This window comes from Staurois parvus, unplaced genomic scaffold, assembly GCF_062004578.1.
Source record: "Staurois parvus isolate SC_StPar_1 unplaced genomic scaffold, SC_StPar_1.0 ptg000673l, whole genome shotgun sequence".
NCBI lineage: Eukaryota > Metazoa > Chordata > Amphibia > Anura > Ranidae > Staurois > Staurois parvus.
The window spans coordinates 1,345,835-1,475,000 of NW_028318469.1; the positions used below are offsets into that span (position 1 = coordinate 1,345,835).

At 41.7% G+C, this 129,166-nt stretch overlaps 1 protein-coding gene across 3 annotated transcripts; it reads left to right on the forward strand.

Annotated features, from left to right (window-relative positions):
- The first annotated feature begins 18,711 nt into the window (after positions 1-18,711).
- Positions 18,712-107,744, forward strand: GAL3ST1 (galactose-3-O-sulfotransferase 1). 3 transcript variants are annotated; one of them, XM_089652212.1, is made up of 4 exons: positions 18,713-19,084; positions 75,676-75,825; positions 100,765-100,898; positions 106,005-107,744. In XM_089652212.1, the coding sequence occupies exons 3-4, from the start codon at positions 100,768-100,770 to the stop codon at positions 107,158-107,160; spliced, it is 1,287 nt and encodes a 428-aa protein (XP_089508338.1). In that variant the 5' UTR covers positions 18,713-19,084; positions 75,676-75,825; positions 100,765-100,767; the 3' UTR covers positions 107,161-107,744. The 3 variants fall into 3 exon arrangements, with proteins under 3 accessions (XP_089508340.1, XP_089508338.1, XP_089508339.1); XM_089652214.1 differs by lacking the exon at positions 100,765-100,898 and having other exon boundaries at positions 18,712-19,084; XM_089652213.1 differs by lacking the exon at positions 75,676-75,825.
- Positions 107,745-129,166: the final 21,422 nt, after the last annotated feature.

The window sequence follows — 129,166 nt, forward strand, 5'->3', positions numbered from 1 at the left end:
CAACAATCCGATGTTCCCACCTGGCCTATCATCCCAGGAATGCCAGTGGTGGCTCACCAAAGGCCTTTATCATATCGGGCACTTTTTAGACCACAAGGGATTATGTCTCGTGTCTCTGTGACTTACCGTCTATGACAAATTTTGAACTTCCTCCAGTCTGTACATAGCCTCACCTCCGATATAATGACGTGCACCACTTTTGAGAACAGATGCTTCTGACGGGAACATCAGAAGGGGGGGTATATCAGAATAAATTTGGGAATGGAAATCCTGGAGGAGGACTGGAGGGATTGGTCAGTGTAGACATACAAGGGTATCATGAATGTCTCTTTGGTTCAGGCGGCTTACAAGATGGCTTCTTGTTGGTACTTAGTGCCTGAACGACTGCATAAGATGTACCCAGACTCCCCGGCTGAGTGCTTTCGGGGTTACGGTCAGGTGGGCTTTATGCTCCATACATGGTGGTCGTGTAGCAAAGTTAAACGATGGCGAATGTGATCAAGGACCCTATAATGGCCCTACTTAATAGACCAGTGGAGGGAGCACCTCAACATATGCAGACTCTATTTCACTTTATGGCGGCCAAAATAGCAATTGCTACAGCCTGGAAGAAGCCGGTGGTGGAGTTGGCGGTGATGAAGCGCAAGCTTACCTGGTTAATGATTAATGAGAAGTTAGTTAGTATACTTCGTGACACTACACCAAATGTTGAGAGGGTCTGGAATCCTTGCATACAATATTTACAAACTTCTGCATGAAGAGTGTTTCGACAATGATTTGAGGGGCGGACAACCTATCTCTTGCCTTGCTCTTCCTTTTCTCTTTCCTCCTTTTCTTTCCTCCCTTTCTTTGATCTCTTTCTTTTTCTTTTCTCTTTTGTCACTCCTTCTGTAAGCATGGCCTCCACCAGGGGCCCAGACTGTAGTTTTAGTTTACCCAGTTTTTTGTGATTATTTTGTCTTGAAGATTTCTTCTTCCCCTTGGCTTCATCCAATGGTATATTTCTTTTGACATAGATTGTATGCCAGGGGAAGATGAACTCCGCTTAGTGAGAGGTGGGCTAAACTGTTTATACTTCTGCCCCTCGAAGCAAAGCTCTATCACTCTATGGCAATTTAGCCAATTTTAGCATATCTTTACTGCTGACAATCTTTCTTAGTACTTTATGACCCTCAACCTTTTGGTCTTCTGGCTGATTGTTGTTTTAGTTCCTATGTACTTACTATATATAGCCCATGTGGCATTACCACCTTCCCATTTGTGGCAGGCCACCTCAAACTGGGCTATGTGTTGGCTGCAGGCATTTCTACTGTCTTCTATTTTTTTGTATTGCATGTAAAACTTCCATAAACATTATTGAAACAGAAAAAGACATATTTTTGTTATGTGTTTCAAAAAGTGTCTACTAACATTAGAGCAGCCAAAGTAAAGGGGCATTCTTTCTTGACCATCAATGTGAGGAAACACTACAATTTTCACACGTTGCAGTTGTTTTTTGGCCAGTATTATAATTTTTTTATTTCATTATTATTACTTCCAATAGTTTTGTTGAGAGTGCAGCATTGGGTGGTAAATATTCTTAGCATGGCACATCTCCTATTCTTCTAGACCAGTGGTTCTCAACCTTTCTAACACCGCGACCCCTTAATACAGTTCCTCATGTTGTGGTGACCCCCAACCATAAAATTATTTTCGTTGCTACTTCATAACTGTAATTTTGCAGTAGGAGGAATAGTGCCCCGTCATTGGTATCAGTGGGAGGAATAGTGCCCCGTCATTGGTGTCAGTGGGAGGAATAGTGCCCCGTCATTGGTGTCAGTGGGAGGAATAGTGCCCCGTCATTGGTGTCAGTGGGAGGAATAGTGCCCCGTCATTGGTGTCAGTGGGAGGAATAGTGCCCCGTCATTGGTGTCAGTGGGAGGAATAGTGCCCCGTCATTGGTGTCAGTGGGAGGAATAGTGCCTCGTCATTGGTGTCAGTGGGAGGAATAGTGCCTCGTCATTGGTATCAGTGGGAGGAATAGTGCCCCGTCATTGGTGTCAGTGGGAGGAATAGTGCCTCGTCATTGGTGTCAGTGGGAGGAATAGAGCCCCATCATTGGTGTCAGTGGGAGGAATAGTGCCCCATCATTGGTGTCAGTGGGAGGAATAGTGTCCCATCATTGGTATCAGTGGGAGGAATAGTGCCCCATCATTGGTGTCAGTGGGAGGAATAGTGTCCCATCATTGGTGTCAGTGGGAGGAATAGTGCTCCATCATTGGTATCAGTGGGAGGAATAGTGCCCCATCATTGGTGTCAGTGGGAGGAATAGAGCCCCATCATTGGTATCAGTGGGAGGAATAGTGTCCCATCATTGGTATCAGTGGGAGGAATAGTGTCCCATCATTGGTATCAGTGGGAGGAATAGTGCCCCATCATTGGTATCAGTGGGAGGAATAGTGCCTCATCATTGGTGTCAGTAGGAGGAATAGTGCCCCATCATTGGTATCAGTGGGAGGAATAGTGCCTCATCATTGGTGTCAGTAGGAGGAATAGTGCCTCATCATTGGTGTCAGTGGAAGGAATAGTGCTCCATCATTGGTATCAGTGGGAGGAATAGTGCCCCATCATAGGTGTCTGTGGGAGGAGGAATAGTGTCCCATCATCGGTATCAATGGGAGGAATATTGCCCCATCATTGGTATCTGTGGGAGGAATAGTGCCCCATCATTGGTGTCGGTGGGAGGAATAGTGCCCCATCATTGGTGTCGGTGGGAGGAATAGTGTCCCATCATTGGTGTCAGTGGGAGGAATAGTGCCCCATCATTGGTATCAGTGGGAGGAATAGTGCCCCATCATTGGTGTCAGTGGGAGGAATAGTGCCCCATCATTGGTGTCAGTGGGAGGAATAGTGCCCCATCATTGGTGTCAGTGGGAGGAATAGTGCCCCATCATTGGTGTCAGTGGGAGGAATAGTGCCCCATCATTGGTGTCAGTGGGAGGAATAGTGCCCCATCATTGGTATCAGTGGGAGGAATAGTGCCCCATCATTGGTATCAGTGGGAGGAATAGTGTCCCATCATTGGTATCAGTGGGAGGAATAGTGCCTCATCATTGGTGTCAGTAGGAGGAATAGTGCCTCATCATTGGTGTCAGTGGAAGGAATAGTGCTCCATCATTGGTATCAGTGGGAGGAATAGTGTCCCATCATTGGTATCAGTGGGAGGAATAGTGCCTCATCATTGGTGTCAGTAGGAGGAATAGTGCCTCATCATTGGTGTCAGTGGAAGGAATAGTGCTCCATCATTGGTATCAGTGGGAGGAATAGTGCCCCATCATTGGTGTCGGTGGGAGGAATAGTGCCCCATCATAGGTGTCAGTGGGAGGAGGAATAGTGCCCCATCATTGGTGTCAGTGGGGGGAGGAATAGTGCCCCATCATAGGTGTCAGTGGGGGGAGGAATAGTGCCCCATCATAGGTGTCAGTGGGGGGAGGAATAGTGCCCCATCATAGGTGTCAGTGGGGGGAGGAATAGTGCCCCATCATAGGTGTCAGTGGGGGGAGGAATACTGCCCCATCCTTGGTGTCAGTGGGGGGAGGAATACTGCCCCATCCTTGGTGTCAGTGGGGGGAGGAATCGTGCCCCATCCTTGGTGTCAGTGGGGGAGGAATAGTGCCCCATCGTTGGTGTCACTTGGGGGAGGAATAGTGCCCCATCGTTGGTGTCAGTGGGAGGAATAGTGCCCCATCGTTGGTGTCAGTGGGGGGAGGAATAGTGCCCCATCCTTGGTGTCAGTGGGGGGAGGAATAGTGCCCCATCCTTGGTGTCAGTGGGGGGAGGAATAGTGCCCCATCCTTGGTGTCAGTGGGGGGAGGAATAGTGCCCCATCCTTGGTGTCAGTGGGGGGAGGAATACTGCCCCATCCTTGGTGTCAGTGGGGGGAGGAATACTGCCCCATCCTTGGTGTCAGTGGGGGGAGGAATACTGCCCCATCCTTGGTGTCAGTGGGGGGAGGAATACTGCCCCATCCTTGGTGTCAGTGGGGGGAGGAATACTGCCCCATCCTTGGTGTCAGTGGGGGGAGGAATCGTGCCCCATCCTTGGTGTCAGTGGGGGGAGGAATCGTGCCCCATCCTTGGTGTCAGTGGGGGGAGGAATCGTGCCCCATCCTTGGTGTCAGTGGGGGGAGGAATCGTGCCCCATCCTTGGTGTCAGTGGGGGAGGAATAGTGCCCCATCGTTGGTGTCACTTGGGGGAGGAATAGTGCCCCATCGTTGGTGTTAGTGGGAGGAATAGTGCCCCATCGTTGGTGTCAGTGGGAGGAATAGTGCCCCATCGTTGGTGTCAGTGGGAGGAATAGTGCCCCATTATTGGTATTAGTGACACCAATGATGGGGCACTATTCCCACTGACACCAATGATACTTACCTTGCTGACCCCTGCTCCAGCCTGGGCTCGCTCGCTCCCTCCCTCTCCCATGGTACACACTTACCTGTCAGCTGTCTTCCTTCTCCGGCCGCTCTCCTCCTCTTCACTCGCTCCATCTTCGCGGTGCCGCTCGGCTCCTCCTCTCCAAGCTCCACCTCCTTGCCAGTGATTGGCCGCCTGTGTGCCTCTCCTGAGCTACAGTGCCGGCGGCCAATCACAGGCAAGGATTGATCTCGAGGTGTGTCCAGATGACAGGGGCGGCATGTCATCCCGCCCACACCTGGAGACGGCGGCGGCGGCGGCGAGGAGCGGTGTCTCGGTTCCTAAGACCATCGGAAATATGTGTTTTCCGATGGTCTTAGGCGACCCCTGTGGAAGCGTCGTTCGACCCCCAAAGGGGTCGCGACCCCCAGGTTGAGAACCGCTGTTCTAGACAAAAAAAAGAAAAAGGAAAGGATGTTTTAGGTACCACATATAACTTCCAAGAGAATGAGTACTACACTTGATACAGTTAAAAAAATAAATTTTTATTCACAACATGATTCATTAAAAATGACACAATAATAACAGTCTGTCCAATGCAGTAACAGGGGTGTAACATAAAAATCCCTGAATGAGCACTTATGCCACTAGGCCACTATACTTATATATTTGTTCAGACGCAGACAATTTATCAAACAATAGATATGTTGGGCCAGAATGCAGGAGGACAACCGCAGGTCTCAGCATGTTTCAATATTTGTTTGTTTCATCAGTAGACCCTAATGTGCCAGGGATGAATCACAATTATTTTATACATATGCATAAATGTACATGTTACATGTCCATAATACAACATCCAGTATCCGAGTACTCACAAGTGCATAGTCATACATTTATTTATAGAGCTGTATCTGAACGGGGAATAACCCAGATTGCCCTGGATAGGAAGAGACAGCCAAAAGTCCTAGTAAACCATGAAACAAAATATCAGGTATTTAAAATGGGTGTAGATACTAAAATTTAAAGGAGGGGGAGGGTATGAGGGAGGGGGGAGAGAAAAGGAAGGAAAAAGGAGAGAAGGAAAAAGAGGAGTAGAGGAGGGAAAAGGGAAGAAGGGGAAATGGGGGGGGGGGGGGGGGTGAAGGTAGAAAAAGGAGGAGGAAGGAAAAGGGTAGAGGAAGAAGGGGTGAAGGCTGAAAAGAAGAAGGAGAAACGGGGTGGAAGAAGAAGGGGGGGGGCATGTAACTCACTATAACTTGATGGATGTAAACATCCAAATCCTCAAAAGATATGGACCCTCTTTCTCTGTAATGTCAGTCCTGGGCCATAAAAGTTGTGCTATAACACAAAAGGAAAATACAATTTGCTCCAAGGAGCAGGGCCCTCAAATCCCACTTGTATTGAACTGTATTGTTGATGTATTGTCTCCCGTTATATTGTAAAGCGCTGAGCAAACTGTTGGCGTTATATAAATCCTGTATAATAATAATATAATAATTAAAAAATATATAAAACAGATCCTGCATATGGAGGGAAGGAAGAAATTTCCCATATTTATTTAAACAGGAGGCTAGCACTTCACTTATTACCGTTTGTACTTCTGTTGTTTGTGGGAACACATAGTAGTGAACAGCAGCAAGCCTCTGCAATTGTTTTTGTTTATTGGGATTTAAATTCAGTGGGATTTACATTATTTTCTAGCACATATTAGCGCGGTAGAACAAACATATACAGTATAAAAACAAAGATTAAAAGACTCATCATTATAAATAATAAAACTAATGAACATTAAAAGGGTAACCATAGAAGATAAATAATGAATAATAATCAATCATAAATCAGGAAAACAGCAGTACATTGTAATAACATGTTATGTAGCCTCTGGCAAGGCAATTCGTTTTTGAAAATATACAGTGGGGCAAAAAAGTATTTAGTCAGCCACCAATTGTGCAAGTTCTCCCACTTAAAAAGATGAGAGAGGCCTGTAATTGGCATCATAGGTAGACCTCAACTATGAGAGACAAAATGAGAAAAAAAATCCAGACAATCACATTGGCTGATTTGGAAAGAATTTATTTGCAAATTATGGTGGAAAATAAGTATTTGGTCACCTACAAACAAGCAAGATTTTTGGCTCTCACAGACCTGTACCTTCTTCTTTAAGAGGCTCCTCTGTCCTGCACTCATTTACCTGTATCAATGGCACCTGTTTGAACTTGTTATCAGTATAAAAGACACCTGTCCACAACCTCAAACAGTCACACTCCAAACTCCACTATGGTGAAGATCAAAGAGCTGTCGAAGGACACCAGAAACAAAATTGTAGACCTGCACCAGGCTGGGGAGAATGAATCTGTAATAGGCAAGCAGCTTGGTGAGAACAAATCAACTGTGGGAGCAATAATTAGAAAATGGAAGACATACAAGACCACTGATAATCTCCCTCGATCTGGGGCTCCACGCAAGATCTCACCCCATGGGGTCAAAATGATCACAAGAACGGTGAGCAAAAATCCCAGGACCACACGGGGGGACCTAGTGAATGACCTGCAGAGAGCTGGGACCAACGTAACAAAGGCTACCATCAGTAACACACTTTGCCGCCAGGGACTCAGATCCTGCAGTGCCAGACGTGTCCCCCTGCTTAAGCCAATACATGTCTTGGCCCATCTGAAGTTTGCTAGAGAGCATTTGGATGATTCAGAAGAGGATTGGGAGAATGTCATATGGTCAGATGAAACCAAAATAGAACTGTTTGGTAGAAACACAACTCGTCATGTTTGGAGGAGAGAGAATGCTGAGTTGCATCCAAAGAACACCATACCTACTGTGAAGCATGGGGGTGGCAACATCATGCTTTGGGGCTGTTTCTCCGCAAAGGGACCAGGACGACTGATCCATGTACAGGACAGAATGAATGGGGCCATGTTTCGTGAGATTTTGAGTGCAAACCTCCTTCCATCAGCAAGGGCATTGAAGATGAAACATGGCTGGGTCTTCCAACATCACAATGATCCCAAAACATACTGCCCGGGCAACGAAGGAGTGGCTTCGTAAGAAGCATTTCAAGGTCCTGGAGTGGCCTAGCCAGTCTCCAGATCTCAACCCCATAGAAAACCTTTGGAGGGAGTTGAAAGTCCATGTTGCCCAGCGACAGCCCCAAAACATCACTGCTCTAGAGGAGATCTGCATGGCGGAATGGGCCAACATACCAGCAACCGTGTGTGCCAACCTTGTGAAGACTTACAGGAAACGTTCGACCTCTGTCATTGTCAACAAAGGATATATAACAAAGTATTGAGATGAACTTTTGATATTGACCAAATACTTATTTTCCACCATAATTTGCAAATAAATTCTTTCCAAATCAGCCAATGTGATTGTCTGGATTTTTTTTCTCATTTTGTCTCTCATAGTTGAGGTCTACCTATGATGCCAATTACAGGCCTCTCTCATCTTTTTAAGTGGGAGAACTTGCACAATTGGTGGCTGACTAAATACTTTTTTTCCCCACTGTATTGCTCAATAGGCTCAGTTATAATGAATTATATTAACTTGTTATGTAGCTTCAAGGCAAGGCAACTAGTTTGGATGTTTTTTTTAGATTTTTAATAATAGCTTGATCTTATAAAAATAGCAACTATTATATTGGAAATGGCATTTTGTTTTGCAGGATTAACATCTTAATGATTAGTGGCTCTCTTATATAGGAAGACCAATATCAACATTGGCAAGCTTGAAAGAAGGGGACAAGCCCTCAAAATGCTCTGTCTGGGCAACCTGTGTGGAGAGCTTGTCTTTTGATCTGTGGGACTCCTGTGTCAGCGATGCTCAGTTGCGATCCCTTTCCACTGTGGTCTGATATTTGACTGGCCACTTGGTGTTTCACTCTCCTCAGTTTTTGGGGCTCAGAATGTGCGCACCTTTCACTTGCCTGTTTGTGCTTGTGTCAACAATGTTTTCATTTTCAATAAATTGATTTACTGTGCAAGATTCTTGTGCTTCCATCTCTTTCTTTTTGTCTTTCACAAATCACAAATTTCTTTATGCAGAGGTTTTGGGAATGCTGTATTGAGATCTTTTGGAGGTAGAGAAGACTGGCTCTTTTGGATCTACATCTTAGGATCCCTCTGGATGGCGTAAGTGCAGAAGTGACTAATATATATTTGATATCATACTTTAAAATCATCAGCTTCATACAGTATGCTGTGTTCTTCAGCAGTACACATGACTTTCCATCTGCTGCCTGAACAAAATCGAATCAGAATGAGTGTTTCTCAGCCATTCAGGAGAAGCCTTGTATTTTTATCAATGAATACAATGCTTCCTCTGATTGCCTGAGGTAGAGATCCTAACATAATCCATCTGCTTCTTCACCCCAGCTAATCAGAAGAAGCCTAATGTCCTATGAGCTGGAAGAGACTCAGACAGTATTTAGAGGTATTCCACAGAAAAAGGATATCCTGAATGGTCAATTTATTGGACTAAAAAAATTGCCTTAATTAGATGTGACCTACTGAGGGAGAGGGGGTGACCTACTGAGGGAGAGGGGAGATTTTAATATTCCCCCAAAAGGGGAACATTTCACTTTTGTCCCTTTTTCTACAGAATTTAATCAGATAATTACTAAGAACTCACAGATTCTCTTTGCAGATACTCAGTTGTATCGAGTTCTCATAAATGGCTGTTGTTTCCCAAATGGGATTAATGCTACCCCCAAGTTATTATTATTATACAGGATTTATATAGTGCCAACAGTTTGCTCAGCGTTTTACAATATAAAGGGAGACAATACAGCGACAATACAGTTCAATACAAGAGGGTTAAGAGGGCCCTGCTCCTTAGAGCTTACAATCTAAGAGGGAGGGGATGGTGGTACAAAAGGTAATAACTGTGGGGGATGGACTGGTAGAAGGAATAGAAGATTCTGTTATTAACTGAAGGCTGAATAGGCTTCCCTGAAGAGATAGGTTTTCAGAGATCACCTAAAAGTGGGCAGAGTAGGCGATAGTCTGATAGATTGGGGTAGAGAGTTCCAGAGGATGGGGGAGGCTCTGGAGAAGTCCTGGAGATGAGGATGGGAGAAGGAGACAAGGGAGCTAGAGAGCAGGAGGTCATGCGAGGAATGGAGAGGATGGTTTGGGTGATATTTGGAGACAAGATTGGTGATGTAACTGGGGGCACAGTTATAAATGGTTTTATATGTTGTTAATGTTTTGTATTCGTTGGGCAATGGGTTATTATGAATCTAACAATATCAGTGATATTGTATATGGTTGTCTGTGGTAGGTTCATATACAGGTAAGTGTGTATAGAACACTTGCAGGTACTGGAGTGCTTAAATCACTGTTGGGATGTCAATTTGCACTGTCATGCTTATATTGAATTATTTTTGTTTTAGTGTAAGGGGTTTTCTTTTTTTACATACATAGTTGTCCACCTATGCAGATATTTGTCATACTGTTTTTTTTTTATATTTAGGCCTTTAATAATTAGAGGCTTACTCCACCTACGTTTGTATAGAAATGAAGTATGTGGTAATGGCAGTCAACTATGACTCAGACGTTTCAGGCTAAATTGTATCAGCATGATTATCTTGTTTATCCAGAGTTGTATATTTGTTGACCATAAACCATTTGCAATGATTCATTGCTTTTCTACATTACCTTAGGGTTTATGGGTGGACAGGAGCCTTAATAGAGCACCCATGTTTCCAAGGAGCCCAAGTGGGCCCAGGAGGTGGAGCCGTTGTACTTTGCCTTAGTAGTTTCAAAGTTGCTTGGAGATTTGAATGTAATTGAGTATACTGGAAACAGAGAAAGGGGATGTTACACAGGCTCCATAAAGTACACCCCCAAAAACACTGTGAAATGTTCTCTGCATTCCGACATCAGTGGATTTCAAAGAACACAGATTAAGATTTGAGTGGTCTTTCTAAGTTTAGCACAGCTGCAGTTCTCTGGATAGTGTAGTATTAGTATATTGGGGTGCAGTATTGGTAGCTGACTGTAGGTTTGAATTGCTTTTTAAAACCCAACTCCATGAAACAAATGTTGAAAATCTTGCACCAGCTCTGTAGGAAAGGGGTAGTACTAGGTGTACTTTGCAGCTGTGTAGTAGTAAATTCATACCTTGTTACATAGTTGCATAGTTAGTCTGGCTGAAAAAAGACAAAAGTCCATCTAGTTCAACCACTAAATGCACAGTTGATCCAGAGGAAGGCAAAAAACCCAGCAAAGCATGATAAAATTTGCTCCTGCAAGGGAAAAAATCCCTTCCTAATACTCCGCAATCGGATATTTCCTGGATTAACTTTAACTATGTTAGTATCCAGTTATATTCTGTGTATCTAGGATAGAATCCAAGCTTTTTTTAAAGCAATCCACTGAGCTGGCCAGAACCAACTCTTGAGAGAGTCTATTCCACATTTTCAGAAAATGTATATTATATAGGGCTCTTGTTGGAGCCCAACCTCTGTAGCTGTAGGATAAAGGTGCCAGATGGATATCAGGGATGGATGGATGGATGGGAGCAGTAACACTGAGGCAGCTCTTCTTAGAGTGGAAGCAAGGCTCTAATGCAGTAACAAGAAAAAGAGGAAGGCGCTTCTAAGTGCAGTATTGACAATTTATTTAGTAAACAATGGATAAATTGCACTTACAAGATAAATAGTTAAAAAGACTCATTGTGTAATGTATTAGGATCCAGGTGGAACATCCAGCTGTCCAGCAGCAAACTCTGTCTATAGGATCAGGAAGTAGAGTCCAGGATGTGCCTGTGCATCAAAATGAAGCTTGGAGAGCAGAGTCAGAGGTCTGAAGAAGGAGCCTATTGAGCATGCTCCGAAATGCATTACCGCCCCCTTCACCTTCTACATCTGACTCTGCTCTCCAAGCTTCATTTTGATGCACAGGCACATCCTGGACTCTACTTCCTGATCCTATAGACAGAGTTTGCTGCTGGACGGCTCGATATTCCACCTGGATCTTATTACATCACACAATGAGTCTTTTTAACTATCTTATAAGTGCAATTTATCCATTGTTTACTAAATAAATTGTCAACACTGCACTCAGAGGCGCCTTCCTCTCTTTTTCTTATTCCACATTTTCACAGCTCTTACTGTGAAGAAACCTTTCTGTGTTTGGAGATTAAATTTTAATGCAAAAATGCTAAAAAAAATTTGAAAAACTCAAGTTTTTAACATGACTTTACACAGCTAACGTTACCAGCGTTATCAAAACGCCCCGTGTGCATAAGGGCTTAACCTCATTTGCTACATAGTTGCCCAATAAATCAGTGCCTTGAGGTCGGCTTGTAAGTTGGAGACATCCTGTAAGGACTTTATTCCACTGCACAGCTTGGTGTCATCTGCAGAGACTGAAACGGTATTTTTAATCCCAGACTCTATATCGTTTATAAATATACTCTATTATAAAATGAGGGTCCCAACACTGAACCTTGGGGTACATCACTGACATCTCCAGACCATTCAGAGTATTAACCACTACTCTCTGAATACAATCTTTTAGCCAGTTTTCTATCCATTTACATTTGGATTTTTCCAAGCCTGTAGACTTTACCTTACACATTAGCTGTGTGTGGGGAACTGTGTCAAACGCTTTTGCAAAATCCAAGTATACCACATCCACCGCCACCCCTCTGTCCAAGGTTTTGCTCACCTCCTCATAAAAAGAAATCAGATTTGTTTGACAACTTCTGTCTTTCATGAATCCATGCTTTCAGTTGCTTAAAATATTTTTTTCAAGCAAGAACTCATCTATGTGGTCTTTTATTACACTCTCCAGTATTTTCCCAACTATAGAAGTTAAACTAACAGGTCTATAATTACTTGGTAAAGATTTTGATCCCTTTTTAAATATAGGCACCACACTGGCCTTATGCCAATCCAGTGGTACTATGCCAGTCATTAAAGAGTCCCTAAAAATTAGAAACAATAGCTTTGTCAATACCATGCCCATTATGGACAAGAGCTCCCCCGTGCACTTTTGTATACACAGAGCTGAAGAAGGTATTTAATAAATGTGCCTTCTCTTTGTCCCCAGTCACCCACTCTAGATTATTTTGTAAAGGCCTTACATGCTCAGACCTGACCATTTTACTATTAATATATTTGAAGAATGTTTTGGGTTTATTCTGCTATCTTTTGCAATCTTGTTAATTTCTGCAGGCTTGATTTCCTTTTAACATATACTGTTATATTCTTTGTAATGCTTAAACGATTATAGCGTTCCTTAATTTTTATATTTTATAAAAGCTCTTTTCTTATTATTTATGCCTTTATTAACTTTGGCTGTAAGCCACATAGACTTTATTTTTAGGCTTTTAAACTTGTTGCCCATGGTTACATATTTTGCAGTATGTTCACATACAGTCTTTTTGAAGAACTCCCATTTCTGTGTTGTGTTCATTGATGCCAATATTCCCTCCTAGTCTAAGTTTTGGAGAGCAGCTCTCAGCCTTGAAAAATTAGCTGTCTTAAAGTATAGTGTTTTTATGTTTCCCATATGTGCTTGTTGTTTAAAGGTAACAATAAATGAAATCATGTTATGGTCACCGCTACCCAGATGTTCTTTTATATGGACATTGGTAATAAGCTGCATGATTTGAGATCACCAGGTCCAAAAGAGCATCATTCCTAGTTGGGGCCTCTATTAACTGTACCATAAAATTGTCCTGTAGTAGGTTTATAATTTTTTCCCCTTTAACTGTTCCTGCAGTGCCATTAATTCAGTCAATTTCCAGGTAATTAAAATCCCCCATTATTATCACTATCCCAGCCCTTGCAGCCCTTATGATCTGTGCAAGGAGCTGAATCTCCACCTCCTCATTAACACTGGGTGGCCTACAACAAACTCCAACTATTACCTTTGCAGTACGCATTCCCCAGTACCAACCCCCACCTATAATGCTTCAGCCTTATCACAATCCTAATTAACTAGGTCCTCTTTCACACTCGCTTTGAGATCACTTCTCACATAGAGACAGACACCACCACCTTTCCTTTTTACCCTGTCTCTCCGAAAGAGAACATAGCTAGGAATATTAATGGCCCAGTCATGTGCAGAATGAAGCCAATATTCAGCAATACCAATTAAATCATAGTTCTCTTCATGCACGAAAACTTCCATTTTGCATATTTTTTATTTTCATACAAATGGTACCAATTCCAGTGGTTATTTGTAACATGAGAACCTTCTTATTACATGCCATAGCCTTCCCCCGATCTTTCCCCATTCCACCCACCAATAAGGACTGACCCCTGTCTGATCTGTCTTCCCCATTATAATCAAATTTTCCCTCCCCCCTTGATCCTAGTTTAAATACTCCTCAAGTCATCCCATAAACTTCTCCCCCAGCACAGCAGACCCCCTTCCAATTAGGTGCAAATCATCTTTTGCATGTAGGTTGCCCTCCAATGAAAAGTCAGCCCAGTGCTCTGGAAACGCAAATCCTTCCCTCTTACACCAGGTCTTTAGCCATGCATTCAGTTCTTTAATATCCCCCTGTCTTTTCTGTGTTGCGCATGGCACAGGTAATATTTCAGAGGATATCACCTTGGAGGTCCTGCCCTTCAACTTGCAGCCTAATTCTTTAAATTGATTCTTAAGGAGCCTCCACCTTCCATGTATTCTGTCATTGGTTCAAACATGGACCAAGACATCTGGGTCATGCCCAGCCCCTCCCAGTAATTTATCAACCCGGTGCACTACATGCTGAACCCTGGCACCAGGGAGAGAGCAAACCATTCGGTTGAGGCAATCCTGGTGACAAATTATTATATTAGTCCTTCTGATTATAGAATCCCCTATAGAATCCTCTATTATCATCAACTGTTTAGGTCTTCCTGCACTACCCTCACCACCCCTTCCAAATGGTTTGCTCTCCCAGGATAACAGTGACATCCAGGGCTAACACCCCTGAGCTTGCCACCCCCATATCTTCACCCAACTTAGCAAATCTGTTTGGGTGTTCAAACCCAGGGCTGGCCTTCCTTTTCTGTGAGCCCCTACCACTCCTTCTCGCTACAGTAACCCATTTTCCTACCTGATAATCCTGACTAACCGCTCCACATCAATCCCATTAGCTACCTGCTCAGAGAGCAGAAGACCCCTTTCAAGGTTGTTGGTTCTGCCCAGTGTTGAAACTTGCTCCTCCAGATCTCTAATGTGAGCTTCCAGAAGGGCAACCCGCTCACATCTGTTGCAGCAGTATCCATCCTGGAGCTGTTGCTCCATTGTTGCATACATGTGGCACACTGCGCACTGCACAAAACCTTCAACCCTGCTAGCACTCATTATCCAAGTTACAATATTTTTATTACTAACAGGAAACATCAGTTGTCACTTACAGACTAGAAGATTCCTCTTTTCAACTCCATTACAAGCTGGCTCCACTGGTTTGGGTGCTTCAGACACGAGAGGAACAGCTAATGGCAGTGAAGGGCTCACCCCTGTAGTCCTCTTTTTTTTTGGGGGGGGGGGTATGAAAAATTATCCCTCAAACAGGCTATTGAAATAAACCTATAGGTCAATAAGAGAATCAGAACTTATGCTAAGTGGGAGAGTGGAACTGATCATAAAATTGGCAGTGCCTCCATCCCACCCAGGACAGGGCCTCTGTGAACTCGCCTCCTGGAAAATTAATCAGTAATCTAAACAAAGTAATTGGAAGCAGAAGAACTACTGCAACCAGCATATAACATTAGCCATAAGTATATTAATGCACACCAGTGTAGAAATAATAAAAGCGTTATATAAGAAGAGATTTATTCATACATACATACATCCAATGTACAAACAGGTATTATCAGCAAAGAGCCCGATAGGAGCCCTGGGGGTACTGTGCACATATACCCAGGTGTAGCACTACCCCCTTAAGGGTTGCTTAGTAATTATTTTAGGTTCTCTGTCAATCTGAACCTCTTGTTGCAAGCCCAACCTCTGCTGACACCACCGTGCTCCTGTGACCAAAGTAAATCACACCTGTAAAATGGACTCACACACAAGTTAGTGTAGACCAATATGAGATTTATATTGGAATCAAAGGTAACTTGGTCTTCCTCTTTCTCCAACCCCGGCTCTGCAGCCTAGTTCAGCACTGCAGCCGTCAGCACACTTCCTTCTCTTGCAGTCTTTTCCTGCACTCTCCTGACGAATCTCCTCGGCTTTGATATTTATATGCCCCCGCCCTCATGTTACCCTTCCTAGGAAATGTAGCCCCTGACTGCCCTGCTCACCATTTGAATCCTGCTCAGGGGCGGACTGACCATTTGGGCATTTCCCGAGGGCCCGGAGTCAGTAGGGGGCCCAGTGAGAGGCTCACTGGGCACAATTTGTTAAGTGGTATCTTATCGCATCTGAGTATGTGGTAGGATACCGCATAGCATTTACAAAAAAAGTTTGAATTCACAAAAAAACGCTACTAAAATATTGAATGAGTTATTTTATCAAGCCATTTTAGTAGTGAAAACCATGCGATAATGTTTCAGCTGTCAGCGGGGTTCCCCACTGACAGCTGATTGTAAAAGAAAGAATTGCCTGCAATTAAAAAATTTTTTAAAAAACGGCATGGGGTCCCCCTCCCATCCATACCAAGACCTTCGGATCTGGTATGGATTTTGAGGGGAACCCCCACGCCAGAATTTAAAAAAAGAAAGACCCTTATCCGAGCATGCAGCCTGGCAGGTCAGGAAAGGGGAGGGACGAGCGAGTGCCCCTCCCCTGAACCATACCAGACCACATGCCCTCAACATGGGCAGGGTGCTTTGGGGCAGAGGAGGCTCCCCCCCAAAGCACCTTGTCCTCATGTTGATGTTAATGGGGACAAGGGACTCTTCCCCACAACCCTGGCCAGTGGCTGTGGGGGTCTGCGGGTGGGGGGGCTTATCGAAATCTGGAAGGGGGCCCCCAGATCTTGACCCTCCAACCCCATGTGAATGAGTATGGAGTACATGGTACCGCTATCCATTCACAAAAAAGAGTGTAGTGTGAAAAAGAGAGGAGACAGTCTTTAGCAAGTCTTTTATTAAAAGAAAAAAAAATAAAAGAATGTCTCCCGAAGTAGATCCAACGCCAATCACGATGCCCTCTACCTGAAAAAAAAAAAAATGCTCTGGCTCCCGGCCGTCTGACTGCTCCGCTGGCTTGTCAGTTCTTAAATATGTAAGGGGCGGGGCCACCCAGGGGCATCACGTTTGTGACCCCGCCCCTTGTGGCGTTATCAACCGGGGCATGCTGGGTCAATGATGTCACAAGAAGGTGGGGGCCACACACATGATGTCACTGGGTGGCCCCACCCCTTACATATTTAAGAATTGTCAAGCCAGCGGAGCAGTCAGGTGGCCGGGAGCCAGCGTCGGGAGCGGAGCCTTTTTTTTTTTCGGGTAGCATGGTGATTGACGTTGGATCTACTTCAGGGGACATTATTTTACTTTTCTTCTTTTAATAAAGGACTTGTCAAAGACTTTCTTCTGTTTTTTTTCACACTACACTTTTTTTTTCCGATAAGCCCCCTGGCCGCAGACCCACACAACCACAGGCCAGGGTTGTGGGGAAAAGGCCCTTGTCCCCATCAACATGGGGACAAGGTGCTTTGGGGGGAACCCCCCAAAACCCCCCCATTTTGAGGGCATGTGGCCTGGCATGGTTTGGGGGGGGCACTCACTCGTCCCCCCCCTTTCCTGACCTGCCGGACTGCATGCTTGGATAAGGGTCTGGTATGGATCTTGGGGGGGACCCCACACCATTCTTTCTTAATTATGGTGTGGGGGTTCCCCTCAAAACACATACCAGACCCTAAGGGCTTGGTATAAATGGTGGGGAGACCCCACAACGTTTTTATTATTTTTTAAATTATTTTCAATGCCCTTTCTACACAGCTGAGCTGCAATATGTAGGTGGGATGTTGTGTGGGTGTGGCTTTGGCTTTAGTGTAGGCAGAGACACAGGGGACCCCTTATCTCTTATTGTCCAGGGGCCCCATGAGTTGTCAGTCCACCCCTGGTTCTAATAATCACCCTCTTCTTTTTTTCTATATAAATTCTTTATTTCCAAAGACAAGAACAGAATTACATCACATTTCAGTAGATGATCACAGTATATGGAGTACATGGTATTAGAAAGATTGAGGCCAAGATTCATGCGGAATAGTCTAGTTTTTGATGGATTGTACATGCCCTCTTGGTAGTAGATCTGTACTAAACAGGTCATATTTGTAGGCGACAATTCTAACAATCCCCTTTTTCTTTTTTATATGCATTCTTTATTTTCAAAGACAAGGACAGCATTACACCACATGTCAGTAGATGTCACAGTACACGGTATCAGACTGACTGATCACGATCCAAGAAGAATAGCCTGTCTTTTAATTATTAATGAACTGTACTTGCCCTACTGGTAGTATGTCTGTACTAAACAGCTCAGATTTGTATGAGACAGTTCTAATAATCACCTTTTTCTTTTTTAAATACATTCTTTATTTTTAAAGACAAGTATGGAATTACATCACATTTCAGTAAACACTTCACCAACATCACGCCCAAGATCATGTAGAATAGTCTGTTTTGTACTTAGTTTTGAATTGTACATGCCTTACTGATAGTAGATCTGTACTAAACAGGTTATATTTGTAGTAGGTAGTTGTAAAAATCACTCTTTTCTTTTGTTATATAAATTCTTTATTTTCAAAGACAAGGACGGAATTACATCACATTTCAGTAGATGGTGACAGTACTAGATATCATAATGACCAAGATCATGCAGAGTAGTCTGTTTTGTACTTAGCGATGAATTGTACATGCCCTACTAATAGTAGATCTGTACTAAACAGGTTATATTTGTAGTAGGTAGTTGTAATAAGCACTCTTTTCTTTTGTTATATAAATTCTTTATTTTTAAAGACAAGGACAGAATTACATCACATTTCAGTAGATGGTGACAGTACATGGTGTCATAATGACCAATAATTATGCCGAATAGTCTGTCTTGTAGTTATTGATGAATTGTACTTGCCCTCCACGTAGTAAATGTGAACTAAACAGGACATATTGTAGGAGACAGTTCTAATAATCACCCTTTTCTTGCAGTGACAGGCCCTATTAGCAACACCCACCTGTAAGTCACAGGCCTCCCTACTCTGTGACAGTGAGACCCCCAGAGTCAAGCTTGTGAGACTGCTATTTGTTCTGCTAGCTGATAAGAAAAGCCTTGTTCTCAATAGAAGCTGAATGGACTCTCTGTACTGTGAGAGAGAAGGGTGGAGAGAGAGTTGTTATAGAGGAGGGGCGGGCTGGGGGATGGCGACATTGGCTGTGTCATTTTAAGTCATTCTTCAGTTAGGAAGAAAGTCTTTTGCTCTGTTTTGTAGCAGTATTAAAATTACTTTTTGTCTTTTTCTATAGTGATGTATACATAAGCAATGAAAGTAAACATTGGAGAAGGCGAGATAAGAAGGCAATAAGGGAGGGGTGCCAGTAGACAGAGTGCGAGAGCAGTGGCAGAAAAAGACAGCATAGTGTACTAAAGTTTCATCTCTCTGGGCAGACCTACAGAATAATTGCTAGATAATTGCAAAATGATTCCCTTATCGTGTATGTGGACTGCTGCAAACATGGGAAAGAACATCTGACACTGGGAAGAACTTACAGCCTGCTCCAGAGACTCCAGTAAGAGAGGTAAGTGAGATTTGTTCATAGTACATAGTGGTACAAGCGTGTGGGCTAACTGCTGTTTGGGAAGCCTTTTACACATCAAATAAATGTACAGAACAAAGGCAAGTTAAAAGCATGTTGTTGTACTCACTTCCCACCTCAATTCACATAACTTTAAAGTAAAGCTAAACTCTGGTTTAAAAAAAAATATATATTTAACTATGTATTCATAACTCAAAAAGTCTCTTCTTTTGCCGGCAGTTTTCATCAAATCTCCAAATTCTTTTTTTCGTTTTTGTTTTGTTTTTTTTTTGTTTGTTTTTTTGTTGTGCTCTGATTTCCTGTTAGAGAGTGGCTACGTTTGTTCTCCTTGGTCCCACTGTATATAGAAACCTAGTCACCCATTTTTGCAGAGATGGAGTAGGGACTATGGGATTTGTAGTATACATAGAACAGAGCACATGACTGCAACTAACATGCATTGCTTGAACCAGATCCATTGATTAGTGAATGTGTATGGAGAAGAAGCATATTGTTTATTGTTCCTTTAACATAAGGATCTTTATTTGCAATCATCTATTTTTTTAAATTTCATTGGACTCAACAAAAAATAACTCATAACTTATGAGTCTGTATGTTACCTTTGTGAACTCAATACCTGTAGTATATTCAGCAGATTCAAAAGAACAAAGAAAAAAGGACAAATATGATATTGCTGATTCACATCTAAAACAACAGTTTGAATAACAGGTTAAAAAATAAACTATACATTTAAAATGATGTCTTTAAAGACAGTTTATAAGAAATGTCAGGTCAATGTAGTACTATAAAGGATAAGTATCACTATGACATGATTGACTGACACACATTTGATTAATTTTGTATTAAGCTCAAACAAATGAATCCAAATCTAGAGTAAAAAAAATGTACAGCTAGGAAGCATTATGTTGTGATAGTTTCATGTAACAGAGAAAGATTACAATAATATGAAGGGTTACATTTCAATACAGTGTTTGCTTTAACATCTGTGAAATAAAAGGCAGGTAATGGTGGTTTAAAAAAGAGAGAATTGCAAATTAAGAAAAAGAACATTATGGACTTTATAGGCACTATAACAATGGTTCATAAAATATAACACTTTATTGAACATACACAAACATAAATAGTAAATAGTTATAATAATAAATATAGGCTCACAAGAGCTTATAGCTATGCGCTTATGTGTTGGTGAATTTTGAGTTAATTAAATTAAATTAAAACCATAAGAATAAATTATATAAATTTAATCAAAAGAAAAATTATGTATACAAGTGAAATTAAATTAACAAAGGCAGCTGTTATAAATGATAATAAATGTATAAATCTATGAGTATAGTTGACCCTCATCATAAGCAGCGCTCAATTGTATAAACCAAACTGTGAATCAAAAATAATATTAATATCAATAAATATAAATGGAAAATAGAGAGGACACGGTGCTTCCACCACGGTATATCAGAGTGAAAAATGCACGCAGTCCAGTCCACCTTATCAGTCTTAAATAATTTCTGTATTCCAACAAATCCACTCCAACACCTTTGTGATCTTGCAGTGATTAGCACCCCATCAAAATGGACACTCACCAGTGGAAAATTTTAATAAATGAAGCACAAAAACACAAGTAAAACATTGGTAAATGTTGCTACTGCTTCAAAGGTGTAATAGCATCTCATTGCACACAGCGCCACTACCAACTTCCGCATAGGGAGGTCATGTGGTGTCGGTTGTGAGGACACAGCTGGACCAAGAGACAGGTAAGTGTCTGTATTTTTAAAGTCAGCAGCTACAGTTTTTGTGGCTGCTGACTTTTATTTATTTTTTTCCAGGTGGAACTCTGTTTTAATGTGGTAACATCGTAATGAGATATCTAAAAACTGTAGATTTAATGTGCTTTAATGTGGTAACATCGTAATGAGAGATCTAAAAATCAGTAGATATAGATTATAAAAATAGTTTATAAGATAAAGTTTCATTAATGCTCTGAGGGCATGTGGCATTTAACCGTTCAATCCAAAACACTTCTTTTTGCAATATGCGTTTATCCCAGTTACCCCCTCTGGGATCCTTGGGAATTACTTCCAGTACCATAAATTAAACCATAGTGGTGTCAACTCTGTGGTAGAGGTCTAGGTGCCTACTAACTGGGTTGATCATTTTGCCATTAACAGAGTAATAGATGTGGTCATTTAATCTAGACCGTAACTTCCTGATAGTCTTGCGAACATAGAAGGCCCTACATTTGCAGGTCTCCATTACGTAAGGTAAATGATTTGCCTAACTTGATCCAAGTCATTGGTTGCATTTAAACATCCCTGCAAAGTGGGCTTTAGTATATGTTGGGTAGAGCATGTAATGGCTCTTAGCGAGTTTGTCACGTAGAGACGTAGCTTTCCTAAATACAATTTCAGGGTAATTACTGATGTATTTCTTCACAGTGGGGTCCTCCAACAGCAAATGTCAATGGTTTTGTAAAACTCCATGTAGGACCTGGTGTTGAGATGAGAATTTAGTAATAAATTTTACCCTATGTTGAGAATTATCACGCCTGGTGGATCAATACAGAAGAGAAGTTTTTGATTGTCCCAAAGCTCTATGGTATGCTTTGCATAAGAGTGATTTAGAATATCCTCTTAACAAAAGAGTAGTTGGTTAGCCTGAATCTTAAAATCCCTGTCATGAGTGCAATTATGTCTGGTACGAACGTATTGTGCATACGGAATACTCCATACTTAGGCAGGAGGGTGGGCAATTGCAGCTTGCAAGATTGTATTGTCAGCTGTTGTTTTATGATAAAGGGTAATTGTTAGACAATTATTCTGATCTTTGTAGATCTGTAAATCCAAAAAGGTAATAGTGGACTCATGATAATTCAGTGTAAATTTGAGATGAAAGTGATTAACATTAAACTTTTCCACAAAGGTTTTTAATGATTCGACAGAGTCTGTCCAGATAATGAAGATATATATATATATATATATATATATATATATATATATATATATACCAACATAACTAATGATCAAGATAATTACCCATGGCTTCATTAGAAAAAAGATCTCGTTCCCACCCCCCAAGTAGAGATTAACGTAGGCCGGGGCACAATAAGTGCCCATGGCCATGCCCTGCACTTGGAGGTAGTGGGACACTTTGAATATATATACTGGCCCTTTCAGGCCGATTCAGGTGCTTCCATACCAGGACAATAACCAGTGGTCCTACTATGTTCAACTAACGGGGAGGTTAGTTACATTGCTTAATTTATATTGGTATTAACCACCTAGGAGGGCTTCACTATACTATCATCAATCTTCTCATACCTTTTTACGCATCAGGTACTGTCATAGGTTATGTGGCTCGCCCCTCCGACATTGTTGGGACCCCCTCATCGATTGGCCCCTCACGGTGTTATCAGACGCTTCCCTCCATCACCTTTGTGCAGGTGTATGTATTTGGAGTTACTGTATCTATCTCATTACCATCTGTTTTGATATGTGTACATTGAATATTGTACATAAGATGTTGGTTTGCTTATCAATGCAATTTTATATATTTTTTCTATATAGAAGTCTGTTTACAGCTCCTGAAGAAGCGATATCATCGCCAAATATGTTGAGCCATTATTACTATGCCCTCTCTTAGTTATTGCCGAGATGTGGCATATTTTTGCAACTGTGGGATTTACTAGTAGAATATAAATCTGCCGTGTTTATATATTGTTGCATGTTACAGGTTTTGAATATATTCTGTAAAAAAAATGTTTATATATGTACCGTATTTACTATTTATGTATGTTCAATAAAGTGTTATATTTTATGAACCATTGTTGTAGTGCCAATAAAGTCCTTAAGGTTCTTTTTCTTCACTTGGAGCTCTGTTAGGAGCTTATTTCTCTAATCTCAATGCTAAAAAAGAGAGAAGTTAAAATGTGATTGGTTGATAAGCCTCATGAACAGAAACTCTTTTAGAGGCATTTTTACGTTTTTATTTGCCTCTAAACATAGCTCTGTTTCAGCCAATGTGCTCCTGTACATTGTGACATTTAGATTCATATTTTAGAGCTTTGTTCAAGAGAAAAATAAAAATAGAATAGAATGAGTTTATGAACATATGCTTTTAAACGCCATACACTTGCAAATGCATGTAATTACATATTAAACATTTGGATTTTTCTACCAGATCCTGGCTGAAAGATCCAGCATTGGTAGGAGTATTTTAACTGCTTTCCCATCATCCTATAGCAGAAATACTGCTACAGGGTGGCAGGGGTGTGCAAAATCACGTATATATTCATGGCCTCGTCTGTCAATCACCAGGTCCCGGCTGGTGATTACTCGCCGGCATCCGGTGATCGCCGAGTATTACCAATTCAGTTATCTTCCCTGTCAGCTCCAGCATACTGCTTTGTATGGCTATGCATAGCAGAGCCATTCAAAGCAGTGTGCTTACAATTGCAAGCACAAACACAGCTTACTGTGAAACAGCACACAGTTAACCCTTTGATCGCCCCACATGTTAACCCCTACCTGCCCAGTGCCATTAGTACAGTGTCAGTGCTTTTTATTAGCACTGATCACTGTATGTCTGTCACTGGGATGTCAGTGACACCAAGTCAGTTCCCCCCAGTGTCAAAATGCCCGCCACAGTCCCGATATAAGTTGCTGATCGCTGCCATTACTAGTGAAAAAAAAAATTAAATTCCAGTATCTATACCGCCATTTGTAAATGCTATAACTTTCATGTAAAAAATTTTTACTGGACATGATTAATAGCAAAAAGACAAAAATATAGTTTTTTTCTCAAAATTGTTGGTCTTTATATTTTATAGCACAAAAAATTAAAAAACACACAGGCGATCAAATACCACCGTAAGAAATCTCTATTCGTGGGGGAAAAAAAATTAATTTGGGTGCAGCGATGCATGACCACGCAATTGTCAGTTAAAGTACCGCAGCGCCGTAACACAAAAAATGGTCTGGTCAGGAAGGGGGGTAAATCCTCAGGAGGGCAAGTGGATAATAAGCCCTTGTACATGAAGTATTATGCATAGCTGGTTTTGGAACCTTATCAATTATTTTTGCAGTACTGTTTGATGATAATTTATGGAAATTTGATTTTCATTATTGCAACTAATCAGTTTTTGTGGCTCATTAATTCATTAGAATCTAAATCAATAAACATAAAATACAGCTGGTTAACTCATCCTACAGTCTATTTTCTTAATTTAAATTTATATCAGACACATGTATTACTTTTTTATTGCTTGAATGCTTTGAAAGGAATTTCCAAAGCAGCGTGTTTTACTATGTATATTGAATTGTTTTCAGGAATTATATTTTAAAACATAAGTTAATGTTATCCAGCTATTCTACATATGGAAAGTCCACCACAAGCTGCCATACACAGCTCAGATTTCTGCTGATTCTTACTGAATTGGATGGAATTTGAGCCATGGATGCCACTCTGGGCACCACCTGGCTTGAATAAAGTCGATTGTTCAATCAGCTTGTGTTGAAGGAACTGGGTGGAAAATTGTTGGCCTGAACAGTGGCCACTCTGCAGGTATTCTGACAGTCACTGGTGCTTGCTATCAAAATGGAATAGCAGGGAATTGAAGTCATCTATCTGTGTTCTTTAGCCTGCAGACTGAAGGAAAGAGATCGATACATGTACTGTATGGTTAAAATTAGTTCGCTTTACAGGGTATCTAATTTTTTTCAGTTTTTGATAGAGTGGTGGGGGTTATAACCCCTGCCATGTTTTTATTTTATCTTTGTGCCTGCTGAGGACATTTGCTCTCTCAGTCTGTTCTGGTGTCACTAAGATTGGAAGATTTTAAAGCTAACTCAGAATTTAGTTAGGGGGGGGGGAGCACCTGATGTTCAACTTTAAAATGTGATCAGAGCGGGAATGGATGTAAAATCTTCCAATGGGGACACTTATCCTGGTAAAAGGGACGATATCCCATTCCATCCAGAATTAAAAAAAGTTTTGGATTTAGATATATTCTGTAAATGCAAAACTGTTGTTTGGTTTTGGATGGGATGAGTCCATCATCAGATAAAGAGCTGCAGGTACTTACTTTGGGAGGCTTCCTTTCACTTTCTGTTGAGTCTCCAGGACAGGAAGTGAAATCTCCCAAGACAAAAACAGCAAAAAAAAAAAAAACTGAGAGAGGTTTAAACTTTTCATTACTCTTTCCAAAACTAATAATTAGCTTGGCTATACTTACACTTTATCTTCAGTTTTTTACATAATTCATAGAAATATGTCAGATTAAGCATGGCTTTAAGTGCTTTTCTGAGCAGACAGCAAACTCTTGCTAGCACCTCTGTGTGCTGCAACTTCCATGGCAGTATATAGAGAGGTGCAGAATATCCTCCTTCCTGCAGGTGGTGCTGTTCAACTGGCCACTGTGCAGAGGGAATGCAGTTTGAGAGGACCTTTGTTCCTCTGAAGCCTCTGTAGGTGTCATTAGAGGATCAACTGTCTGATTGGGCGCTGCTGCCCTGGCTGACCTCCATGGCCATCTTTAGTGAGGGCAATGCTACTAAATAGTACTGTCCCACTGTGCTTAGCGTGTATTTGTGCAGTGGATAGAGTAGGGACAGGATCCCCGCTGGTTAGGAACAGTGTAATTAGTGCTTTGTCGAGGAGGGACAAAGCAGGGATCCCACTTCTGCCTCCACCACCTGGAGACAAGGATTTTTCTACCAGTCTACCAAGTGTACCTGTATCGCTTCTCTACCTATCAGCTCCCCTTTTCACTCTTCCAAGTATCTGCTCAAGTGCAGAAACAGTGTTAAAGTATCACCAACATTGTTATGAGCTGATGTATCTGAGTTCTGGTGGTATCCGGGCTCTGTGCCATATTGTTTGGGACTGCTTTTCCACCAAATAATAATGGTGCCACCTTCTTTGGTCTCTGTGTACATTTACTCAATTTTGGGTGCCAGTTTGCCCCATTCAAAAATAGGATGGATAAAATTTAATGAATAATAATTTATTTGAATGACTATGGGTTTGCCTAATTAAAAGAGACTTATGGTATATGTTTAGAGTTGCAGAGTCACAAGTTCAGTATTTTGTGTTCCCACAACACTGGATTACCAACCACCAGCAAATTTTACACAGCTGATGTACTCAAACGATTTCATACCAAAGCCTTGTTCCATGTTTGTTTTTCCGTGTGTTCAGACATTCTATGGAATGTTCCTTTAACCACTTGAAGACAAACAGTGTAAATGCCTAAACAATGTCAACAAAGTACATTGGATGTACTGTATGTTGTACACTAATAATAAAAATGTGAAAAATATACAAATCACAAATAATAGCGCAAACCAAATCACACAACTAAATATAACCACCACCAAATAAGTGCATATTAATAGTGCAAACAAAAAATCAAATAGGGAATCTCAATATAGTCCATTCAGAAAAGTCCATATAAACATGATCCTCAGTAAATGAAGTAATGAGATCCTCCTTCATAAGCAATGTGGTATTCAGTGCTCAAAAACACCCCATCAAAATGCACACTCACCATGTGCTAGTAATTAACCAGCATGTCAGTATATATCCAGCATTCACCAAACAGACTTCAAAGGACGATCCTCATGTGTTGGTAATTACTCAGCATACTATTGTGTATCCAGCATATCACCAAACAAACTGCAGAGAAGATCCTCTCATATCCAGATTAGCACATGTGGGTAAAGAAAATATTCGCCATAGTGCAGTATCATCCAACAAATTTATTGCCAAACAAACCCCCTTTAAAATCACACTCACAATGAGCAAATAAAAACAAGGCGTTTTGTTATATCAGAGCTCCAGTCTCTGCATCCTGTGTCTCACCAGCCAGCCCGCATTCAAGATGGTAATAGTGCGATCACGTGATCCAGACACGTGCATCAGCATGAGTAGTGACGTCACAGGAAGGCCACACACGCGTTTCGTCCAATGACTTCTTCCGAGGGAATCTGAATGGACTATATTGAGATTCCCTATTTGATTTTTTGTTTGCACTATTAATATGCACTTATTTGGTGGTGGTTATATTTAGTTGTGTGATTTGGTTTGCGCTATTATTTGTGATTTGTATATTTTTCACATTTTTATTATTATTTTGAGTTTTTTAATAATAGCAGCATCCAGTGAGTGTATTTCCTCTCTTTATTACATTGGTGCAATGATGTTGGTATAATAGAAGTGTAGTATTTATTGGAACATTTCTTTGGTAACTAACTTTTTAGTGATATGTTGTACGCTATGTTCCTCCTCCCCTACAGCTGCTTTTCCTGACTCTCTTGGCTGGGATTTGCTCTGTAGGTTTCTCCAGCTCCTATATTAATTTTTTGAATACTGTCCAGAAGCTTAAAGCCTAACTCTAGGTTTCTAGTGACTTTAACCTGAAACTAGACCCATCAATTTAACAGTTTCAAAAAGCAGATACATACCCGATATCTGTCAGGAATGTAACTATCACATTTGCTTGTGCTCTCAACCAAACTGTCAAACCATCAAATGGCTGGTGTCATGACTGATCACATGTGCAACATTATGGCAGTTCAATATTAAACAAAGTCTTCCATTGCTGAAAAAGATAGGAGGGTTTAGTTCTGCTTTTAATAGTTTGTTTGGACCAAGCTGGTGCAAGAGGTGCCTGCTGGGAGAGCTGTATAACCACTTGAGCTCTGGAAGGTTGTACCCCCTTCACAATAAGGCATTTTTTGCTATTTAGCCCTGCTCTACTTTAACTGGTAATTGTTCGGTCATGCAACACTGTACCCAAATACATTTATATAATTTTTTTCACACAAATAGAGATTTCTTTTGGTGTATTTGATCACCACTGGATTTTTTATTATATAAAGGAAAAAAGACAAAAAAAGTGAAAAAAAACTATATTTTTTACTTTCTGTTATAAAACATATCCAGTAAAAAAATTGAAAAAATCTAATTTCTTCATAAATTTGGCCAAAATGTTTTCTGCTATGTCTTTGGTTAAAAAATCCCAATAAGTGTATATTGATTGGTTTGTGTGAAAGATATAGTGTCTGCAAATTATGGTATACACAGCGGATATAAAAAGTCTACGCACCCCTGTTAAAATGTTAGGTTTCTGTGATGTAAAAAAATGAGACAAAGATAAAAACTCAGTTGAACAACAAACTGAAATCTTTTAGGTGGAGGGAAGTAAACATAAAAAACTAAAATAATATGGTTGCATAAGTGTGCACACCCTTAAACTAATACTTTGTTGATGCACCTTTTGATTTGATTCCAGCACTCAGTCTTTTTGGGTATGAGTCTATCTGCATGGCACATCTTGACTTGGCAATATTTGCCCACTCTTCCTTGCAAAAACACTCCAAATCTGTCAGATTACGAGGGCATCTCCTGTGTGCAGTCCTCTTCAGACAACCCCACAGATTTTCCATCGGATTCAGGTCTGGGCTCTGGCTGGGCCATTCCAAAACTTTCATTTTCTTCTGGTGAAGCCATTCCTTTGTTGATTTGGATGAACGATTTGGGTCATTGTCATGCTGAAAGATGAAGTTCCTTTTCATGTTCAGCTTTGTAGCAGAAGCCTGAAGATTTTGTGCCAATATTGACTGGTATTTGGAACTGTTCATAATTCTCTCTACCTTGACTAAGGCCCCAGTTCCAGCTGAAGAAAAACATCCCCAAAGCACGAAGCTGCCACCACCATGCTTCACTGTGGGTATGGTGTTCTTTTGGTGATGTGCAGTGTAGTTTTTGCGCCAAACATATCTTTTGGATAAAATTCAACCTTGGTTTCAGACCACATGCTTTTGGGAGACTTCAGATGTGTTTTTGCTAAATTTATCCAGGCTTAGATGTTTTTCTTCATAAGAAAAGGCTTCCATTTTGCCACTCTACCCCATAGCCCAGACATATGAAGAATATGGGAGATTGTTGTACCACACAGCCAGTACTTGCCAGATATTCCTGCAGCTCCTTTAATGTTGCTGTAGGCCTCCTGGCAGCCTCCCAGACCAGTTTTCCTCTCGTCTTTTCATCAATTTTGGAGGGATGTCCAGTTCTTGGTAATGTCACTGTTGCGCCATATTTTCTCCACTTGATGATGACTGTCTTCACTGTGTTCCATGGTATATCTAATGCCTTGGAAATTCTTTTGTACCCTTCTCCTGAGTGATACCTTTTAACAATAATATCCCTCTGATGCTTTGGAAACTCTCTGCGGACCATGGCTTTTGCTGTAGGATGCGACTAAGAAAATGTCAGGCAAGACCTACTAGAACAGCTGATCTTTATTTGGGTTTAATCAGAGGCACTTTAAATGATGGCAGGTGTGTACTGACTCCAATTTAACATGATTTTGAATGTGATTGTTTAATTCTAAACACAGCTACATCCCCAGTTATAAGAGGGTGTGCACACTTATGCAACCACATTATTTTAGTTGTTTATGTTTATTTCCCCCCCTAAAAGATTTCAGTTTGTTTTTCAATTGAGTTGTACAGTTTATAGGTCACATTAAAGGTGGAAAAGGTTCTGAAATTATTTATCTTTGTCTATTTTTTTTACATCACAGAGACCTGACATTTTAACAGGGGTGTGTAGACGTTTTATATCCACTGTATACTGGAGCTTGTATTTATTTTTTTATACTAGTAATGGTGATGATCAGCAACTTATAGATAGGGTGGGCAATCTGATACTAACTGACGCTGGCTGGAAGGTACACTAACTGACTAACACTGACATCACCAGTGACACTAATACAGTGATCAGTGATAATACAAAATGCTGTCACTGTACTAATGACAATGGCTGGGAAGGGGTAAAAATCTAGGGGTGATCAAAGGGTTAACTGTGTGCCTAAAAATGTGTAATGTGTGCTGCTTTATACTACATATCTGTTTGTTTCTTCTCACTCACAGGGAGGTTTGTATTATATGAATAAATCCAAGATCTCCCCTGATTTGCTGTGGAAGAGCACCTCAGCCAACCAGAGCAATGCCCTGTATTAATTGATGAAATACAAGGCATCCTGTGAACTGTTGACCAGTGCTCAGCCTAACTTGATTTTGTTCTGGAAGCGGGATGGGAAGCAACCATTCCGCTGCAGGAACACAGCACTGAATACTGTATGTAGTCGATGCTACATGCTGCCTATATATCGCTCCCAGCAGGCACATCTGTTAGTGAACCAAATAATTTGTTTGGATCACCTTGGTCCAAACAAATTATTTAAAATTGCAAGAAAACTAAAGTTAGGCTTTAATTGAGAAATACCATATAAGAACATTACTGTTCCGTGGTAGTTACTCTGCTTCATTATTGTTCAGGTTAAAGGGGTTTGATCTGCATTTAATCTCAGTAATGTAAAAACAAAAAGACAATTACCAGTAAAAAAACAAAAATTGTCAAAAAAATTGTTCTTAATTTAGTTTTTAGGGTTAGAGTTAATATTTAAACGTTTTCACTTTTATTTGCTTTGTTTGATAACTTTTTATTATCTCATTTTTTTTAATTCTTTATTTTACATTTTAGAAGTACATACAGATGGTGCAAACTCAGAAAGCTGCTGCATAGCAAGCAATACAAAAATGACATGTACATTGCCTCCTATCCTGCCCAGTATTGACAGCGTCGCCATAGGATCACATTTTGAAAAATTTAAAACAATGCCTTTATTTAATTTTGAATATCTTTGCCACACTTCCTAGAAGAATTTTTAATTTTAGTGTTAATGTAAATAGGAAAAATTACAGAATACAGTAATACTTTTTTATGTTTTTTTCTATACAGTATCACAAGTTGTTTAAAATAACACTGGTCAGTGTAAAAAAAGTGCATATTTTACTTTTGTTACTTTTTTTGTCTATAGATTGATCCCCTATGTCAGCCAGAGGGAGGAGGGATGACTGGCATAGTTAGTTTAAAATATAACTAAAGGAAAAACATTTTTTTTTTAGTTTTGAATGGAGTGGCGGGAGATTAGAACAGTTGGCAGTTTTCATTGCTGCCTCCTTTTAAGGAGATTCACCCTCTCTATTTGTCCTGTTTACCATTATCATTGACAGTGAAAGTAAAAGAAAATCCCAAATTTTGGGTTATCCCCAGAAAAGTAATACAGGGAAAATCTTCCAATGAGAACACTAGTTTTGGGGGTCCGTTCATTTGCATGGATTTCCTCTCACTTCCTGTTTGGCTGTGAGACAAGAAGTGAAGGGAAATCTCTACAATGGAACATATATGGCAAAAAAAAAAAAAAATCTGACGGGTTATAATTCTTCCTTGCACTGTCCAAAATGGAAAAAAGTTTTGCCTATAGTTCTACATTAATTTCATGATCCCCTATGTCAGTTAACGGGAGGAGAGGAGGTAGCGATAGCAATGGAAATGACCATGGGAGCCTATGGGGACGTCATTGCTCCAGGCTTTACCAGCTGCACTCTTTCCTTTCCCCTGCAGCTGCAGCTAGCTGACACAGGGGATCACTTAACTGAAACGGAGCAGGCAGAAAATAGGTAAGCACTGTATATATATATCCTTCTTACACAGGTTGTCAGCATAGGTGCTAGAAGGGTGAAGGGAGCATTTTTAAGACTGGTGAGGTTTTATCCTGAAATTCCACCCTAAAAAAAGAATTGTGCAGTACCTCCAAGGAAATAAAAATAGACTATGAAAGGAGGGCAGAAATATTGATCTGTAACTTTCTGAAATAGCCAATTGTTATTATATTTGGGAATATTTACAATGGTGTGTGTTTATTTCTGAAATTCGACCTGGGACAGCTGCAAAATGATAAATAAAATCAAAAACAATTTGCACAAGTATCAGTAAGATAGTCGAGAGTTTAATAAAAGACCACATAGAAGAGCTTATGCTAGAGAGGAGGAGATGGCTCAGAGGTAAGCACTCTGGCTGTGATTCCTGAAGCCATGGCATAAAAATCCTAGAGCCAACATCTCCTGGAGACTCTGAATGGGTCACTTCATCTCTCCTCTCCCCTCAGGTGCCACCAGCCTGTACTGGGAACCCCAGGGCCTCACCTCTGTGGGGTCATGGGTCCACCAGAAGATCTGGGAAGTCCCAGGACCACTGTGAGATCTGGAGAGCCTGGAGTGAGGTGTCACAGGAGCACCCAGCAGAAAAAAAAGGAAGCATTTATGCTAGAAAATTATATTTTAGGCAATAGTCAGCATGGATTTAAAAGGTCTGAAGTTGTCAACCAAATGTGATTTATTTTTATGAGGAGGTAGGCTACGACTTAGACAAAAAAATGGCTGTGGATATAGTATACTGGGAGTTTGGAAAAGTGTTTCACATAGTTCCCCACATATGGTTAATAAGTAACTTAAAGTCTAGGGGCTTAGAAAATTCAGTTGTGAATGGATGGAAAACTGGCTAAAAGATTGTATTCAGAGAGTAGTGGTTAATGATTCATACACTGAATGGTCTTGAGTTGTTAGTGGTGTACCCCAAGGTTCACTATCAGGACCCTTACTTTTTAACCTATTTATAAATTATATAGAGTTTGGGATTAAAACTACCATTTCAGTCTTTGCAGATGACATCAGGCTGTGCAGTGGAATTCAGTAAGTCTCCCACATACAGACGCTCAAGTTGTGAACTTTCAGAGATGCAAACGTGCTTGTACAGTATGTCCTATCATGTAAGCTGGGTACACACATTCAGTTTTTTTTGTTCAATTTGCGAGCTGAACGTGAAAAAACTGATAGACCACCATACCAACACAAGCAATGTTGGTGCGGCTATCTCCCCCCGCTATGCCTTTGTGTTTTGACAGGGGGACTACCCATGCCACAATACACTGTTCAGCGCTCGCAGCCATTTTCTGCAACTTACTGTACCCCCCTTACAGGATGTCTCCAATTTACAGACTGACCTTAATGCACTATTTAATTGAGCGACTATGTGGCAAATGAGGTTTATTGTTGTTAAATGTAAAGTTATGTACTTGGGGGCTCAAACATGAATACAGTGGGTATAGAAAAGAATCCCGCCCCCCCTTTAAAATAATCACATTTTGTTGCTGTGTAATCTGAAATGAAGACAAACACAGTGTTTGTTTCATCCAGCTGTACTTACTCTACTATAACATCCAAGTGAAAGATAGAACACCAACATACCAGAGAAAAAATGTACAAATTCAAAAATAGAATCACCGAGTTGGAAAAAGGATCACCCCCGTGTCAGTATTGTTTTGAACCACCTTTTGCTTTAATTCCAGCCTGTAGTCTGTTGAGATATGTCTCTACTAACTTTGCACATCTAGACTTCGCAATATTTGCCCACTTTTTTGCAGTACTGCTCAAGTTCAGTTAAACTTGATGGTGGCCATTTGTGGACTGCAGTCTTCAAGTCATTCCACAGATTTTCAGTGAGGTTTAAGTCTGTGCTCTGACTAGTGTTTTGGATGTGATCACTTACCGACCACAGCTTTTGTGATCTACCAGTGAGCCTAATTAATGTGAGAATACGTGCACGTGGAAGTAAGACACTGGCACAGAATGCAGTTTGCCAACTTCCTAATTTTTACTTTATTGAGGAAATAACAGTAACATTTATAAGTCTCATGACGCAGGCGAAGCATATACGATGATTGGGTGAAAAGTCCCCTAGGTTTCCTGCGTGTTCTTCCATCCGTGTTGATATTTTCCAATCATTGTCACCAAAACGACTCATTCCCTTTTATGGGGGTTGTTTACGTTAAAAGATACTTTTCTTCTAATGAGTCACCTAGGGTGAGACTTCGGATGAAGGCGCATTCTTAATTATCATTGTTCCGTTGCCCTATATCTGATTGTTTTCTTAAGAGAGTAAGGAATTTAGAGAGCAAGAAGCAGAGAGTAGCAAAGAAGCAAGTAAATAGAAAAGTTAATTTTCAGTTAATTTGTTTTGTAGAAAATATAACTAATGTAAATAAATGCATCCTGAGGAAAACTGACATAGGGTGATGTTACCAAATGAAAATTGATAAACACATGTGAACCGATGAATTGATCTGATGTTAACCGATGTAAATGCAAGTAGCAGCATTAAAAAAAATAAAAACTGAAGTTAAAAAATACCATCCTGTTTGCCTAAAGTATTCTCTGCAGATTTATTTCATATACAGCATAATCCCCTGGACTCCCACCTTGGGATTAGCAAAAATTTAGAACATGAGACTTGGGCTGGGCTAGAAAGCAGAACTGGCATCTAAAGCGTAGTCTCCCACATTTAGGTGATCTGTACAAAAGCGTTTGTGTTTTGCTGCTGACATGCATTTCATAAAGATCAAGAACGCAGTGTTAGAAATTTGAATTGAATAGTACAGAGTAGTATTAATGTGTGTTTCTTATTGCTTTTGCTATGCATTGCATTGTTTTGTGTGTTCGTAAATGCAGTATGTCCTGTTGTGATGCATGTGTAGCACTACTCCCTTAGGAGTCGCTAGAACATTTGGGTTCCCCTATAGTCCTGCACAACCATGCAACAAGCATCTTCACACAGGCTTGCATCCAGAGTCAGAGATCAGTCACTTTGGTCTTGTTTTTATTTAGGAGATTTTAACTAGGATAGGGTTAGGGGTGTACAGGGTGCCCAAGGAAACTGATGAACTGAGGACAACTTCCTGGAACTATTTACAAGCCTTCACTGCAGCACAGTCTCTGTTGGAGAGCTAGCTAGCTTCTCCTTAATGTACCACCCCAGACCCTAGATGAACTCCTTTTCTTTACCCAGCAATCAGGAGGTATCCCTGAACAGGGGATCTGGTGTCTGTTAGTTTAAAAGCAGACAGTCCCAGATAGGCAGCGAATCTGGTTTTCCATCAGAGTGCTCCTTCCCCTATCCGCCCAGGGGGTGCAGGGGTAGTCAGTCAGATTTTCTCTTGTACCACTGGTGGGTTGGTGGTTGTTACCAGGCCTATCTGCTGGGCCACTCATTTCCTGCCAAACAGGTGGTCCTCGCTCTAGGGGCCAGTAAAACTATGAGCCTTCCTCCTTTCCAGCTCCAGGTCTGCAGGTAGGCCCCATCCTCTCAGCCTCCTGCCTTCAGCCTCACACCTTCCTCACTGTCTTCCACCCAAACTCTTTCCAGCTGAGCAGACTCTGACACTTTTAAGAGTGTCCCAGACCCTTGCCAAGCCTTCTGTTGGGGATTAGCTATGATCCCTTTAGAGTGCAAGCCAGCCACTCCTCAGATCAACCCACTGCCTCTATGCCTTCCTCCAAAGTCCTAGAGCAGGGTGAAATTCCAGAGGGGCTGGCCTGCAGACCCCTCTCAGCTTCTGACAACAATTTGACCTTTGGGCTATTACACCCAGGCTGCTACTCATCCCTTCTCTCTATCAATCAGGACTCTAGCTACCCCTAGCTAACTAGGAGGGCACTACATATGTAAATTGCTTTTGTATCAGGGAAAGTAAATAGGAATGTAGTGTGGATGCATGGGAAATAGACCATAAGCAGATCTCAAAAGCAGACCACTTTTTCTTCACAGCACCTACAAACATACTTTAGATCAGTCTCCTGTGATCTCCTGAACAATAGTAATCAGTCTAGGGCAGACAACACTAGGAGATAATCAGGCCTAGCTGCATGCACATTCACTGACAGTGTTTGTGTACACTGAGCTGCAACAGTGTACACTTATGGCACTTGCATGTGTGTATGTGAATGTGCACAGGAGTGACACCATTGCAGCTGAAGAGTTCAAACCCAGTAGGAAGACTGGGAGAAGATGGAAGAAAGAGTGACAGACTAGAGTGCTAACACTGCTGCATTGGAGGTACTCCTAGATTGTAAGCTCCAAGGAGCAGGGCCCCCCTAACCCTCTTGTATTGAACTGTATTGTTGCTGTATTGTCTCCCATTATATTGTAAAGCGCTGAGCAAACTGTTGGCGCTATATAAATCTTGTATAATAATAATAATCCCTTGCCAAGTACAGTCAGGTCCATAAATATTGGGACATCGACACAATTCTAACATTTTTTGCTCTATACACCACCACAATGGATTTGAAATGAAACGAACAAGATGTGCTTTAACTGCAGACTGTCAGCTTTAATTTGAGGGTATTTACATCCAAATCAGGTGAACGGTGTAGGAATTACAACAGTTTACATATGTGCCTCCCACTTTTTAAGGGACCAAAAGTAATGGGACAGAATAATAATCATAAATCAAACTTTCACTTTTTAATACTTGGTTGCAAATCCTTTGCAGTCAATGACAGCCTGAAGTCTGGAACACATAGACATCACCAGACGCTGGGTTTCATCCCTGGTGATGCTCTGCCAGGCCTCTACTGCAACTGTCTTCAGTTCCTGCTTGTTCTTGGGGCATTTTCCCTTCAGTTTTGTCTTCAGCAAGTGAAATGCATGCTCAATCGGATTCAGGTCAGGTGATTGACTTGGCCATTCCACTTCATTCCCTTAAAAAACTCTTTGGTTTCTTTTGCAGTATGCTTTGGGTCATTGTCCATCTGCACTGTGAAGCGGCGTCCAATGAGTTCTGAAGCATTTGGCTGAATATGAGCAGATAATATTCCCAAAACACTTCACAATTCATCCGGCTGCTTTTGTCAGCAGTCACATCATCAATAAATACAAGAGAACCAGTTCCATTGGCAGCCATACATGCCCACGCCATGACACTACCACCACCATGCTTCACTGATGAGGTGTAGGCTTAGGATCATGAGCAGTTCCTTTCCTTCTCCATGCTCTTCTCTTCCCATCACTCTGGTACAAGTTGATCTTGGTCTCATCTGTCCATAGGATGTTGTTCAAGAACTGTGAAGGCTTTTTTAGATATCGTTTGGCAAACTCTAATCTGGCCTTCCTGTTTTTGAGGCTCACCAATGGTTTCCATCTTGTGGTGAACCCTCTGTATTCACTCTGGTGAAGTCTTCTCTTGATTGTTGACTTTGACACACATACACCTACCTTCTGGAGAGTGTTCTTGATCTGGCCAACTGTTGTGAAGGGTGTTTTCTTCACCAGGGAAAGAATTCTTTGGTCATCCACCACAGTTGTTTTCCGTGGTCTTCCGGGTCTTTTGGTGTTGCTGAGCTCACCAGTGCGTTCCTTCTTTTTAAGAATGTTCCAAACAGTTGTTTTGGCCACGCCTAATGTTTTTGCTATCTCTCTGATGGGTTTGTTTTGTTTTTTCAGCCTAATGATGGCTTGCTTCACTGATAGTGACAGCTCTTTGGATCTCATCTTGGGAGTTGACAACAACAGATTCCAAATGCAAATAGCACACTTGAAATGAACTCTGGACCTTTTATCTGCTCATTGTAATTGGAATAATGAGGGAATAACACACACCTGGCCATGGAACAGCTGAGAAGCCAATTGTCCCATTACTTTTGGTCCCTTAACAAGTGGGAGGCACATATGCAAACTGTTGTAATTCCTACACCGTTCACCTGATTTGGATGTACATACCCTCAAATTAAAGCTGACAGTCTGCAGTTAAAGCAAATCTTGTTTGTTTCATTTAAAATCCATTGTGGTGGTGTATAGAGCCAAAAATGTTAGAATTGTGTCGATGTCCCAATACTTATGGACCTGACTGTAAGTCTGCCATAATGTACTAATATGTGGTACATACAAGCATATTACAGATTATGATCAGGCCAGTTTTGTATTTATTTATTTGCAGAGGTTTATTCCACTATAAGTTAGTTTGAGCAGCCACAAATTCACCTATAAGCTGACAAATACTCTCTAAAATACCCCGATACCACTACCTGCAGAACAGAGCAGTGTTTACTTTACAATGCACCTGCATTTAAGTCTTTCAGAAAATGAAGGTCATGGTGTGTAAGATGAAGGGGCAGCCACTAAACTGTGATTAGTCATCACAGCCATCACATGATACAGAGAAGCTTGGATCTGCTCTGTACACAGTGTTTCTGCCTAACAGAGTGAAAACCCTCTTGGCACTTCCTGTTTTAGGGGTATGGTATTGCCGCTCTGGTAAGGGTTAGAGCAGGGTATCTAAGGGAAAACGTGGCATGTGTGCAAGTTTCAAGGAGAAAAAAGATGCAGGGCACTGAGTGTGCACTTATGCTTTCTTCTTTGGGGGAAAGCTGCAGCTTATATGAACCCTTAGATGGGGACAGAAAATAGAATCACAATAAAGGATCAGAACATTTTTGTGAGTACCCCAGCTAAAAAGATGAGTGGAATTATTATTATTATAATACAGGATTTTTATAGCGGCAAATGTTTTCTCGTTGCTGTACAATACAATGCAATACAATAAAAGGTAGGGGTAATAATGTTACAATACAATAAAATACATACAAGAGGGTTTAAGTATAAATTCACCTTTCCACAAAAAATAATAAATGCACATTTTTTTACAGGTAAAAAAATGTAAATTTATTATTTTTTGTGTAAGGAAAAAGCATTGCACCAGCGATCAGTAGATTGCGGATGCCATGCAAGTCTCCTGCACACTGTCAGTGTATCTGCTTGCTCGTACATCCCGTAAGGGCAAGTCGATACTTGCTTACAGGAAGACTCAATGAACTACCACAGCGCAGTGGTAATTGATTGAGGACTACAAGTGAACAGCCACTAAGGACAGACAGAACACTGTGAATGAATGGCACGGCCGTGTGGGCGGAGGCCCGCATGGCCGTGCTGTTTTTGAAAACTTACAGCTAGTATGGGGAACTTCTCCCCATACTTCAGTCACAGGGAGGGAGAGGGAGGGTGGGTAGCAGCTGCAGGACCGAGAACATGTTACATGTTCCACCCTAAAAACCTTCCCAAAGGTGAACTTTAAGAGGACCCTGTTCATAAGGGCTTATGATTTAATATTCAACACTCTGCAATATCTTTGAAAGGACTTTGAATACATATGGCTGTGTAAATGCATGAAAGAAAGTTCATGCAATATTTTCACTCAGTGGTGCCTCTATGATGTGTTTGGTGAAGACTAGCAGCATGGGTAAGCCAAGTTTGGCTTGGTGGGATTCTATATTCAGCTTTAAGGTAATAACCTAGGCTACTGAAATAAGTGCTGGACTGTTCTGGTATTTTGGGGAGGGGGACTTTACAATACAGCAAATACCTAGGGAGTTAAGGAAGTGCAATTGGCTCAAGTGAGGAATGAGAGGTGGCCTGGTGAAGGAGGGTTTGCCTGCTTGGTAGTGATAGAAAGGTTTCCCAGGGTGTAGGTGCCTGGCAAACTGGGCCTGGGCAACCTGGGCTCCTGTATCTCATAGGCTTTGGGTGTTTGGCGAGACTCCTGTTGACTAGGCCTGGAACCAGTGGAGTCAAAGAGGCCTGTCATAAATATGTAAGTGTGTGTTTCCCTAAATGGCCTGAGGGCTGAGTTGAGTGAGGAATGTGAAAATAAATAGTGAACTGGAAGGATGGTGGCTGGGATTTTGGATCCACCATCACTGAAAACGTTTACTGTAGGTCTTGGCAAAGAAACCAACTGAGCCAAAAGTGATTTCTGCAGTAGCATTAAAATGTGTCTTTTGATTAAAAATATAAGTTTAATCCTGTGCTTAATTGCCTTACCCCCAATTCAAACAATAATAACAATGATTATCTTTATTAAGATCTAAAATTTGCTGTAGCCATGTGCTTCTTATAGTTAAGTGAATCACTAGACATACGGAACTATATCTTTGTACATATAAAAACAAAGATCTTGGATTGATTCCAAATTGAAAGTTTGATTATATGAAGGAGGTGACTACAGGGCATAGGCGTATATAATGGGCAAACAGCCCAACACTGGTTCAAAAAGCAAGAAAACAGCCTGTGTCCAAGCAATAACAAATACTTGAAAATCTACTAATAAAATTTGATGTATATTTCACTTTCACACCTTAATAATAAGTGTCCCTTCCTATCTACACCTCTATGACACACTACTACATTGACTTAAAGTGATTCTAAAGGCTAATACCTACCAGCTCTCTGCAATGAATTTTGATGGATTGCAATTCAACTGGTTCAACAGGATCAGGGAATGCATTAGGGTAAAAAAAACAGACTTTAAAACCACTTTAATTTGGTCATAGATGGATCGAAATTCAACCTGTTTAGGAGATCTAACAATTGACATCTGTTGAATCCATTAATTTTTTTTTTCGTTTAGCCCAATGGATGAATGAAGAAAAATGATCCATCTATTGCCAGTATTAGTGTCTCTCACCACCTTTAGCTTTGGATGTAAATTGTTGGCTTCAACTAGTGTTAATGATTAAATGTTTGAAAACATACCCCTCCATACTCATGGTTAGTTATTTCCTGCCAGTGTGATGCTATGGAGAGGTAAGGAAAACAGAAAATTGACAACCAAATACTTACCACAATTTTCCTTTACTAACCTTTCTCTATAGCACTACATGAGGTCATCCCAATGAGAGAGTAATAGCTAGGTATGAAACGCTCCTTGGTCAAGGGAAGGTTTTTAGCAGTATTTCTCAGTCACAGCACAGTTTAAAAAAAAAAAAAGCAAAATCTCAAACCACCCCAGTTTAAAATGTAAAAAATATAAGTGTTATTTATCAATGGGAAACCTAAGCCTGGGACAATGCCCATGTTCTGTCTCTTCAATTTAAGCATTGAAAGTGTGATCTCTGTAACATACAGTTGTGATAAGATAGCGATAACTCCAATCTCAGTTGGATACCACAGTCAGTGACTCAATCGAGATGATATCTTGTAGATCTTGTGAGGTTTATTCCATAAACTGAGAGACTCTTACAACAATGAACATCTGATAGGTCAAAAGATCATAATGTGCTCTGCTTCATGAGACATGAGGCTTGCTGAAATGCATTACTGGGAAAAGGGGTGGGTTATCTATACAGCATTAACTAAACCAGAGCAAAGGGAGGAGCAGTGACAAAATATAGAAAACACTTAAAGGCATATGACAGTCAATATGACAGACATGTGAAACATGACAGCCCACAACTGCCTTGACAATGCTCAGAGCCCCCTCTATACATCCTCTCTTCGCATCAGAGTCCCCCAATCACAGAGAACCCCTAAATCACACAGAAACCCTACCATCACACAGCCCGCTCTTCTCATCAGAGCCCTACCTTTTGACTACAGTAGTGTAACAGAGGATGGGAGGTAAAGAAGCTCTGGAGGAGGCAGGTTATTCTCTTCTCCTGAATGCTAGGAGCAGCCTTGCATGCCACCTGCCCATGATCAGAGTCATGCATCGCCATGGTTTAAGCAAGCCAGCCATCATCACCATAACAGCAAATGATTAAGTATTTTACCCAGTGCCCTAGACCTAACCAAACATTTATCCCTTCCACTGTAGTGTCCATTCATAGAAACATAGAAAAGTGACAGCAGAATAAAAGAACGCATGATTCATCGGGTCTGCCTCATTTTTTTTATTTATACATGTTTTTGTTTTATTTTTTAGTTTGTTTGTTTTGTTAATTTTTTTTGTCTGAGTATAGATCCATTTTTGTCCCAGGCATATTTTTATTGTGTTTGGCACGTCAATCATCTTTTCTGCTCAAACCCTTCTTTCTTGAATGTGAAGAAGTGGGGTTTTGCTTTCAGCCTCTAAGTTCTCCTGGCTCTAGACGACTGTAACCTCAATATGTACATGGACACATAGGTTACCATAGAGGGGCATAAAGGAAAAAAAATGCCAAATACCCTCTCAAAAGTGTTACACCCAGTGTGCATGAGATCTAATTGTGAAACAAACGTTCACAATACATTGCTAGATAGGATAAATTTGGAGCTGAAGGAGAAAAACACATTTTTGCTAGAAGAATATGCTGGACGTTCACATCAACTTCATATATAATAATTGTATTCTACAACGTAGATTGTTTCATTAATACTACTTGTACTGTAAGCCACACTGGGTCAATTCATCAAGAGTTAAATACCACATGAATATTTGTCTTAAAGTGGAACCAAAGTAAAAAATACTTACCTCTGTGTGCTAACAGACTGCTACTATTTGCATATATGTTTCTTTAGGATCTTTTTACATTTTTAGTGTTACAGTATTACAAGTGCTAATTGCAGATTCAGTTATCTTTCTATTTTTCAAGCAATATTACCTATCTGGTTTGAGTTGTGATTCTTATAGTTGCAGCGAGCTGCTCTATATGGGTAGTATGTTTCTAGTAACTGAATGAACTCAGCTAATTAGTAACCTATTACTTATTGCCATGTCAATATTAGGTTGACAGATATGAATTTAGTATTCCAAGAGAAAGTAACAATGAAGGGGTGGCCTACAATCTGCACGTACAGCAGTTCCTGTTGGAGAAGGGATGCCAAAGCATTATAAGTATAAAGCTGATTAAAACTGTTCGACTGTGAATATTCTATTTTCTTTGCCCGTTAATATATGGAATGATAGGCACACTCGTATGTAGCACTGTATTCATGGTAACATTTAACATACAATATCATAATCTTACTTCATATATAACATTACACAAACAAATACAGATTATAAACATATTACACCTTCCTATTATAGTGACTGTGTTGTAATTATTATAGTGCTAATAAGGTAGGACATGAGCTATACCACGTAGGCCAAAATGTGGAGGCTGTGTAAATGGCCTCTCCTTCTGCAAATACTAGTACACTAGCTGTCATGGTAATCCAATGGCTTCAATGTGTTCTAGGTAACTGACTTAGAACAAGTATGCAGATCAGATCTTTCCTGATCTGATTGCTTGATCTAGATCTGAGTTTCAAAGTACCGAAAGCTGAACCTCAGTCTGAAAAATAAAATTCAGATTGCAGTACCCCCTTCCCCCCAGCACTGCAAATGTTTAATTGCTTGTTTGGTTTAGAGCACATGTGTCAAACACAAGGTCTGTGGGCTGAATTTGGCCCATCAGGCCATTTCATGTGGCCTTCACACCTCTCCTGCATCTGTGGCACCCCCTCGTATCCATCCTACCTTGTCTCAGCAGTTGGCAATGGAGAGGAGGACAGAATTCCTCCTACAGATCCTGTGCCACTCTTTGCAGCCACAGCACCCCCTCTTCTCCACCTCCCCAGGTCTCAGCATTAGTAGACTATGGCAGCTGATTCCAGCTCTCCTCTGGTCCTCCTCCAGACCCTGCACTTTCTCCTTCCCAGCTTTCTCCCACAGCAGCACAAGGTGGTGGGGGGTTCACTTTGATGAGATGTAAGGGAGTGTGGGGGGCTCTTGACTCCTGATGGTGTGGGGAGGGGGGGGGCTCTTGACATCTGATGTACGGGATGCACAGGTGCTCTGGACATCTAGTCTTACAAATAAAACCAGCAACCATAATGCTGATGCAGCCCGCAATGAAACTGAGTTTGACACCCGTGGTTTAGAGAATTGGAAAGAAGGTGAAACAATTACCTTATTACTTGCTCCCACCGGCTTTCTCCTCACCATTCAACATTCCACTCCCCTACCCCCCCCCCAACTAGCTTCTCCTTTAGCCAGAATCTAGTTGCATTTCTTCAATGACATTATGTATGTGTAATAAAAAAATAATGCAGTGCTTTAAAATAAAGACAGTGCTATATAAGGTGATACACAAATTATATGTACATACATATTCTCAAAAAGAACATATCAGCATAAAAATGACAGAAATAATAAAGAGTCTCAACACTCTGTAGCATAGATCAGTGTTGTGTAAAAAAAATGATACCCAATCCACATGTACTAAAATATTCTCATGACATATCATCAAAAAATGAAAAAGTACCTAAAGATTATTTATGCACAAAAGAAAAAAGTCTCCAAAGTCCTAAAGGAAAGAAAATTGTCCGAAGTGCATGTGCAAAGCAGAAGAAATCCAGTAGAGAAGTAAATCTTCTGACAATCACACCAGACAGCAGACCCAGTGCTCTAATGAATTCCAATCCACCCATGGGAAAAATCAAGAAAATCAGCTGCTTATCAGATGATCATGACCATCTCTATCTAAGACTTGGTTTCCATTATTGTAGGTGTTTGCTCAGGCACAGCAGCTTGCAGAAAAAGTTGCATGCACCTTTTTAAAAACATGGCCGCAGGGAAACCGGATGGTCTTTTTGACCATGTGGTTTCCCTGTGGGTCTCGCACCTTCCTACGTGTTGTGGACTGAGATGCGTGGGTATGCCATTCAGAATGAACAGGTGCGATTCTTGCACCCGCAACCAGCTTACAGTCTGCAAACCTAGGCTAAAATGGTCAAACAGTGCTTGTAGGGTTAATGAGGCCACCCCTAAACTAATGGATCACCACAGCTCTGGACTCCCAATAAAGGTGACACTCAGAGGCAAAATTCAGGAAGCACTTCCATAGTGTAAAACCACATTTAAAAGTTCATATATACATAAAATTGAATACTTACAAAATACAGGAGTCAAAAAGGCTTCACAGTGCTCCTATGTACAATTCATGATCAGTGGACCTGCACTGTACATAAAGACCATGAAGGCCCATCTGCATACCGGTAGCATTGGAGATCAAAGAAGAGCTTTGGCTGCCATGAGTGCAAAAAGTGAGGTAATTATTTTACCTTATTCATTGCCCCCTAGATAAAGGAAGCAATTAACCTTTGCAGTGCGAGGAAGAAAAAGAGAGGCAGTGCAGGGTAATATTTTTTCTAGCGAACTGCAGTTTATCTTTAACCACTTGCTGTCCTGAGGATTTACCCCCCTTCCTGACTAGGCTATTTTTTGCGTTACGGCGCTGCGTTATTTTAACTGACAATTGCACGGTCATGCAACGCTGCACCCAAATTTAATTTACTACTTTTTTTCCCACGGATTGAGCTTTCCTTTGTGGTATTTGATCGCCTGTGCATTTTTTAAATCTTTGCGCTATAAAAAAAAAAGAGTCTGATCATTTTGAGAAAAAAACTATATTTTTGACTTTTTGCTATTAAACATGTCCAGTAAAAAATTTTTAAAAATCAAATTTCGTCATAAATTTAGGCCAAAATGTATTCAGCTAAAAATGTCTTTGCTAAAAAAAATCACAATACGTGTAAATTAATTGGTTTATGTGAAAGTTATAGCGTTTACAAATGGCAGTATACATACTGGAATTTTTTTTTTCACTAGTAATGGTGGTGATCAGCGACTTATAGCGGGATTGCGGTGGACATTCTGACACTGGGGGGAACTGACTTGGTGTCATTGACATCCCCAGTGACACCAATATAGTGATCAGTGCTAAAAAAAAAAAGCACTGATGCTGTACTAATGGCACTGGGCAGGAAGGGGTTAACATGAGGGGTGAACAAAGGGTTAATTGTGTGCAGGAAGTGTTTTACTAGGGGGCCCAGTCAGTGTGCTTCACTATAAGCAGTGTGCCCGAGCTGACAGCGAGGAGAACTGTTAGTAAACAAAACAGTCCTCCTCCCTGTCGGAGATGCTCAGTAATCACTGGGTGTCAGAGGTGATTGACAGCCACGAATACTTGGAAATGCAAAATCACGTATATATATACGTGATTTTGCACACCTGGGTCGCCCTGTAGCAGTATTTCTGCTACAGGGCTGACGGGAAGTGGTTAACGTGAACATGTGCATTGCTCACGCAGAACAAAGCAGTATGTTCCCTTTTATAGAGGGTGTTCACAGCCCATTGAATCCAGCACTTTCTTTCCCACAGTTGATTCTTCAGAAGGCTGCGGACCTCCGACACTGCCATCTTGGATTTGAAAGCCAGCTGTGATTATCTGCTGATTCACAGCCAGCTTCCCATTGCACATATGGGAGACAGAACAGCCCAGGGAGACTGGTCCTGCAGCCTCCTAGAGAAAAAAAAAAAGATTCAATTTAGATAGCGGCTGGGGGAGGAAGACAATAAGAAAAACTTTCATTTTTGGGTGATCTACTTTGATGCCTCACCAGCTATATATATTTACATTCCCTCTGCTCCTGAGTTCAGCCATCAAGACTAAAGAAAGGAAGCTCCAAGCTGTGCTTAGAGTTTCCATAGGCCTTGGGTCTCTCTCCACACCATACCTCTCAACCATCCCGGATTCCATGAGACTGTCTCTGGATTTCAACAAAATCCAAGTGTTCTGTAGGTCCAGGCTGTGTCCTGCATTCCTGCTGAGTGTAACTGCATGTCACACTTGAGGCCACCGCAGGTCCTATACTGTAACTGTACACATTGACAACACTATCAATCCTGCTCTGTGGAAGGTGGTGACTAGCACTGGTCACAGGTAAGCACCTCAGATGCCACCAATGAGCACTTTGTGCTGATACCTCACAGCCAATCGGTGCATTTTGTCAAGCTGCTGAAGCCCAGTGCCAGGCAAGACAAGTTGGAACCACAGCTGCTTTGCCTGCTGAGGGAGCTGTGGCTGGACAAGCCAGAAGATTGATGCTCTGTTCCTACGTATGAATAGAGAGCAGCTGACTCAGAGCCTTCATGGAGCTTTGAAGTACAGCTGAGTGGAGGTGGTACACTGCAACCGCTGAATGTGCCATAGTCAGCTTATACACTTGTCAAGTGTATCATAAGAAGGCAGTAGGGAGATTTACTAAAACTAGAACACCCAGAATTACATAGTTACATAGTTAGTGTGGCTGAAAAAAGACAAAAGTCCATCCAGTTCCACCATTAAAAAAAAGTTATAATCCTATACCCACAGTTGATCCAGAGGAAGGTAAAAAAAACCCAGCAAAACATGATCCAATTTGCTCCTGCAGGGAAAAAATTTTTTTCCTGATCCCCGAAAGCAATCATATATTCCCTGGATCAGCTTTACCTATAAATGTTAGTATCCAGTTATATTCTGTGTATCTAGGAAAGAATCCAGACCTTTTTAAAGCAATCCACTGAGCTGGCCAGAACCAACTCTTTCCATGCAAAAAAATGTACCGCTTTGAGCACAGAAATATGGACATAATCAGACCGCTAGGGAGGTTAAATTTCTTTTCCTCGAGACATAAAGAGTGCCCCCTTGTCCTCTGTGATGACCTCAGGGTGAATAACTCTACACCGAGTTCACTATATGACCCACTGATGTATTTATACATGTTGATCATATCCCCCCTTAATCTCCTCTTCTCAAGAGAGAATAAATTCAGTTCCTCTAATCTTTCCTCATAGCTGATCTCCTCCATGCCTCATATCAGTTTGGTTGCCCTTCTCATGAAATGCCCCTGGTACCTTTTTTATAGGCTTTTTTGAGTGTGGGCAAGGACACAGGGGCCCCATGATCCCCTATTGCCCGGGGGCCCCATGAGTTGTCAGTCCACCCCTGAAGTCATCTATTGTTTACAGAGCTCTATAGGTCAAGTTACGTGCTTTATATCCTGCTCCAAAGGTCTACATGGATGCTGCTGTTAGCTATGTCTTTAGCACATGTATATATGGGGCAGTACATAAGCATTAGCAGTGGTTTGATTTTGTTTCCTATCTAGGCTGACAGCATGGAAGCCACACATGGCATAAATGACTATTCACTTTACAGTTCTGCAACATTAAAAACCAGTGCATTGGGCAGTTCTGCCATAATATTTGTTTTACTGAGAGATATCTTGAAAATAATATTGCCCAATCTATAACAGTAATATAATATAATTTACCATGAATACAATTAAACCCAGTGAGCCATTTGAAGGGTAATATGTTTTTATTGTTCACACACTCTGTTGCTCAAAGTACATCCTTGGTCATGCAGAGCCTTGCTAATCATTTTTAGGTCACGGATTGTACACCTTATGTTACATTCATTCAGTTAAGGACTCTCAGGTCACACTTACCTATTAATATTAATACCATGCTCAGATTCCACTCTCCCTGTCTGAATAAGTACAGCTTGATTTCTTTACCCTTCAGCTCTCCTCTGCACACATTGTTCCCTATTTTAAAAATGGTAGGGTTTTTTTCATTTATTATACAATTTTCAGAGGCAAGGGGTATGTAACAGTAAGCCTCTTCACATTTTCTAATAAAAATTCAAAATTATAACTTGTTTGGGATAGTAGATAATTGTCACTTTCCATCATACAGTACACTGATAAAAAAAAAGCTGCACAAAATATGTCCCATAGCTGCTTTTTGATTTTGTGAAAGTCTAAACCCAAAGTAGCCATTTTAGATGAAGTGAAAAGCCAAACTAATACCACATCTGTCAATTATTAGTAAATATCAAAGCCAAAAACAGAAAACATGCAGACTTTAAAGGTACCATTAGAGACAACAATTCCATGTTAAAATGCTTGACAACAAAAAAAATGTTTTAGTATCCACCATGGATCTTAAAATACTATACAGTTTTTCATCCTAGATACTGTACATACCGAATAGGGAAAAGTCTATTCCCAAAGAGAGGCATGTTTATCGCTGATGACACCCTAATGCAATTCTATCATTTTTTGGGAAAGTCTATTAATAAAGTATTGTCAGGGGGTTGTGACCCCTGGCAGATCATCCTCCCACTTTGACGGATTTCAGGGATAAATCTGCTTCTGCAGAATGAAATGATGAAGGACTTAATGAGAAACATAATGTATTTACAAGAAAAAAGATACATACATAATTCAATATTTGTAAAATGCATATTTGATACACTTGACAGATGAACATGTGATTTCTTCAAGGGTGTGTGGTAATCCAGAAAAGGGCAATGCTAACTCCTGGGAGGACACAGGGACAAAAGGGGGAAGGACAGAATATAAGCAAAACGAAGGAGAGGAAGAGTCCACCCCAGGAAGCTGTCTAATCCTAATAAGGCTACATGTACACTAGCCTACCCTAACCGCGGGAAAACGCAAAATGCGGCAAAAACATTTACACACGTTTTTGCCATGTTTTGCATCTTCCCACGGCTGGCGGTCAAAATGTTCCTATCCTGAACGCGATTCTTCCATGTTCAGGAGGGGGAGGTTTAACCTCACCTAAATGCAGCAGCTCCTAAACTCTGCTAAAAGCCTACGTGTACAAAAAAACAAAAGCTCCTAAACTCAAGTTTAGAAGCTGTCAGTGTACATTAAGTTGAGTTGTTAGGTAGACACTGAGTAGGTATAAATGATCATATATATAGTCTACAATATGCCTAGACAGTAAAATTTGGTATAACTTCAGTTAATAATGGTTAAAAGACTTATCTTACTTATGAGCTTGGGCATGCAGAAAGGTATTCCTATAAGAGGGGCGGTAACATATAGTGAATGGCCAAGGCCACAGCATACATGGATGACAGGGAGGTACCCTATGTCAGCCTATACAGTAAAAGCAAGTTGTATCGCTCTAAACAGAGTTTACTTACCCTAGCATTATATCATATTTTATTTAGGTTTACTTCTTTCTTATCTTGACATGAATAAAATATGATATATTGCTGGGGTAATTAAACCCTGTTTAAAATGATACAACACTCTGTTATAGGCTGACATTGTAGTATCTCTCTGCCATCCATGTCTACTGTAGCCTTGGCCATTTACTGCCTATTACGGAATTCCCCAAGAAATACGTTTTCATATGCCCAAGCTCATAAATAAGGTATGTCTTTTTACCATTATTTACTGAAGCTAAATCAAATCATACAATCTAGATATATTGCATAATACATATATGATACTTACCTTATACAGAACCTATTTGAAGTCAACCTGATAACTCTTACCAGGATTCCACAGCTGCCTGGGGTGAACTCTGACCCTCTTTCCTTCTGGGGTTATTCTATACTTTCCTCCTTTTGCTCCTGCGTGCACCCAGGAGTTAACTTTGCCCTTTTATGAGTTACTGCAGACCTTTGGACAAATCACATGTTCATCTATAAAGTTCAGCCCTGGCCAAAAGTTTTGAGAATGACACAAATATTCATTTTCACAAAGTCTGCTGCATCAGTGTTTTTAGATATTTTTGTCAGATGTTACTATGGTATACTGAAGTATAATTACAAGCATTTCATACATGTGAAAGGATTTTATAAACAATTACATTAAGTTTATGCAAACAGTCAATATTTGCAGTGTTGACCCTTCTATTTCAAGACCTCTGCAATTCGCCTTAGCATGCTGTCAATCAACTTCCTGACATCCTGACTGATGGCAGCCCATTCTTGCATAATCAATGATTGGAGTTTGTCAGAAATTGGCAAGGGATTTTGTTCACCTGCCTCTTGAGGATTGACCATAAGCTCTCAATGGGATTAAGGCCTGGGGAGTTTCCTGGCCATGGAATCAAAATGTTGATGTTTTGTTCCCCAAGCCACTTAGTTATCACTTTTACCTTATGGCAATGTGCTCCATCATTCTGGAAAAGGCATTGTTCGTCAACAAACTGATCTTGGATGGTTGGGAGAAGTTGCTCTCAGAGGATATTTTTGTACCATTCTTTATTCATTGCTGTGTTCTTCGCAAAATCGTGAGTGAGCCCACTCCCTTGGCTGAGAAGCAACCCCACACATGAATGGTCTCAGGAGGCTTCACTGTTGGCATCACACAGGACTGATAGTAGCGCTCGCCTTTTCTTCTCCAGACAAGGTTTTTTTCGGATGTCCCAAACAATCAGAAAGGGGATTCATTAGAGAAAATGACTTTACCCCAGTCCTCAGCGGTCCAATCCATGTACCTTTTTCAGAATATCAGCCTGTCCCTAAAGTTTTTCCTGCAGAGAAGTGGCTTCTTTGATGCCTATCCCCCAAAAGTCTTCGCCTTGCTATGCGTGCAGATGCACTCACATCTGCCTGCTGTCATTCCTGAGCAAGCTCTGCACTGGTGGTGCCCTGATCCTGCAGCTGAATCAACTTTAGGAGATGGACCTTGCACTTTCTGGACTTTCTTTTGTGCCCTGAAGCCTTCTTCACAACAATCGAACCTCTCTCCTTGATGATCCGATAAATTGATTTAGGTGCAATCTTAGTAGCAGCAGCAATATCCTTGCCTGTGTGTTATAGCTGAATGTGTTTAAATGCTCTGTCACCTTAACTAATGGCTCCACCCTGTAATTACAGACAAGTCAGAGGGCACGGTAACCAACTTGGGAAGTGAGTGAGAGTGTGTTTAGACAGTAATAGGAGAGGATGTACACTGCTGTATTCCTGTGATGATACTTATTAACCTGATTATAAAGTAAGCGTGCAGCAATAAAGGATGGTGCATCCAGCAACAAAGGCCTCATCTCTCAGCTGACAGAAAGTATAACACTGTGAATCCCTTTTTGTGCAAAGCAATGATGACTGCACGTGTTTCCTTGCAGGTAAATTCATATTTGTGTCATTCTCAAAACTCTTGGCCAGGGCTGTATGTGTAGCAAATATGAATTTTATGAATGCCGTATGCATGGTCCTGTGCATAGGGTCACTGCCTGACGTGTATTAGCATGTACGCTCGCACGTATTAGCGTGCACATCACTGGTATGGGCACCAAATGGCCTGTATAAGCTGAAGTGTGAAATGGCCAGATTGATATGTGGTATTCAGCTAGTTCCTGATTAGCCTGTGACTTGACTGGCTACTTCTGTCTTCTTTTGTACAACCTGGCTTGGCTCTTGACCCTTGTATCCCTGTTGTGACCTCAGCCTGTGTTTTGTACTCTGCTTCTTCATTTTGTACTTTAGCTGCTCATTATGGCCTTACCCTGTGTTTAGGACTCTGCTTCTTTCCTTCTGATCTGGTACCTTGCCTGGTTGTCAATTAATGTTTGCCAGTATTCTAATGCCGTCTTTGCTTCTTTCCTTCTGATCTGGTACCTTGCCTGGTTGTCAGTTAACGTTTGCCAGTATTCTAATGCCGTCTCTGCTTCTTTCCTTCTGATCTGGTACCTTGCCTGGTTGTTAGTTAACGTTTGCCAGTATTCTAATGCCGTCTCTGCTTCTTTCCTTCTGATCTGGTACCTTGCCTGGTTGTTAGTTAACGTTTGCCAGTATTCTAATGCCGTCTTTGCTTCTTTCCTTCTGATCTGGTACCTTGCCTGGTTGTTAGTTAACGTTTCCCAGTATTTTAATGCCGTCTCTGCTTCTTTCCTTCTGATCTGGTACCTTGCCTGGTTGTTAGTTAACGTTTGCCAGTATTCTAATGCCGTCTCTGCTTCTTTCCTTCTAATCTGGTACCTTGCCTGGTTGTTAGTTAACGTTTGCCAGTATTCTAATGCCGTCTCTGCTTCTTTCCTTCTGATCTGGTACCTTGCCTGGTTGTCAATTAACGTTTGCCAGTATTCTAATGCCATCTCTGCTTCTTTCCTTCTGATCTGGTACCTTGCCTGGTTGTCAATTAACGTTTGCCAGTATTCTAATGCTGTCTCTGCCTTCTAAATCAGTAACTTGCTGCCAAGCTTTTGGTAGACTCGGTGCAGCCTGCAACAATGGTCCTCATGCCACTCTCTGTCCTCACATCCCTCATCATCACTACCAGGGTTGTTGGATATGAGGGGATGCATCTTTACATCAGAATAGCACTTCTTTGATGCTTCCAACTCTCCCTGTGGCACTCATGACCAGTCTATAACAAACTGTTGGATTTCAAACAGGCGCTGTTGCCACTTCTGAATCCAGGAAGTTGAACTGTGTTCAAGTTCTTTAGCGGGCATAGCAGCCCTTAGGGGTGTTGGCCTCCAAGAGCTTGACTAAACATAACAGTGGCATGTACTGTATGGTTGTATTTCCATGCCACTTTGGATAAGTATTTGATCAATATCTTCATTTCTCATGAGCTAATCCTCTCAGCAGTTGTATCAGGGTGCATTGGAACCTCTCACATGCCCTTGTGGGTGGCATGGGGTAGTGCCTGACTTCTTAATGTCTAGTCAGTGGCACCATTTTTGGGAAAACTCTTTCAAAACAGGGTCCCTGGTCTGAATGTATCTTCTGTAGATAAACATAAGGAAGGTGTAACTGCTCCCACACCATCTGGGTGACAGTCCTGGCAGTCTGGTTGCGGATCAGTACTGTCACTGCAAACTAGGTAAAATGATCCACCATGACTAGCATGTGATGGTCTTCTGAAATGTCTTCCCCAGTTTCAGGCTTAACGTTGATTCTCTCTGCCCAGAACCAGCCCAGGCCCTTAATAGTATGAGCTGCAAGGTCACTACTGAGTAATGACACACCATTATTCTATGGTATGTATACCATCTTTCAGGATGAGACAGGATTACTACATCAGTAGTTTGTTGGCTTCCAATGGAGGCTTTCTCTGGGACTGGGCCACTGCTGCGACATAAGCACCTCTGTTAGGGACGTAACCTCTCTCTGTATTTCTGCACAGTTATTCTCTTTCAATACATGCATGAGGATCACTTCTAGGTTTTCCACATCCTGGCTTTGCTGCCCTCACAAGACTGGGGAAGTCTAGGAATACTGCAATCAGAAATGAGACAGAGGGTGCACTGGCCTAGTGCATTATCCTTAAAACATGTCTTTAGTATTATACTCACAAATATAGCAAGTATCACAAGCTCATCAAATGGAAACAGCACAGTCCAATCCACAATTCCTCATATTACATAACAGGCTAGTGGGACCTGTGCGCTCCAGCCAGTGCATCTAACTATAGTGTCTCGATATGGCATGATTGCCTAGTAACAGTGGGGAGTACATCCCAGAATACACCTCTGTCAGCTGGGCCACTCTGGCTCAAAAGTCAAGCTCTGAAATGGGACCGGACTGTCCCGGAATGACCCCCCAGAGATGCATTCCAGTGTGGAACGCATAAGCTTCTCAAGGGCTGGTCAGCAGTTGGTTGGAGTCTCTGGTGGTTGGAGGTGGAAGTGGCATCCTTGTATGGAGAGGATAACTATAGGCCACAATGGTTACCACCCCACCCCCCCAGTGGTGGTCTAGGGTATTGCACTAATGTACACCAGAAATAATAGTAAACAGGGTAATAGATACATGTTGATATGCAATGTACTATAGAGTGACAACTCTATAATATTGTACTATAGAAAATGTATATTTAATAGTGGCCCAAAACTGTAAATAGGGATTGTCTATATGATTTGTACATGCAAACAGAAGGCCTAAAGCATCAGATAATATATGTAATATACTCCAAAGTCTGATCAGAGTAATACCAATAGCCTAACAATATATCTGGGAACTATACACCCTCAGTGTATCAGATGTGGCACATGCAGGAAGCAATAGTGTTCAAAAATAGCAGAATTCATTAAAAGCCAGTAACCAATTATCTATGTGGTCATCCAGTGCAATCTATGGTTGGCAAATTTAATATTTTGACATAATTGCACAGTTCATAATATGCATTATTAATATAATAATAAAATGAAATAGGATGGCATAGTGTATACTAAGATTGTATTGATACCATCCAAAAACAATGATGATGATATATTTAAATGATATGATAAAATTCTCATGTGATAATAACATTATGTAATCTAATATAATACAAAATAGAATAATTTGCAGTCATAAATGGCACTTATAAGACCATATGATATATATGGATACAAGTAAAAATATTTTGATGCACATGCAAATGTAGCACTAAAAGCTAGGCCCATTAATGTGAACCATTATTGAAAACCAATCATATGTATATGTATAGTAAACCATATGTCCCCTTCCAAGCCTCCTGTTGGGGATTGGCCAGGTTCCCTCAAGAGTACAAGCCAGCCACCTATCAGATCCACCCACTGTCTCTAGACCTTCCTCCAAAGCTCTAGAGCGGGGTGGAATTCCAGAGGGGCTGGCCTGCAGAGCCTCTCAGCCCTGACCACAATTTGACCCCCACACCTGGGCTGCTGCTCAGCCCCTATCTAACCATTGTAGTCTAGCTCCCCCTAGATACCTAGGAGGGCGCTATATTGATAAACAGATTACTGCAAGAGACCTCAGCATCAGGTTGTTTTGAGATGATTATATTAACATCTGCTTAGAGTCTCTGAGTCTAGGAGGGGGGGTTGAAACAGTCAATGCTGGTTTGGTCACAGTGACCTCAGATCTGTATCCTGGTCCTCCAGTTCCCAGAGTCTGTGTGTTTTAGGGAGACATGGACTTGAATCCAAAGTAAAACTACTCCAAAAGGTCCCCCAGGCACACACCTCTCAAAGAATAGAGTCCCCTCAAATGCCAGGGCCCATGATCAGTAGGCAAGAGGCTAACCTGCAGTTTCCTCCAAAAGACCCTGTCCCAGTTGGGTCTGTCACATTTCTCCCCCCTCAAAAGTAGACTAACCAGGTCCCAGACCTCCTTCTGGTCTGGACATGCATTAGTCGGGCACAGTTAACCCAAGTGGTCAATCCACATGATCTCCATTCTTGGCTACAGGGAAGAATTATCATCGGTAGGTGTGGGCCAGAGGTCGTGGACCCTCTGTCTGGCTCCCAGCACTTCAGCTGGGAGGTCTTTACTATTCTGGGGCTTGGTGTGCCACTGGGGAGAGGGGCCGACTGCCCCAACTCCCTGGACCTGTGAAGCCATGGTAGGTGCTACGCAGAGGCCAGTTGCACTCTACCCTGTTGCCAATGCTTCAGCTGGGAGGTCTTTACCATTCTGGTGCTCAGTCTGCTGCTGGGTAGAGGGGCCGACAGCCTGAACTACCTGGAGCTTTGAAGACATGGTAGGCGCTAGACAAAGGTCAGAGGCGCTCTGCCCTGTTGCCAGCGCTTTAGCTGTGGATCCCACATTCTCTGCTCTGGCTGAATGTTAGGGAGGGAGGACGACCACCTCCTTTACTGGACAGTGGACTTGCCACTGGGTAGTGAGGCCAGCCTCCTCTCCCAGACTGTGGAACTGCCACTGAGGAGGGAAGACATCCACCTTCTCTACCAGACTGTGGAACTGGGGGGATGAAATGCTGACTACTTCTCCCCGAGGTTCCTGTAGGTGTTGGGAAGAGGTAGCAGACTCTCTGTCCCAGGGGCGGACTGACCATTTGGAAACTCAGGCACTGCCCGAGGGCCCGGGGACAGTAGGGGGCCCCATGAGATGCCCCTGGTACATTTTTCATAGGCTTTTTTGAGTTTGGACAAGGACACAGGGGCCCCATGATCCCCTATTGCCCGGGGGCCCCATGAATTGCCAGCCCGCCCCTGCTCTGTCCCGCTTCTGCTGGGACTGTGTATTGGCAGATACTGGCAGTACGCTGCCTCACTGCCAGCACTTCAGCGGGTAAGGAATTCCACTGTATTGGTCTGCTGCTGTGGCGAAGGGCTGCCCGCCCTGGCTCCCATGGGCTCTGGAAGTGCTGTTGGTACTGAGCAGAGGTCAGTGATGCTCTGCCTGATGCCATCTCTTCCTCTGGGAAGTAAAATGAAACTTTGATGGCCTCGCACAAATCCTCAGGTCTATTAAGTCTATAAAATCCCCAGTCTCTGGAATTGTTGAAAGTCCAGGGCACGGGCAAGCAGCACTTGGGCCTAGTGCCAGCACTTCGGCAGGTGACTCATAATCCATAACATTCATGGGTGCTGGGCCAAACTGTTGAGCTTTGTCAAACAGGCTTGTTCCAGCTCCCATTCTTGTGTAACCATAAAGTCCAAGTTACTTCTCAATCTGAGCTCATTGGAAAGTTCCAACTCCCTAAAATCTCGAATGGCCTCCCATCTCCACTCCACTGCACTACCGAAATATGGATCCTCCTGAAGCGCCTGATATATCAATCCTTGGCCACCAAAGTTATAGCCTTCTATGGGATAGCTGTTCTTCAGCCACAGACACACTTGGGTAGCATGCCATTGCAGTGCCAGATATCCATCATCCAGCACCATTTCCATCTGGACCAGCCTATCCAGCTCCATCAATCATTCTTCCCGAGGATGCTTTCCTAGGAATGGTATCCACAATGCAAGCTGATCACAAAATCGCTGCTCTGTGGTAGGAACTAATTCTCCCCAGACAACCTGAATCTCCTCAAGGGCCTCATTGAACAGTTCTCTTTGAATCACATCCATTCAGTCCACCTCACCTACCGAGACAGGGCCATCAAACTGGGCTAGAGCTTCCTGCAGTCTCCACTGAAATTCAGCTGCCATTTCCTGTTCTTCTACATCCATACCATACTCATCCATACCATAGTGGTAGTTTGGATTGCTCTGAAGGCAGGAAGCAAATCCCACTGCTTGCCACCAAATGTCACCCCAATGGGCTGATTCCATCAGAGAACTGCTTTCTCGCCGCTGGGACACAGGACCAAGGTATCATAGCTGGGCATCACACCTAGACAAGCCAGGGCCCATAGTCAGTAGACAAGAGGGTAGCCTGCAGTCTCCTCCAAAAGACCCTGTCCTGGTCTGTCACAGGCAGTGTCTCTGGATATGGCCCAGATCGACAGCCCCTGCACACTAGATACAGTATGTGAACCATAACAACCAATGGCTGTGTGGCCCCAGGCATCCTAATAACCACTGACATCATCAGTTGCTAGGACAGCGTCCTTGGATACAAGGATGCAGACTGCTGGCAATGTCCTAGCAACCAATGAGGAGATGCAGATGCATGGCTTTGAATGGGAAACTTCAACAGAGAAAAGAAAAAGCACCGCTCACTGACCCAGTGCATGAATATGTGAATGAGTGTAGCCTCAGCCAATGCTGCTCCAGCCAGGCCCTTTGACATGTTTCGTCCCACACACCGGGGCTTGGTCACAGGTGTGTGGTGCAAAACATGTCAGAGGGCCTGGCTGGATTGGCACTGGCTGAGGCCACACTCATCCACATATTCATGCACTGGGTCAGTGAGCAATGCTTTTTCCTTTCTCTAATGATGCTTCAACACCCCTGAATGGTGCGTAGCACCCATCATTGCAAGCAGTGAGAAGATCCTTATCTCAGCTTAGAACGGCAATGCAAAGTTATCTCTAGATCCCTGAGTAGAAAACTGTCACATTTAGTGGCAGTAGTAGTTCCACTACCAAATGCATGACTTCCTACAGCAACAGGATGTGGGCTTTGGTGGTCAGGCAAATCAGGCTATTTTATGCTATATACAGTATATATACCGGGCTAATGCCAAAGCAAAAAGTCGACAACAAGGTGAGAATAAAATGTTGGTATCTTTATTACCGATGTAGAGTAAGGTTCCACACAACAAGCAACACTGACATGTTTCAGTCCAAAAGGACCATATTCTTAGTTAGCTACATACAGTTTGACAAAACAGTTATATAATGGTCTGCCTGCCCTCATGTTACAAATAATTGGAAAACTACACCCATCTAATCCAATGTCAAATATCAAAAGGAGAGGTAGCTGCTGATTACTAGTTCAATGTGGTAAGGGAAACACACAAATTGTTAAACGAATACCCAATGCAAAATACACGAATAAATGCAATTAAGTAAAAAAAAAAATATAGTAAACAAACAAACAAACCAGAAATAAGCAAAGATAAAAAGGAAAAAATAACATTCTTAATATATTATAGGCAGTGTATCAGACAAGAGGGATTAAGGAGGCTGATGCCCCTGGAAGATGAAAACCACAGAAGTACACATCACTACTCCAGTGATCTCCAGTTGTTTCCGGGTCCCATGCTGAGTGGCTGCTCTTCTGCTTACTGAATACAGGAGGTCAGCGACTCAGCAAGGGCCCACTCAGAGAATGCTTTGGATTTTCTGAATGTTCTCTAGTAGGATGAGGTGGAGAGTGTGTTCCACCTCGTCCTCTCTGAGAACACTTTGTATTCATTCAGAAAATCTGAAGCTTTCTCTAAATGGGTCCCATGCCAAGAGGCCGAACTCCTGTGCTTAGAGTACCTAACTGTAGTTCAATATTTTCTGACTCACTGACTTGGAATAAATATGTAGATAAAGTCAAAGTGAAGTCTAAACAAGCATACTTCTTTTAGGTCAAAAAGGACAAAAATCATTTATGTCCAGTTCACACTATAGAAACACAGTTCAGATGAGTTTTTGCATGCATGTTTCTGACACTTTCCGGTGCATTTTTGACGCATTCCGTTGTGTTTTTTATGCATTCCAATTCATTTTTTCCCCTCTCTTTTTCTTCAATTTAAATAGGGACATGTGTATTCCAGTGCGTTTTTTGTGCATTTTGGTGTGTTCCAGTGCATTCCGGTGCTTTTTTTTATGTGTTTTACCATGCTCCTGTACAGTTCTGTGCAGAAAAAATGCAGCATGTTCTACTTTGTTTCTGAAACTGGAATGCACTGGAACTGCAAACACTGGTGTGAACTATGATATTGACAACCATATAACCTACTTTCTGTACGTTTTTGATGCAGAAAAAAAGCAGCTGAAATGCATATAGTATGAACTGGCCCTTAAGCGTTTGCAAAAAGCCTTTTGAGTTGAAAACTTCCTGAGCTCTTCACCTTGTCCAATCAGAGAACACTTAGCATTCATGCAAAGCATTCTCTGAATGGTGCTTGTGAGGGGTAAAGGACAGAAGATTTCAACTGACAGAGCAGCCACTAGCACAAGGGACACTTCTCATTCAATGTAAGTACCATTACGTGTGCTTATTTTTTTTTTTTAATGCAATCAAAGTTAGGCTTTAAGCTTTGTGCATACAAATGAGGTATGTGTTTGTTAGTTTAGGAACATCATTACTGAGCAGTTAATAAACTGAGAAGCTGTGACAGAGTTCATTATTACTGCTTCATTCAGCTGCAGTCATTGAATAGACTGACTCTCCACCCAGCCCTGCCCATCACTTGTTTACCTATAAATCACTATGAAACAATTTGTCATATTGTTAGGACTATTATTCTCACTGGGTTATACTGGCATTTCAAACCGACCTGGGATTATGTAGGTGTAGTTTCGAATGACACTGTATTAAAGTATAAAAAGTATGTCTCTGCACCCCCTAACCCCGTTAACCGAGCCTGTATGCTAACCCTCACATTTAAAGAAGAACTCCAGATTTTATAGATATTTAGATAAGGGTGAGGTTTGATTGCATGTAGTACACTTATTTAAATTCTGTAAATCCAGACATTTTTAGGTGTCATTCAATACTTTTTTTTAATTGTAAAAGGTATAATTTAATCCTCCCCTCAAGCCAAATTTAAAGTGTTAATAACAAAACTGCTCAATAAAACAGCACCACAAATCCCTCATCAGTTGGTCTTCTTATGCAGCCGCTGAATAACATACATAATGGCATCAAAATACCAAAGGGAAAAATAAAGTTCTAACATATGCAGATATTGCTTTTACCTTTTACTTAGTTTCCCTAATAAGCCCAGTTAAATGTTATGTAAAATGGTTTTGTACATCATTTCTCTGAACCAGCCCAAAGACTATTAAGTAGAGACTCATCCCTTACAGTTTCAGTAAGACAAACTATGCCTTAAAGCAAGAAGCTGTCGTGATGTCTCTTTAAATAACTCAAAGTGCTCTGTGAATCCTTTGTCAGTTGTTAAATAGTTATATGTTAAACAAAGATATACATATACAGTATATATTTTCTGTAAATTAAAAAATAACTAACATAAAACTGACACAAAACCATTATAGTCCCCATTTCGAAGAGAAAACAAACATAGAAAGAAGGCACAGAAAACAAGCAAAGGAAGAAGACACACCAGCCTAGTGAATTACTGTGAGACTCTCTATTGGATATAAATAAATATCAATATACTCACAAAGGAGCAGGAAAGAAGTGCATATATCAATTCTCATCTGAGCACCAGACACGTGTCCACCAGCTAAGGCACAGCTTATGTGGTTCGAGAGCTATGCACGCTTCCTCAGTCATTGTCCTCGAAATGCGCAAGTTGCTCCTTAGCTGGTGGACACACGTCTGGTGCTCTGAGGAGAATTGATATAGGCACTTGTTTCCTACACCTTTGTGAGATTATTGGTATTTATTTTTATTCAATAATGAGTCTCATAGTAATGCACTAGGCTGGTGCTCCTTCTTCCTATGCTTGTTTTCTAGTATTGGTTTCCCCTGAACTGAAGAGAGCAGCAAGGCTGTTAGAGTGTGAGCAGTGAAGCATGTCAGAGATGGAGTTTTCTAGTAGTAGCTACTGAAGATATGGCCATTCTGTTCTTCATTTGGACTAAACTGTCTTGAGGGCCTATATCTGTAGCACTGACTATTGTTTTGCTTGCCCCCTATTTAAAGAACTAAGGCAAGCATGATGTCCCCTTATCTGAAAAAGAGAATCTTATGTCATACATAGATCCTCTGCACTCATTTAAAAATTAAAAGAAGAATATTGCTGAAAATCAGAAACTAGGTATCTTAATCGTATACTACAGGCTTGATGTTTAGAGCTCTAAAAATGTTGTTACAAAAGAGTGGGCAGCACAGTGGCTAAATGGTTAGCACCTGTGCCTGTCAATACTAGGTTTGTCGGTTCAACCCATATGGAAGAAATATATATTTTAAAAATATTCTTCCCAAATATAATGACATATATTTGAAATGCTACAATTTTGGCCATATTCAATATATTTCAATAAATATTTACAAATATATGTAAAAATATATGTTAAAATACTTTTTTATATGTTAAAAAAAATCTGAAGAATATATTTAATAATATATATCTTTTAAATATATTCTTCAGATATATTTTTACATATATTTGTAAATGCATTCCAAAAATGTAGATTTGTATTTTTAAAGACATAAAGTATATTTGAAATGTATTTTTAAAAATATTTTTCATATATTTTGTATATATATATATATATATATATATATAGAAATATATTTTGAAATATATTGAATATGGCCAAAATTGTAGCATTTCAAATATATGTCAATATATTTGGGAAGAATATTTTTAAAATATATTTCAAATATATTTTACTTCCATGTGGGGAATCTCAACCATGATACTACCTACATGAAGTTTGCATGTTCTCCCCGTGCCTGTGTGGGTTTCCTGCCACACTCCAAAGACATGCTGGTAGCTTATTTGGGTCCTGTCTAAATTAGTTCTAAAATATATATGAATGTGAGTTAGGGACCCTTAGATTGTAAGCTCCTTGAGGGCAGGGACTGATGTGAATGCACAATATATATGTAAAGTGCTGTGTAAATTGACAGTGCTGTATAAATACCTGTACTAAATAAATAACCAGGTAAAGAAAATTTAAGCTAAGGCTGAAACTCTACATGTCAGAGCCAATTCAAACTCTCCTAGTGACAGGTTGGCCTGGCTTGCTTTTCTCAGGTGCTTGGAAGTTTATATGCAATGAGACCTGTGCAGTGAACCTTACAAATAATGTCTTTTTGTGAGCTATTAAACCTACACTTTAGAAACAGAAGCTAATAAACAGGTTATAATCGTGAAGGATAGATGGGTGCTTTTTAGTATTGCTTAAAACCTTTAGAATTTCAGCAGTGCTTCAGTTAACAATTCATAGTCCAAGCACTCAACCTTATATGCGCCTTAGCTATATATAACTCATTATTTAAATACAGTTAATTTAATGCTATAAATATAAAGAATGCTGTTGGACAGCACCATCCATTATTGTGCAATCATACATGCTTAAACAGTTTATCAGTGTGTGTATGTAGATGTGGTAAACAATTTTCTATTTACACCTTGTAATTATCTATGTACATAGCTGTAGTCATATCTGCTCAGCAAATATGCGGTCCCTGCTTCATTTGTGTTTTGCTGATGCTCTTGTCTCACAAATTTACCAGTCAAGGTTTGCCTGATTGGAAAACAATACATTACAGTATGTAGTCTCTAATTGCTGGTAGCAACAGATCCTGAAGACTAAACCGTCTAAGCAAATACATCAAATTAGTGTGTTTTAGTGATAGTGACAAGTGCATTGCTGGGTGGTCCTGCTGAAGCTTGAGCCCCTGAAGTTAAGGGCCCGGAATAGCATCACCAGTTGAAGCACTTTGCCCTTCCTCAGCACTGCCTCCCCCTTATCCCTGGCCTAGACATTCTTCCTACAACTGACAGTAGCATCTGATGCAGTGGTTGTTGCTCTCTTACAACCATCTGTGTTGTCAAAAAAGGGTACCTGTCACTATGGGGCCGCTAGGTGGTATGGGAGGAGTAGCAATGCCAGCAGCTTAGCCAAACTCACGTTCAGATATTGGACATGGAGGTTGATTTAATTTATGCTTCAGTAACTGGGTAAGGGAAGCCTTGCAAGTGAGGGTTGCTTGTAGGGATATTGGAGTGGGTGTTGGCGGGAGCCAAGTTTCCAGGATCTCAAGATTTTTATTCTGACCCCCTCTTTTCCAGTGCTGGTGATAGAAAAGGACAGACATTTTAACCTTCTAGCAAACCCTTGCTTTCTTTCACAGGATGCAGCAGAATTATTGGTGGGTACAAGTGTAGGGTGATGGCGTGAAGTGTTCTCCATGCACACAATTTTTTTTTACTTTTAAAATGATACAGTGTGGGGGTCCACAAAAAAAAAGGAGCTCATGAACTGTGAAATACAGGGATCATCTTTGAAACAGAGAAAGAAATTGAGGACAGAGATTCTTCAGTTCCTTTCTTTGTAGCCTCAGCTGCACTGCAGATGTCCTGTGTGCCTCTCCCTTCAGCAGCCTTGGGTCAGGGGAGATCTCTCCCCGTCTTCCCATTGCTTTCCATGTGCGGCCTGTTCTTTTTGGGTGGCTGGGCCCTTTTGCTGCCAGGCCCTGCACCCCACTTTTAAACTCAGGTGGTCCGGCCATTTTTGCAATTTTTCCATTGCTTTTTTATTTTTCCCTTACAGCTTTCAGGGTTTGTGAAAGACCACCCAAATCATACATTTTCTAAAAGCATAGGACTAGTAGAATAAAAGAAAGGTGCTACTGATATTTTCAGCCCTGTGATATTTGCACAAACTTCCTGCTAAATTCCTACTAGATACAAAAGTTACAGCTGTATTGAGTTAGTACATAACAAATATTTGTAAATTTTTAATTGTGCCTTTATGTGAAATGGTGAAAACTGAAGGTGCGCAGAACTGTAAATAAACACAATTTACTCTGAAAGTTGTAAGGAAAAAATGATAACCTCAGATTTTTAGAGTTTGTAAAAGACCCTCAAAACCATATTTTTATTATACAGGATTTATAGTTTGCTCAGCGCTTTACAATATAACCATATATTTTCTGAAACAACCTACATAATAAAAAAAATGCGGTGCTGATTTTTTTAGGCCCTGCACTAGTTGTGCAAATGTTCATCAAATCACTACTTTCACTAAAAATATACTAAAATCATTATCAGTGCACACAAACACAACATAACTTTTTTTAATTCCTTCTAAATTTTTACTTAGGCCTCGTTCACATGGGGCATACTAAAGTGTCATGTTTACCCGCATGAGGATGCTCAGGTATTCCGTGCATCCCATGCAGACAGTCCTATTTATGTCAATTGGGAAGCAGCTTCTGCACGGGCATAGCCTTTGCTCCCAATCTGACATCCGTGTGGGTATGGGTGAACAACCCCAAATGCAGACCGTGTAAGCTCAGGGACATACACCCGGACCCACATGGATGTCAAATTAGAAGCAACGGTTGTGTTCGTGCTACATCCCACATGACATCAATGGGACTGCCTGCACAGGGATACATGTAAGATCTGTGCATCCCTATGCGGGTATACCAGGCCTTGCAGGGGCGTACTCTGTGAATGCCCTGCGTGAACAAGATCTTACTATTTCTTTCTTCTTTTTTTTTTACAATTTTATATTTTATTATTCTGTACTTTTTTGGGAGATTAGGGGGTGGTGGGGCTTTGGTTAGATATCAGACCCCTGATGTCTCTTTTTTGAGACAGAGAAAGGGGTGGGGGGTGCTTTGGTTAGATATTAGACCCCTGATGTCTCTTTTTTGAGAGAGAGAAAGGGACTGAAGACAGTCCATTTCTCTGCAGCCTAAGCTGCGCATTATATGAATTAATAAGGGGTCTGTATAGAAACTCTTTTCCATTCATAAACTGACACATAGCAAACACAGTTTACTATGTTCAGTTATCAGTTGGTACAGGAGCGAACAGTAGTGATCACTGACTATATCCACTGGAGGATGATTACCAAGTGACCATGAGCTTATAGCAGAAGAAGGAATTCAGGTCAGCGCGGTGTATGGACCTGGCCAGCTGGAAGCAGTGCAGTGGGTCCGTACACTGTGTGGACCTGGCAGCAAAAGGGTTAAAGTATTACGAAAGCCTGTATTTGTTTAGTTATTAAAATACCAAATGTATACTCACCTGTTCTGAGCAATGGTATTACACAGAGCGGCCCTGATCCTCCTCTTCTCAGGTCCCCCACCGGTGATCTTGGCTCCTTCTCTTCTTTATGTGCCCCCATAACAAGCCATTTGGGGGCACACAGTGAGTGCTCGCTCCTGACCTATGTGTCTACGGAGCCGGGCTCCACAGACACACACAGTGGGACTTAGCCCCACCCCCACTTCCTCTTCACTGCATGTGATTGACAGCAGCAAGAGCTAATGTCTGCTGTTGCAGTCCCTGTGTGAGGAGGAAAAAAGGGGAGAAGAAATGCAGTTATGCTCAGCGCTGATCTCTTCTCTCCTCTCTCCCCTTTCACAAAGTAAAGCAAGCAATGCATTAAGGTAAAGATATGTTTTTAGATTTAGTATCACCAGGGGCGGACTGACCATTCGGGCATTGCCCGAGCGCCCGGGGTCAGTAGGGGGCCCGTTGAGAGGCTCATTGGGCACAATTCACCAAACGGTATCTCACCGAATCCGAGTATGTGGTAGGATACCTCATAGCATATTAAAAAAAAAGTTTGAATTCACCAAAAAGAGCTACTAAAATACCACATCAGTTATTTTATCAAGTCATGTGGTATTTTAGTAGTGAAAACCATGCGTTCATGTTTCAGCTGTCAGCGGGGTTCCTAAATGACAGCTGAATGTAAAAGAAAGAATTGCCGGCAATTAAAAAAATTATTTTAAAAACCGGCGTGGGGTCTGGTATGGATGTTGAGCGGAACCCCCACACCAAAATTTGGGGCGGCCCCCCCAAATCCATACCAGACCCTTATATAAGCATGCAGCCCGGCAGGTCAGGAAAGGGGGGGGGGCGAGCGACCTGGGATTATGTAGGTGTAGTTTCGAATGACACTGTATTAATGTATTATTTTCTGTAAATTAAAAAATAACTACCGGTAACATAAAACTGACACAAAACCATTATAGTCCCCATTTTGAAGAGAAAACAAACATAGAAAGAAGACACAGAAAACAAGCATGGGGAGAAGACACACCAGCCTAGTGAATGACTTTGAAACTCTCTATTGGATATAAATAAATATCATCTCTCATCTGAGCACCAGACACGTGTCCACCAGCTAAGGCACAGCTTATGTGGTTCGAGAGCTATGCACGCTTCCTCAGACATTGTCCTCGAAATGCGCAAGTTGCTCCTTAGCTGGTGGACACACGTCTGGTGCTCTGAGGAGAATTGATATAGGCACTTGTTTCCTACACCTTTGTGAGATTATTGGTATTTATTTTTATTCAGTAAAGAGTCTCATAGTAATGCACTAGGCTGGTGCTCCTTCTTCCTATGCTTGTTTTCTAGTATTGGTTTCCCCTGAACTGAAGAGAGCAGCAAGGCTGTTAGAGTGTGAGCAGTGAAGCATGTCAGAGATGGAGTTTTCTAGTAGTAGCTACTGAAGATATGGCCATTCTGTTCTTCATTTGGACTGAACTGTCCTGAGGGCCTATATCTGTAGCACTGACTATTGTTTTGCTTGTCCCCTATTCAAAGAACTAAGGCAAGCATGATGTCCCCTTATCTGAAAAAGAGAATCTTATGTCATACATAGATCCTCTAAACTCATTTAAAATTTAAAAGAAGAATATTTCTGAAAATCAGAAACTAGGTATCTTAATCGTATACTACAGACTTGATATTTAGAGCTCTAAAAACGTTGTTACAAAAGAGTGGACAGCACAGTGGCTAAGTGGTTAGCACCTTTGCCTGTCACCACTAGGTTTGTCGGTTCAACCCATATGGAAGAAAAATATATTTTAAAAATATTCTTCCCAAATATATTAATATATATTCGAAATGCTACAATTTTGGCCATATTCAATATATTTCAAAATATATTTAAATATATGAGTGATTGCAATCTTCAATAACATGCAGTTGTGATAGGTCAAAGTGAAACAAAAAACAAGAAGCGCACCAACCTTGCGTATTACCTCAGTAACAGAATTTATTAATGGAAGATAGGTACTCACAAACAGCGAATAAAATTAGGCATGTAGTCCTCAAAGGGACTTCAAAGATAAGAAGCCAGAGCGAATCCCATCATGGGGGTAGACACTCAGTATAGCTGACACGTTTCGAAGGCTATGCCTTCTTCCTCAGAGCTTGTGATAGGTATCACTATCCATGTCTCCGGTCTCCATCAAAATGGTGCCGAAGCATAGCGCATGCGCCTTTTTGCCTAATTATTGTGCTTGACAACGTCATGGCGTTCATTGGCTCACCCTCTGATGTGCGTGGCACGTAACACGTAAGGAGGAGCTGACACACGCCGTTGATGTCACACCGTCGGAGCATTGTGGAGCTCCGGCGGCCATCTCCTTTCAGGGACGGTTAGTCCTTTCCATCGCATTTTACACTATGTTTGGATGCATCCCTGTCTCTTAATAAATTTATCAGACCTACTACACTATGGGTATCTTTTTGTTTTGACCCCGTGTGGGGAGTATTATTTCCTCAGATGCTCTCCTATCAGTGTACCCAGAAAGGAAGTTTCCTACTTATCTGCTGACCACAGCGCCTAAGGAGAGTGAGGTTCCTGCCTATCTGCTGACAGCAGCATCCATCCGTCCTTAAAGGGGAACCCAGGACTATTACCATCCTGTGAGGGGGCTCTCCAGTTGGATACCTGATGACACCCTGTTTTTACCACTTATATTGCACTAATATAGTGCACGTCTGGTGAGTGCGCATTTTTTCCATTACTGTAAGGCACCCGCACCGGTCTGTACAAGTGGGGACTTTCTTCACCATTGAGCCACCTCATGAACATTACAATCAGTTTATTATATATGATTAATTTTATTCACAATTTATATTTTATTCATTTATTACTCATTTAATACTGTTCATTATAGCGCTGCACTATTTGTTGTTTATATTTAAATATATATATACACATATATTGTGTTGAAATGCATTTTTATTTCAAAATATATGAAAAATATTTTTTAAAAAAACATTTCAAATGTACTGTATGTCTTTAAAAATACAAATCTACATTTTTGGAATGCATTTATAAACATATGTAAAATTATATATTAAAATGACTTTTTTGTATATTAAAAAAAAAGTCTGAAGAATATATTTAAAAATATATATTTTTAAAATATATTCTTCAGATATATTTTTACATATATTTGTAAATGCATTGCAAAAATATAGATTTGTATTTTTAAAGACATACAGTATATTTGAAATGTATTTAAAAAAAAGTTTTCATATATTTTGTAATAAAACCCCATTTCAACATACAGTATATATATATATACAGTTGCAAGAAAAAGTATGTGAACCCCTTGGGATTACGTGGAGTTTTGCATGAATTGGGCATAAAATGTGCTCTGAACGTCATCTAAGTCACAACAACAGAAGAACACAGTCTGCTGAACATAATACTACACAAACATTAGATGTTGCCATGGTTTAATTGCACATAACATGTAAACATTCACAGTGCAGGGAGGAAAAAGTATGTGAACCTTTGGACTTACAAACTGGTTGACCCTCCTTTGGCAGCAATAACCTCAACCAAACATTTCCTGTAGTTGCAGATCAGACCTGCACAACGATCTGGAGTAATTTTGGACCACTCCTCTTCACAAAACTGTGTCAGTGTAGCAATATTCTTGGGATGTCTGGTGTGAATCGCTCTCTTAAGGTCATGCCACCGCATTTCAATTGGGTTGAGGTCAGGACTCTGACTGGGCCACTCCAGAAGGCGTATTCTGTGCTGTTGCAGCCATTGTTTTGTTGAATTACTTGTATGCTTTAAGTCATTGTCCTGTTGCATCGCCCATCCTCTGCGGAGCTTCAGTTGGCGGACAGATGGTCGTACGTTTTCCTGCAAAATGTCTTGATAAACTCTAGAATTCATTTTCCAGAGTTTCCATCAATGACAACAATCCGTCCAGGCCCTGAGGCAGCAAAGCATCCCCAAACCATGATGCTCCCTCCGCCATGTTTTACAGTGGGGATGAGGTTTTAATGGTGTGCTGTGCCTTTTTTTCTCCACAGATAGTGTTGTGTGTTCTTCCCAAACAACTCAATCTTGGTTTCATCTGTCCACAGTATATTTTGCCAGTAGTGCTGTGGAACATCCAGGTGCTCTTTTGCAAACTTCAAACGTGCTGCAATATTCTTTTTGGACAGCAATGGCTTCCTACGTGGTGTCCTCCCATGTACTCCATTCTTGTTTAATGCTTTCCTTATTGTAGATGTGTCAACAAAAATGTTAGCATGTGCCAGAGATTTCTGTAGGTCTTTAGCTGACACTCTGGGATTCCTCTTTACCTCATGCAGCATCTGCGCTGTGCTCTTGCAGTCATATTTACAGGATGACCACGCCTAGGGAGAGTAGCAACAGTGCTAAACTTTCTCCATTTGTAGACAGTCTGTCTTACCGTGGACACATGAACATCAAGGCTTTTGGAGATACTTTTGTAACCCTTTCCAGCTTCATGCAAGTCAACAATTCTTGATCGTAGGTCTTCTGAGAGCTCTTTTCTGCGAGGCATGGTTCACATCAGACAGTGCTTCTTGAAACTAGTAAACCCAAAACAGGTGTGTGTTTTTTAGGGGCAGAACAGCTGTCAGCAACACATCCAATATCATCACACTGATTGGAGTCAAGGTTGACTCACTCCTGGCTCCATTTAGCTCTGGGAGAAGTCATTAAGCTAGGGCCTCACATACTTTTTCCTCCCTGCACTGTGAATGTTTACATGTTATGTGCAATTAAACCATGGCAACATCTAATGTTTGTGTAGTATTATGTTCAGCAGACTGTGTTCTTCTATTGTTGTGACATATTTGACATTCAGAGCACATTTTATGCCCAATTCATGCAAAACTCCACGTAATCCCAAGGGGTTCACATACTTTTTCTTGCAACTGTATATATATATATTTTTTTTTTTTTCTTGAAATATATTGAATATGGCCAAAATTTCAAATGTATGTCAATATATTTGAGAAGAATATATTTAAAATATATGTCAAATATATTTTTCTTCCGTGTGGGAAATCTCAACCATGATACTACCTACGTGAAGTTTGCATGTTCTCCCCATGCCTGTGTGGGTTTCTTTCCATACTCCAAAGACATGCTGGCAGGTTATTTGGGTCCTGTCTAAATTAGTTCTAATATATATATGAATGTGAGTTAGGGACCTTAGATTGTAAACTCCTTGAGGGCAGGGACTGATGTGAATGCACAATATATATGTAAAGTGCTGTGTAAATTGACAGTACTGTATAAATACCTGTACTAAATAAATAACCAGGTAAAGAAAATTTAAGCTAAGGCTGAAACTCTACATGTCAGAGCCAATTCAAACTCTCCTAGTGACAGGTTGCCCTGACGGGTGCTTGTAAGTTTATATGCAATGAGACCTGTGCAGTGAACCATACAAATAATGTCTTTTTGTGAGCTATAAAAACCTACACTTTAAAAACAACAGAAGCTAATTAACAGGTTATAATCGTGAAGGACAGATGGGTGTGTCACAGTATAGGTGCTCTGCCAATTATTAATTTCTGCTTTAATCCCCACATTAATCCCTTGTGCCAAAATGAAGTACATCCTTAATACATCCCTTACTGTCTTGTGCCAAATGTTCCCAAATTCAATTAATGTATGTCCTCCGTGTCACCCTGCCAAATGTTCCCAAATTCAATTAGCGTATTTCCTCCTCCATGTCACCCTGCTAAATGTCCCAAATTCCATTAACGTATTTCCTCCTCCATGTCCTCTTGCCAAATGTCCCCAAATTCCATTGTCACATGGCCCCCCACTGTTACCCCCTGTTTCCGGCTGCATTTCTCTCCATGCAGCTGAATGACCCCCCTCCACCTCTCATCCTGCCGTGCAGGACAAGAGGTGCGGCTTTCACCACCCATCACTATCTCCTCCTCCTCCGGCGCGGCCGGAGAGGAGAAGGTAGCGAGGTTCACACCTCTCCGCGGAGTGGTGCAAACCTCCTGCGGGGATGTTTCAGGCCGTGGCGTCAAACTGACGCCACCCCAGCCCTGTCATCCGCACCACGGGCACGGGGAGTTCCCGCACTTGCGGATGTCCCTGGACAAAGGTTGCGCTCATGAGAGCGTGGCCCTTGTCCAGGGGGCGTGCCTCATTGCCGGGCGACGAGACACACCAGCCCCGGCCCGCCCCCAGTTGCCAGGACGACCTGAGAGCGTCCTGCATCAGTTTAAGAGGCTGATGCCGGGCTCTCCAGTCATCCTTCTCCGCTCCGCAGCCATCAAGGGATCCCAGCTGCGGCTGGACCCTCGTGGCTAACTCTGCTAGAGCCCCCAAGGATACAGGGGGACCCCGCACACGCTAGCCTGCCCGATGACCCCCAGCCAAAGGGGGGAGACCGCACCAGCTAGCCTGCCTGAAGACCCCCAGCCCAAAGGGGGAAGACCGCACAAACCAGCCTGCCTGAGACCCCCAGCCAAAGGGGGGGGGAGACCACACAAGCCAGCCTGCCTGAGACCCCCAGCCAAAGGGAGGGAGACCACACAAGCCAGCCTGCCTGAGACCCCCAGCCAAAGGGGGGAGACCGCACACGCCAGACTGCCTGAGACCCCCAGCCAAAGGGGGGAGACCGCACACGCCAGACTGCCTGAGACCCCCAGCCGAAGGGGGGGGAGACCGCACACGCCAGCCTGCCTGAGACCCCCAGCCGAAGGGGGGGGAGACCGCACCTGCCAGCCTGCCTGAGACCCAGCTAAGGGAGAGACCACTCACCTACTCCGGACCCCAACAGGTACCTGTGTCCTACTATCTTATCCCTGGGAGACCGGGCACCCTGTCGGATCCGTAAGCGTATGCTTTCCCCTGTTTTACCTGAACTGTTCCTGCGCTGCCCCCCTACCCCCCCCCCACCGTTGGATTACAATCTGCTACAGAAACTTTTCCTTTGCCCTTGGGGCTGGACTACAAGTGTTTTAGCCCTCTCCTTGCTGTTCCCCTATTGGCGAGGTCACCCTCCCTGCAATCTCCCCATTGAGTGACTGGCATTTTTATCTCAATAAAGCTTTGTGCATTTGCCATCTGCTCTGTGTGTTCTGTCCTGCCTACCTTCCATCACAGGGTGCTTTTTAGTGTTGCTTAAAACCTTTAGAATTTCAGCAGTGCTTCAGTTGTATACTAACAATTCAAAGTCCAAGCACTCAACCTTATATGCGCCTTAGCTATATATAACTCATTATTTAATTACAGTTAATTTAATGCTATAAATATAAAGAATGCTGTTGGACAGCACCATCCATTATTGTGCAATCATACATGCTTAAACAGTTTATCAGTGTGTGTATGTAGATGTGGTAAAATTTTTTCTATTTACACCTTGTAATTATCTATGTACATAGCTGTAGCCAGCAAATATGCGGTCCCTGCTTCATTTGTGTTTTGCTCTTGTCTCACAAATTTACCAGTCAAGGTTTGCCTGATTGGAAAACAATACATTATGTAGTCTATAATTGCTGGTAGCAACAGATCCTGAAGACTAAACCGTCTAAACAATTACATCAAATTAGTGTGTTTTAGTGATAGTGACAAGTGCATTGCTGGGTGGTCCTGCTGAAGCTTGAGCCCCTGAAGTTAAGGGCCCAGAATAGCATCACCAGTTGAAGCACTTTGCCCTTCCTCAGCACTGCCTCCCCCTTATCCCTGGCCTAGACATTCTTCCTACAACTGACAGTAGCATCTGATGCAGTGGTTGTTGCTCTCTTACAAACATCTTTGTTGTCAAAAAAGGGTACCTGTCACTATGGGGCCGCTAGGTGGTATGGGAGGAGTAGCAATGCCAGCAGCTTAGCCAAACTCACGTTCAGATATTGGACATGGAGGTTGATTTAATTTATGCTTCAGTAACTGGGTAAGGGAAGCCTTACAAGTGAGGGTTGCTTGTAGGGATACTGGAGTGGGTGTTGGCGAGAGCCAAGTTTCCAGGATCTCAAGATTTTTATTCTGACCCCCTCTTTTCCAGTGCTGGTGGTAGAAAAGGACAGACATTTTAACCTTCTAGCAAACCCTTGCTTTCTTTCACAGGATGCAGCAGAATTATTGGTGGGTACAAGTGTAGGGTAATGCTGGGAAGTGTTCTCCATGCACACAATTTGTTTTTACTTTTAAAATGATACAGTGTGGGGGTCCACAAAAAAAAGGAGCTCATGAACTGTGAAATACAGGGATCATCTTTGAGACAGAGAAAGAAATTGAGGACAGAGATTCTTCAGTTCCTTTCTTTGTAGCCTCAGCTGCACTGCCGATGTCCTGTGTGCCTCTCCCTTCAGCAGCTGAAAACCAGCATGAGGAAGAGGGGAAGAAATTGGCTTTAAGCTGCTACAGGGAGCTGAACAGGCCACCGTTCCTGTAATTGCTGCAGTATCGAGCCTTCCTGTCCTGCCAACATCCAATTCCCCCTGCTGCCCAGGCCCCATACAGGAGGAAAGGCAGTTCCCCCTTATCAACAGCCTTGGGTCAGGGGAGATCTCTCCCTGTCTTCCCATTGCTTTCCATTTGCGTCCTGTTCTTTTTGGGTGGCTGGGCCTATGTAACCCTTTTGCTGCCAGGCCCTGCACCCCACATTTAAACTCAGGTGGTAAGGCCATTTTTGCAATTTGCCATTGCTTTTTTATTTTTCCCTTACAGCTTTCAGGGTTTGTGAAAGACCACTCAAATCATACATTTTCTAAAAGCATGAGACTAGTAGAATGAAAGGAAGGTGCTACTGATATTTTCAGGCCCTGTGATATTTGCACAAACTTCCTGCTAAATTCCTACTAGATCCAAAAGTTACAGCTGTATTGAGTTAGTACATAACAAATATTTGTAAATTTTCAACTGTGCCTTTTTGTGAAATGGTGAAAAATGGTGAAAACTGAGGGTGCGCAAAACTGTAAATAAACACAACTTACTCTAAAAATCTTAGGTTATCATTTTTTCCTTACAACTTTCAGAATTTGTAAAAGACCCCCAAAACCATGTATTTTCTGAAACAACCTATATAATAAAAAAAATGTGGTGCTGATTTTTTTTAGGCCCTGCACTAGTTGTACAATGTTCATCAAATCTCTACTTTCACTAAAAATACACTAAAATCATTATCAGTGCACACAAACACAACATAACTTTTTTTAATTCCTGCTAAATTTCTACTTAGGCCTTGTTCACATGGGGCATACTAAAGTGTTGTGTTTACCCGCATGGGGATGCTCAGGTATTCCGTGCATCCCATCCTATTTATGTCAATTGGGAAGCAACTGCTGTATGGGCATAGCCTCTGCTCCCAATCTGACATCTGTGTGGGTCTCTTCCGCACAACCCTGGCCGGTGCTTGTGGGGGTCTGCAGGCGGGGGCTTATCAGAATCTGGAAGTCCCCTTTAGCAAGGGGGCTCCAAGATCCCGCCACCCCATGTGAATGAGTATGGAGTACACTCAGGGCATGCTGGGTCAATGATGTCACTGGGTGGCCCCCGACCCTTACGTATTTAAGAACTGTAAAGCCAGCAGAGTGGAACTTTTTTTCTCTTTTGTCGGGTAGGGGCGGTGGCGGACATCGTGATTAAGGTTGGCGGACATCGTGATTGACGTTGGATCTACTTTGGGGGACATTCTTTTATTTTTCTTCTTTTAATAAAGGACTTGTCAAAGACTGTCTCCTGTCCTTTTTCACACTACACTTTTTTTTTGTTAATGGGTAGCGGTATCATGTACCCCATACTCATTCTAATGGGGAGGGATCTGGGGGCCGCCTTGCTAAAGGGGGCTTCCAGATTCCGATAATCCCCCTGCCCACAGACCCCCACAACCACAGGCCAGGGTTGTGGGGAAGAGGCCCTTGTTTCCATCAACATGGGGACAAGGTGCTTTGGGGGGAGAGCCCCCCAAAGCACCCCCCATGTTGAGGGCATGTGGCCTGGCATAGTTTAAGAGGCCAGGCCACATGCATGCTCGGATAAGGGTCTGGTATGCATCTTGGCCATTTTTGGCATGGGGGTTCTCCTCAAAACCCATACCAGACCCAAAGGGCTTGGTATGACTGGAGGGGGGACCCCATGACGTTGTTTTATTATTTTCAATGCCCTTTTTATGCAGCTGAGCTGCAATATGTAGGTGGGTTGTTGTGTGGGTGTGGCTTTGGCTTGAGTGTAGGTGGAGACACAGGGGGCCCCACTATCTCTTATTGCCTGGGGCGCCATGAGTTGTCAGTCTGCCTCTGAGTATCACTTTAAAGTATTACTAAACCCACAACAGTAAAATCAGTCTGTATGTGCAGTTAGGCATGCTTGTTATACCCACTGTGGAACCTAAGGGGTTTATCCTCTGCATTGTGTATAAAGGCTGTTTGATCCTTTCTTCTCTGCCCCTCCTCTTGTTGAAATGACCATCTGATACAGACTGAATCTATAGTCACATGCACATGCTCAGTTTTGTGTGTATTGCTAGAGAGGTTTTTTTTTTTTTCTAGGGAGGGTGCATGTGATCAGCACAGGGCCAACTGTCCAGACGAGGATCAGAACTTTCACATCCTCCTAGAGCAGAAAGAAAACTCCTCCTACAAGCTTTAACCAGTGCTCTGCTGAAGTCACAAGATTGCTCTAACTGCTGATGAGAAAAGGTATTTAGCAGTTTATATTTACTAAAATAATTGGGTACTTGTCTGTTAATTCACCGGATTTATTTATATATATATAATTTTTTATATATTTAAATAAAACATATAAAATATATATATTTTTTATATATATATATATATATATATATATATATATATATATATAAATAAATCCGGTGAATTAACAGACAAGTACCATATTTGCATTTCCATGCTGTGTGTACTGTGGGAGACCAGATATAGTGAATGCAGGGTCCTGGGTTTAATAATACTTTAAGGGACCTGGAGCTGCAGCTCCAATAGCCACTACGTTAATCTGGCCATGTCTCTAAATATAGTCCTGTTGGAGCTGCAATTAAAATACGTGAGCGAAGCAGCTCTAATCTGTAGGAAGATACCTACCTGTGGCTTCTCTTTCTGCTTGTAGGCCTGTTGGTACTTCATGCAAACATGCTCGTCTATTGGGATACAAAAACAAAAGCCTTTTTCTCTGACATTAAAATAAATGTATTTCAGCGTGTTACGTCTGCGGGTTTAAGCAGGACATAGTACTACTTGATTTAAATACACATGTGGCTGCTAAAACTAAAAATATATATATATTTTTTAGTTTTAGCAGCCACATGTGTACATATACTGTCTATATATATTTATATATACATACAGTGCTCAGCATAAATGAGTACGCCTCAACAGATTTGTCAGAAAACCTTTCCTTTCCTTTCAGAATCAACATTTTCTATAAAACATTATACAACAAAATGCGGGCCATTTGTTGCAAACAAGATTTGTTAATTTGCACACACAAAAAGGTATTTTTCCTAACAAATTCATTCAAGACCATTTTGCAAAAATTAATACACCCCAATGAAAGTCTTAGGAAATTTTAGACAACAAAATCCTAATTAACAAGAATTCAACTACAGGTGAGTCCAATTATTCATTAAACAGATGTCCAGCAGAGAGTTGATGATAAAAGGAGATTACTTAACAAAGAAAACCCCTTCCCATTTCATGCTGTCAGCAATGGCACTACATGGAAGAGAAATGTCACAAGGCCTGAGAAAGAAAATAATTTCTTTACACAAGAAAGGTGAAGGCTACAAGATCAGCAAAGCTTTACTTATCAGTCAGAATACTGTACCAAAAGTGATACAAAAATTTAACAAAGATCTCTTATGATGAGAAGGGTTGAAGAAAATCGCCATGTAAGTTTACTGCAGTTAGCTAAAGCAGTACAAAAGCCAAAGTGGGATGATTGCTTCCTGTGACACAATACAGTGTACACTGCAGAGGAATGGCAGGCATGGGTGTCTTCCACGAAGGAAGCCTTTCCTGAAGCCCATGCACAAAAAAACCTGCCTGGAATTTGCCAGGGCCCATGCTCAAAAAGAAGACTACTGGGACTCTGTACTCTGAAGTGATGAGACCAGGATAAATATTTTTAGAAATGATGGTTTCAAAACTGTATGGCATCGTAAAGGTAAGGAGTACAAAGAAAAATACATGATACCTACAGTGAAAAATGGTGGTGGCAGTGTCCTTCTGTGTGGCTGTATGAGTGCTGCTGGTGTTGGGGAGCTGCATTTCATTGATGGAATTATGAATTCACAGATGTACTGCTGTCCTGTCTCTCCAATCTAAGCATTGATAGTGTGAACTCTGTAACTTACAGTTGTGATGAGATAGCGATAACTTCAACCTCAGTTGGATACCACAGTCAGTGACTCAATCGATAAGACATCTTGTAGATCTTGTGAAGTTTATTCCATAAACTGAAAGAATCTTACAACAATGAACATCTGATAGGTCAAAAGATCATAATGTTTCTGCTCCATGCCATAAGGCTTGCTGCAATGCATTCCTGGGAAAGGGGGAGAGCTATCTATACAATATTAACTAAACCAAAGGAAAGGGAGGGGCAGAAACAAGATATAGAAAACACGTAAAGGCATATGACAGTCAATATGACAGTCATGTGAAACATGACACTCACTGTCGAAATCTATGATTTCTATTATAATAAACTTTAGTTCAAGTCCAAGATATATAGTGAAGATTCTTTTCAGGAACATCTGCAAAACAAGAGGGAAGGGAAGAACAAAGGAAAACAATGCAAACATTTAGCATAATACTTGCAGATGTTGGTCTCGAATGTCCGGACTGAGACATGGAAATCCATATTCAGAGGGGAAGGCAGCAACATGCACGATTCCTTCTTACCTCCCTTTAAATCAGGTTGATGACTTATCTTTCTCTTTGGGCAAAAGAAGTACTAGTTCCTTTATAGGCCTGGAGTGAAGGTGTGCAAAACCTTCTTTCATGGTGGATATAGCCAAGATGTGTACCGAAATGCAGTAGTAGGTACTGCACGACTGCCACGGTCAGCAGGGTTGAGGCTTGTAGGAACATAATGCCATTGTTCAGGTGTAGAGAAGACATGAATCTCTCTTCTGGTGGCATTCTTTAAGGATGCTTGGGTGTAAGAGTGTGGTATCTGGAGTTGTTCTAATGCTTTTAGAGACTGTTTCCAGGATTCCCACCTTTGTTGTTTCTCCCTGGGTAAGGGGGTATCCCAGTCTGAGCTTTCAGAAGTAGGTTGTCTCAATAGTATCTTACCCTGAATGGTGAGAGGTGTAATGAAACCTAACGGATCATAAATGCTGTTTACTGTAGACAATACTCCTTGTTTTGTGAAGGGCTTGTTACAGGCTGATGCTTGAAATGTGAATGTGTCTTGTTTAACATTCCAAAGCAATCCAAGACTGCGTTGTGTAACAGAAAGGTCAGATCCTAGTTGGAATTTCTTCACACTGACAGCATAGTCATCAGAAGGAAAGGCTATCATGACCTTGTCACTGTTAGAGATGATTTTGTGAAGTCTGAGGTTTGCAGTGGCAAGCATGTTCTGGGTTCTGGTAAGAAGGTCAATAGCTTCTTCTTTATTGGGCAGAGATTTGAGTCCATCATCTACATAGAAATTCCTTTCGACGAACTGTCTTGCATCAGATCCAAATTCTTTCTCACCCTCTTGAGCTGTTTTCCTCAGTCCATAAATTGCTACTGCAGGAGAAGGACTGTTACCGAAAACATGTACCTTCATACGGTAGTCTATGACTTCATCGTTGACATCATTATTGCGGTACTATCGGAACCTGAGGATGTTTCTGTAGTCTTCACAGACGATGAAACAGTAGAACATCTGCTGAATGTCAGCCATAACAGCAATTGGCTATTGTCTGAAGCAAAGTAAAACTCCTATGAGATTGTTGTTCAGATTAGGCCCAGTGAGAAGATTATCATTGAGGGAGACACCTTCATGATGAGCACTTGAGTCAAAAACCACCCTAATTTGATCAAGCTTGCAAGGATGGTAGACACCAAAGCATGGTAAGCACCAACATTCTTCTCCTTCCGTAAGAGGAGGTGTAGGCTCAGCATGATCTCTCTCAAACACCTTCTGCATAAAATCCACAAAGTGCTTTCTCATCTCAGGCTTCTGGATCAAACTGCGATTTAAAGAAACAAACTGTGATTCTGCGTGTACCCTGTTGTTTGGTAGTCTCTTTCTTGGGGTAAAAAATGGTAGAGGTGCTACCTAACTGTTGGAATCATCTTGGTAGAACTCTTTACTCATGGTTTTCAAGAATTCTTTGTCTTCTATGGTAGCTGCCAACTCATTGTCTTTAGTGGTTACCTTGAACAATGTGTTGCTGATGTTGTCATCCACTCATCCCAGAGATTAAGAGCTTTCTTATTGTCTTGTATGATGTGCTGTTGTGCACCTTTTTCAAACAGTCTTTCTTTCACAATATATTTATGTGGTCGTTGTGCAGAACAAGTTGTTTGTCCATTTGACAGGAAATGTGTTTTAAAGGAAGAGACTGAGTAGGACCTCCTGTCCTTGTCTAGGCAGACATTGCCTATGATGACCCATCCTAGATCCAACAAACAAGAGATCCCTGTGCTCAAATCCATACAGCTAGTGCATGCATTTATCCATCAGGTGCTAAAGGGGTGTAACCACATTAACTCTAGAAATTCTGAAGGACCCTCTGCACACTGGTATATACCCTTTCAAGCAAACTATGCAACAAATAGGGATATTTGGTTCACACATATTGCAATACATGTTTAAGCTGGCCAACTGCGTCAAAGTAATCCCTCTATGGCCAGTCCTACTCTGCCCACGCAAGTGCTACTGTGGACACAATGCTAGCATACGGGAAAAGACACAATGGGGAGAGCTACAAGGTTCAGGTCTGGCTACTGACCCAACAATACAACAAACAAGAGATCCCTGTGCTCAAATCCATACAGCTAGTGCATGCATTTATCCATCAGGTGCTAAAGGGGTGTAACCACATTAACTCTAGAAATTCTGAAGGACCCTCTGCACACTGGTATATACCCTTTCAAGCAAACTATGCAACAAATAGGGATATTTGGTTCACACATATTGCAATACATGTTTAAGCTGGCCAACTGCGTCAAAGTAATCCCTCTATGGCCAGTCCTACTCTGCCCTGCCTACGCAAGTGCTACTGTGGACACAATGCTAGCATAGGGGAAAAGACACAATGGGGAGAGCTACAAGGTTCAGGTCTGGCTACTGACCCAACAATACAACAAACAAGAGATCCCTGTGCTCAAATCCATACAGCTAGTGCATGCATTTATCCATCAGGTGCTAAAGGGGTGTAACCACATTAACTCTAGAAATTCTGAAGGACCCTCTGCACACTGGTATATACCCTTTCAAGCAAACTATGCAACAAATAGGGATATTTGGTTCACACATATTGCAATACATGTTTAAGCTGGCCAACTGCGTCAAAGTAATCCCTCTATGGCCAGTCCTACTCTGCCCTGCCTACGCAAGTGCTACTGTGGACACAATGCTAGCATAGGGGAAAAGACACAATGGGGAGAGCTACAAGGTTCAGGTCTGGCTACTGACCCAACAATACAACAAACAAGAGATCCCTGTGCTCAAATCCATACAGCTAGTGCATGCATTTATCCATCAGGTGCTAAAGGGGTGTAACCACATTAACTCTAGAAATTCTGAAGGACCCTCTGCACACTGGTATATACCCTTTCAAGCAAACTATGCAACAAATAGGGATATTTGGTTTCCATCCTAGATCCAGACGCTGAGCATATGGTGCATTTTGTGGACTGTTGATTTGATGACGAACTTTGTGCACCCTCAGGATGTATCGACCAAGTAACAGCAGGATATCGGCACTTTCAACGAGGGCTGGTATTTGGTTGGCTATGTACTTTAAGTGAGAATGGTGAAAAGCAGCTTCAGGAGTAGGGATCTCCTCTTTGATGCTTGGAATCTGGTTGCACTTAGTGATAGTGGGCAAAGATATTTCCACATTGTCATTCAAAGGAGCAACTACAAGACCCCTGGCTCTCCTACCTAAGACTTCTGTAGTGCCGGAACAAGTGCTTAGAGTATAAGGCAGAGCATCTCCAGTTATGTTCAACTGTGTTCTTGCAAGAGATCTGTTACTCTGATCATCCAGAATAGTATACAGTCTTATGGCCTTTTCAGGTTGACCTTTGGGGTATACACGGACCAAGCATATCTTTGCACAAGATTTGTCGCAGAATCCTTCTCCACAGACCTCTGTACATGTAGAGAACGCTGGGGTGGTAGGTGCTGCTTGATGTGGGAGCTCCCCGCCTTGCTTTTCCTCAGGTAGATTGTGAGCGTAGTAGAATTGTGCGAATATTGATGAAGAGCTTGCACATGGTCATCACTGTCACACTCTATACCTTTGATCACTTTACAGTCCTTTGCAAAGTGTTCTGTGGAGGCACAGCATTTGTAGCAAACCCCAAATTTCTTCAAAAGTTCCTTACGTTCTCAGAGGGTTTTCTTTCTGAAGCCAATTCATTTCTTAAGTGGATGTGGTTTGTTATGTATTGGACACTGGCAATTTGGGTCCTCAATTCTCTTGTTTTGATCAGTCTTTTCAAAAACTGTAGCAGGTGCAGGTAGAACTTGCAACTTTAGATTGTCGCTAGCAGAAATCCTTGGGAAGCTTTGCAACCTTTTGAATAAAGCATCTTCAATGGCCTCTGGGCTGCCAAAGGTATGTTCAAGTCTGTCCCAAACAACATTAAGGCCTGCAGCAGGGTTGTCAATATGAACTGCTTTGAGCCTCTTGATGCGTTCAGTAGACTAGGGATCTAGCCATCTGATGAGTAGATCTAATTCCTCTGTGGCATTGATGTCTAGGTCACTCATTGTGGCCTTAAAAATGGATTTCCAGCCTCTGTAATTTTCAGGCTTGTCATCAAACTTGGTGAGGCCTGTCTTAACAAGCCTCTGCGGAGCATGTGTTTAGCAAACTGTGACATGTCTGTGTTTTCAGATTTGGGTGCATGACTGCAGGTGGAACAGAGTTGGTTGTGACGGTTGGTGGACTTACGTGGAGTGACTTGGGAACATATGTTGCTGCTAAGGCATTCAATGCCGGAGCTGGCCCAAAGTCCATTGGCATGTTGGTTTGTAGAGTAGTGCATTTGCTAGGAGGTACTCTGTTGGTGTCAAAGTATGATGGACGGTCTATTAAATACACACCAGTGTCTGCGGCTAGCTGAGATGCTGCAGTCTGATGTATTGGAGGATATAAGGGCAAATTGTCTTGAGGTACAGTAGGTGCAGAGAAGAGACTTTGATTGAGTACTTTGGCTGCTGTGACAGGGAGTTGACGTTCTGGAGAGGTGTGTGAATAGTCTGAGACATAAGATACAACTGAGTGTCTGGCACTGTTGTCTCTTTCGTTTTCACTAGCAGCTTGTTCTAAGAGCCTTAACCCTGCCATGGCTGTGGCATGCTCACATTGTTTTTCCAAAGCTTCAATTTTTTTTGATGTGTGGCTTCAGCTTCTTTCTCTTTTTCTCCATTTGTGCAGCCTGAGCCTTTCTTTCTGCTTTCTGATGTGCGGCCTGTGCCTCCATTTGTGCGGCCTGAGCCTCTCTTTCTGCTTTCTGATGTGCGGCCTGAGCCTCCATTTCTGCGGCCTGAGCCTCTCTTTCTGGTTTCTGATGTGCGGTCTGAGCCTCCATTTCTGCGGCTTGAGCCTCCAATTCTGCTTTCTTTTGGGCAAAAGCTGCCTGAATTTTAGAAGCTTCAGCATCAGCACGGCTTTTCTTAGTTGTTGACTGAGTGTAGAAGACCTTGATTGTATGGACTTGGAATATCTTGAGGAGCGTCTAGTAGATGCAGAGCGATAAGATCTGGATTCATGGAGCTGTGTTATTCACACTTCTGCCTTTATTTATTTATTTCAGGTACTTATATAGCGCCGTCAATTTACGCAGAGCTTTACATATATATTGTACATTCACATCAGTCCCTAACCCTCAAGGAGCGTACAATCTAAGGTCCCTAACTCACATCCATACATACACATATTAGGGCCAATTTTAGACAGTAGCCAATTAACCTACCAGCATGTCTTTGGAGAGTGGGAGGAAACCGGAGTACCCAGAGGAAACCCACGCAGGCACAGGGAGAACATGCAAACTCCAAGCAGGTGGTGCCTTGGTCGAGATTTGAACCAGAGACCCTAGTACTGCCAGGCAGAAGTGCTAACCATTTAGCCACTGTGCTGTCTTTGTTTGCACCACTAAATTCTTTCAAGATTTATCTCCTCAAATCTAGAATTCTATCTTTCAAGATTTAGCTCCTCAAAACTCATTAATTCTTTCAATGACCTTTGAGTGTTGTACCGCTCTAACAGAGCAACATAATTAACACTCAGTCTTTGATAATTCTCATAAGCAACATTCAATTGCTGGATAGCGCCCTCTAGTTGTATTGGCTCATGAGATTGTTGGGAGAGAGCAGACATTCATTTAACAGTATTAGACCATAAGTCATTAATGTTAGACAGCAATTCTTCTTTATCAGTATTAAAATTCTGTTGCACTTTCCAGGTTGGATTTCTTACGCGTTTTTCTCTTTTATCTAAGTCCTGCTCTGGATGAAGCTCTGATTGTGGTTGTGTATTAGTTTCCCCAGACTGTATATTACTTTCCTGAAACATCATGTTAGCAAGGAGAGGGGTTGATAGAGTTTACAGAGAAATGTATCACTTTTCCTGTGGGTTAGCGGGTTTCCTAGGCAATGATTGCAGAAGGTTTTCTTTTTCTTTCTTATAAGTTCACAGGCAATCCACGTGCTAATGTATACAGATGCAGTGTATAAACTTGCAGTTGTAAAACACTCACATCAATAATTTGTCCTGACACTGATGATATGCTGGGATACTTGGAGGCATGTACAGACTTGTTTAGAGGTGGCTGCACTCTCTATAGCTGTTATATCCAGTACCCATGTAACATCTCACTGTGTTTTCTTGCTAGCAAGGATTCTTATGAAGACATCACTGATCCTTTGACTGGCCAGGGTCCTATGAAACATTCTTTTGACTGTTCTGTCTCTCCAGTCTAAGCATTGATAGTGTGATCTCTGTAACTTGAGTTGTGCCATGAGTCTTGCTGCAATGCATTCCTGGGAAAGAGGGAGGGCTATCTATACAACATTAATAAAACCAAAGGAAAGGGAGGGGCAGAGACAAGATACAGAAAACACTTAAAGGCATATGTCAGTCAATATGACAATCATGTGAAACATGACAACTGCTCTATACTGAAAGAAAAGATGCTACCATTACTCCGTGCCCTTGGTTGTCGTGCAGTTTTCCAACATGACAATCATCCAAAATGCACATCTAAGGCCACTGTTGCATTTCTAAAGAACACGATGAAAGTGATTCAATTGGCCAAGTATGTCTCCTGATCTGAACCCAATCAAACACCTTTGGGGAATTCTGAAGAGACAAGTTGAGCATCACTCTCCATCCTGCATCCATGCTTTAAAAGAGGTCGTTCTTGAAGAATGGAAAAAGATAGATGTTGCAATATGTTGCCAACTTGTTCATTCCATGACTAGAAGACTTGTCCTGTCCTTACAAATCATGGGAGTCATACAAAATACTAGATGTAGTAGTTTTTGTTGTGGGGTGTATTCATTTTTGCATCAACTAATTTGAGTAAAACTGACGATTTTGTAACCTAAGTTATATTATTAGCCTTACTTTCATGTAATGAGCTAAACAAATGTTCTAGGGGGTGTGGCTTGGCGCATGGAGCCGTAGCAGCGTTCCTGCTGAGCTCCCGACCCGGTCCTCCACTACGGGCATCTTCTCTCCCTCATGGGCCTCTGAATCCACCCCACATGGGGAAAAACCTTCTCCGGGCCCCCTGGGGAATAGCGGGGGGCGGCCCCGCGGCAGTATAAGCCGGTTTGTCACCCGATCCGGGGCCGAGGCTTCGGGCGCCCCTGTCAAGATGGCGCTGGCACCTCTTCCCTCCTCGTCCCCTGTGGACACAGGGTACCTGGCAGATGAAGGGCAGGTAAGCCCTTGGGGCTCTCTCTCTCTCTCCTCCTGGGGACACTTTTCAGCTAGCTCAGCAGACCCAGGGCACACAGGGATCCTGCAGCCCCTCCCCAGCATTTCTCTGCTCTGAGGATGGCTGGGATCTGCAGTCCCACATGAAATCCCTGCACTCCTACCTAAAATCCCTTCCTACAAAGGCAGATTTTGAGCAATGTGTGAAACGTATTGAAAGCACATACAAGCAGGAAATTTCTGATCTTAAACAAGATATTTGTGAGCGTATGGAAGAGATTGAAAATACAGCTGATGGCGTGTGTAACGCTTTACAAACTCCCGAAGAGACCCTTAACTCCCATAGGGTTCTTATACAACAGCTCATGTACCAGCAGGATGACATTGAGAATAGGAACGGCCGTAACAATATCCGTATCAGAGGTATACCCGAATCCGTTGAACCTAAAGATTTGGCCACAGCAGCTACTGCCATCTTCAATCAACTGCTTCAGCAACCTAAAGAAACCTACATTGAGTTGGACGGCATACATTGCACAATGGGCCCAAGACATCCTGATCCGTCTTTTGTCCGTGACACTCTATGCAGGCTCCATTACTTTAAGGTCAAGGACGCCATTATGAGTGCGGCCAGCACGCAGGACACCATCCTATTTAAATACCGGTGATGCTCCTCCCTGATCTTTCCCACCAGACTCTAGCTATGCGCAGGGCTCTGCGTCCTCTCACTCAGATGCTGCAAGAGAGGCATATCCGCTACCAGTGGTGGTTCCCGTTCCAGCTTCATGCCTCGCAGAACGGTAAATCTGCCCAATTCCGCACCCATGGAGACCTGCCTACATTTCTCGGCGTGTTCGAGCTGCCTCAGGTGTCCCTCCCGGACTAGCCCCTTCAACTTCCAACCCCAGGCCTCCCTATCCACTCTTCCTGGCAGCGGTCCGATCGCAAGAAGAAGAAGCTTTCAAATCCTCCTCTCAACAGATCCCGGAGGGATGACCCCTTATCTACGTGATGTGGGAGGCCTCTTCCTTTACTTCTCTCTGCAGTTTCTGCGCATTCTGATGATTACCTCTGCTGGTTCAGTAACTTGTATTTGTGCCTTTTATTTGTGCCTGTTGGTTTTCTGTTTTTTTTGGGGGGTTCTGGGGCTTTGGCCTGTGGCTAATCCCTGGGTTTCGCCACCGTGGTTTTGCCGTGATGGGCGGGGACACCTTTGTCCCTAGCCTTAGGGGCTTTGGGCCCTTCCTTGTTTGTTTTATCCACACCCCATCTTTGCCATACTTTGTTCATTTTTATTTGTTGGAGACGGGAGCTTATTTTCTCATGCCTGTTTCAGAGATTATTGCATACGTTTTGTAGAGGCGGTCACTCTTATTAATGGGTGACCTTCCTCAAGTTACCATTTGCCTGTGGGAGGCCTGGGTCGGGATCAGATACATGCGCCTTTGACGTTCCCCACCTAGGCCTTCAGTGTACTGCGTAGTATTACACTGTATGTTATTTTGACACCTTGCCTGTCTAGTAGTTTTTCCTTCTCCTTTTTTCTCTTTTTATCTGTTCTTCTTTTCTCGACGTATCACACTTTTTACCAATTTGTTCCCCCACAACCAAATATGACTCCCATAAAATTTTCTTCTATTAATTGTAGGGGCTTTAACACTCCAGAGTAGCGGAGCCAGATGCTCTACCATTTCCATAAATATGGCATACAGATCTTACTACTTCAGGAGACTCATTTTCGCTCCGATGGTATCCCAGTCCTCCACAATCATTACTATAATCAGTGATATCATAGTACTAATCCGCAGACTAGGTCTAGAGGGGTGTCGGTAGCCTTTCATTATACCTTAGGCCTTGGACTCCTTAATTGACCCAACTGGTCGTTACCTTTTCCTTAAATTGAAATACCAAGATTTTGTTTTTACAGTTGCAAACATCTATGCTCCCAACCTCGATCAGGCTCCGTTTCTTACGGAGGTCCTTTCCCAGCTGTCCGCTTTTGGGGGTTCCTGTCTCATTGTCAGAGGGGACTTCAATGTCACTCTCTCTCCAGATTTTGTCACTTCAACAGGTAAATCTTCTCTCTCCTTATCAACCTTATCTCAACTTAAGTCGTGCTTGCATAACTTACACCTAGTGGATGTTTGGCGTATTCAACATCCTTCGGAGTGAGACTATAGATATTACTCTGCAGCTCATGCATCATAGTCGCATAGACTATTTCTTTGTCTGACAGTCCTTGCTGGATTGCCCGACTTCATCCTCTCTTGGTCACTTCCTGTGGTCGGACCACGCTCCAATCCATCTTACGATTCAAGACAGGCCATCATCTGTACGTCGTTTTTCTTGGCGCCTAAGTGATACTAGTCAAAGATTTTCTCTGTATCGCGGAGATAGAGAAGACTATCCAGGACTTTATTTTAGATCACACAATGGACATTTCCGGCCCTCTTACTCAATGGGAGACCCTCAAATGTGTTCTTAGAGGGGTTCTCATTAAACATGGCTCGCGCCTAAAAAAGGCTCGTACGACGGAGATGTGGCGATTATTTTCGCTTATTGCATGTTTGGAACTGACCCACAAATGTACATTAGACCCGGTGCTTGCGGTGGACCTATCTAACGATTTACTCCAACTTTTAGATTGCTCCTCCCTTATTGCATGAGACAAAGCACGCAACACCCATTACTCTTCAGCTAAGAAATGTGGCCAACTACATCCCCGTCCATCCCGTCGTCCGATTCAATACATCAAGGCACCTGATAATTCTAAACTCTACCACAATAAGGACATCTGTTCTGCATTTGAGCGCTATTATTCTCAACTGTATAATCTCTCCTTGGCAAATCCTGATATCCCCCCCATTTCCTCCCTGCCGGCTATGTCCCAATAATATCGGTTATCGATCCTTTCCTCTCACTGTTATATTGTACTTTATCTTTATTTATCCACATGGATCATAACCACCTCTCTGATGTTTTTCTTGTGTTTCTGTATTTGTACTTGTTTTTTATACTTCCTATGCTCTGCTTGTTAAATTTAAATTAAATAATAAAGACAAATTTGCCTTTAAACAAATGTTCTATAAAATTCAGTTTTGTCAACATTTCGGAAATTGTTCTTGTTGTTATTGAGATATTGGTTAAAAACTTACTTTTCAAAAGGGTATACTCATTTATATTGATATATATATATATATATATATATATACACACACACACACTATATTGCTAAAAGTATCGGGACAGCCCTCCAAATAATTGGATTTAGGTGTTCCAATTACCTCCATGGCACAGGTGTATAAGATCAAGCACCTAGGAATGCAGGCTGCTTCTACAAACATCTGTGAAAGAATGGGTAGCTCTCAGGAGCTCACCTGTGAAATTTCCTTGCTACTAAATATCCCATGGTCAATGGTGAACTGTTAGTGGTATTATAACAAAGTGGAAGCACTTGGGAACAATAGCAACTCAGAATTGGTAGGCCACATAAATTGACATGGTGGGGTCAGTGCATGCTGAAGTCGACAGCTGTCTGCAGAGTCAATAGCTAAAGACCTCCAAAACCAACCCGATAGAACACCTTTGGGATGGATTAGAGCAGAGACTGTGAGCCAGGCCTTCTCGTTTGACATCAGTGCCTGACCTCACAAATGTGCTTCTGGAAGAATGGTCAAACATTCCCATAGACACACTCCCAAACCTTGTGGACAGCCTTCCCAGAAGAGTTGAAGCTGTTAAAGAGGGGGCCAACTCAATATTGAACTCTACGGACTAAGACTGGGATGCCATTAAAGCTCATATGCATGTAAAGGCAGGCATCCCAATACATTTGGCAATATAGTGTGTATATATACTGTGTGTGTGTGTTTATATATATATATATTGCTCAAAAAATTAAAGGAACACTTTTTAATCAGAGTATAGCATCAAGTCAGTTAAACTCCTGGGATATTGATCTGGTCAGTTAAGTAGTAGAGGGGGTTGTTAATCAGTTTCAGCTGCTTTGGTGTTAATGAAATTATTAACAGGTGCACTAGACGGACAACAATGAGACGACCCCCAAAACAGGAATGGTTTTACAGCTGGAGTCCACTGACATTTTTTTCCTACTCATCTTTTCTGACTGTTTTTCACTAGTTTTGCATTTGGCTAGGGTCAGTGTTACTACTGGTAGCATGAGGTGATACTTGGACCCTACAGAGGTTGCACAGGCAGTCCAACTCCTCCAGAAGGTTTGCTGTGTCTCCCAGTACAGTCTCAAGAGCATGGAGGAGATTCCAGGAGACAGGTAGTTACTCTAGGAGAGCTGGACAGGACCGTAGAAGGTCCTTAAGTCATCAGCACATCAGCAGGACCGGTATCTGCTCCTTTGTGCAAGGAGGAACAGGATAAGCACTGCCAGAGCCCTACAAAATGACCTCCAGCAGGCCATTGGTGAGAATGTCTCTGACCAAACAATCAGAAACATGAAGGTGGCCTGAGGGTCCAACGTTCTCTAGTGGGCCCTGTGCTCACTGCCCGGCACCATAGAGCTCAATTGGTATTTGCCATTGAACACCAGAATTGGCAGGTCCACCACTGGCACCCTGTGCTTTTCACAGATGAGAGCAGGGTCACCCTGAGCACATGTGACAGACCTGAAAGGGTCTGGAGAAGTCATGAAGAACGTTCTGCTGCCTGTAACATTGTTCAGCATGACCATTTTGGTGGTGGGTCAGTGATGGTCTGGGGAGGCATATCCGTGAAGGGATGCACAGACCTCTACAGGCTAGACAATGGCACCCTGACTGCCATTAGGTATCGGGATGAAATCCTTGGACCCATTGTCACACCCTACACTGGTGCAGTGGGTCCTAGGTTCCTCCTGGTGGATGACAATACCCAGCCTCATGTAGCGAGAGCATGCAAGCAGTTCCTGGAGGATGAAGGAATTGATACCATTGAATGGCCCCCATGTTTGTCTGACCTAAATCCAATAGAACACCTCTGGGATATCATGTTTCGGTTCATCCAATGCAGCCAGGTTGCACCTCAGACTGTCCAGGAGCTCAGGGATGCCCAAGGCCAGATCTCGGAGGAAATACCCCAGGACACCATCCGTCTCTCATTAGGAGCACGCCCCGACATTGTCAGGCATGCGTACAAACACGTGGGGGCCATACAAGCTACTAAGTACCATTTTGAGTTGCTGCAATGAAATTTTAGCAAAATGGACTAGCGCGCTGCATCATTTTTCACTTGATTTTCGGGGTGTCTTTGAATTCAGTCCGCTGTAGGTTGATAATTTTCATTTCCATCAAATGATGGGGCATCCTTACGTTTCTAACACATTACCCAGTCCATATCAGTATAGATATCCAGCATGATATATTTCTCCGTTGAGATCTGATGTGTTTTCAAAGTGTTCCTGTAATTATTTTGAGCTGTGTGTATATATATATATATATATATATATATATATATACACATTTTTTCTCTTCAGATAGGAAAGGTCCCCAACAGTGGTGCCCAGCTCTTGTGCCATTTGGAGGTCAACAGCTTGTGCTTCTAGGGCAGTGTAAGTCATGTGGTCCATATATGAAAACATATATTTCATCAGGACTGGGAAGAGCAGGTTATTGCCTGAGTTAATGCAAATGATAACCAAGAAAAAGAAAAAAAAAATACAGCTGGAGAAAAAGTTACCGGTAAGTGTGGATGGCTGGACTTTGAGATGAGCGACACAGTTTTGTTGATCTACAAATTTTATAGGAAGTTAAACATCTACCTACGTTTCCCACACAGAACAGAAGAAAAATTCAGTTCAAGAGTAATTCAATTCCTTTACAAATACAGAGATACCTTTACAAATACAGAGTGAGCTCAAGTGATACACTTGTAATAGATACTTAAATGAGAACAGGAAACTTTGTCTTTAAAAAAAAAAAGATGAAAGCGAGGCAGTAACAAAAGACAGATAGGACATCAAGCTAGTAGAGATAACGCAGGAAGAATGGTATAACAAGAGACAACGTCTTGTTTCCTCCATTAGCAACCTGCCGCTGCTATAGTTTATCTTTAAAATATCTGTGTCATCCTGATACAAACTTTACGTAGACAGTGGTTTAACACTGACAGTATGCCTTTTCTTTTGTTTTTATTACTTTATATTCTACTTTATGGTTGGGGTAACTGAATATTAAATATATCCAAGAGGAGTAAGTGCATAAAAATGTATTAAATCCTGGAGAAAAGCTGAATACAGCTTTTGTGGTCTAATTTCTATTGGGCAAATTGTGGCACATTTATGCTGGTGATAAATCTTAAAAAAATATTTTTTTTAAAGTAGGTCTATTTTTGTTGGAAGAATAATTATATTAAATGTTGGTGACTGCTGAGCAAACTATGCACAGAAAAATAATTCCCAAGGAATTTAATGAAATATTAATGATCTGAAATTGAATTATACACAGGCTGGCAGATGGATCACTGATGTCTAGCTACCTTTATAGGTGAATTAGTATTAGTAGTTACAGAGATAAATCATTAACACCTAAAGGTTGCCTTGAAAATTAAGATTAGTTTCAGGGTGGTTTTCAGTTGATGTTTTATGAATGTGGCCAAGGTCATATGCCTAAGGTTTTACATTGTGTTGTGTAGAGTTCATGTCAGCTGCCTGCTCACTACTAGATGAGTCAATGTATAACCTGTTTAAGTTTAGTAAAATAGGTTTGACAGCTGACAGTTTTACGTAATAGCATGGTCATATGAAAACTAGATTATTTTAAATTCTTTATTTTTAGTTTGCACAGTCATACAAAGGATGCGATCAGTGTACATATAGAAAGAACAACTATGTGTCAGTCAACATCAATATGCTCAGACAATTCAGACAATTGCATTATCCCACAGAAAATTAGATCCATTTACGTGATGTCCAGAATATAGGACTCACCGAGAATGCTTGGAGACTGATTCTGACCATATTAGGTGCCTCTTGTGTCTTTATATCATTCTCTTTCACCAACATAATGGTTAACTTAGTATTTAATAAATTTAAGAAAAAAATGTTTTACTGAATTGTCCTTCCTTATGGTTTGCCATAGCCTATATTCCCTCCATCATTTTGACTTTGTTTATCTTGGAAAACCACAAACTAATTTTTGGCGATGTAGTTTGTGTTCAATAAATTGGAATGCATGTCTGCTGCATTTAACAGATGTATTAGTAGAGAGTGTTTGTATTATTTCAATGGCAGTGGAGCAAAATGATGGAGGAAAGCTGCTGCGTTGTCTGGCATATATATTTCTGTCAGTTTTAATATTAGCCGATTCACATGGGCCCAGACGTCTTTAAGACGTGAACTGCACCAAAAACCACATAGAGGGAAACCTTCTTCTTTTTGACATCTCCAACACAATGGGAAGCATTGCACAAAGAGCTTGAGCAGTGTTTATGGAACCTTATTCTAGCTAGAGAGGATCTTATAGCCTTTTTCTTGGATTTTACTAGCCATTGAAGTTCTATGGGTCATTGGTATGATCCTATCTTTAAATTGGTTTGTAAAAGTAGTTTCTGAGTCCTCTTTCCAATTTATGATGTATTTTGCGGTGGACAGTTCTGGTGGATGCAGAGTGTCTCACACTCTGTGGGGGGGAATACGTTTTATGTTTGCCCCAGTTATGAGATATGAAATGGCACAACTGCATCGACTTCCACATAGAAAGGGGGGGTGAATCAAAAATATTCTAAATCTCTGATTGGATACGCAAGTACCCTTCTGACTAGAAATACTGTAGACAAGATGTCCCTGAGTGAAAAGGAGAGTGGAATGCTCCATCTCACACGTGGTTAGGACCGTGGGTGGCCTTTTACTGGGGTTACATGTGATGGTGTCTGTTTGGCCAAGATTAATCATCTATTATTGAAGCTTGACCAAAACACTTTAGCCCGCTTTTGGTTGATGACACAGAGCTGCTCCAGACTCTGGAGAAATCCAGACAATAATGTCAGGATCCACCCAGATGCCTTACAGACAGCTGTTTCAGCCTCTCAGTGCAGCCTTACAAGACTGAGTCAGCTTCTCTCACACTCTCTACTGTGTGGTGCTCCGTTGACCACTGGAGATGCAGAGCACAGAGCAGTGCCTGAAATGGTACTGATCACCGGATGTTTGTAAAGGGATCTAGGAAGCTCCTAAAACTAGACTTTTTAGAGGTGTCTTCAAGTCTTTATGGTACTTAATGTATGTACATATGCAAAGTTTATTTTTGAGACAGTTACACCAAAGCAATCTTGTAAAATGGTGAGTAATACAGACTAGTATGCTGTCAGCTTATCTTACGTAGTTGTGTTAAAAAAACAAGAGACAACCAGTTAGCTGGGATAAGCTTCTCTGAACTGAAGCACCCTGACAACATGAAGAGTAACTCTACCATCCAACATCAAAATGGAGCAAAGCACATAGTTTAAGCTGGCCTTAGAATTTATTTGGACTTTTGGACAAGGAAGTATAAAAATTGTTTATCCGACCATAGATGGTGTTGACTAATTTTGAACAACTTTTCATTTGATTATTATGTCAAGGTTTCATAGAACAAACATTCTACTTTTGGATTAGCTTTGACAAGTACATGAGCATAAAGCTAATTATGATTTTTCTTGGCTGAGAGGGAATTCAACTATTAGAAATTTGTTGATTTCTCATTAGATTTGACAAATAATTTCTATCCTTGTTCTTTGACCCTGGTCAAAAAACAATTGTTGAATCATTCCCTTTAACACTTAGATAATCTACAAATGTTCTGGAAGCAACAATTTTTTTTAATAAAAAACTACAGGTGTAAGATAAACTTTGCTATATTAACATCACAGCACATAAAGTTCCATTAACAAACCATCATAATACGTTCTATCCAAAATTAAGACTATTAAAAAATAGTATGTTTCAATAATCAGCTTTACATCGCTTACTTCCACTTTTGCTGTGACCCAGCAAGAATATAAAATAATCCATCTTCACAATTAAATTACCATTCCTCTATTAACCACAAGCAGCATCTTAAAAGGCAAGATAATTTCCTTGAATATGAAGAGATTTCCTTTGATTTCTTGTTGTGTCTATGTGAGAGGAAATTAAAGGAAATCCCTCCAATGGGACACAGACAACAAACATTATTAAAGGGGTTTTATCTACTTTATCTGCGACTAAAAAAAAGTTCTGGTTTAGGATTTTTTACATTTTGAAATGAAGCAAGACAGCAGATTTCAACATTTAAAGTCATATTAAACCCTCAGTTTTAAGCACTTTTGGCTGCTCAAGTGATGACTTACTGAGTATGCAGTTTGTTAATTTTTTTTAAACCTTGCCTAGTTTACGTTGATGCACTGCCCCAGGTTTCCTTTTTCATGGTAGTTCCTTTCTCTTGCAGCGTCCTATGGAGCCACCCTTGCATACAAAGACTAGAGTTATGTCTCTCTACACTGAGTGCATCAATAGAATCAAACAGACCCATAGCCTAGAATGGCAAGGCACTGCCCTGCTCTTCCCTCCTCCCCCCCCCCCCCCCCTCCTTTCTTCAGTCTAACAGACTGACTTGAGACTGTACTGTCCACTGTTAAAGTGTTTGTAAACCATCTTTTTTTTTTTTTTTAAATAAACATGACATACTTATCTGCAACCCCAATCCTCCTCTTCTGGGGTCCCTCATCAGCACTCTTCAGTAAGTGCCCCTATAGGAAGCTGTTTTCTATGGGGGCACTTGTGTGGGCTTGATCCTGAGCCGTGCTGCCTGCGTCTATAGACTCAGATAGCTGGGCTCAGCCCCACTCCCTCATCACAGGATTTGATTCACAGCAGCAGAAGCCAAGATCCTACTGCTATCAGTCTGCCATGTGAGGAGGAAGATAGTGGAGAGAGCCGCTGCTCTCGGGCACAGCACTGGATCAAGATTTGGCTCAGGAGAGTATGAGGTGGAGGAGGGGGGGGCTGAGGGGAAACTGTGGCATAGCAGATTTTTTTACCTTAACCCCCCCTGGCGGTATTCCCGAGTGTAGCTCGGGGTTAACTTTCAGTACCAAAAGTGGTAACCCCGAGCTACACTCAGGATTACACTGCAACATTACTCAGGGATTCCTCCAGCACTTACCTTGTCCTGTGGTCCCGCGATGTTCCCCCTGCAGTGTTCCCGGCCATGTCCTCCGGGCCGATGCCAGCATCCGTCTTCTGGGTTACGTTTGCTGAGAGTGTCAGTACGTACGGGGGGCGGAACCAGCGGGAATTTAAAACATGTAAAAATTTGACATTCACTTAATACACTAAAATCACATAGTATAACATTACTGTATCAAACCATTTCACATACATTTTGTCCTGAGTGCTTTGTCCTGTGCCCTGCCTGCATTTTTACTGTTCTTTCTGCCTGGAAACTGAGAAACATCCATGGCATCCAAAAAGCATCCCTTTAGGTCAAAATCGGTTTTAGACCAGCTAGAGAACAGCGATAGTAAATTAGAACCACTTGCAAAATTGAGTGATAATGATTCGTGGGGAAATTCGTCATCAGACACTGAAAACGATTTTGCGACTTTGCTCAGTGATGTGCGAACTTGGCGCTATATTTCAAATTTCAGTGTTTTTTGTTTGATTACATTACTGAATTAAATGTATTATTATTATATTTTTTTTTTATGATTATTTATTATATTATAATTTATGATTTCGTGTTTCAAATTTTATCATACCCGGGATGTTTACTAGACTCTTGTTCGGACAGATTTCAGTGAGTTATTCCTAAGAATTACAGGCCTACAATAAAAAAACAACATATTTCCATTGAAAACACTGTACCGCTTTGAGCACAGAAATACTGACATAATCAGACCGCCAGGGAGGTTAATGTAGAGAGTGCATTAGGAAAAAAAACCTTAAGCCTTTAGAACCAATTTAAGCCATTTTTGTGAAAACTGAAAGTTTAGGGAAGCAGCACTGAAAGAGCAAGAGGCAGCAGCATTGAAAGTTGTAAATGGCAAGTATGTGAGTAAGGATTTTACCAGTTTACTGGGGAGTGTTTATTTTATTGTGTTTAATGTGTTGAACTAAAAAAAATGTGAGGGTATTAAAAGAGGTATAGACTCCAGAGAGAGAGATATCATTCTACCCCTGTACAAATCATTAGTAACACCTCATCTGGAATATGCAGTTCAGTTTTGGGCACCAATTCACAAAAAGAACATTGGGGAACTGGAGAAAGTACAGAGAAGGGCAACCAAACTAATAAGAGGCATGGAGGAGCTCAGCTATGAGGAAAGATTAGAGGAACTGAATTTATTCTCTCTTGAGAAGAGGAGATTAAGGGGGGATATGATCAACATGTATAAATACATCAGTGGTTCATATAGTGAACTCAGTGTAGAGCTATTCACCCTGAGGTCATCACAGAGGACAAGGGGGCACTCTTTATGTCTGGAGGAAATAAAATGTAATCTCCAAACACTGAAATGTTTCTTCACAGTAAGAGCTGTGAAAATGTGGAATAGACTCCCTCAAGAGTTGGTTCTGGCCAGTTTAGTGGATTGTTTTAAAAAAAGATCTGGATTGTTTCTTAGATACACAGAATATAACTGGATACTAACATTTATAGGTAACGTTGATCCAGGGAATATCCGATTGCCTCTCGGGGGATCAGGAAGGAATATTTTTTCCCATGCAGGAGCAAATTGGATCGTGCTTTGCTGGGTTTTTTGCCTTCCTCTGGTTCAATTGTTTGTATAGGATTATAACTTTTTTTTTGGTTAAACTGGATGGACTTTTGTCTTTTTTCAGTCAAACTAACTATGTAACTACCGTATTTGCCGGCGTATAAGACGACTTTTTGACCCTTGAAAATCTTCTCAAAAGTCGGGGGTCGTCTTATACGCCGGTACACATGTTTAGGGGGGCTGCGGCATTAAGTACAGGGGTTTGCAGGGGCTGATGTCTCTTACCTGGATCCAGTCCCACGACGATCCGGTCCAGGAAGCGCGGCGTCTACTTCAGTTCGGCCACTGGATGTTCGTGCGGCTGCTCGACTCCGCCTCCTCACCTGTGATTGGCCGCCAGAACTGTAGCTCAGGAAAGGCACACAGGCGGCCAATCACCGGCGAGGGGGCGGAGCCGAGCGGCCCCGCGAAAATTGAGTGCCGGAGCAGCAGGTAAGTGTTCTGTGTAGAGGTGCTGCTGCAACCACATATGCTGGCTGCAGCAGCACCATACGAGAACAGGGTCAGCAAGTCTCAGTGGGAGGAATAGTGCCCCATCATTGGTGTCACTGATACCAATGATGGGGCACTATTCCTCCCACTGACACCAACGATGGGGCACTATTCCTCCCCCCCACTGACACCAATGATGGGGCACTATTCCCCCCCCCACTGACACCAACGATGGGGCACTATTCCACCCCCCACTGACACCAATGATGGGGCACTATTCCACCCCTCACTGACACCAATGATGGGACACCATTCCTCCCACTGACATCAATGATGGGGCACTATTCCTCCCACTGACACCAATGATGGGGCACTATTCCTGCCACTGATACCAATGATGGGGCACCATTCCTGCCACTGATACCAATGATGGGGCACCTATTCCCCCCACTGATACCAATGATGGGGCACTATTCCTCCCACTGATACCAATGATGGGGCACTATTCCTGCCACTGATACCAATGATGGGGCACTATTCCTCCCACTGACACCAATGATGGGGCACTGTTCCTCCCACTGACACCAATGATGGAGCACTATTCCTCCACTGATACTAATGATAGGGCACTATTCCTGCCACTAATGCCAATGATGGGGCACTATTCCTGCCACTAATACCAATGATGGGGCACTATTCCTCCCACTGACATCAATGATGGGGCACTATTCCTCCCACTGGTGTGCATTGGAAGAGGGGTAGTCTTATACGGCGAGTATAGCCCAAACACTACATTTTAGCAGGAAAAGTAGGGGGGTCGTCTTATACGCCCAGTCGTCTTATACGCCGGCAAATACGGTATGTAAGATAGCATGATTTCAGTATGTTTTCTGCACGTCTTTGCTTTGTTGCTTATCTCCCATCCCTGGTCCATGCCAGGAGTGAGAGACAGAGAGAAAGACAGACAGAGAGAGACTGACTGAGAATGCTGCCAAATTGCATCAAAATCGCACCTGAATAGCTGAACAACTACCTTTTGAAATCGCACTGAAACCAGAAGGAAAATCATACCACATCCATGTGAATCAAGCCTGAATGTTCTCTTAGTTTTCTTCTGTAAAAGCTTAAAGTGGAACTGAACTGTATCTGAGCACCATGAACTGAAAATGCTATTCAATTAATTTTTTATGTTGAAAACAAATTCACCCATCCATCCATGTCTCCATGCTTTGTTTTGTTAGGAGATCGCTTTGAAAAACCCCCCTAGCATTTCTAGTTGCTTCCATCTTGAGTAAGGGCAGATGTTTCATGTAGCATTTAATTCCTGGAATCCATCTGCCCTTAGGTCAGGCACGCAGGACCCCAGAGGAAAGAAGAAAAAATACTCATGAAGACTCATGTGATGCATGATATAATTTTGGCCTAGGCTAGAAACCAGGAAGCAACTGAAGAAATGTAAAACAAATTTAAAACAAGTAAATATTATTCAGGATTTATATAGCACCAACAATTTGTACAGGGCTTTAAAATATAAAGGGAGACAGTACTTTAACAATACAGTGAATGAATAGGAGCTCATGGAGCTTATAACCCAAAGGGAGGTTGAGGTGGTATAAAAGGTAATACTGTAGCTGTGGGGAACAATTTGATTGCTGGTGGCCGAAGTACAGTTTTTAGGCAGTGGTTGGGTAGGTTACCCTGAATAAATGAGTTTTCAAGAATCACCTAAAGTAGGAGCTAAACAGATAAACTGAAGGGGGGGGGGTATTCTAGAGGATGGGAGAAGTTCTGGAGAAATCCTGGAGGCGAGTGTGGGAGGAAATAACAAAGGAATTAGAGAGCAAGATGTCTTGGGAGGCGTGGAGAAGACTATTTGGGCAATATCTTCAGAGGAAGATGGTGATCTAGCTGGGGGCAGTGTTGTGGATAGCTTTGTATGTTGTGGCTTGCATTTTGAATTTTATATGTTGGACTAGGGAAAGCCGGTGAAGGTATTGTCAGAAAGGGGCAGCAGTCATGGATAGCTTAGTAAGGCGTGTAAGTCTAGCAGCAGATAGACTGAAGGGGGGAAAGCCTGTGTAAAGGTAGACCAGTGAGGAGAGAGTTGCAGTAGTCAAGGCAGGAGATGACCAGGGAGTGAATAAGTTGTTTGTAGTGTTTTTAGTCAGGAAGGGGCCAATTCTGGAAATGTTGTGGAGATTAAAGCAGCAACATTTAGCCAGTGATAGGATGTGGGACTGGAAGTAGAGGTCAGAGTCTAGGATTACACCTAGCACCCTGACATGTGTGGAGGGACCAATGATTGTGCTATTGATCCCAATAGTAAAATCATGATGGGGATATCGGGGAGGAGAAAATATTACAAGCTCAGTTTTAGACAGATTGAGTTTGAGGAAAGGGCGCAACATCCATACCAATATGTCACTCTAAATTTGTGATACGTGAAGAGATTGAGGAGGTGGGCTGGGGAGTAGAGAGATAGATTTGGGTATCATTGGAGCACTGGTGGTATTGGAAGGTGTGGGAGGTTATCAAGTGGCCCTAGGGAGAGGTGTAGAGAGAGAATAGGGGGGGGCAAGAACAGAGCCTTGGGGTATCGTAACAAAAAAAGGAAGAGGAGAAGAGGAGTTAGAGTTGTATGTGACACTGAACGAGTGCTGAGATAGGTAGGAGAACCAGGAAAGAGCCGATTTACTGAGGCCAAGGAAGTGGAGTTAACTGAAGGGGAGTGAGTGGGCAACTATGTCAAAGGCAGCAGAAAGGTCTAACAGTATGAGTATGAAGTAATGCCCGTTGGTTTTAGAAGTTAGTAAGTAATTAGTGGGTTTTGGTAGGGCAGTTTCAGTGGAATGTGGCAGGCGGAAGGCAGACTATAGGGGGTTGTGAAGGTTCTTATTAGTAAAGAAGCAACACATACGGTTGTGGAAAAGGCGTTCAAGAAGTTTGGAGGCAAACAGAAACAGAGGGATGGGTCTTAAATTGTTCAAAATATAAAATACCTTCCTATCTATTTACTAAGGATAGCAAATAAGGAGTAAAATAGTTTGATGGTTGAGAGAGTTTAGCTCTGCTTTAATGCTATGCCTTACAGCCAGATCCTGCAGACTTTTTACAGCGTTACCAACTGTCACATGATGACGTGTAACTGCCCTCTTATACTACAGTGCGTGTGGGTGAGGACTGCATGTTGTACCTGTTTAAATTATTTTGCTAATTATGTCATTATCTATAAGATTGAAACAGCTATTTACTGTTGCTTTGTATGTGATTTTTGTAAATTGAAATGCAGCAATTGATCAGTATACATGGTGTCTTTGCTATTTTGCAGAGGATGTGCCTGCAGGCCCAGGGCAAACTTTGCCGGTCAGTATGGAAAGGCTTGGTCTTGGGAACCCTCTTCACCAGTTTTTTGATTCTGTTGTACTCCTATGCATCTCCACCTCTAAGTCTTAGCAGCACAGAGTGAGTCATCTACTATTATAACTGCCAGTTTACATTTATTTGCTTAAATCATGTATGACTTATATTTTTTTGTTCGCCATTAAAGTCTAAGTTTAACTAAAACAAAAAAATAAAAAATCAGCACAAGGGGACATTACATACCATCAGTGAGACGTGTCCCTTGGGCTGCTGTGTCCTCCTTTTACCAAAATGTCTCCTTCAATGACCCCCACTCCTCAGTGTGTTTGGGGGTAATAAAACTAAGGGGCTGTGACAGGGACTCATAAAGAAATCCTGACTGTGCCCACCCGTTCTGTCTAACTCCTCCAATCTTAAAAGCCATTACCAGGGTCGCTAATAAGGGGGTACCACCGGGCCTCCTGTAGGGTCACTTTGACGGATGGCGTGTTCAAGCTTCATGTAGGATCATATGTTTGTACAGTCAGTGTATACATACTGTTCCTATGTGTACATGGCTCCCGGTGGTAACATATTCCCTGGACTGAAGGGGGCCCCCATCAGTTCAACCAGAGGACTGGGGCCGGGAAACTATAGATCAAGAGGGACTTATTTTTCTTTTTCGGGCACCTGCGGACTTACACTATACTGTACCAGCTGCATTTGATGAGATAGAAGTCTTGCACACTGCCTGACTCCTTCAGCAAGAAAGTGCTGAAGGAATCAGCCAAAAGAAGAGTGGTGGCAGATTGGCAGGCTCGAGGCAGCTGGATGGAACTGAAAGTGATCAGTGTAGGCAGAGGCAGCAGAGTCCATGTGATGTCCATCCGATGTCCATCCACTTAGCTCAGTAGCCAGTCCAGCAGTGCACACAGAGGGATCTCTAGCAGCGGCAAAAATCACAGGAAAGGTAAAGTGATGACAGCACAAACACACACACACACCTTCCCCCATGCCCTGAACGCTGCATGTGGTCAGCTATACAGCAGGGAACAGCCAAATGTGATCATCATTATTATCATGATGATTGTCACACAGTAAAGGTGAGCCACAGCACCTTTACTGTGTGATTATCACCATGATGATAATGATGAAATGCATCCTAAAAGTCGTTGTAAAGGTTGAAGGTTTTTTACTTTCATGCATTCTATGCATGAAGATAAAAAAGCTTCTGTGTGCAGCAGGCCCCCCTAATACTTACCTGAGCCCCATCACAAACCAGTGATGTACACATAATACCACTTTAAGTCAGCCATAGATGGTTCCCTGCTGAACCTGCCAAGATTCAAACCACCATGGGCAGGCTGATTGTAACCAAGTCAATTGTTGTATGACTTGGGTACAACCAGCATGTAGGATTTAACATGCAATTATTGCTAGTGGCTATTTACCAGTAATCACTGTGTTCTCCCAGCTCAAACAGTTTCCCCCCTGTCCCCCCACCAGGAGAACACAATAACTTCACAGGAGGGATCACCATCAACACTTTTTCTTTCCAATTTTCCTTCCTGCAAAAAAGAAAGTCTGTCCAGTGATCCCCCTGATGACCAGTCCATGTCCACTCAGTTTATGTAGAGCGGACGTGGACAGAGCCCACTCTGCTGTATTGGTGGTCAGGTGTTTGGACTCCGCTGCCTGTTTATACCCAACTACCCTACCATCTTTCTAGACAGAGGAGGACAGATCCTCTTCCATTGTTTTTAGTGGACCAGATTGGAGGTAAGCTGTTTTTTAGACAGGTGGGTGGTGTTAGGGGCAGGGTTTTGGGAGCCTCGTCGGGTAGGCTGTAAGGGGTCTCGTGATTTCTAACAGTGGCCCTGGCCATTACTACTGGCTCTATGAATAAAACAGGATCTAGGAGTGGAGTGGGTGGACCTTTCATTCATCATCCATTCATAGATCATGTTTCATGCACACTTTAGGTCAAACACTGTATGCAATGGCTACTATTTGCCACTAAACTACTACTACCACTTCTACCATCTAAATTGCACAGAAGCAGAGTGATAACTGAGCAAGGCCTGACTTCTTACTAAAGTCCCAAATCTTTTAAATGTAATGTCAACCTGTGTAATAACTCACTTTCCGTAAACAGGCCTTTTGACAAATCCATTGTATCTCACTGGAATGTTGACATAGACACCATTAACATAGGCATCACATTGTTTCTATAGTGCCTACAGAATGCCAAGTTCAAAACATGAACTTAAATTGGACATAATGGAAATGTTAAGATGCTGCGCTAGCATAATGTAAAACCATAAGTAATGAATATTTTCTATTAAGTTGATTATTTAACTACTTTGGCTTAGAATATCAACAGCACAGCCACATCATTCATTCACAGAGATCTTGAACAAGTACAAGTCCCGCCTGCAGCTGCAGCAGTCACACTTGTAGTTCTCAATGGACTACAACTGCACTGATCAATGGGCTCATAATCCATTCACACTTTCTCCAGCTTTTAGACTGAAAACCTATAAAGAGGTAAGGCAGAAAGCTGGAGTAAGTGTCTGCAGGGGTCTGACTTTGCATATGCGATCCACTGATTGCAGGTGCAATGTTTTGCAGCCTGCTATCTAAAAAATATATATGCACATTTTGTAACCTCCAAGAACATGTTCATTTATTATTTTTTTTTTTTAGAAAGGTGGAGCTATCCTTTAACAGGTTGTACCTTTCCTTGTAACAACTCTTATGGAATCCCACACATATATCTTTTTGGCTGTGACCCATAGTACTTACGTTTCACCTGGCAATAATTTATGGGGAGGTATCAATGGCTTTTTCCATTCAAAGTAAATCTGTGTTGATAAAATAGTATTGTATTAAAGCAGCGCTAAATTCTCTCAATCAACATAACTACATGTAATCCTTATTTGGCCAGCATTAGTAAATATATGGGAAGGTAGGTTATATTTACTTGTTTAACCATTTTTTCCTGGTTTTCTGGTTTTGGCCAAGGCCAAATTGATGTCATGCATCCCAGGATACATCCTTTCATGGCAGTTTTTTTTTTCATCCGTAGGAGGGGCTTTCTTAGGTAAGCATAACCTTCAACATGCCTGAACTAAGAGCAGATGGATTCTAGGAGGTAAATGCTACATGACTCATATGCCCCTACTCAAGATAGCTGTTGCTAGAAATGTTTTCAGTTGTGGTACTTAGATACAGTTTAATTCTGCTTTATTCACATGCAATATCAAACATTATTATTATTATACAGGATTTATATAGCGCCAACAGTTTGTGCAGTACTTTACAATATAAAGGGAGACAGTAGAGATATAATACAATAAAAACAAGAGGATTAAGAGGGCCCTGCTCATAAAAGCTTACAATCTAATAGGATAGTAACACTATCTAGTAGGGTGCAGTAAGTTCTCTTCTGAAGTGCTCGATGAGCCACTCTGAGCTAAAATAAAAGAAGTTTACAGTCCTTCCCTTTTTCATGGCCCCACACCCAGTTCCTGGTACACAACCGAGTCCTTCTTCCAAGTGTCATACAGGATACCACAGACTGAATACCAGCACTCCAAGGTATCCTCTAAAATCTCCTATATCAGAGATCCATTACTGGTTGCGCTTCTTCAGATGCTTTTTTAATAAAGGAAAATTTTGAGGATACCTTAGAGTGCGGGCATTTGTTCTTTTATAGCCACCCTGAACTCCTACCAGAAAACTGTAACTCTTGCTTATGCTACAAATGTGTAGTTAATCTGAAAAACAGACGTTTGGGTGGTCTTTTGTCAAATGTAGCTGACAATCAGTCAGAATTAGAGGAAACTAAAACTCGCATACTCCTGTCAGATATATCAGCCAGTTCCAACCTTGGTGCTGGGTCACTCATAAAAGCACACCAAGCAGATCCATATAGCCATGAAAATATTTCTCAGGACCACACACCGATATAGTGAATCATGAAATAAATCAACACAAAGTGGCTTCAGCTGGCTCGCCAGCCATCAGGAAAGCCCCTCTAACTTTGGCTCTCTAACTTGCGACTATGGTTAAGAGATCTATGATTAAGCCCTACATGGGTCAAACATGTAGGAGGTGCTTTCCTGATGGATAGAGAGCCAGCTGAAGCCATTTTGCATACATTTTTTTGTGATTCACTATATTGGTATGCGGTTCTGGGAAGCATTTGTAGCTTCAAGTTATGCTAAGCGTTAAACCACTGGTCATTTGACTAGTCATCTGAGGTGAGGAGAAGTATCCCCAAAGACTTTTTGGCTGTACCTCTTTTGGATCACAGGAGTGCAGTTCGTTCTGCACTACTGTGACCCATTTTCAGCCAACAGCGGGCTTCATGGGCTAAAGCCTGTTGTCGACTGATGTCACAGACTTGGTCCAGGCTCTGAAAAGATCCCGAGCATGTGGTCGGGATCCATCCAGAAGCCTGCACCGGCACCTGGCTCAGCCTCTCAGTGATCTGCTAAGAGCCTCCACAGCCCAGTGCTCCAGTTAGAACTGGAAAGGCAGAGCAGAGAGCTGTAGACTGAAAGTCATGGCTCTCTGCTTAGTATGGAGGAGGAGAACTGAGCAATCATCAGTGTTCGATCTCTCACTTCTCACTACAGGACCAGCAGGGACAGATGCAACAGTGAATCGATGCTGCATCCAACTAGGTGAGTATAATTTTTGTGTTGTTGTTGTTGAAAGTCCATATCTCTCTTTAAATGGAGACAATAGTGTGCCCCAGGAAATAAAATCAAGAGTGGCTTCCTTATGGTACAGCTTTTTGCTCACTGCAGACCTACAACACATGACAACCCCCCCCCCCCCCCACCAAGATTGTGGTCTTGCAGGGTTCAAAATATGTTCTTTAGCAAAGTGTTCTGACCCACTGTGGTCCTGCAAGGTTAAAATTATGTTTTTTTACCAAAATGTTCTGACCCACTGTGCCAATGCCTTTCACCTAACTCTTTGTATGTGATAGCTTAATGAAAGTTTTATTTATGTTCCTCCACTGTTGGTGCTCCTGTATAGAGTACAGCATTGACAAACCAAGAGTGCATTGAACACAATTGTGCTTCTGTTTTTTTTTAAACACTTTTAAAAACAAAAACTAAAAATAGATATTTATAAAATAAGGAGCATGCCTCTCTTTGGTTTATATAATATGGTCTTTCAGGAAAGTATATAAACTGTGTTTGTTCTTTGCAGAAACCCTGTCTCCTTCCGTTGTCAGCCATCTTCAAATTCTGGCTCCTATCTACGAAAAGCCAATACTAGTTCTGGTTCTTCACAGCATTGTGTACCACGGCACAACCTTATGTTCCTGAAAACCCACAAAACAGGAAGTAGCACAATCCTTAACATTCTGTTCCGCTATGGAGAGAAGCACAATCTTCATTACGCTTTCCCCCGTGGACGCAATGACTTTGAGTATCCAAGCTTTTTTCAGCGTTGGCAGGTTGAGGGCTACCAGCCCGGTATGTGCTTTAATATCATCTGCAATCATATGCGCTACCGGCATTCCGAAGTGAGCCTTCTCATGCCTCAAGATACCACTTTTGTCACTGTTGTCCGTAATCCAGCTCTGCTTTTTGAATCCTCATTCCAGTACTTTGCTCGTGTGGTACCATTAACATGGTCTCTGCCAGGATCAGGGAGTGAGCAAAAGATGGATTCTTTTCTACGAAGTCCTCTGAGTTACTACGATTCCAGTGGATTTAATGCACACTACCTGCGTAATCTGCTGACCTTTGACCTGGGTTATGATAATGAAATTGATGTGGGAGATACTAAAGCGCAAAATCTGTTGGAGGAGCTTGATAAACGATTTCATTTGGTCATGCTCTTGGAATATTTTGATGAGTCACTATTGTTGTTGCGTGAATTGATGTGTTGGGAGATGGATGACATACTTTATTTTAAGCTAAATGCACGTAAAGATTCTGGTGGCTCACGTCTAAGCCCTGAGATATACCAGTTGGCACAGGAGTGGAATGCACTTGACTTACTAATTTATCAACATTTCAATACTACATTTTGGAACAAGGTAGAAAAATATGGAATGGAGAGGATGAAGAAGGATGTCATAGAACTGAAGAGGAGGAATGAAGAACTGAAGCAGGAATGTATTGCTGGAGGTGGCCCAGTAGATGCTAGTAAGATTAAAGAGTCTGGCCTGCAGCCATGGCAGCCTCTGGGGAAAACATTTATTCAAGGATATAATTTGAAAAAGAATATTCTTCCTCAACATAGGCAGCTCTGCAGAAGTATGCTGACTCCTGAAATACAGTACATGAGCCGTCTGGGAGCAGATCTATGGGTCACAAGACTATGGGGTAATATTAGGGCACTGCTGAACTGGTGACACTGATGTGGAAATTGAACGTGTACTAATGAGACTTTGCCAAAGAGAGATAAGAACAAGATGGTGTATAAAATAACAGTGGGCCATTAAACTGACTGATGAGATTGTGATATTGTTGGATTCTTTTTTTCAAGTATTTTTCTAGAATCAGTATTTTCAGAAAGATGTGTTTGTTGAACATTGCTGCCATGGACAGTATCCATACAGGGTATTTTTTGTAGAAATGAAACAATGAGAAAATCATTAACAATGTAGTGTTCTCCCCTGCATTCTGCCAGCAAGAGCTCTGTATTTACATGAATGGAAAGAAGACATGCAAAGCAAACAGCCGCAGGCAGTTTTGAATAGCACCTTTATGGGGAGAAACCCACTAGAATTATTCTTACTTTGTGATGAAGGGGTGGAAAGTGTATCTTTGGTAACATGTATGGTGCCCCTAGTTCTAAGATATCTCATTAAACTTAATTTATGATGTATAAAGCCCCATTGTCCTTTTCCCAGTTTTGTGAACGAATGTTTTGTTTCTATATTGAGGGCTTCTATCTGTGAGTCCAGAGCAGAATAATAAAACCAAACTTACAATATTGAGTTTATTCAGTGGACATGGTAAGGAACAAAGCATTAAAGTGAAGTGACCACCCAAAATTTCATTTTTCTGACGTTGGACCAGTACAAGATATATTCCAATTTTAATTGTCATGGCATTACATTATAATTGCACTTCCCTTGTGATCTGCCGCTGGTGTCAAAGCACATTTAAGGACACCCCAAACGCAGGTCACTAACAAAAGTACCATGCGATCCAGTTGCAGTGCTGTTGCAGGACAAATACTGAAACCTGTGTTACATGGGGATGTATACTGCTTTAAAAGTTCACCTCTAGAACATGTTACATGTTACACCTGTATTTAGGGTGGAACATGTAATATGTTCCAACTCCTGCTCCCCCCCTCCTTCCCCCCTCCATGTGACAGCAGGTGGGGGTTCTCCACCCCGCCCATGCTGTCACTTTTTAATAATTACTCTGCTGTGCAGGGTTCCACCCACACAGTCGCATCATACATTCACAAATTCCCGTGAATTAATAAACTACAAGTACCGTCTGCCACCGTGGTAGTTTCAGTGAGCTGATGAGTGCTCTCTTAGTCCTCTGGCTTTCAGAGAGCCTGTACAGAGGTATGGGCTGAAAGCTGGATGACGTCTGCAGGAGCCCACAATACACCCGTGATCTACTGGTTATAGGTGCAATGTTTTTCAGGTTCCTGCAGGTAAAAAAAAAAAAATGCACATTTTTTTCTCCAAAAATATATGCCTTTATTATTTTTTCTGTAAAGGCAAACTTAGCCTTTAATAGAGAGAGTTTATCCTATCTAAACAGGAACTTCACAACACTGCGTGTTGGAGGAATCTATAATCCATCTATATTCCTAACTGCACATTCTTCATTATTACCACCACCAAAGGCAGTAGGCCTCATGCAGCATTACCTTGTGGTTAAACGATGAATGCTGAGATCAAGAGCGGACTGACAACTCATGGGGCCCCCGGGTAATAGGGGATCATGGGGCCCCTGTGTCCTTGCCCACACTCAAGGCACACCCAAAAAAAGCCTATAAAAAGGTACCAGGGGCATTTAATGGGGCCCCCTACTGACCCCAGGCCCTCGGACGGTGCCCGAGTGCGCGAATGGTCAGTCCGCCCCTGGCTTAGATCTATATCTCTCCCAGATAAACAGAAAACGAAAACATAATTTCTCTGTTTTTTGCAATAATGTAATGTAGCCAGAGACAATGAGCAATAAAAAAAAGTTTTACACAGTAACCGTATTAAAGCAGTATTAACCACTTGCCCTCCAGAGGATTTACCCCCCTTCCTGACCAGGCCATTTTTTGCGATACAGTGCTGCGGTATTTTAACTGACAATTGTGCGGTCATGCAACACTGTACATAAATTACATTTGTCTAATTTTTTTCCCCACAAATAGAGATTTCTTTTGGTGGTATTTGATCACCTCTGTTCTTTTTATTTTTTGTGCTATAAACAAAAAAAGACCGATGATTTTGAAAAGAAAAACTATATTTTTCACTTTTTGCTATAAAACATATCCAATAAAAAAAGAAAAGAAAAAAGAAAGTTATAGCGTCTAAAAATGACGGTATATATATACTCTAATTTTTATTTTATTTTTTTACTAGTAATGGCGGTGATCGGTGACTTATAGCGGACTGCGGCAGCCATTCTGACACTGGGGGGAGCTGACATGGTGTCATATAAAGCACTGACACTATACTAACACACTGGGCCAGTGGTGTATTTAGGTTTTGTGCTGCCCTAGGCAACATTTCTCCTAGCAAATACCACCCCCCCTTCCCAAAATCCACATTACACTTCCTAGAAAAAGTGGAGAGGAAAGAGCCAGGAGGAGGTGAGCTGTGTTGTGTTATCTGGGCTCTCCCTCCTGTTGTCCATCCAGCACATGATACCCGATCACTGATAGATCTTTGGGACTGTATACACACACAGCATGATTACCACCCCCAACCTCCTCTGGGGAGCAGGAAATGTGTCCAGGGGGTGGTAATCATACTGTGTGTGCAGTCACATGCGATCTATCAGTGATCATGTATCATGTGCTGGATGGACAACAGGAGGGAGAGCCCACAGAACACAACACAGCTCACCTCCTCCTGGCTCTTTCCTCTCCGCAACTTTTCCTCTCCCTGCTTTGTTTGCCTCGCGGTAGATACACCCCTGCACTGGGCAGGAAGGGGTTAACATCGGGGGAGATCAAAGGTTAAAAGTGTGCTGTGTGTTTTACTGTGTGCACTGTGTTGTGTTTTACTAGAGAGTCATGCTGTTTTGTATCTCTCTGCTGTGCCACCAAGTCAATTAAACTCCTGGGATATTGATCTGGTCAGTTAAGTAGCAGAGGGGGTTGTTAATCAGTTTCAGCTGCTTTGGTGTCAGTGAAATTAACAACAGGTGCACTAGATAGGCAACAATGAGATGACCCCCAAAATAGAAATGGATTTACAGGTGGAGGCCACTGACATTTTTTTTCCTACTCATCTTTTCTGACTGTTTTTCACTAGTTTTGCATTTGGTTAGGGTTAGTGTCACTACTTGTAGCATGAGGCGATACCTGGACCCTACAGAGGTTGCACAGGCAGTCCAACTCCTTCAGGATAGCACATCAATACGTGCCATTGCCAAAAGGTCTCAAGAGCATGGAGGAGATTCCAGTAGACAGGCAGTTACTCTAGGAGAGTTGGACAGGAGTATAGAAGGTCCTTAACCCATCAGCAGGACCGGTATCTGCTCCTTTGTGCAAGGAAGGACAGGATGAGCACTGCCAAAATTACCTCCAGCAGGCCCCTGGTGTGAATGTTTCTGATCAAACAATCAGAAACAGACTTCATGGGGGTGGCCTTAGGGTCCGACATCCTCTAGTGGGCCCTGTGCTCACTGCCCGGCACCATAGAGCTTGACTGGCATGTGCCATTGAACACCAGAATTGGTAGGTCCACCACTGGCGCCCTGTGCTTTTCACAGATGAGAGCAGGTTCACCCTGACAAATGTGAAAGGGCCTGGAGAAGCCGTGGAGAACTTTATGCTGCCTGTATCATTCATCATGACCGTTTTGGTGGTAAGTCAGTGATGGTCTGGGGAGGCATATCCATGAAGGGATGCACTGACCTCTACAGGCATGAAAATGACACCCTGACTGCCATTAGGTATCAGGATGAAATCCTTGGACCCACTGTCAGACCCTATGCTGGTTCAGTGGGTCCTGGGATCCTCCTGCTGCACGACAATGCCCGACCTGATGTGGTGAGAGCATGCAGGCAGTTCCTGATGAAGGAATTAATACCATTGAATGGCCCCCACGCTTGCCTGACCTCAATCCAATAGAACACCTCTGGGATATCATGTTTTGCTCCATCTGACCCTGCCAAGTTGCACCTCAGACTGTCCAGGAGCTCAGTGATGCCCTGGACCAGATCTGGGAGAAAATGCCCCAGGACACCATCCGTCGTCTCATTAGGAGCATACCTTGACATTGTCAGGCATGCATACAAGCACATGGCGGCTATACAAACTACTGAGTACCATTTTGAGTTGCTGAAATGAAATTTCAGCAAAATGGACTAGCCTGCTGCATCATTTTTTCACTTTGATTTTCGGGGTGTCTTTGAATTCAGTCTCCTATAGGATGATAATTTTCATTTCCATCAAACGATGGGGCATCCTTATGTTCCTAACACATTACCCAGTTCATATCAGTATAGATATCCACCATTATATTTTTCCCCATTGAGAGCTGATGTGTTTTCAAGGTGTTCCTTTAATTTTTTTGAGCAGTGTATGACTAACCAATATATGGGGGAAAGCACTAATAAGAACTGTTAACAGAAGACAACAATCTTTTTTGTCCCTATACAAAATGAAGATCTTGGTCACCACATTGTTTCTCTTTTTTTATAATGGTACAATACAGCTGTAACATGGGGAGGTGAGGCTTATCACCAGCCTCTTGGGTTAATGTAGATTTGGGTTGGGGGAACCTATTAAAGTGCTGAATATGGTATCACTATTGTATATTGATAGTATCCCATACTGGTATTGTTGTGGCATTCTTGTGATCAGTACAGGGGTTTTGGATTGTAGGTTAATTAGAGCACAGAGACAGGACAAGGGAGAGATCAAAAAGTAAGCAATTAACTGTATTAATTTTTATGAAACTCCAGTTACTGATCATATATAGATATATAGATTAACCAGTCATAGATCATATATAAATATATATATATATATATATATATATATATATATATAGTACTGTATGTCAACTATCTTTTTTAATAAAGTAAATAATGTACTATACAATGGGGTAAAATTTTGCAAAGAGTCAGCCACATTTTAAGGCCCCTTTCACACTGACAGGCCGATGGGGTCCACCTGTTAGTTTTTTAGGCGGACCCGATCGGACCATCCATATACCTCTATGGACCAATGGGTGTCAGCGCACAAGTGTCTGCTGACACCTGCCAGTATCCAATCCGATCCTGTACACCAAAAACAGATGGAAAGGGATCTGTTCCCCATCCGTCTGGTGGATCAGATGACAGTCGGGTGGAAACGGACAGGCAGTCGGTTTCCATCTGACTGCCCCATAGAAAGCAGCGGGCTATGTCCGTGTCTGCTTTGCAGCAGCGGAGCAGACACAGACCTGTCATCCACCTGCTCAGCGGAGAGATCCCCCACTGAGCAGGTGGTTCCACTAATGGATCCACCTCGCCTGAAAGGGGCCTAAAGCTGGCCATACATTATACAATTTTCTTGAGATTTTTGGTTTAGATTTACCGAAAACCATATAATAGAAGGTCAAAACTAACAACGCTTTCAATTCTATCCAATTACGCAGGCTCTTGCACTACATAGTTGAAGGGAAATCTAAAGGAAATTGGGAAGAAATTGGACAGAAAATTGCATAAAGTATGGCCAGCCTAAGGCTTGAAATATACATATACTGTACACAATAAAGACAAAGTATTTTACCACAATGTTGTGTGTCTATGGCTGACATCCATAAAGTGTTTATTGTAACTGTCATTATATGATAAAATAATTTACTGTGAATGTTTTCACTGTGTTTACCTAAAAGTGGCATTATGTTAGTATCTGTAAAAATTTAATTAAATAGCAATTGAAATGATGTCTATCTACTGTAAAAACTAAGTATCCTGTAAGGAAGTGGATATTTAATTGACACCAACAGTCCCAGACATATATATGTATAAACAAAAGGCCATTGTATTGTGCCAGGAACCGTTACATGTTCTACATAAGTAGCTAATTTATTTGACAACCTTTGAATACTTTATTGTTAACACCACAGAACCCTTACATAAGCATTTAATAACTATTGATGTCACCTTAATATCCCTTTTTTTTTTTAAAAAAATTGTAAAACAATTTCTTATAAAGGTGTGTAGGCAGCAAATCTGTACAGAGACATCATTTTAATGCTTGGAGAAAACAGCTAGTTAGAAAGCTTGGGATAAGAGTTTGTGTTTGTTCAATATGCTTTAGTTTGTTTTTTCTATGTACTATTACACAGTTAATAGAAATTGAGCCAGCCAGCTTAAGTAAATTTGACTTTCACTCTATTGAAGTGATTTATTAAATGCATAATGTTCATAGTATTCTGTATTGACTGCAAGATAAAATAGTTAGCGGCATATAAAGGAACACCCAGAAACTTCACTCGATTAGGATTGTATTATATTTACAGCTGACCAAGCCTAGGGTGAAGATCATTTCTTGGCAACTTCCCCTTATGTGATTTTATCGGTGGTTTTACTTTGTTCTGTGAACCTGTTTGTGCCTTGTAACCAGCTCCTAGTGTTATTGCAGCCTGAATAATATCTGTGCTTTTTACAATGTAGATGATAATAGCTATAGCACTAGACTGTAAGTAGTTTGTCAGTATTAATTAGGAACCTGTAATGTATGTTACACATGGCTGTAACATTACTGAAAAGCACAGTGACCAGTGACCATGCTCTTGGGAAAGTTCACTTTTTCAACGACCTCTTTTTGGGGTTAAAGGACAAGTTTACCTTTTGGAAGCCTGGTTGCAGAAGCAACATCCCATTCAATATTAACCACTTGCCCTCCAGAGGATTTACCGCCCTTCCTGACCAGGATCACCTGTGTGTTTTCTATTTTTTGCGCTGTAAACAAAAGAAGACTGACAATTTTGAAAAAAAATATTTTTTACTTTTTTGCTATAAAACATATCCAGTAAAAAAAGTTTCAAAAATCTAATTTTCTTTATAAATTTAGGCCAAAATGTATTCTGCTACATCTTTGCTAAAAAAAAAAAAATTCCAATATATGTAAATTAATTGGTTTACATGAAAGTTATAGCATCTACAAATGGCGGTATATAAAATGGAATTTTTTTTTAATTTTTTTATACTAGTAATGGCGGTGATCAGCGACTTATAGCGGGACTGTGGCGGGCATTCTGACACTGGGTAGGAACTGACTAACTGCCACTGACATCCCAATGACATTAATACAGTGATCAGTGCTAATAAAAAGCACTGACACTGTACTAATGACACTGGGTTACCTTTTGGGGCAATCAAAGGGTTAACAATGTGCTGTGTGCTGTTTTACATTTTGTGCTGTGTGTGTTTTACTAGGGAGACATGCTGCTGTGTATTTCCCTGCTGTGCAGAGAAATACACAGCAGTATGTCCTTGCTGGCAGGAGAGAGACCTGTGTTGTTTACTCACAGGTCTCTCCCCTGTCAGCTTTACTCGTTTATCGCCGGGTGCTAGCAGGGAATCTCCGGCCGGGACCCGGTGACTGACATCCCTAGCCGCTTATGGCGGTGCACGCGTGGCCCTACCCAGAAATGCAAATCACATATACATACGTAATTTTGCGCAGTTCTGCCGCCCTGTAGCAGTAGTTCTACTATAGGGCGGTGGGAAAGAGCGTTAACTGGGCAGGGAGGGGGGAACACTTTAGTGTATTAATGGGGTTCAAGAAGGTGGGGTATTTTTTCCAAAAGGTGAACTCATCTTTTAATGAGTAGAATGTGGAAAGGGTAGTACCCCATAGGAATTAGCAGCTTTTAGTTTATTATCAGCAGACAGCAGACCAGCAAAAAAAATAATAATTCTGATATGTTGCTATAGGTTTATGCACTCTGTACACTGCTCTTTGCTTTCTAAATAAGTATAATTATAATGTCCTGTATATCTGAGCAGTAAAATAGGAATATAAAAGAATGTTTACACCTGTAATAAAAGTTTGCTTAGCTACTGCTTGGTAATGTTTAATTTGTATATGACAGTTAATCTTAGCATATACTGTAACACAAAGTATTTATTGTCTTTGCTTTATAGCAAACACAATATGAATCCACTGCATTCAAACACATTTTGAAATTCAAAATGGTACTTACATAAATTGGTTCTAGGGAAGGTTAGCTTCTTTTCACTTAAAGTGAAACTTTAACCAGAAAATTAAGTCCTGCTGGATCACTTCAGGCTGACCCCTTTTGCATGCATAGCTATGTTAAACATTAAAAAAAGAAGTGCACTGCATCACTGCTCTTCACATGCTCAGGTGCACTCCTCTATTCTTGGCACTGTGCCTAAAATCAGAGCCATTAGAGACTGATCAGCTGACAGCTTTAAAAGAAAGACAGGTTATGGAGTTTGAACAGCAGTAGAGGTGACAGGACAAACTTTGCTGCTAGACAGACACAAAAGAGTTAAACCTACAAGGATGGTATCTTATCTCCCTGATATTCTCTCATTTCTCCCTCATCAGCAGCCCAACTTCAGCACTTAGGGTCCATGCACACTGGCTTATAAATCAGTGCTCCTATAGGAGTTTTTTGTTTTGCCTGTAGAAGCAGCTCAGTGTTATCCTATGTGCCCATACACATTAGGCCAATTAGAGGTCTATTTTAAGCTCAGCGTTTAGAGGCAAGAAAAAAACCCATCTGGTGTGTGTTTTTGATTGGAGCTTTCTGCCAGAAAAAAATGTGAAACTCTCTTAAACTGTGTACAAAACCTCTATATGAACTTTTTTTTTTCTGCCAAGGGAATTGGTTTTTTTTTTTAAGCCCAGTTTACATGGAATCTAAAGCTCCAGTCAGCCTTCCTCTCTAACTTTGAAAGACATGATATCAAGTCTTGTTTGTGCTGAAGATTGTGCTGGATCAATCACTGGTTGTAGGTGGGTGGTTGCGTGAGTGGGTAAGGCGATGTCCCTCCAGTCAGTTGTACCCAATGGTGGATATTGGCGGGAAACCCTCTTAGTGTTTGGGCTCCTGCCTTTCTGATATGGCTTTGAGGTCATTTTCACACGTATACTTGTAATAATAGAACAGAAGGAGCACCCGATGCCCATAAGAATGCACTTTTGATGGTAGATTAAGAGGCATTTATTGATAGTAACAACAAGTACATCAATCCAAAGCATTTCAGGAGAAAAGATTCTCCCTTCTTCAGGGCTGTTGCTGCACGCTATTAAATGGGAAAAATTCCCACGCCAGTTATGTATTTTCCAGGTTTCGGCAGAAAAAATGACAGTGACCGATGTCATTCCAGGGGCAGCAAATAAAATCAAGACTGTAAATGTACATATTTTAATTCAAGAAAGTGACATATAGTTTTTGAGACAGGGAGAGTTCTCAGTAAGGAAGTGACTACTCTGGACTTCAACAAAATGTCAGCCGCCAGAAAGAAGAAACAGGAGCAATGCTGGGGGCTATTTACAGCACACACTAATTTTAGTAGCATAATTATTAATGTAGAATGTATGTTCTTTTGTTAAAAAAACATTAATTGTTATCAGACTGTTATGGGTAATGGGTAATCCACCCATCGGGCTCCCCCCATAAAATTAAAAGTCAGGAACTACAAATACTGTAGCTGCTGACTTGTAATATAAGGGCACTTACCTGTCCAGTGTCCAGGGTCCAGTGATGTCCTCACCCAAATCAATTCTTCAATCAGCTTCAGGTGCTGGTGCTGGCATCTTCAGTAAGGGAAACCAGAAGTGAAGCCATTTCCTAATGCACATGTACGAAGCGCGCTGCGCACTCCGCTTTGTGAATTAACCGCAGTCTTCTGGAACCTGTGAAGTGTCCCAGAAGGCTACGGGGGTTATGAGGGGGGCCAAACTTTCGGCTCAGATTGCCGCCTCCCCCCCAAAGTGCCTAATGTAGCAGTGGAAGGAGGGGGCAAACAAGTGAAACGTCTCCTTCTGTGAAAGTTTTCCATCTCTGCTACATGGTCTAAAATCAAACAGCAGTACTCAATTCCCCAGATTGCTTTTTTCCCTCTTACATGTATTTCTGGGCTCTCCTAAAAACAAACTCAAGCAAATCCAGTGCTGTCCCACTACAATCAGCTATTCGGGTGCCATACATTTGGTCCTGCGCCACCATCTTGGTTCTCCCTATTGGCTGCCTCTTTCAGGAGCAGGTGGCCAGCTTTGTTAATGCACCAGGCCTGTCCCTATGCACCTGTCAGTTTTAGAGTGTAGAACAGCATGTCTATTTAGCCCCAGGGCAGGCTGTCTTTTCGGACTTGGAGGAGGATGCCTTCAGTTACTCCATATCTCTGTGAGGGTGCTGTGGAAGAGCTGCTGCAGGCTCCCTAGGAGGCACAGGCTCTCTAGGATTTTCGATTTATAGTGGGAAAATAAAGATATCTACGGAGGGTCAGATTTCAGATGTATGTGTTTTTTTCGTAGGTATGACTATAGAAAGCCAGTCACAATTGGGCTCATACAATCCAAGTATTCAATTTTTAATTATGATTCTAGTGTAATACAGTGTGTAGGGTAATTACAACAACTATCAAATCTTTGACTTATGACTCTTAAGCTGAAGAATTATCTTTAGACAAAGTATTTAAAGGCTAATAAGGTAACAGTATCCTTCTTTCACAGGTAACTGTGCACAGGTAAAATAAACTAAGGCAGATCACAGATGGATCAGTTTTTTTTGTTCAACGAGTGGGTCATTCAAAAAAACTGACCCAACTTCAACATCCACACATTCAAGGTGGATGGGGGAATCCTCCCTTCTTCCCAATGGCCAGAAGCGATGATCAAGCAGGGAAAATCCAGCAACTTCTGTACAACCTCAGTGCCCAAACATGGATCAAAATTCAGCCAGTCCTGCTGAACCAGCCAAATTTTAATCTATGTATGGCCAGCTTAAGACACAGTATTTCTATTATGACTTATGATCAGTTATGACTGGTTTTCTGACGTACATGGAGATCTGATTCTTGCTATTAATAGTCTTGATTAAGAAATTGATCCCTCTGGCCATAGTGACTTACCTACATTTCCTGCAATCATAAAATACATGGCCTGTCCTTCTTAAATAAAAGTTAATATAAAAAGAAGAGCTGATCTTATTATATGAGATGTATTGGTTCTATGTTGAGTTTTATTAATAAGGAAGAGAAAGGTCTAAAGAATTAATTAATTTAACAGGAGGTGGTTTATGGCTTCTTACTACCCTGACAATTGTTTACCCCAGAGAATTTAAAAAAACTAAAATTTCCAAAACTATATTACAGAAGATAGGGTAATTTGATTCTGATGTGAGCACTATACCTAACTCAGCCACATGCTTATAGATATTTGTGATCTAGCATTCCTACATGTTCTAAGGAAAGGGAAATGGTGTTTGAGAGTGTCCTTATACTTTAATCAAATATTTCATAACCTGTCTGCTTTCTTACTTCCCTTGGGACACTTAAGCCACTCTATGCTGCCTCACTACATGAAAAAGATAGATGATTTTCTTTAACCCAGCTGGGTAGGTGGCGTTAGCATTGGTCGCACATCCTCTTCAGGAGTAACTATTATCCTTACCTCATCAATCAATACTGTTATGTTGAGAACTGAAACAACATTAAAATGTTTATGAAAAAAATATTTATTACATTCAGCCACACAATTGTGAACATTAATTTCAAAAGAAATTTAAATTCACCCAAAATTGGTATTCTAGATTTGGATACATTTTGATAGCTTGAATAAGGCCTGAGAACAATGGGCAGGAAGACATCCATCAGTCCTCAATCTCACCAGGTCCTGCCATTAGAGGACTCTCTCCATGTTGGATTTATCTATATTTAAATTGTGGAGAATAAAGAAAAAGGAATGAGGCATAGAGTCCCAAAGATATAAGAAGACCAGCAGGTGAGAAAACCAAAAAGTGTCCAGTTACAATATAAATGTCTGATTCGGGCAGACTTAGCCATTGCATATACAGTATATATATATATATATATATATATATATATATATATATATATATAAAGAGCACTACCTATTTCACATAATGGTCACCAATGTGTCAAATGATACTTCGGGGGGGGGGGGGGGGTGAGCAACAGCACAGTAAGATGTTCAATGCATTATCTACAATCAGAGCAAGAAAATTAAGATACAAAAAACTTAAATAACATTTAATTTCACTATGGCAGTTTAATAATAACTTGTTAGTATTGCTGGAAAACAGACTAATAATGCTAATTGTTTGTAACTGTGGATACTGGTTTATTTATAATGACATCTTTTTTTTGTTACTCATTGAGTATCCTGAAAATGTTTTTTTTTACCAGTCTGGTGCTCGTACTACATGCCTGTGCACTGTGGTCCTTATGTTCATTACATTGGTTTCTATAGATCAGTAGTATCTTCACAGTTGCTTTCATCTGATGTGTTTTTTTCTAACTACTCTTATCACTGTATCACTCTCATTTGTTTGCTTCTGTTATACAATTTCATTAAAAGTGCACTGTGATGACTATGTGAACCTGCATTTTTTCATTAAACACTATGTTGTGATAACTGTCTTAAAGAGTATTTTCAGCCATATGTGTGTTAATAGGTACCTATATCTAAGGGCATCTAAAACCCCCTAAATACTACCAGTCTCGATATATAGTAACACTGATAGTTTAATGGTAATCCTGCAGAAAAACAGTAGAATTAGGCTTCACTTAGATGTGCAGTTGGGGGGCAGCAAAAATGTGCGGTTTAACCATGTTTTCGACACAATGCTTTTCTCCTGTAGTAAAGTTTACCCAACATGTAGCAATCAGAGGGCAGCAAGCCCACCGAACGCTACACTTGCAAGCAAATTATTTATTATTATTTTATTTCAGGTACTTATATAGCGCCATCAATTTATGCAGCACTTTTACACATATATATTGTACATTCACATCAGTCCCTAACCCTCAATGGGTGTACAATCTAAGGCCCTAACTTACATTCATACATACACATACTAGGGCCAGTTTAGACAGGATCCAATTAACCTACCAACATGTCTTTGGAGTGTGGGAGGAAGCTGGAGTACCTGGAGGAAACCCATGCAGGCACAGGGAGAGCATGCAAACTCCAGGCAGGTGGTGCCGTGGCTGGCATTCAAACCAATGACCCTAGTACTGCCAGGCGGAAGTGCTAACCATTTAGCCACTGTGCTGCCCACATGGGCAGTGTCGCAAATGCCCTGCAGCCATGTGCAATGCATGTGGCTATGACATATTTGTTGGCAAAAATGGGGTTAAAACAGGCAGTGAGAAGGTGTCACATCACTTTTTCACCAACTGTCAGTTGCCTCTGAAGTGCACTTCAAACGTAGATTGGGCTTAAGAGGAAACACTTATGAATCTACCCTTAAAGTGTTACTAAACCCAGGACCCTCAATTCACTATATCTGGTCTCCCATAGTACAAAGAACATGGAAATGCAATTATATTAGTAAATATAAACTGCTAAATACCTTTTCTCATCAGCAGTAGACATGTGCAGTTTGTTCCATTTTGAATCTGAATGGAGAAAGTACAGAGAAGGGCAACCAAACTGATAAGAGGCATGGAGGAGATCAGCTATGAGGAAAAGATTAGAGGAACTGAATTTATTCTCTCTTGAGAAGAGGAGATTAAGGGGGGATATGATCAACATGTATAAATACATCAGTGGTTCATATAGTGAACTCGGTGTAGAGTTATTCACCCTGAGGTCATCACAGAGGACAAGGGGGCACGCTTTAGGAAGGAATTTTTTTCCCTGAAGGAGCAAATTGGATAATGCATTGCTGGGTTTTTTTGCCTTCCTCTGGATCAGCTGTGAGTATAGAATTATAACTGTTTTTTTAATGGTTGAACTGGATGGACTTTTGTCTTATTTCAGCCACACTAACTATGTAACTATGAGTCCAAATTCGGACGAATTTTCCGTTATTTGGAGATTGTGAATTTCGAATTACAATAGTAATGAATTTAAACAAATCTGAAATAACGAAACAAAATTTGGCCGAAATTTGAATCGATTTGAATTCAAAAACACATTTGAAACCAATTCAAATTCGAAAACCAATTCGAATTTGAAAACAAGAATAGAATAAAATAGAACAGAAAATAAATAAATAGAAAATAATAAAATAGAAAATAAAAGAATAGAACAGAATACAGTAGAAAATACTAGCGGAAAACAGAACAGAACAGAATAGAAAATAAAGGAATAGAAAAGAATAGAATCCATTAGAATAGAATAGAAAAAATTAGAATAGAAAAAAAAGGCACTGCAAAAAGTTTCTGAAATAGAAATTTCCAATATTCACACAACTCTTCATATAGCCCATATACCATCAAAAACACATATTTATTGTGGATTATGGATTGTAATGTTAGAATTATTTTTGAATCTGTTAGAATTGTTTTCAAATATGTTGAAATTATTTCTGAATCTTTTAGAATTGGTTTCAAATCCGTTAAATTATTTTTGAAATTGGTCAAATTCAAATAAACGAAACAAATTCAGAAATACAAATTAAACAAATTTAACTAATGAACAAAATGAAATTAGTCAAATTACGAATTGAAACTAAATAAATGTTTTCATTTTGCACATATCTAATCAACAGTTAGAGCAGTCTTGTGAATTCTATCGGTGTCCAGCAGCACTGCTTAAAGGACTTTTCATCCTCCTCTCACTGTCCTATGAGACTGCAGGACCCCTGACCCTCTGGACAGTGCTGATTGACCCTGTGCTGATCACATGCACTCTCACAAGAAAAAAAAATAACTCTCTATCAATACACACCACAGTGAGCATGTTCAGCTTGCCCCCAAGGCTCTGCCCTATCAGGAGATGAGTTAGGGACAGTAGAAGAAGGGGAGGATCAGAGAAGACAGGATTAAACATCCTTTTTACACAATGCAGAGGAATAACCCTTTAGGTTCCACAGTGAGTATAACAAGCATGCTTTACTGCATATACAGACTGATTTTACTGTTGCGGGTTTTGTAACACTTTAAGCTGCCACTTGCTGCTACCTTCTTGGTCATTTTTCAAACTACTCTAATCTAGGAGAGGCTGTCATACTGAAGAGAGCACTCTCCTTCCCTGGATCCATTCACTGTTGGGTCAAATTTACTGCCAAGCCACATAATTCTTCTCATTCTAGCAGCACTATTACCCAGGACTCATCTGGTTAATGGTGCTTCAAGTTTAGATATACAGTTTGCTTGGGCTTGCTGTTAGGGAGTATCCTAAGAGGCTGCAATAACCTGAGTTATAAATATTTATGTCTCCCTGCTTTATTGCCCAGGGTGCATGGGGAAGGATAAACATACTGTACAGTACTTGGGAATGACCTTGGAAAGTTCTCGTGCCTCCCAGGCTTGTGCCAGGGAAAGAGATGTGCATTGCTTTGTTTCTTGTCCTCCTAGGCCTGCTGCCTGTGGAGGGTGTTCTGGGATACAGAGAATCCCAAGCCTATGGCCTGTACATTCCCGCTATCCTGCAGGAAGGTATATCCAGGGAATGTGGAACAGGAATGTGATTATCTAGATTGGGGCACCAGGGGTGAAATGATGCCTGCTGAAAAGTATACTGAAGAGATAAGTAGAAGCTGCAGCAGCTGATTTTTTAATCATTTACCCATACTCCATTCATAGATCATCGTGGAAGGGTGCGTATAGATGGGAACTCATAATGAGTGCCTGTCATAGCCTTGTCAGCTCCAATAACCCCCACCGCACTGGAAGATTGCAATGGTGGGTGGGAATCAGAGGGGGAGACAACAGCACAAGGGACACAGTCTGTAGCATACATATACAACCTTTTTGTGAATTACAAAAATAAATAAAATAAATAAATAAATTGATTTTAAACATATAATATGCAACAAAGTCCCACTAATCAAAAAAAATTGTCCAAAAAGAAAGTCCAAAATAGTGTCCACAAATATCCCAAATTTATTCACTCTTTTCATCCACTGAAAGGATTGGCTCCTATTTCATCCAAAACGCACCTCGAAGTAAAAAATATAATAATATCTAGTGCATTACCTTCATAATAATAATAATAACAATAATCACCCCGTGCAACCAAAATACACTTCAAAAAACCTTTTGTGCAAAGAAAAAAAAAAAAAAAATAATAATAATATACAAATCCAAATTATTTTCTTATAGTGCTTATAATCACACAAATCAAACTGTGAGCACTCTGTGGTCACTGCAATTCAGTGTCTACCATCAACCAACACACAGTAGTACTAAATACTATTACCCTCTATGAGTATTGAAATGCTCAAACAATACTATGGAAAAGTATTCCTCCACATTATCTTCCAAGAAGTTTTTTCCAAGGTCCTCAGAGAGATAAGAAGGGTCTCAGGACTAGTATTCAAAGCATAGGGATAATTTTTTATTCATCACTTACATTAGATTTAAAAATATCAGCTCCAGACATGGTTTCAAGCTTTTTCAACCAAACACCATAGAAAACCATGTGTTGAAAACAACAAAATGGCCACGGCGACACTTCCGGTCTACGTACGTGCGTCTTGACGTCACTCCCCTAACACGTTTCGTCACTTCCGGATTTCGTCTGAGACAAGCCAACACGAATGCTAATGTATTTTCAGCACTGCTTTAGGCCCCAGCAATTGCAGCCCAGGAGTGTCCATTATTTTCCATGTACAGCTCTGTAGTAAAGTCTGTGAATGGTACCTCTCTAGCCATTGCACAGAGTAATTACTGTGGTCTAGTAAGGACGGTGAGGGTGCCCGGTAATGAAGGCAGGGGAAAAGTACTGGGACAATAAAAGACGGCCCATAAAGACAAGCTAGATCTAAAAATTCCAAGCAGTACATTCAGTACATTCTTGCACCTGGCCTAATTTGGTATTTTGCCACTACTTTTTCTGTTATATCGCTATCAGTGTTTTTTAAATGGCTGGAAAGATAAATCAACATACATGTTGAATCACAGAGATTACTGCATACTTTATCACTCCTTAAAATACCAGTATCTGCAGGTTGGCAAAAATAAGGGGTCAGAGTTCTTCAAGGAAGTGAAAAAAAGGACACTAGTAAAGTATTATTATTATTATTATTCTTCAGGATTTATATAGCGACAATAGTTTGCTCAGCGCTTTACAGTATAAAGTGAGACAATACAGCAACAATACAGTTCAATACAAGAGGGATAGGAGGGCCCTGCTCCTTGGAGCTTACAATCTAGGAGGTAGACAGAAGGGGGTTTATTTACTAAAGCTGGAGAGTCCAAAATCAGACTCCCTTCTGCATAGAAACCAATCAGCTTCTAACCTCAGCTTGTTCAATGAAGCTTTGGCAATGAAACCTGGAAGCTAATTGGTTTCTATGCAGAAGGGAGCCTGATTTTGGACTCTCCAGCTTTAGTAAATAAACCCCAAGTTGTCAAACAAATCTGATTTCTTTTTATGAGGAGGTGAGCAAAACCGTGGACAGAGGGGTGGCGGTGGACGTGGTATACTTGGATTTTGCAAAAGCATTTAACACCGTTTCCCACACACGGCTAATGTGTAAGGTAAAGTCTACTGGCTTGGAAAAATCTGTATGTAAATGGATAGAAAACTGGCTAAAAGATCGTATTCAAAGAGTAGTGGTTAATGATTCATACTCTGAATGGTCTAGGGTTGTCAATGGTGTACCCCAATCTTTGGCCACTGAATTGGGAATTCCTCTTGTCCCCTTGATGACTCCCCAATCAGTATCTACAGTTGATGGCTCTACCTTGGCCTTAGGACCTCTACGCTTCCGGACCACCTCCATAACTATGCATGTTGGCGCTCTTCATTGTGAGTAAATCTCCTTCCTGATCCTCCCTAAGTCTTCTAGCCCCATCATTCTTGGACTTCCATGATTGCAGAAACACTCACCCAATCTTGACTGGAACTCTGGCTAAGTATTGTCTTGAGGGTCAAAATGCAATCAGACTAGTCTCCCTAAGGTGTTCCTACCTTGTACTGTACCTGTGGTTGAGGCCACCACCTGTCAGGGCTCCCGGGTATGACCAGAGGTATGTGACTGACGCAGGGAAACGCAGACTTCAGATATGTTATAAACAATATAATTTATTAACACTAACAATACAAACATAAACGCAGTGCAATACTAAAACATAACACAGTGCAAACAAACCAAACCACCCACAGATAACAGTACATACAATGCAAGCATCGTCAGGCAGGCCGGGTCAATAACAATCGGGCAGGTAGGTACAGGGGGAGCAAGCGGAGAATGGTCGGGGTCACAAGCCAGGTTCAGCAGGTAGCGGGCAGCGTGGTACAGATGGTCAGGCATAGGGATGGTCAGGAACGAGCCGGGGTCAGAGCAGGAGAGGGTCAGCGTAATCAGAACAGGCAGAGTTTGGCAAGAAGGAAACGTACTAGCAGGAACACAGGAACAGGAACAAGAATGCAGGATTACAAGATACAGGGCCCAGGAAAAACACACACACCAAGGCAAAGACTGCAGGTCTGGCCATCACTTAAATATACCTGCCTAAGCAGTTTCAGGTGTTTGGCTGGCTGCAGGGTTGAGTCTCTGATTGCTGGGAGCACCCGCTGGCCAGCCCTGGTACTGCAGCCCACAAGGCAGGTGAGTCCCACCATTATTGGCAAGTCTATTCCTAACACCACCTCTCCGATGCTCCCTCAACATTGCCAGACCTTACAAGATGTTTCTTGTAGTAAAGTTGCTCCCCTGCCTACTCCTATTGTGGGCCCCCTTCCGGTGCTGTCCACCTCCAGTTCCTTACCCTCTTTGCTGCCCAAATCATCGGCCCCTTTACATACTGTGCAGCTCAGAGCTCCTATGTCGCTACCTTTTGGGTGGGTGGAGGTCCCAACATCTGTGACCTCTGTACCATCTGAGTTCCCAGATTTATGTGCCCTGCATGCTGAGACCCCAAAACTCCCTTCAGCTGCTTTGGACCCAGCCGTGGTTTCCACATTAGTAGCTATCGTGCCTTCTGTACCCTGTCTTGCCCCGCTACACCCTACAGTGCCTTCTGTCCCCTGTCCTGCCCCCATACACCCTACAGTGCCCTCTGTCCCTTGTATTACCCCAGGTTCCTGTTCTGCACAGCCTGTTTTGCCCATTGTACAAATCAAAGCCTTCACGACTACTCCTGTGTCCTCCCTGGCAGCTTCCTCACCAGACCCTTCATCCTGGTTATTGGTGTCTGCTCCAGACCAGTTTCCTGTCGTATGTTCTACTATTCTTACCCTTTCTGAGGCAAATGTTTCCAAGAACTTACATCTGTCAGCTTACAAGTACAAAGTAGCTGCAGATTGTCATCTCTGGGTGAGTCCCAAATTTTTCCCTGGTGACAAGGTTTGGCTCTATACCAAGAATATCCGTCTATGAGTACCCTCTATGAAATTTGCTCCGCGGTTCATTGGTCCCTTTACCATCCTTCGCCAGGTCAATCCTGTTGCTTTTAAACTTCGCCTCCCTTCACATTTTAGAATCCCTAATGTTTTCCATGTTTCTCTTCTGAGACTGTATATCATCAACAGATTTTCCCGTCCTCATCATCATCCTTCCCCAATAGCAGTACTTCGGATCAGTATGAAGTCAAGCAAATCTTGGATTCTAAATTCATCAGAGGGAAGCTCTTGTATCTAATTGACTGGAATGGATATGGTCCTGAGGAGAGGTGTTGGATTCCTTTTACTGATGTTTCTGCACCCCGTCTGGTGGAATTTTTCCCCTTAAGCCTGGCCCTAAAGAGTGGGGAGACCTTGTAAGAGGGGGGGTACTGTCACATGTTAGACTGAAGTTTCATTTGTGTTCTTACCTTTCTTGCTGCAGTCCTGTTTCTGATCCCGTCTCATGTTTGTCTGTGTTCATCTATGGGAGTCATCTGCTGTCCTCTGGGTTTTATTTCCTTCCCTTTCATCACTTCCGCCTCCTTGTCTGCATGTCTATATAAGATGTGCTCAGACTAGGCCACTTTGCCTAAGCAACTTCTTAGTTGTTGGAGCTCCCGTGTGTTTCTGCTGTGATTCCTATATTGTCTACCTGTGTACCGACCCCGGCTTCGTTCCGGACTTGTTTTCTGCCTGTCCTGACCTCAGCCTGCCCATTGGATTCCCTTGGTCTTCTCCCGTTATACTCTGCTCCCGCGAGCTGTCACCTCCACCTCAGCTGGGTGTACCTGGGGGCTGCGACCTTGTCCCAGCCTGCTGCAAGTCCATCCCCACCATCAGGGGCTTTGGTGAACAAGGCTGGGGCTTAGACTCCACGCCCTGGCGAACCCCAAGTTGAGGATCAATAGAGCTCACTACCATAGGTGCTGACACAATGGTGGAGAAGGATCTGGGAGATCACAAGCTTAATAATGGCATGCAATGCCAAGCTGTGGTTTCTAAAGCGAGCAAAATACTCTCTTGTATTAAAAGAGGTATAGACTCCAGAGAGAGAGATATCATATTACCCCTGTACAAATCATTAATGAGACCTGATCTTGAATATGCAGTTCAGTTTTGGGCACCAATTCACAAAAAGAACATTGGGGAAGTGGAGAAAGTACAGAGAAGGGCAACCAAACTGATCAGAGGCATGGAGGAGATCAGCTATGAGGAAAGATTAAAGGAACTGAATTTATTCTCTCTTGAGAAGAGAAGATTAAGGAGGGATATGATCAACATGTCTAAATACATCAGTGGTTAACATAGTGAACTCGGTGTAGAGCTATTCACCCTGAGGTCATCACAGAGGACAAGGGGGCACTCTTTCCGTCTGGAGGAAAAGAAATTTAATCTCCAAACATGGAAAGGTTTCTTCACAGTGAGAGCTGTGAAAATGTGGAATAGACTCACTCAAGAGTTGGTTCTGGCCTCAGTGGATTGCTTTAAAAAAGGCCTGGATTGTTTCTTAGATACACAGAATATAACTGGATACTAACATTTATAGGTAAGGTTGATCCAGGGAATATCTGATTGGATCATGCTTTGCTGGGGTTTTTTGCCTTCCTCTGGATCAACTGTAGGTATAGGATTATAACTTTTTTTTTAATGGTTGAACTGGATGGACTTTTGTCTTTTTTCACCCAGACTAACTAACTATGTAAGTAACAATTAATGAGATAATATGGTTTTCAACACTTAAATTTTAATTTCATTTGGGAAAATAAAGATTACATACTTAAACAATCTTTATGACCTAATCTTTATCATGAGATAACAGGGCTGCACATAAAATTCAGTAAATATCCGGGGGCGTGGCTTAAGCTCCGGCCCAAGATGGCCGCTTAGACCAGGAACTCCTGCTTCACAAGACTATTTCTTCAGCTTTTTCTGAGATCTAAGCACACCCTTTGGCATGGTGAAGACAGGCCACTGAAGGAGGTTGGTACCCAGCCAAGCAGCAATTTGCCGGCCTTGTTCCGAACCCAGCACGCAGATCGCCATGCGGCCTCCATCTCTTCCGCATTGTGCTCCCTGAGCAGTGAACCGGAGCCAGCGGGACTGGTGAATGAGAGAGCGAGAGGTTCCTCCTCCCGCCAAGCCTATCCGACCTACAAACGGTGGCAGCGGACATAAAGTCCACTCTGTCTGCAGCTATTGTTGAGCTCCATTAAACAACTGTGCTCCTCTGATTTCCATGAGACACATATGATCGAGATGCATGGACACTTGGAAGATTTAGATAACAGAGGAAGATGCCATATTAGGATTCGAGGTCTTCCTGAATCTGTAAATCCCAAATGTTGGAATCGTCTATTTCTGCTATTTTTAATTTTTTGCTGGAGAGGCCAGTTGACACCCCAATTGAGTTTGAATGGGTACACTGGGCCATCAGACAACAAGGTCGAGACGATTATCCACCCAGAGATGTGATATGCTATATAGTCAGTTTCCCTCTTAAAGAAGCCATTATGTGTAAGGCGAGAGATAAGGATCACATATTCTTTAACAGATCTGAAATAAAATTATTCCAGGACTTGTCCAATATTACGCTGCAGCACAGACGTACCCTAAGGCCATTGCTGGAACTTTTATGCTCCTGAGGTATTACATATAGGTGGCGTTTTCCATTTTGCTTACTGGCTTCATCGAGGGGTCGTTCGGTTTCGCTGCGTGTACCAGAAGAT

Coding starts and splice junctions, on each gene's coding strand:
- GAL3ST1 (XM_089652212.1), top strand. CDS start 100,768: ATGTGCCTGCAGGCCCAGGGCAAACTTTGCCGGTCAGTATGGAAAGGC. Junction 100,899..106,004: donor CTAAGTCTTAGCAGCACAGA/GTGAGTCATCTA, acceptor TGTTCTTTGCAG/AAACCCTGTCTCCTTCCGTT.